Here is a 122,613-nt window from a genome sequence, read left to right as displayed (position 1 = left end):
CATTTCCTAGATCAAAATGCTACAATTGCTCACCTCGCCAGACAATCACAGGCGCTCCTGGCTACCCTGCACACACGGGGCAGAGGGAGCTGGAGCAGGAAACCCCCAAGAAAATCAGGAACAATCTCCCCGGTGTGCTGCCATGATTGTCATTCGAACGTACAGCCAAACAAGATTCACGGGAAATACGTTTTTCGTGGTTTCCCAGAACCAGAAGGGAAATAGAGAAAGGGGGAGATGAAAATACTGGTGGTTTTGCTGACTGCAAAGAGACGTTGACGGGACTGAATGTGGTAACAAGCAACCCGGCGGCTGCCTTGGGTTGGGAAGCCCAGAGAGGAAGAGAAGATGCTCTGCAGGCTTTAGGAGACTGCATATTTGAGGTCCAAAGTGCCACCGGGTGGGACATCCTCCCTAGACCCAAAACTCCTACTCATGTCCTTAAGTATCCCGCCCATCTCAGCATCTCTATACCTTGGCTTTACCAAGAACGACTGTGTCATTGTGGCCACATCGTCTGCTGCTGCAGCCAAGACCAACTCTGGAAAGGAAAGAGAAAACCTTCCCAAGTAAACCGGGGAAATAACCTCCATCTGCACAAGACAGGTGGGGAAGGCCCCAAGGGAGAGGGCAGGACCAAGCCCGGGCCTGTTTTGCAGCTGGTCAGACTTTTGAAATCCAGTTGAGCAACAACAGGGAGAACTTCAGAGCAGCCAGTGTGGTGGGGTGGTTGAAAGCAGCTGCCTTGAATCTGGAGAGCCCGATTTCATTCCCCTCTCCTCCTCCACATGCAGCCAGCTGGGTGACCTTGGGCCATCACAGTTCACTTACAGCTGTTCTCACCAAACTCTTAGAGCTCTCTCAGTCCCACCTAACCTCAAAGGGTGTCTGTTGTGGGGAAAGGAAGGGAAAGCTGCTTTGGGACTCCTTCGGGTAGTGACTAGCGGGGTATAAAAACCAACTCTTCTTCTGTTATTAGAGACAGATCCCTGCCCTGCCAGCTGCCTAAAACATCCGTGTTTTACTAGCCCACACATCACTGTATGCATTCGCAGAATATCCTGACCCACAGAAATGCAGATGGTCCTCACACTGACAGAGACTCAGCACAGTAATGAAAGCCAGCTTCAGTTCAGACATTTTGGGCATCCTTCTCCACACACCTGAAGCAGGCGCCTCCGTGTCTCCTCCTGTACGAAGACAGGACCTCTTTCCTAGAAAAGCACTCAGGATGCACAGCATCCCTGGCCCTGACAGTGTTCCTTCTGGACCTTGTGGCTAAGAGCCACTGAGGGACCTCTGCCCCGCATGTTTATCCAATCCCTCTTGGAGTTTTCTGTGCTGTAGCTGCCACGACTTCCTGCAGCAGGGAGTCCTGAATTAACCCGGCAGAAATCACTTGTCTTCCATCTCCAAACAATTTCGCCTTGCACAAAAGGGGCCACAAGCGAAGAGGACATGGGATTCTCCTGCATCAGCATGGCGTTCCACGAAGGGAAGAGAAGCCAATTATTCCAATTTATTCCACAACTTTAATAACAGGAAAGAACTCGTTACAAATGGGCCAACTGAGCTTCCAAATGCAAACATGGAAAAGAGAACACGATTAGTTTGAACACCGTCTCGTGGTGTAGGCTCAGCAGAATCGCAGTAACTCAATACAAGATCAATTCATACACATTTGCAATAAAATACAACCGCTGAAAACATTTTTTTTTAAAAAGAGAGATTCATGAAGAAACAGGGAAAAGGGGAACGGCTGAATGAAAGTGCAAATGCCACGCAAGGTCACGCTTCCTGTAGCATCTGAGGGCAATCTGGCTTCATGCAGCCTGAGACATGGGCAGCAGGCCACGGAAACAGAGAACGCAGAAGCAGAACTGGAAGGGATCCCCCAGGGTCATCTAGTCCAACCCCCTGCACAATGCAGGAAATTCAGCTCCTTCCCCACTTGACCCTGCTCTATGCCCAGAGGAAGGAGAAAGCCCCCCCTGGCCTGGAGGAAAATGCTTTCTTGATCATCAAACTTGAAATAAATCCTCATTACCTCAATGTCAAAGATTTGGGCAGTGGAAAACTGATGGCTTTCTCACTAGAACAAGATGAAGGAGCTACAAGATCAGATTCCCCTCAATACTGCAACCAACTCTCCACCGGTTTTTCTTCATGTGGTCTCCACAAAGCCCCAAGCACAGCTTTCCAGGAGTTAAAGGGAACCTCCCTCCCTCTTCGGCTATTAAAATAGCTGTTAGGATCCAACCCGTTGTAGCAGCAGACAACCAAGAAAACTATTTTTGCAATCAATTGCCAAGTGGAAACATTTCATTTTCTCATATTCCAACCCTGGTTTTCTTTTTAAGCCCCTGTCCCCATTTTTTTAAAAAAAATTCACATTGTAGTGTGGAAAGTATTCCCCCCTTCCCCATTTCTTGGTAATTTAATTTAAAAAAAAAAATCCTATTATCCTAAGAAGTTGCAGCATTTGGGGGGGCAGGGAGGGATGCCATTTTTAATAGGAGCAGCGCAAAAGCCAGCTGCGGGGATCCGATCCTCTTGTGTCAAAAACAAAAGACCCTGGAAACAGGAGCTCAAAACAACTGCCAAAGCTCATGTCAATGCTGAAAATATAAAATACAAAAGGACAAGCCTGATGCTCTTTTCCTCAAGTGCAAGAAATACAGGTGACTGTATCTTTCCCTCCAAAATGTACCCCACCCTTGAAAAAAAGTGACATCACTCATACTTAAAACTGGCAACCACATTGGTGAGCACGCAGATGGCATTTGGTTGCTGTTCCCCCATTTCTTTTAGCCATCTCCAATTCCAACCTCTCCAGAACAAGTGCACGCTTTATGAGCCTAGGTTCAGCGTCATTTCAGGGGTAGCCAACCTGTGGTCCTCCAGATATACATGGACTACAATTCCCATGAGCCCCTGCCAGCGTTTGCTGGCAGGGGCTCATGGGAATTGTAGTCCATGGACATCTGGAGGACCACAGGTTGACTACCCTTGGTTTAGACAATCGCAACCCAGGCCGATGAAAAGGTTTACACCAAAGAAGCACTTTCCCAACACTCTGACGTGCTGCTTAGCACAACAGACCACTGATTTTGTTCCCCACCGCCTATTCCTTCCAGCCCTCCCACCCAATTCCGTGTTGCATCCCCTGAAGGAGGCACTAAGAAAACTGGACAATGTGACCATTATCCGGCTCTCTACGGCCCATTCCCAATTCAATGCAAGATGGTGCTAAGAAAGCTGCAGTCCCCCCTCCCCGCCCGGCAGCTGCCACATGATGGTTGTCACCACAGAGATGATGCCCACACGGTCTACCTCAAGCCCTGCTATCAATTTATCTCCTAGGAGCCAACTGAGATAAATTCAGCCTTATAGACAAAATTGCTCTGAAGAGGATACTGGTTGAGTTTTCCAAAGAGATTTCCCCCCTCGTTAAGACAAAAATGTGACTGGGTGTACAAAGCACCATTTGCTAGGCTGTCAGTAAAGATACCTGCAGATCACCAAGTACAGAGGAGGGTCCTGTCTGTGCTGACTTCCATGTCACGTATTGGGAGCTGCAAAACCAAGGACCACATCTGAGAAACAAGGAGGGATTTAAGAACTCGCAGGTTAGTGCTATGACTTGGGGCCACTACGTCAGACTAAAGAGGGGATACCACCATAGTTGGTGGGACTCCTCTCCGGTCATTCCAAGGACAGTTAATAGCAGCTGCTTTGGGGTATGGCACACCAAACGCCCAGTCAAGCCCGAGGAGCTGAGGGAACCCACAGACTTGCAGAACCTGACTTCACATGGGTAGAAAAGGGATTCTGTTCACTGTGCTTCGATTTCAAGAAGCACTTATTCCCTTCATTGACAACTTGCCTTTCTCCTTGATGGGGACCCTACGTGGCTGATGCCGTTCTCTTCTCCCCCACCATCTTACACTCTCAGATTCTTGTGAGGTAGATTCAGGCGGGTCGCCCTGGGGGTCTGGAGCAGAAGGACAAAGTCTGCGTCCAGCGGCACCTTAAAGACCAGCAAAGGAATTCTGGCTGTGAGTTCTGGTGCTCAGGCAGCCTTCTTCAGCTGCTCCCCCACCCAATGCCTGGCTGACATGGGGCATGGCCCTAAAATGGCTGCAGTCCTTTCTCCAGGGCCAGGGGGTGGCAGTAGGGAAGAGGACCTCCCAGTCAAAGACCCTACTTGTGGGATCCCACAGGAAGCAGCCCTCTCCCCGATGTTGTTCAACGTCTATACGTGCCGCCAAATCCAGTGTGTGGGGCTGACATGTCATGAAAATGCCAATGACACCCAGCTGCATCGGCTGATGGATGGCCGTCTACGGCCCCGAGTCCAGCTGCCTGCAGGCGGTGACGGATTGCCTCTAGCAGAGTTGAGGGAAGCTGAATCCAGCTAAGACGGAGGCCCTCTGGTTATGTCGGCACGCCCCACATGAGGCGGTACAACGTCAGAGTTGGCATTGTCTGCTCAGACTGGCGGGGGCTCTCCAGGGACTCAGGCAGAAGCGCCTTCTGCCAGGCCTGCTCTTAACTGGAAATGCCGGGGACTGAACCAGGGAACCTCTGCATGCCAGCCGGATGCTCGACCGCTGAGCCACAGACCCTCCCTGTGAAAAAGCACAGTGTGAAGAGCTGCAAACAGATGCTCACCAAAATGGTGCTGGCTTGTCATACAGTGAAGCTTTCAATTAAAAAAAAAAAAGAAGCACCTGGGCAGCAGAGGTTTGCCAAAGTCATGGATGCAAGCAAGGCATTCAGAAGTGTAAAAGGCAGAAGACAGCTCTTTTGAAAATGGGGCTAACTGCCCAAAACTGCAGTTTCTCCATCAAAAACCAAAGTATACATTAGATTCACGGTGGTGCTGTTTTCTCTTTTCTACAATTTGTTCTGCAATAGTACAGAGGCACTATGTACAAGGCTAACATGGAACAGAGCTAATGGTCTTCAAAAAAAGTCTATGATTTGAGGTCAGCTAAGTCCCTAGAGCAGGGCCCCCCTACCTTTCTGAGCCTGAGATTTGGAATAATGACATGGTGGGCACAGAGACAAAATGGCTACCACGGGAGATGCGGCCATTCCACAAAAATTATTGCCGTGGCTTAGCTTCAGTATCACAGCGTAGCTCCTTCTGCTCTTGTCGCAACTACTGCCAAAGCAACCTTTTAAGAAAATCTGCACAACCAATCGAATCTCCAATAATTTGCTGAGCAAAAGTTCCAGCTGGTCTGAAAAACAACCAGGGTGTGTCAGGAAATGTGTCAGAGGGTAACATGTTGGAGACCCCTGCCCTAGAGCTTCAAACTGAAATGGGAAGACCTAAGTGCAGGGGTAGTCAAACTGCGGCCCTCCAGACGTCCATGGACTACAATTCCCATAAGCCCCTGCCAGCATTTGCAAATGCTGGCAGGAGCTTATGGGAATTGTAGTCCATGGACGTCTGGAGGGCCGCAGTTTGGCTACCCCTGCCTAAGTGTTTTGTAATTTACTCAGAAGAACTAAATCAGGGCACTAAAGTCACTTCAGTGGGCAGGTGTCCCTTCTGGCTCTTTTCACCCAAATCCGTATTTCCAGAGCTCATACCCTAAACCAGAAAATAGAGGGAATGACACAGAGCAAGCTGCATGCCAAGAATAACAGCAGGACAGCTTAAAACTATCAACGCCATAACTGGATGGTAGAAATACAGACAATACTATATCACATCTAAAACCTATTCTGTTAAAACAAGTCCCTTGGCTAGGAAAGCATTTAAAATCACAGTTAACTAACCAGGTTTTAGAATTGAACAATATGGCGTTTTGTTTACAGCTGTCCCCTTTCGAACAGGTAAGGTGCACCACAAGCACAAAGGGAGCTTTCAAAACGGCATGAGATCGCTCCCTGCCTCTTAAGCATCTGCCCGGGTCGATGGTGGGGACCTAACTGTCCCACCCAATTACGTCAGGAGGCCACTGCTGCCAGCTTATGTGGTTTCACAAAGGGATTGGCTCAGCCCTCGATACCAGGGCACCTAACGGCACCTCCGTGTTTCCAGGGGCTTTCACACATGACATTTGGGGTCTCTTCCCAGGAAGCGGCCAGTTAGTAACTCAGGGCCCGACTGGAGGGCCCTTCTGCCTGACCTGACAATGCTCTTATTAAATCCTTGCACCCAAATTGTCTCGCAGCGGTGTGATGGTGGCACGCTGTTCTGACCTGAAACCTGCCAGTCACGCCCACAGGGAAGGGGTGGTCAAACTGCGGCCCTCCACATGTCCATGGACATCTGGAGGGCTGCAGCTTGACCACCCCTGCCTTAGGGGAAGGATGAAAACCTCTATGTACAAAAAGTGCCATTGAAATTATCAACACAAGTCACTCATCGGGCAAAGCAAAGGGAGAAACCGGCCAACTGTATTTTGACTTCGCTTTCGGAAAGAACAGGCCAGAGGCTTCCCCCTTGAGGAGTCGCGCTGCAATCCAACGTTCCCTCAGTTCCCAGAGATGCTGCGTGATGTGGCAGTCTGGAGTCACGACGCGCGACAATTCAGCAAGACTGCAGGCTCCCCGGCTAATGAATATTTCCTTCCTCCAGCCCTGAGCCTCTCTGTCACACGAGTTTTGGCACAACACGACATTAGAGACTACTTAGACTTGCGCGGTCACAACGGACGTGCTACGTCAGCTTCTTGATTCTACGGTTCTGCTTGTCGATACTCATAGTGGCTCGGTCCACGGAAGAGGTGATGACGTCCAAGGCCTCATCCTGCCTTTCCAGTTCGGTCTCCGTTTCCAAGGCCAGACTCTTGAGTTTCCGCAGGATCTGTCGGGAGACGTTCCAAGGTTAGCTAGTTGGAATCAGCTGCTTAAATCTTTGTCAGCGATTCAGCTTGATTTAGTGTGAACTCTACGTCTTCCCTGCGCATGGCCCCTACAGATCCTTCTTACTGTTGACTAAGATTAAATATGAAACATGCAAAGTCAGAGAAAGATCACGAAGTGGACATGAAGGAAATTTAGCCCAGTCCTTCCCTTATTTCAAGGTACAACTGCCTGGAATGGGCCGCAGTCTACACCAGGGGACTCCCGCCTTTTTCGTAGCTTTGGGATTCTCACATGGGGGTCATAATCCAACAAAATGGCTGCCGCATAAGGCAGAGCCAACCACAAAATGCCAGGGCACAAGGCTATACATAACGTAACTCTCATATACACACAAAGTTCGACTTCAGTGGCACTGCTAAGACCAATGGGCTTTTGTTCAAGGTATACACTTCCATGTACATCCATGCACAGGAAAGCTTATACACCAGGAACAAAACTCTGCTGGTTTTAAAGGTGCCCGGGGACTCTAAATGTTGTTCTGCTGCTTCAGACCAACATGGCTACCCACCTGAAATAAGTCACACTAACTCTTTAACTATAGATGCATGCACAGTCAAACAGAAGCCCTGTGGGGCACCAGCCTTGCCTGGCTCTGCCCATTTTCTAAGAGACTTTGTAGGGTGAAGTGGACTGCAGAAGTCTGACTCTGATCCCTGGGAAATCAGGCTTTCTTCCGAAATAGTTGTATTCTTGGTGTGCGTTCAGACACGTGGCTTGCTTTATTACTTCACCAATTCCATAGCCTCTGCTGTGCTTCTTTTGCATCTACAATTAGGTGAGGCAGCACTAAAAAGAAGGGGGGGGGAGGGGAAACACCCCAAACCGCAGCTTGATTTTTTCATGGAGTCTGACAGCAGCAAGATTTAGTCCTGCTCTTGGGATTTGGAGGCTGCTGGAAACAAAATAGGGAGGCTGAGATTGGGCCAAATATTAAAGGGGGGGGGAGAGGGCAGATGGAGAGGAGCGAAGGTATTTGCAGAGTAAAATGATGACAAGCCGTCAAGCCATTGGCGCTTGGCCTCTGCCACTTACCAAAGGCCTCAACCACCCTCCTTACCAAACTCTTGACTTGGCAGTGCCTTGAGGAATTGCAACTCAGAAGGAAAGCCCTTATTCTACTGAATGGCATGGCAGCAGGCTTACTGTGACGCCGCAGCTGATAATTTAACACAAACAAAAGACACACTGTTTATCCAAACCACTTAATTACACAAACCCACCGAGTTGTTTCCATTCAGTTCCACAACAGGGCAGCTGGAAGAAAAACTCCCAATTATCCAAACATTTAACATCCCGCCCTCCGCTGCATGTTTTGGGCTCTGCTGAGCCAAGGCCAGAGCTTCAGGGTTCAAAATGTATCAACGTAACTAATTCCCAGTAAGGGCCCATCTGTGGATACTTAAACCATGGACAGTCAAGAAAGGACTTCCTACAAGTTGAGAGAAGCCCCAGGTTTGCAGGAAAACTTGAAACCAAAGACGCAATCAAATGAAAGATAGCAGCAGCACCTGCAGCTTTAAGAAGCAAATGCCCTCAGTGGTCGCTGCTAGACAACCACAACAGTATTGTCCACCTTCAAGCCTGTAATAGGCAAGGAGAGGGAGCAGGGCCCTCTACAGCAGTGGTCCCCAACCTTTTTAGCACCGGGGACCAGTCTTTTGCTGAGGGACGTTGCTGCCTGAGCCCCTGCTCCATTTGCTTTCCCACCGGCAGCCCTGACTTCCCGCCGCCCACTGGGGGGCGCTGCCAGCAGCAGCTTCGCAACGGACCGGTCCCGGTCCCCGGACCTGGGGTTGGGGACCACTGCTTTACAGGGCTATTGTGGCCTTTGAAGGAGGACTCACTGGTGACAGCCCACCAGCAACCAGGAGATTAGCTACTATGGAACTTACATAACTCACTTAGGACTGGCTGCTTACTCCTATTTGACAGCAGCTACCACACAAAAACTAGTTTGATATAGTGGTTAGAGTTTCAGACTAGGTTCTGGGAGACCCAGGTTCAAATTCTTACTCTACTGGGGAAGCTCACAGGGTGACCTCAGTTCACAATTGCCTACCCTACAGGGTTGTTATGAAGATAAAACAGGGAAGAAGAGAACGCTATAAGCTGCTTTGAGTCCCCATTGTGGAGAACTGTGGGGATACCAATGAATCAAATAATAAATACAGCTGAAGACGGTTGCTTGGGGGCAGTGGAGGAGGAAAGAACGAGGCAACGGCCACAGGCTGCATGGGGTTTCAGGGAAAGGAAAGACGAGATGCCCCTTCCAAGGGCTTGCGGGTCCCCGTCCCCCTCCTGATGATGCTATAGAAATAACGGTTTAAGCACTGCTGGGTACTTCAGAAGACAAGCCCTATGAAACACAGAAGCCTTTCTGGCAAACGAGCCAAACGACGAGAAAGCTATGCAGGCCAATGTAATGATTTCATTTAAAAGGTCTGATACAAGCACTGCTGGACAAGTCAAACCGCTGGTTGAAACGGCCAACCACTTCGTATACCTGCTGAGACGGACTCTCAGGGGCCTTCCCCAACCTTCCTCCTGGTCCATGAAGGGGAACACACGTAACTCCCCCGGCCCGTCAACTTCAGCATCCTCTACTCAGACGAGCAGCTGCTCCCCAGGGCCTCTGGCAGAGAGAGGCCTTGCACATCACCGCCTACGTGACACTTCCAGTTGGAGAGGTGGGGAACTGAAGCTGAGACTGTCTACAAGCCAAGCAGAGGCTCTTCTGCTGTGCCACCGTCCCTCCCCTCATTTCTTCTTATTATAAATTTATATACTGCCCCCTCCCACGTGGCTCAGGGGTTACAAGACATGCCCTAAGTGGTAAAAATGGAGCTGGATGGATCCATATTAATTAACAGAGCAAGTAAGCTAAGAGGATGAGACAAGAACATAACGCAGGGTGTGTGGATGTGTGTGTGTGTGTGGGGGGGAATCGCACCCCCTCCCCATCTCACCACTGTTCCCTGGCCTCTAGGTGGGACAAGATCAGAATTTGGCAGAAACGAAAGCCCGAAATAAGAGCGCACTGGCTCGATTCTGCCAAGCCAAAATGTAGCCAAGCAGCTCTCTCCAACCACAGCCCCTGAGCTAATATTATCTCATCCCCTCCCATCTTCACTGACGTTATGTCAGCCCCGGGTAGTTAGACAGAAGCGCAACCGCAGGAACTCGATGGGGCCTCTTCCCTCATCTATAGTCGAGCGGAGAAGACAGCCCACAACGCGATCGCTTCAAAAAACAGCCCCGAGCTTTTCGTGGGCATGTGAATTCGACAGCAACGCCTTAACGGATAGCCGCCCGGGGTCCCGAGCACAGACAGGCTCCCAGGTGGATGGACGGACTTCAGGAACCCTGAGAGCGACTGCCAGTCTGAGTAGGCTGATGGAGCAGAGGTCCATCAGGGTCTCTTAGCCCCAGGGTATGGATGGGGCGTTATGTCTGGGCCAGGGATGCTCTGTCTTCTTGGAGCTTGGGGGGAGGGCTTCTGGAGTTCTGGGCCTCCTGATGTCGCCCGTGCAACACAGTCTTGGACCGAATAGGTCACCAGCCTGATCCAACATGGCTTCTCATGTTCTAAGCATCTGGCTGCAGCGTTCTGTACCGGACGCGTTTCCAAAAGGCAGCACGCCTTGCGAGGGTCTAACCTAGACATTTCCAGGGGGAGGCACCAGGGCGGCCCCATCTTTTCTGGACAGGAAAGGCCGCAACAGCTAAAAGGCAACCCTGAACACAGTTACCACCCACTTATCCACCGGGAGGCCCTGACCCAGCAACCCCTCCGCCCTGGCTACCCACCTGCTCCTTCAAGGGGAGTGCTGCAGCCCCCCCCCCCATTTTGACCCTGCACACCCAAAGGCAAATTGAAAAAGGGGTGGGCAGGCTAGTGAAAAGCCCAGACGTGGCACTTCCAGTGTGCCATGAGCCCCAGTCGCCACCAGCCCGGCCGGTCTTCCCCCAGAGGAGGGACTCAGCCATTTTAAAATTAGAACGGATTAGCTAACTTGACAAGGGCAACTCTCTAAATAAACCGCGACATTTTTTTGCTGCAGCTGAACACAGCCTGCATCCCCCATCTAATATGCCGGCTATGCTTTTACTCCGGCGAATGAAGGCGGCTGCATTCTGAGAGCATCAGGTGCCGGTTCGGGGGAGGGGGGGGGCTGGAAACAGAAGCAAACATACAGCTGTTTCGAGCCTGTGAAAGACAACAGAATTCAGATGGTGACATTTCACGCCATGTGTAGTTTTTGCTGGGTCTGCGCTGTGGCACCTTCTTCTTTAGCGAAGTCAAACCTCACATCCCAAAGTGGAAGAAAATGAGGCTGCGGAGCAAATATGTAAGAACAGAAGAGAAGCCATGTTGGATCAGGCCAGGGGCCCACCCAGTCCAACTCTCTGTGGCACAAAGGGGCCAAAACCCAGGGGCCATCAAGAGGTCCACCAGTGGGGCCAGAACTCCAGAAGCCCTTCCATGTAGCCCCCCCAAGCACCAAGAAGACAGAGCATCACTGGCCCGGACAGAATGTTCCACCTATACCTTGTGCCTAATAGCGATTGATGGACCACTGCATTGGGAAATTATCCAGGCCCTTCTTGAAGACGGCTATGCTTGTGGTCACCACCACTTCCCGTGTCAGTGAATTCCACCTGTTAACTACTCCTTAGGTGAAGAAGGACTTCCTTTTATCTCTTCTAAACCTACTGCTCATCAATGTCATTGAGTGCCCATGAATTCTCGAACTGGGAGAAAGAGGAAAAAGTACTTCTTGCTCTACCTTCTCTACCCCAAGCATAATTTTGTGAACCTCTCTGTCAACCTTCAGTTGTCCTTTCTAACCTCTTTAACCTTTCTTCATAGCAAAAGTGTTCCATCCTCTTCATCATTTTGGCTTGTCCCTGACTAGACTTTTTCCAGGGCTGGAGTATCTTTTTTGAGGTGTGGCAACCAGAACTGTAAATGATATTCCAAACAAGGCCACACCATGGATTACGACAGGGGTATTATGATACTGGCTGACTTGTTTCCTGTCCCCTTCCTAATAGCCCCCACCCTAGCATCTGCCTTTCTGAGTGACATTTGCAGCGAGATTTCTACGACGACTCCAAGATCTCCCCCTACCGGCTGGTCTCTTCTTGCATTTCATTTGCCATTTCCTCGAGGATTTCTCTTGCCTAAACTATTTTTTTTTATTTCTGTTTTTATGTTTTGTATGTATTTCAACTCTGTTTTTAGTTGTTTCGATTGTTGTGTGGGTTTTTGGGGGCGGGTTGATTCGAATGGTTTTAAAATGTGCTTTCATCAAGCTTGTTTTAAGCTTTTAGCGGCCTTGATGGGCAGAAATTCAGGATAAAGATTTGGTCTATATTAAAAATACAAACATTAACAAAAACAAGGGTATATAAAACTGGATCTCACAAAGCAAGGGCTTGCATCTTAGGGATCAGTGCTAGAAAACCCACATTCCCCATGTTCTTCTGCAGTCCCTTTGAACCTTGGAGAGATTCACCCACGTGATTGGACGGCTGCATGGGTCAGGGGGCAGCCTGCAGTGAGCAGCAGGAAAGGGGTCAATTTCCTCCTTCCTTTGCTTCCGTCAGCAGAGCTATGCAAGGGAAAAAAATTCAGTATCCCATTGGCGCTTTGCAGAATATAAGCCGACAGATTTCTGACGGCTGGCCATTCAAATGCATTACTGTCTTTCCGCCCAGGATTTTAAATAATTTCACAGAGTTCTAGAGCCCTAAGAAGACATCTATTACAAGAAAAACCATGCAGGCCTGTGTTAAACACGGCCAAACCATTAGACGTCTAGGCACTGACCATAAGAGAGAGTCCTGCTACAGTGTTCTACAAAGCAAAAGAAGGAAAGCTGCTAGACAGGGAACAGGCCCATAATAACATCAACATAATATCCTCTTCAGCAGTAGGAAGTATGACTTAGGGGGGGCAGCTTCCTTGCTTCCCTTCGCTCTCCCCCCCCCCCCCCAGCTTACCCGTTTCAGCTCTTGGGCCTCTGATTCAGAAACCACCTCCTCTTGCTTCTGCAGCTGAGCCTGCTGGCTCCCTCCTCCTGCTCCTTGGGAGGACGACGGCATCGATCCGCCTTGCATCACACTCCCTATGAGGCCCGTTGCTGCAAGGGGACAAAAGGAGGTTGAAGCCCATGTTCTCCGCTGTGCATTCCGCCACTGTCAGGTATTCTGGAGAGCATTTCAGCACACTCGACAGCAGCCTTTCTCAAGCTTTGTACCCTTGAGAAACCCTTGAAACATTATCAGGCTTCAAAAAGCCCAAGAAGTGGCACGATCGTGCGGAATACGGTTGGGAAACAGAGCAGCTTAAACACTCACCCGGGGCCCTGCCCCTTCCCACCATTGGTCATTCTGGGAGGGAGGGGTGGGTCAACACGACCATACTACCTGATAGCTGTTGAACAAATTTTAAAGATACATCAAAAATTAATTACCTCCCACCCATCCAGGAAACCCTTCTAGGGCTGTCAAGATACCCTGGTTGAGAGAGCCTGCTCTACAAGCACCATGGCATGCTGGAAGAAAGAGGAGCTGCTGCCAACAACGGGAGCCCTGCGTGGAGGGCCTTCTCTGTGAAGTGGGGGCCAAGAGGCTGTGTGTTCTACATAGCTGCCAACCTCACAGTCCTGGCAGGCTCTGCCGGGGTCACGGAGGCACTGAGGGTTCCGATGCTGGGGCACGGAGAAATTCTGACCTGACGGTTGTGTTGAAGAAAAAGACATTACAACAGCATCGCCCTTTGCGTGCTCACCAGTGGGTTCAGAGCCTTGGCCAGGCTGGGTTTGTGGGGAAACGTAGCTTGCTTGGGCCGCGTCCGTCCACACCAGGTTAGAAACCTGGGTCGCTTCTCACCAGCAGAGAATCTCCGCTCATGAGTGATGTTAACAGATTGTCACTGGATTTCTGCCTCATTTTGCCACAACAGACAAACACAACTATCCCCCTGGAATTATTTCCTTAAAAAGATCAGCAGTTGAAACCGCTAGCCCCACGTCACTGGGGTTACCTTTAAGATGCCACTGTTCAATAGCCCTACAAGCAGACATGGCCAAACTGCGGCTCTCCAGGTGTCCATGGATGACAGTTAACAGGAGCCCCTGCCAACTGGCCATGCAGGCAGGGGCTCATGGTATTTGCAGTCCAGGGACATCTGGAGAGCCACAGTTCACCCACCCTGCCCCTAGGGGATGGGATTCTTTCCGCTCCAGAAAGGTGGTTGCATTATGCCACCTGCTGGAGCACAAATGAAGCGCAGGCTCTCTCTTTACCAGCATGTGAGCAATGCGGCCAGTATTTATTTATTTATATTTTAATTTATACCCTGCCCCTCCTGGTGTAGTCGGCCCGGGGCGGCTCACATCAAGATAAAAGAATAAAATACAACAATTGCCATAAAACCCCCTTAATTAATTCCCATTAAATACTAAAACACTCTAAAATTTCCATCAGAAGGTGGAGCCCCATTCCTCCCCCCTACCCCAGTCAGGGATCACCCAACTGCATCCGTGCTCTGGTCTAATCAAATAGATCTTCTACTAGGCGGGACCTCCAGTTTGTAGATTATTCCCCCGGACAGCTCTTCCTCCCTGGCCTCAACCCAAAGCCTGGCAGAAGAGCTCCGTCTTACAGGCCCTGTGGATCCTAAGCAGATCCTAAGACTCTCTGGCTACCAGACAAGAGAAGTTATCATTGCCCGTCCCATCCCTGGTATTCCTTGGGGGGGGGGGGCGCAACCCTGCTTCAGGACACAGAAGTTCAAAGTTGATAGGGAGACTCACTCACACAGGAGGAAAATCAAGGATGGAAGAAGAAGACGCTCGTGCCTTATGGCAGGGGTAGTCAACCTGTGGTCCTCCAGATATTCACGGACTACAACTCCCATGAGTCCCTGACAGCATTTGCTGGAATCTCTCTCTTGCATTGAGTGCAGTGAAGTCAACTAAGCCAGGGGTAGTCAACCTGTGGTCCTCCAGATGTTCATGGACTACAATTCCCATGAGCGCCTGCCAGCATTTGCTGGAATCTCTCTCTTGCATTGAGTGCAGTGAAGTCAACTAAGCCAGGAGTAGTCAACCTGTGGTCCTCCAGATGTTCATGGACTACAATTCCCATGAGCGCCTGCCAGCATTTGCTGGAATCTCTCTCTTGCATTGAGTGCAGTGAAGTCAACTAAGCCAGGAGTAGTCAACCTGTGGTCCTCCAGATGTTCATGGACTACAATTCCCATGAGCCCCTGCCAGCATTTGCTGGCAGGGGCTCATGGGAATTGTAGTCCGTGAACATCTGGAGGACCACAGGTTGACTACCCCTGCTTTATGGGACAGGTGAATGTTTTCAACAGACTTTCCCTCGCTTGTGTTTGCATCAGGCTGCCCAGCTCTGGTTACTTCTCTCCTCTCGTTATCAGTTTTGGGGGGCTTTGCATTTTTGACACCGACATTTTAGACAGTTATGCAGCTTTTAATTGGCTTTAAACCACGTCGTTCTACCTTGCTGCAAACAGTTCTATGGTACTGAGCTGTGTTTGTTGGGGGCGAGGCTGGATAGAAACTGAAAAACAAATAATAAATAAACGATCAATCCTTGCAGAGGAACCCACTGCAACAGCCTCCTCCCCCCTTCTGGTCTTCCCCTCTCCTATTTAGGGCTGGTGGAGAAGAGAAAGGTCCAAGTTATTGTTGGCTTCTTCTGCCCCTGATCTTTCTGCATTCCCCCCCTCCCCGAAGAGCTGATCCCCTTTTCTTTCTCTCAGTACCGATCAAACAAACAACAGACGGCGGATCCCTTGGCAACCCCCCGCACAGGCCGTCATCGGCCAGCCTGGGAAGCGAAAACGCCAGCCGATGACACTGGGGCACCCAGAGCGAGTCAAAACGGTAGCGGGCAGGTGGCGACTCTCGACGCAGCGAGCCACCTGTGGTTTATTTAAAGCGCCGGCTCCAATGGCGGGTACCCGATACCCACTAAGTGTGGCAATTAAAGGCCATTATTTGCAATACAGATAGTTGCGGGCGCTTAGCACCAAGTGTCTCTCGTTCTGGAGATGCTTAGCGGGCCCTCCCCGCCGCGCTCGGGGCAAACCAACAGAAGGGGCAGCGAGTTTTAGAGGAAGAGGCCACTGCCCGGTGCTGCTCACCGCAACGACAGCTGTGGGGCACGGGGCCAGAAAGCACACTGGAAACTGAAGCGCGCTCGGGGTTTCGAAGAACCCGTGCCAAAGCGTCTGGCCCGGTGACAGAGCCCTGCCCCACGGCTGTGGATTGTGTTACTTAATGCAAAAGGCAGGCACAAAAGCAGAGGCTAAAAATACAAGCCTCTAAATCCCCGCAGGAGTAATTACGGCAAACTCTTAATCCCCTGGAATTATTTGGTTATCACAGCACTGGCTCCGGAGCTGGGACACAGGCTGCTTTGCGACGGGAGAAACAATCACACCAGCTTCAACTCGGTCTGAAACCTTCAGTTGGTGCCTCGGCAAAGCAAGCAAATGCCACCGGTGTAACTCTGTGCCTTCTGACTGTAACACACCGGTTGCAGTTAGCCTGAAAGAGAGCTACTTGCTGAGGCGCTCTTTCGGGATCTTTAACAGCACCCTAAAGCTATTCCTAGCGCACTGGTGAGAAGCAGGCATGGGGAGAAATGGAGGAAAATGTGGTGGCCACAGGACACACTGCACTCCCTCAGAAAACCACAAGGTTTAACCAGGTTTAAGTAAGGATCTCACGTTAAGCGGCTCCCAGTTTTGCCGGTTATAATATTTGAGAGACAATTACAACACAGGAGAAAAGTTTGAGTCCAGGCACACCTTTAAGGCAAACAAGGTTTTATGGAGAGTACTAGAGGCAAGGCCCGTTGCACCCAGGGAAACAACAGGAGCTAGGATGCCCACCAGCACTGTGGCCTTTCCGGGGCTGGCTACATGGCAAAAGCCCCTGCCTACTCCTGGACTTTTCAGGCCTCACCTCCAAACCTCAAAGAACATTCCTGACCGAGGGGTCACCAACCTCCAGGTGCGGCCTGGAAATCTCCTGGAATTGGAGGTTATCTGCAGGCTATAGAGATCAGCTCCCCAGGGGGAACTGGCTGTTTTGAATGGGGGGGCTCTGCAGTGACAACTCATTTCTAGATTCCTGGACATGAAAGGGCTTACTTGGAGGGGGGACGGGACTCTGTGGCACTGTGCCCCAGAGAGCTTGCAGGATGCCAATCTCCAGTTGGGGTCTGGGGATTTGCTTGAATTGAACTGATTGACCCTCTTTGACAGAGTGCAATTTGAACTAATTGGCCCTCCCTGGGGTGGGCCGCCAATAGGGAGCACTCAGCCAATGAGGGCCAATCAGATAGGGAACGAGCTGTCAACTTGAGCTTTATTATGTTTAGTGAAGTCTGAAGGAGCATGTTCTGCTCCTTCAGACCAACAGAGCAAACCACCTGAATCAATGTACCTGAAGAATGCACATGAAGGCTTATACCTAGAATTAAATTTGGTTGCTCTTAAGGGTGCCCCTGGACTCAAGCTTTGCTTTGCTGCTTCAGACCAACATGGTTGAACTTGACTATAACACATCTCAAAGGACCTAATTACTGATGGCTGGTTCTGAATCTAATCACAATCAACACATTGAAGGATTTTTAAAACTCTTTTACAAGGGAGGGAGGGGAGACCAGTGAGGTTGCACATTCTTGTTTCTGAACTTTCTGATCCAGCCACACACAGAATAAAGTGCCGATTTCAGGTGGGTAACCAGGTTGGTTTGAAGCAACAGGATGAAGTCCAGTCAGGCACCTTAAAGACCAAGGCAGTTTCATTCTGGGCATAAGATTTCTTGTGCATGCAAACTAATTCAGGTACACTGATTCAGATAGCAGCCGTGCTGGTCTGAAGCAGAAGAACAAAGTTTGAGCCCAGGGGCAAGTTTAAGAGAGCGATCCAATTTTTTGCACCCCGCTTTACACTTCCCGAAGGAGTCTCAAAGCAGCTGACAATAACCTACCCTTCCTCTCCCCACAACAGACACCCTGTGAGGCAGATGGGACTGAGAAAAATTGGGGGGGGATTGTGGTTGCATGTGGAGAAGAAGCAGGGAATCCAACCCAGGTCTCCAGATTAGAGGCCCCCGCTCTACTGCTATGCCAAGCTGGCTCTCACTGAAGACCAACGAAGCTTTATGCAAGATATAGAAGCTTTTAAAAAATCAAGTCCTGGCAGAGATGGCAGCCCGTGGCTCAGGGGCAGAGCCAATGCTTTGCCCCGAATCCCTGGCATGTCTTGTCAAAAGGAAGCAGATCCTTGGACAGCCGCTCTCCAGGGGGGCGTGGTGGACCAGTTCTCTAGCTTTATGGGAGGCAGAGTCATCGGAAAGTTTTCCGTAAGCAGAGCTCCTGGTGACATGGTGACGGAGGCTACCGAGCATGGCGTGACCTGCCCACAAGGAAAGGACTTCCTCGGAACACAGAAAACCAGACAGCTAAGAGTGACGGTTGGCACCAGCCTCGGCTAGAAGGATGCCAAGTTAGCATCTCTCAGGACTGGATTCCAATGCAAGTAGCTCTTTGTCTGGACTAAGGAGGGCCAGAATGTCTAGGGCAAGCAGCGCAAACCTTGGCTCAGCCACAAAGCGCAGAAGAAGAGAGAAGAGCTGGGTTTCTTGTACCCCGCTTTTCACTACCCAAAGGAGTCTGAAAGCAGCTTACAAAACACTTTCCCCTTCCTCTCCCCACAACAGACACCCTAGGAGGGAGGTGGGGCTCAGAGAGCTCAGAGAGAACTGTGACTGGCCCAAGGTCACCCAGCTGGCTGCATGTGGAGGAGTAGAGAATCAAACCTTCACCACTCCCGCAAGGGCAGTCAGAATCACTGGCCAGGCCTTTCTCTCTTCTTATGCAAGCAACCATCCACTATTGGCCTGCAAGTAGAAAACGCCACTGAAAACAAAGCCCTAGAAGCTTTACAAAATAGACCAGAGTAATGCACTTGTTGCTGGGGCTGACCTAAAGATAAAGTGTGCTGCTCAGCTGCACCCCAGGGGGCTTCTCAAGGCCGACAGGTGAGCAGAGGTGGCTGGCCACTTCCTTCCTCTGCAAAGTCTTCCTAGGTGGTTCCCCACCCAAGTCCCGGCCCTGCCTTGGGCTGGGCTGCCCTAAGGATAGTTTGAGCCCTTAGGTGCTGCCGTTGCACTTAAAACAACTCTCCTTCAATCAAGATTCATTTAGGAACCCAGCTGGCATGCAAATCCATCAAAGGTCACGGCTCAGCAGAGGGGAATTTTCCATTCCTCTCAATATCTGCTGAGCTTTAGACGTATGGACACCTGGACTCTGAAAACAAAGGCATGGGTTCGAGGAAGAATGGTCTGCCTCAAGGGGGTGGCAGGTTACAGTGGATGAGCGATAGGGATGTGAGTGTCCTGCACAGTGCAGGGGGTCCCTTCCAACTCTATGATTCTAGGAGGGTAGTGGAGTTGGAAGGTTCCCAGATGGTGCTGGTGGATTTTCTGGAACTCCAGTCACAATCCTGGCCACTCTGTGGAAGGGAAACATGGCCCAAGGGGTGGGCAGGATTCCTCCCCAGCGCCTGCTGCCCTGCCCAGGAAGACCCTGTGGTTTACCAAAGAGCTTGGGGAAACAAAAACAGCTGGGCTAGAACATGTGGAGGACAGCATGAGAAAAATGCAACCACACCCCACGCTGTCGTTCTTATAGTGTAATCTTTCTACCTCGAGACAAGGTGAGAAAGGAGGGATACGAAAGAATGACAAGAGAGAAGGAAAAGAAGCAAGCAAGGGATGTTTAGCACCTTTCCCCAGTCAGAGTGAGCTGTGCAAATATCTGTGTCCCTGCACAGGGAAACAATAGTGAAAATATTTCAGCGGTTTGCCCAGGGAAGTTAGGCAGCTGCGTAGGAAATGCACTTAAGCTTGTTCTTTATTTGTTTTTTGGAAAATGCCCCATTTTCTTCAGGAGAGAGATCTGGGGAAAGGATGAGGAACTGGGCATGGGTGGTGGCTGCCATCTAGTGGCAAACGACACGCAAACTGAAAGACGGAGGAAAGGGGCTGCAAACGCTTTTGAAAGAGCTGCAAAACTCAGAGTTTCCACCGCTTCCAGATTTCCCTTCTTGATGTTTCTGCTGGACGGTAAATACCACGGGCGGGGGGGGGGGGGAGACATCAGACGTGTCAGTTAACGGAGAGAGCAGCAAGAAGAAGACACCCCCCCCCCCTCCAGGAAACCCAGGACCACAAAAGCAATTTTCATGCAGGAGGCAATGATGTCGCATCAGGAACTCAACCCCAGTTTGCCTTGATGTAACTCTGTGCTTAACAACCGGCAGGTTTGTTTTCTCCCCCCTCTGAGCTGTGATGGTGACTTTCCTGCCAGGTGGCTGGGAGTTATTTCCTTCAAAATTAACAAGCTTTTCCAACTGTGGGATCTCAGCAACTAGTCAACAAGAGAACATTTTAAACCCTTGCTGCAATCTAATTTTAGCACAGGGCACAGAAGCGCAGTATTTCTTAAGAAGCCGGCTTTCAAACGCATTGTGGGTTTAAGAAAATTCTTAAAGAGATATGCATGACCAGGGATTGGGTATATACTGGACACTAGAGAATCCAGTGAGACTGTAGTGAGTAGAGAAGCGCTAGGCAGAATGGAGAAAAGGTTAAAGGCAACACAAGAGGGACATGGGTAGCAACAGAGAACCAGCCCCTTCCTAAGGAGACAACAGGGAGAACACACAGGACATTCTTATACCTGGCAGAGAACACATGAATTACACATAAAAGAGACACAGACTCTGGCTCTGCAGGCAAAGAAGGTAATAAACTGTTGCAAAACTGTCACAAAAGGTTTGTGAGTCTACAAATCGGGGAGATCTCATTCCCGAAGACTTTTCAAAGAGAATGACCATGGGGCAATAACCATGAAAGGTCCTTCTCCATTGAGGACTGGAGGACATCTTGGATGGGTGATTCCCACCATTCACTTAGGGAGGCAGGAAAGGGCTTTCCCCTCTTTCTGTGTAGGAGTCACCCTTCCTCAGTACCGCTTCTGCCTCAGTAGGGGGTGCAAGGTCTGTTCTAGCTTCTAACCTTTTTGAAAATAAAATCATCTATTTCTTTAAACCTGACCTTTAGATCTACTGGCTCTCCTTTGCCTTTCTGATTGTCTCTCAGATTCGAGAGCCTCTTTAGACACCACCAAAATTTTCAGCATATGCTCTGAAAACCTCTCTAAAATGCCACTAGGCTCAAATCCAGCTTTTCTACACAGCTACTTCCAAAGAGATCTTATCCTTGATTTCTGGATCTATCATCATGCCCCTCCCTTGACCCCAGGATTCATCCATGCCTTGCTCTCCAACTGAAGGACTGTGTGTGTAAAGGGACATCAATAAACAGCCGACATGGCAACCCTCTATGGGGGTTTGGGGGCAAGAGATGGACAGAGGCGGTTTGTCCTTGCTTACATCTGAGTAGCAACCCATCCAACTACTAACCAGTGCTGACTCTACTTAGCTTCTGAGACCTGAAGAGATCAGGATAGCCTGGGCTATTCCAGCGCCTGATATCCAATGAGATCTGAAGACCCACAACAACCAGATTCGTACTGTATGGAGGGCTGGGCTGCTCCCAGTTCAAATCTCATTACAGCCTGGCAATCTGATTAAGGGGCCTGAGGGCAAAGCAGCCTCTCCACTCCCCTCGCAAAGGAGAGGTCATAGAGACACACACACCCCTTGCCGGTGTGCTCTACGGTTCACTAAACGCAACTCTCTCAGCCTCTGAAAATGCTCCATAAACACAAGGTAAACCCAATCGTCTTCCTAAACTTATTCCATTTATTTGGGAGGAGGGGAGGTGGCAATCCTCTGCCCTTTACCTGCTTGCCAAATGGAAGAGCCAGGATCTTCCTGAGGCGTCTTCCGTGCACCAACGAGCCCCAGGGCATCCTCCATGAACTGCATTTTCTTGCTGAACTGCATCTCTAAGACGGGGATGGCTTCCGGCATCTTTGCGGACAGCAGCCGATAGCTGATGTCTGGCTTGCCGATGAACCTTTGGCGGATGCTGATTTCGTACGGCGTGTGAATTTTGATGTCATCGACATCCTTCTTCTCAAACCGGTGAAGCAGCTGAGAACTGGAGTCACTGATCTCCAGGCCCGAAGCCAGGAGGGTGAGTTTGCCGGGCCGGACGTTAGAATCGGTCCTTTCGGTGATAATAACCGGGATGCGCAAGATTACACCGTCTTTGTTTCTGGGATCGGTAACCAAGTGGGCTTCCTTTGGCTTTGTGTCGACTGGGCTCTTCAAAAGTCGGCCACCGAAAGGCCACCAAGAAGGAGATTCGAGTTCTGACAACAGCCTATCAAGAGAAGACAGTTCAGAAGCTTATTTCCCATGCAAGCTACTTTGATCTGCCCCAACTCCAGCTAGTTCTGGCTTATTTCCAACAGCAGCCAAAGCCCTCCGTAAAAGCACAAGAGCCATCGGCTTCCAGATATGCTGCTTTGGATTGTGGTGGCTCCATTCTGCTACCACAGCAAAAACCTGATCCCCACCCCCGGAATGCATCTTATTTAGCGGCCACCACGACCCACTGCAACAGAGCCCTTCCGTGACATAGAAATCAGCTTTGGTGAGAGCCAGTTTGGGGTAGGGGTTAGGATTGCGGACTTCTAATCTGCCTTGACAGGTTCGATTCTGCGCTCCCCCACATGCAGCCAGCTGGGTGACCTTGGGCTCGCCACGGCACTGATAAAACTGTTCTGACCGAGCAGTGATATCAGAGCTCTCTCAGCCTCACCCACCCCACAGGGTGTCTGTTGTGGGGAGAGGAAAGGGAAGGTGACTGTAAGCCGCTTTGAGCCTCCTTTGGGTAGAGAAAAGCGGCATATAAGAACCAACTCTTCTTCTTTATTTCAAGCCTAACACAAATGTGGTGATCTTCACGGCCATGCGCTCTCAAGAGCTAGCTCTCTGTCCTCCTCTAGCAATGACCCTACGTCCCTTCTTAGAACAGCCTAAGAAAACAGGGACTGGCCCAAGGTCACCCAGGTGGCCACATGCGTAGGAGGAGCAGGGAAATCAAAGCCGGTTCTCTGGATTAGAGGCTGCCAGTCTTACCCACCACACCACACTGGTTCTCTGGACCCTGCTACCCCCCCCCCCCCCTCAATCTGCTGCTCACCTGCAGGAGACCCAAAGTCAAATATCACCCTGGCCACCTTTTAATCCCTCGTTCCTCCACAAACGGATGCCCGCCTTTTTGCGCAAGAGCAGCAATGAGATTGCTCAGCCTCCCTCGTGTCCCTTAATTCCACTGAATTTCCCAGCGAGGCTTCTCAGCCACTCTCACTACCAGATCCTCCTTTCATTGTCCCCATTTTCACTCCTGTGCTAGCCGTTCGTAAGCGTATCGCTGACACTGTGAGCTAGAGAGGTCAGAATGTTTGTGGATCTTTCGCAGCAGCCCTGCCAAGAGTTGTTGGCAATGGTTGGGTGCTTGTAGGTAACATAAACAGTTCAGTAACCTTTAGCCAATTCTGAAGGTTCCCACTTGAACATGTGCAGAGTGCCTACACTAACTTCAACAGAACCCAAAGGAACTCCCTCGGTTCCCACTTTACAAGGAAGGAATCAAGGCAATGAGTAATTCATCCGAGGCCTGAGTTGATTCATGTTCTAAGCAAATATTGTTGTCAGGAAACTGGTGAGTCTAGCAGAGGTTCTAAGGGGAAAAAAAAGTTTGCCAAAAATGAGCCAAGCCTTTTGCTCATCTCAGAGGGCCAGGAGAGGAAGCCTGACAGCCCTGCCTAGATGGTGTGCAGCTGACAGGTGCACAATCCACTCGGAACCTGCGCTTGGTTCATTATGCTGTGTTTGCTTTTACTGTCCGAAACATGGAAGCAGAAAGAGAAAATGGGATTTTGAAATATTTATCCTTCCTTGATAATGTAAGCCCGAGATTGCTTTTGAGCAGTTTATGCCAAAATGGTGTTGTTGACTCAGCAAACTTCTGTTTTACTGTCCTTTTTTAAATTTCGCAAATCGATAGACGTGTGGTTTATGGGCTATTACTAAATCTTAGTAAAACTGAAGTGGCTTACGCCATTCTCTCCTTTATCCCCACCACAGGTCTGGGAGGTAGGCTAGGCTGAGAGTGCCTGAATGGACCCCAGGCACCCAGCCAGCTCCCATTGGAACCCCGGTCTCCCAGTCCCTAGTCTGATACTCCAACCACTACAACACACGGGCTCTCCTTCGCTTCCGAGCTCCGACAACATTGACCTCTTTCCCCTCTTTTCTCCTTCACCCGAGCTGCATTCTGCAGCCTTGAAGCCTACATCAGGGGTAGTCAACCGGTGGTCCTCCAGAGGTTCATGGACTACAATTCCCATGAGGCCCTGCCAGCAAATGCCAGCATGGGAATTGTAGTCCATGAACCTCTGGAAGACCACAGGTTGACTACCCCTGGCCTACATGACTGCTGAGGCAGAGGCTGCCATGACTTAAACCAGTGGTCCCCAACCTTTTTGAGGCTGGGGACCGGCAGGGCAACTGCCCGCCGGTGCGTGCCGCGCATGTGCGCATGCACCTGTGCATTGTGCATGCGTGGCCGGGCCGCGCATGCACACATGCACCATGTGCGGCTGAAATAGCGCATGCGCAATGCGCGGGCACGGCCCTGATTCCCTCTCCCCCCCCCCCGCAGTAAGAAGTTTCCCGGGCCGCAAGTTTGCGGCCTGGGAAATTTTTTACTGCGGGTGGGGGAGCGGGGAGAGGGAGCCGCGGCCCAGCACCAAGGCCTTTACGGCCCGGCACCGAGCCGCAGCCTGCGGGTTGGGGACCACTGACTTAAACCACAGGTGGTCAAACTCCTCCAGATGTCCACAGACTACAATTCCCATGAGCCCCTGCCAGCATACGGTGTCGTGAGTGAAGAGGACCGGAGTTCGCAGGCTATTGCCTGGCAGACTTCCACCCCGCTGTCCACTTACAATCAGTGTGAGCTGCAGTTCCCTCGTATCACCGTACCTATCTGCTACATCCATCTCGGATTCGATCTTGTTCAGTCCCTTCATCATGTGATCGAACTGTTCTCCTTGGTGCTCCAGCACTTTGGCCGTGTCCTCCAGGCGTTTCTGAGACCCCGTCAGCAAGCCGGTCAGCTCCTTCCCTTTGGGGGTCTGGGAAGGGGGGGCCTGAGCTGCTGCCCCCTCGGAGGAGAGGAGCTGCTCCCTCCAAAAGTGCTCCAGGATATTGAAGACGACATTGCGGTTGGGCTGGAGGGAACTGAACCAATGCTTGGCGCTCCTCTCCAAAATGGTGAGGGAGCTAAAGATGAAGTTGGAAGACTCCTTCTTGATCTCGCTGATGCTGGAAAGATGGAAGCTGACCAGGAGCTCTCCAGACTTATCGGCCGTAAACCTGACCGAAACGGGGGTCAGGGAGAGTTTGCCAGGAATCCACCGTTTCTCGGAGGTGACGTAATACGAACAGGGCCATGTGTGGATACGGATGTCCTCATTCATCAGGCCGCGTGAACAGCCACCTTCAAGACAAGAAGCAAACAGACCAATTATACTGTGGATGATTATTAACCATTTCCCACAAGCTCAGCTATCTTCTTGGTCCTCCAAACCTTTGCTGTGAAACTGTTCTAGCCCCTTTATCAAGGGAGCTTGGAGACCTGTGGACGGTAACCTGGCTGAAATTCGAACTTCCCCAAGCTCAGGTTTTCCACCACTAGAACATCCCGTTTCTTGGGTGATCCCCGTAGGCACCTAATCACAGGCTAACTAACTACAGAAAGTTTTTGGGGGTAAGAAGGTTCAGACTCAAAGTCAAAGCAGTGGTGCATTTAACTCAGAACTGAACTGACTGACTGCCATTTGCTCTCCAAGGTCTCCAAGCAGGCATTCCCTTCTCCCTTAACATGTCATTCAGGGGCCAGGAACTGGTCGTACTGGGGGCCAATCGTGGGCCATCATGAAACCCATTGAGTGACCTGGCAGCTGCTATTCTCTTTCAGCATAATCTACCTCACAGGCATGTAGCAACAGTCAGACAGACAAACCACACATGTTTCCTGGAACTCTTTGGAGGAAATAAAAAGTGACAAATCACAGCACGTCAATCCAAACAAAGAAGACAAGGGTAAGATACTTCAAGAAGTGGCAATGGCAGTGAGGTACAATTTCCGGATGGTCTGAAGCTATGGGAAATGGACAACCCACCCAGCCCCGTCCCTGAGAATCCAGAAACGTTAGAGAAAACTGAAATATATGCAATATTTACCTTTCTTCTGAACATATACTTGCTGCTTTAACATAGAATATAACCATGCATGACTTAGATACAAAACTATACTGTTTCTTATATTAAATGTAAGAAGAGAAGTGTCATGCAGACTTTCTAGATAAATAAATGCTTTGATCATTGTGAGCAACACAACAGCTATATCCAGTACTGGAGCTGCAAAGTTTTGCCCTGCAGGACTTCACTTTACAGGTAGGAAGAGTAATGGGGCTGTAGCCAAAAGATCTGGGACCCATCTGATGGCTGCAATACAGTAAGATTTTTCTCTCCCCTACAAGGGTGACGAGGGTGACATTTACGTCAACAAAGACAAATAGATTAAAAACTTAAAGTCTCCATCATTCCTTCTCCTGCAGAGATTCACATAAGCTGTGCTCAGTAAGGCTGGCCTTGCAGTCACTGTTTTAAATCCCCAATTAGATCACAATTTCCCATTTCACAGGCTCGCAAAACCATCGCAAGGCTAAGACTGGGCACAGAATAATTATGCCGCGAACGCTAGCCCCTTACACGCTCTTTGATGGAGGGCTAAATGCTACGGGGATTTACATGCTGTGCCCGCGGCAGACCTAGAAGGCCATTTAAGTTTGATACAGCCCCAAATTAAATTAATACACCCTGCAATTTCCATGCCAAGGAGTATTATGGGTGCAATTATGAGAAACAATTACCTCCTTGTGTTACACTTTTAAAGTCATTTGATGGAGCGGAAACCTTGGTGACTTACCAGGCTTCCCCCGCATTTCTTTGGCTCATCACACCACTTCTGATAAAAACTCAAAATGTGGGCTTGGACGGACAAGGTTTTAAATGGGGCCGGGTTAACTTTGCTCTTGATACAGGTATGTGATTCTCTGCGGGAGTCGCCCCCCACTGGCCTCGCTCTCCTGTTTGCGCCTTTCTGATTTAGACTGCTAGTGGCGCTTTGTTTGGAGCAGCACGGGGCAGGGCTGGAGCTGCTTGGCCAGGGGAATGTATCAGTGGGGCAGCAGCATTTCCACAAAAAAACCCACATCGGAATCCCATACCAGTATTTGAACCCAGGATGCTTTCTCAGGCCCACTAGACCCAAACTGAAGAAAAACAACCATTCTCCACCCTCCTCATCTGTTTGATCCTCCCAACATTAACCCTGTGAGTCCAGTTTGGCTGAGAGCGCGTGACTGGTCCAAGGTCGCCCAATGAGCTTCCCTGATAGATTCAGGATTGTAACCTGGACCTCCAAGCTCCTAGTTTGACATCCTAGCCAGTCAAACTGCGGTCCTCCAGATATCCATGGACTACAATTCCCATGAGCTGGCAGGGGCTCATGGGAATTGTCGTCCATGGACATCTGGAGGGCCGCAGTTTGACTATCCGTGTTCTAGCCACTACTAAACCACCACATTGGCTTCTAGTGATTCTGTGAAACATAAATACACATGGGTTAGTCATCGTCCCTGCAGAACCCTCTGGCCAATGAAGGTACAAGAGGCACAAGTGGTTTACTACCCCTGGGGCAGGGAGAGAGAAAACAGAGCCTCACTAATTCCTACAAATAAAGAACCATCTGCCAAACACAGCCCAAATTTACTTTGCTTGATGTCTCTCAATAGTCAGGATTCTGCCTTCACACATTTCAACACCAGTGTCCAAGGTGCAACCTGTGAGGGTACAGTTCTGATTTCCCCAGTGGCAGGACTGTGCTTGATTTTTGAAGAACGAAAATTTTGTATCAGCCTTTGAAAATGCAAGCCTGTCTGAAGAACATAAGAGCAGCCCTCCTGGATCAGAGCAGTGGATCGCCTAGTCCAGCGGCTGACCAGTTACTGTGAAGAAGCTTTTCTCAACCTTTTGACTGCGGAGAGACGCTGGCTTGGAATCCCTGCTTTGATGGGGCACAGAGACCAAGACTTTCCCTTGATGTTGCTTCCTGGCACCAGAATTCAGAGGCTGAGTGCCACTTAACATGGAGGTTCCTTTAATCACCATGGCTGGTGGCCATTGATCGACCTGCCCCCCATTCATCTATCTAATCTCCTTTTAAAGCTTTCTATGCCTGTGGCCCTCACAAAATCCTCTGGGAACGGATTTTAATCCCTTGCTGTGTAAAGAAATATTCATAGTGCCCATCTTCAATCAACTGCTCATCAGCTCTGGAGTTGTAGTACTTTGGAAGAGGGGGAACACAGTTCTCTTGGTCAACTGTCCCCACCGCAAGTATAATTTTATCTTGTCTCGGAGGTCATGCCAAGCTTCAAAACCCGCTCAAGGCAGCAACGGTCCTGCTGCTTTCCCCAAATTTCCAAAGCACAGCCTGGCTGCCCTTTGCACCTGCATTACCAGATCAAAAGATACAGCCATTCTTTGCAACTTGGAGAGTGCATTTGTGAATCCCTGTACAATACCTCTGCTTTTAATGGATCTGGCGTTTTGGAAGCCAAGGAGAGTTCCTAAAAGCTAAACTGATACAGGATTGCAGCAAAGATGGCCATACAGGAATCTGAAACCAGACTTTATATCCAGGTCTAAGGAGTCAACCTTCCTGCTTCTGTCTAAGGACATGTTCCTTGTACCTTCAGCCATCAGCCTCTCCAGAGCGTAATAAAACATCCCTCAGGCTAGAACAAATTCCTACAAAGCAAACACAGAGTTTCCTACCACATGCCTGCTTCACATGGAGGGGGGGGGGGATCGGCAAGGAAGCCCCAACAGGTGCAACACTGACCAATTATCTACTGCAGGTTCACCTCTACATCCCACACTAACTGCCAGACACATTAAAGAAGCCACGTTTGTTGGTGGGACTGTTTATCCCACTCTTGCAATGTTCATTCCTTTCGCACGGTAACCGAATGCCTCTCGAGCCTGACAGCATCCTAGCTTTTCAAGGACCATTCTGTGACGTTTCCATATTACAATGTGAGTGAAGGGTGGCAATGGGACATCATCACATAATGGAACAGAGAGCAGCACCCAGAGGGCTTTCAAATACAACTATCCCGCCGTTGAAATGTGACATGTTGCGTGTCGGCTGCCCAGTCTGTGCCTTTGGGGGCAGAAAGTACAGCATACTCTCACATTATATAGGAGCGGTTGGGGAGGGGGATATGTTAAGGGTGTAGAGAGGGGGGAAATGAGGTTATTTTATTTTTAAGACAAAATGTTTTAACTATTCTTGCAAGCTTTCTTGAACCATGACAGAAGGTGGCCTGTCAAATATAAGACATGCAATTGTATTATTTATCGTATTTATGGAATTTAGAAGGAAATGATGCCTTGGTTTTCCACAAGAAAAATTCTGAACCCACTCAGGACTTGGAAGAGAGAGAACTGCTGTATATGACTAAAGAATTCTCAAGAATCATTATCTAATGCTGAAGAGTGTTTTGAATAAAAATATTTGTATTACAAATAGTACAACCTAGGAATACCAACTTTAAAAAACATTACTCTCATTCTGAGACAAATATTTGATGAGTGTGCCAAAGAGCACCAACATTTCTATTTTCCCAATGGAAAAAAAAAACAGAATGAGGGGAAAGGGTTTTTTTTTTTTACCAATCTCCCCCTCCCAATTATTCCTGGCTATTTTGTTTTGTGGGGGGCATTTCAAATCTCTACACTGACAACTTGTCCAGTATAGCGGCTGCATCTGAACAAAGGACTGGTTAATATATGCATGTCCCTCACTAGATGACAAGAAAAGGAAGCCAGTTCACAGGTAGAAATGTGCCATTAGAGTTAGAATTTCCATAAATCTCACACACAGTGGTTTTCAATAGAATGAGATCATGGCTTCTGCAGCCTGCGCTCAGGCAGAGAGGAATCAAGCAAGGTATACTCTTATGTAAATCAAGCCTGCTCTGCTCATGAACACACACAGCCATTCTACCCCCTAGGGCAGGGGTAGTCAACCTGTGGTCCTCCAGATGTTCATGGACTACAATTCCCATGAGCCCCTGCCAGCAAATGCCAGCATGGGAATTGTAGTCCATGAACATCTGGAGGACCACAGGTTGACTACCCCTGCCCTAGGGAAAAAAGCAGGACTGTATATTGTTATGATTTTTTTTACCCACTCCAGCCCTTCTGCATGATTTATTGAAATGAAGCTGCCCCGTTTACCTTCTCCGCTTGTGGATTCAGGATCTTCAGACAGCCTGACATTTGTCATCGCTTAAGTTTGACAGACTCCAACCAACGCCTCGTGGTTTCAGAGCAACACAGAAACCGCTCCAATAATTCCTAAATGTGCTGATACACTGGGAACCCAAAGGGGAGGAGGAATCCAGAGCGTCCGGAACAACACCAAAAGATAAATCCAAAAATAAAATGGAAAAAATTTTTTTTGCGAGGAAGATACTTGCTAATCTGCAACTCGGTGAAACTAGAAGTTATGGGAAAATGCAAAGCCTTAAGTACTTGTGGACTGCATGATTCACCTGTGAGCTACACGTTTAGCATTGGATTAGTCATCTGCCATTACTGTATACAAACAACGTGCTAATACCCTAGCACCGCAAACATTTGGCTTACTGCCACAGTACCTTCAATATATTATGAAATCTAATCCCACAAACCCTCACTTTGTATGTTTGTTTGTTTGTTTATTGATTGATTGTGTGTATGGTAGCCGGGAGTTCCGAGTACCGTCTGGCGGCCAGGCAAGGGACGCTCAGGGGTGGCTTGCTATTGCCTGCCTCTGCGTGATGACCCTTAGAGTTCCTTGGAGGAATGACCACCCAAATTGATGGAGGTCTCCCCATTAAATACTATCCCAATGCTACCCTGCTTAGCTTCAGGGATCTGAGAGGATCAGCCTCACCTGGACTATCCAGGTCAGCGCAGTTGGTCTGCCAAAGAAGATGCAACTAAGCCATCCCCACGCATGACACAGAGAGGGTGACCGCCACCATCACATCTGTGCAGCACTTCAGCAATCAACCTTCTTCACAGAAGTCCTTACTGAGAGTCTGGCCTGGAAGGCCCAGCACTATTAGCCCAGGATTACAGCCACGAGGACTGTGGCTGAGACGCCTAATGCTACCTAACGAATGGTTGGCTGGAATCTGAACTGGTGACTTCCCAGGTGACAGCACGTTCTTTAGCCTGCCCCCCACCCCAACATTTCTCAGCCAGCGGACACATATGGGATTCTGCTCCAGCATGGTGGGAATGGCCACCAAAGGCCCGCCACTGTTCACTTTTCGTCACACCGTGAAGCAGCCACGGCCACAGCTGCTTCCATAACAGCATCTTCAAAACAATCTGGGCAGCCAATCAAATATCCAAAGGCAGATCAGAAGGCTTGCTAGACAAGAGCCCCACCTGGCCCTGCATCCACTTTCAAAAACCACTTGGAAAGGGGACCATGGTGCCATGCTAGCTCCATCACCTTCCAAGGAGGAGCTACAGCTGAGCCCTTCCTTCTGCTTGCTTGTGCCCCAGGACACACGAGGGGAAGGCCTGCTGTCTACAGTCCATTAGAGCCATCTATGTTTTCCTCCTGCGGGACTCTCAGCTGTATCCAGAAAAGCAGCCAGGTCCCTCCAGCAATCATATCTCAAAATGGTCTCATCTCTAGTGTCTTTTTACATACAATTACAGTCCAAAGGAGTCCAATGACCCACTCAGAGCAGAGAAAAGGGGCTTGTAGCAGGAGGGACAATGGGGAGGATAGAGGCAGTTGTGATATCCCTCTGACAAAGCCCTTTTTTCTGCTTTGTCTATGACAAGAGTAAAAAACCAAAAAGCAAACTTATTTTGCTAAAACAAACATGTGTCAGACCACTGATCTGTCAAAGACAGTCCTGTCTATGCTGATGGTTCTCCAGCGTCTCAGGTAGAAGCCTTTCACATCACCTAGAACTGGATTTTTTTCACTGGCGACACCAGGGATCGAACCTGGGAACCTGGGAATGCATGGCAGCTCTTCACTGAGCTGCCGCTCTTCATCCCAAATCTTCCTCAGAAGACCCTCGACTCAAAATGTATCAGGAAATGTCATAAATGGACAGTCCACAACACTTCCTGGAAAATTTCCTTCTTCTGCCCCATGATCTGGTCTCTCTCTCTTGTTTTTGTATGACCTTTCACAAGTGAGACAGTCATCGGGTGCATCAACCCTACCTCATCGCATGCATCACAGTACTTGCTCAAGAAAGCTCACACCACAGCACATGTGCTAAGCCTCTAGTTTAAGGTTTGCTGTGTTTAGCAGCGTTCTACCTCACAGCAGTTAATGGGTTGGGATCCTCCTCACCTCTCAGGCTTAACCACTACATGAAGGATCAATTCAGGAGTACAGCCCTGTTGGTCTCAGGCAGCAACCCAAAGCTTGAGTCCAGAGGCACCTTTAAGACCAGTAGTCTTATTCAAGGTATAAACTTGTGTGTGTGCATGCACTTTGTCAGATACAGTGAAACAGAATATCCTCAACCATTACATACAGGTGGAGAAAACATAGGGGGAAGTGTTTAATTGCCAAGAAGGGCTGGCTAGAGTGAAGATATAATAAATAATATATAATAAAGATACACAAGAGATAATAGCTGAGATTTTGGCAAAAACTCAATGGTAAAAAAAAGAGAGCAAAGTAGTTGCCTTTTTAGCCTTAGAAAACAGGTGCAAACAGTCTTGGAAAACATATGGCTATATGTGATCTATTCCTGTGTACCAGATACGCTCCTTAGACAGATTTTATTTATTTATTTTTATATACTGCCCAGCACTAGCTTTTTGTAGAACTGTGTGGCATGAGTTAGGTCATATCTCCTTTCCTCTGAGGGGGCCAACTAGAACAGGGGTGGGGACCACCTTCATGTGCTGCATTCAAATGGATAAAATGGTTTATTCTAGAACACCTTTATTTAAAATTTTTAATTCCTTCCCCCCCACCCCCCAGGCTTAAGGTGGCTAAGCATACATACGTAACTTCCCACGGCATTCAATAAGGGACCTCAAAGTAGTTGTTTTATTACAAAAGAATTTCAGAAACCATCCACACGTCTGCAACACTCAAGTACATACAAGATAAGCACACGTGACCATTCAAAGCTACAACAATAGAGTCTACGAGTAAGCTTTGAGTAGGGGAGGCAGGGAACTGAAAAAGTATTACTCCATCATTTTCAGGCCATCTTTCTCAGTGAGAATCAAGGCAGAGTCCACAGTCTAAGGTCCCCAACCTTTTGGAATCTCTGGACAACTTGGGAATTCTGACACGGGTTGGTGGGCATAATCTCAAAACAGCTACCAAAGGTGGAGAAGCCTACCACATCACATTAGGGAGCAAGGTTATATGTAACTCTCATAGTAACTCCTCAACATTTCAGGCAGAAGTGCTGTTTAATAGAATACCTTTTAATCTGCACAGCTAATCAGAAACCCTGCTGGACAAAATCTGTGAATAAGTCCACCTAACTTCTCAACATGTTGGGGACCCTCTGCGTCAATCAATGCAATCAGTAAATCACAACCCCTAATAAGCAAGTTTTCCAAAACACAAGTATTAAATATATATATATGTTAAACAATCAAGAAAATGATAGTAAGTATAAAAACAAAGCAGCAAAAGGCAGGCAATACATGCAACAAACAAGTAATAAATACACTTGTACAGTTAAAAGTTCCATTTCTTTTTTACTAACACCTCCCTGAACCATATTTGGATATAGCTTGTTAGAGAAAAGCCCTCCTAAGCCAGCCTGTTTTACAGTTTGCAAAATATCAGAAGCAAGGGAAACTTCCTGACACCTTCAGGTAGGCCATTCAACAAAGCGTGTGTGTGGGGGGGAGAAAATTATAATTTTACAGCAATCCCCTTCAACTCGTTTTCCTTACCTTAGGTTGGGAATTAGAAGGGGCGAGGGCAGCTGGTACTCCTTCAAGGGACTGGATGTTGCTCTGGCCCCCAGCAAGGGAGGGGGAGGAAGTCCCAGCAGCCCCAAAGATCCTGACTCAGCCCAGCCAAGGTGGGATGGGCCCTGCAGCCTCCCTCATAGCACAGACTGAGAACAGAAGAGCCCCACTGCAGGCATGCCCAGGAGGGGAGAAGTGAGATTTTGGGATGCCAATGACCACAAATGGCTTAAGTACCTCTTACACTCCCAACTCCAGCCTGAGAAATTCCTGGGTATCTCGGGAAATCTAGGAAGCGCCTTCCCCTACACTCTATGGTATACCATAGAGTGGTATACCATAGAGTAGCCGCCACTTCCGGGGGGAGCTGATCAATGTAAGTTTGTGAGGGCCTCCAGGCCCCAGCTGGAGGTTGGCAGCCCACCCGTCCACGGAAGAAGAGGCAGGGAGGGCACCCGGGGGGGCGGGAGAGGGGCCGTCTGAGGAGGAAGAGGAAAAAGGCGGGGAAAAGGGCTGAGGGGACGCGGAAAAAAATTACCATCCAACCCGCCGCTCCTACCGCGCCTGCGCGAGTCCTGCCTCCCACTGCGCCTGCGCCGCTCCGGAGCGCTCCCCCATTGGCTCTTTCCCCCTCCTCCCTCTCCGCCGTCCCAACCGCCCCTAGGCGAACGCGCGCTCGCTCATTCACTGGCTCGCGCCGGGCAAGTCGACAGCGCATGCGTGGACAGTGAGACGCGCCCTCGGAGAGATTGAGCCGCTGCGGGGAAAGCGAGCCGGCCTTGGATGGGGAGGCCGAGGTGAGTGTGCGCATGCGCAGTTGCCTGCGGGGTGGGGGGGAGGGGGGTCCTGTGGTAATTGGGTGGGAGGTGGGTGCTCAGGACAGGGAAAGGGTGCTCGTATGGGCGACTGTGGAGGGCAGGGCCAAAAAGAAAAGGGGGGGGGTAATTCCAGTGGGGCAGAATTGGGCGGGGGGGGGTCGGGTGGTTATTTAATATGAAGGGGAGGGGGGAGACCCGGGGGGGGACCAAAAAAAGGGGAGAGACAAACAGACCCTGAAGAAGGCGCTTTTTCAATGGGGTGTCCCTGCCTGCCAGGGGCCAGCAAGGGCCTTGGCCAGATGCCCCAGTGAGCCCCCAACCCTCCTCAAACAGACCCCCCCTGCAAAGTGGGGAGTGGGAGGGGGCTGGGGGGGGCAGGAGGAAGGCTCTGTCTGGACTTTTGGGGTGGTTTTGTTTTTGAAGATAGCTGGCATTTTATTTTGGCAAAAGCTGCCAAGAAGAGACACTTGGGGAGGGGGGGGGGAGTGTAATGCACTGGTTGCGTCCAGCCCAAGCCCAGTTGGAGTTATTCTGACAAATTTAGTCATGCACGGGAATGTATTATACCTGCTTATTATATACAGTAAGTGTAAGCGGGACCTGAATCACTGGTTAAGGTCCCTGCTCTCCTTTGGAGGATGCTCCGCCAGGTTGAAAAGGCCCTGGCCCTGGTTAACGCCAGTTTCACCTCCTTTTGGCCAGGGATCCTGAACAGATTTTGGTCTGAGGATCTTAACATTCTCTGGGGAAAATAAGCAAAAAATGTAGTCCCGTAAGTATGCTGGTCCCAGACCATTTGGTAGCTGTCGATTCTGAGCCAGAATCCACTGGCACTGTAAAGACTAATAACATTTTGGCAGGGGAGGAACTTCCATGAATCAAAGTTCACTTTTTCAGATGATGGGGGGGGGGTCCTTAGAGAGGCAGAGGCTTGACTGAGATCACCCAGTAACACCCTTGGTGGGAGAGCCTGGTGTATTCCTCAACCTGCCCCCGCAATTTGGATTGTGGTCTTGGCCTTGTCCCCAAGCACTCTGGTTTAAAATATTTTTAAAGACCATGTATCTCCTCTAGCTGCTGTTAGTATAGCTCTTTAACCTTTTCTCTGTTTAGTTGTGTTTTGAAGTATTTTCACTGCAAGGTGCCTTGAGAGCTAAAGATTAGCTCGGAGTGTGGGATGTAAATAATAGCTCCAACAGGGGAAATGTTGCTGCCAGGTTTAATACAAACATTTAAGTAAGAGACTTCCAGCTATTCGTTGGGTCCCAAATGGAAGAATTCTGAGCAAACTCAGCCTGTAACGGTGTCGGCTTACTAACAAAAGGCTGTGTGTAGCGGGGTGGAATTAACATTCAGGTGGGGCTAGTTGTTTCGGCATACTCTCTGAAGTTGTTCTGCTGTTTTCCACAACGCTAGACTTCATAAGATGTCTGCTAATAGTGCACAAAGCATCGTTTGATTGATAGTTTGGGGCTGCCGTCTTTAAAATATGTAGCACAGGCAACTGCCGTGGGGTGGGAGAACGATCTGGGTCAGACTCATCTGGGTCTTTCTCATTTAAGATGGGAGGTAAGTTGCTGACCCAGCCTTTGCCCCCTTTTGGCCAGTGAGAGCGTCTCTGTGTCTATAGTGCATTAATTTTTCATACCTTTTCCCCTTCAGAGAGCTGCATCATGGATGCATAACTTATGCAATGTAGCCTAATGCCGTTGACATTCATAGGAGTAAAAATCACCTTGGTGAAGGATTTGGTCAGACTAGGGGCAGTAAACCTCTGAAGCTCAGTGCCAAGATGCAGCATCAAGGGTCAAGGGCTGTTGTTGACTCTCCAGAGGAACTGGTTGGCTGCTGTGTAAGACAGGATGCTGGACTAAATGAAACTGTGGCCTGATCCAGCAGGGCTCTTCTTATTTTCTTCTGAGGGGGAAGGCCTTGGCCTCTGTGCCCTCTTTCTGGCCTGCCAAAGGAAGTTGTTTGCCACTGTGTGAGACAGGATGCTGGACTAGATGGCCACTGCTCTGATCCAGTGGATCAGAGATAGAATCATAGAATAATGGATCATTATGGACAAATTTGGGAGGCAATTTTTGAAATGAGCGTATCACTGTTTTGTTTCTAGACATCTGCCTGAAGCTCTGCCCACTTACTGCTCTCTACGAGATGCCAAAGAGAGGCATGGAAGCAAAATAGTACCGTTGTGTGTGCTTTAGCGCTGGAAATTTAGCATTCTTTAAAACCAAAAGCTGCCAACAGCATCAGTAGCCATATACAGTACAAGCCAAATGGGAAGAGTTTCTAGCAAAACTTGGAACTGGACTCTTTTACGTGACACCCTCTGCCTTGCCTCCACCTGTTTTTTCAGCCTAACTGCCCGGCTTTCTTTTTAGTCTGGTGTAGCCTCGCCCAACTGCCACCTGTTAAGCTGGGTGTCAGACTCTTGTCGCCTGAATGGACAGGGACACATTTGCCTGCGCCACTAAGTTTTTCCGCGATTACAGCAGCCCCCCTCGGGGGGCAAGCTCTCAGCCTCACGACCATGTTGACTACATCGAAAAGCCAGAAACATTCACGTATGCAGACTTTTTCAAGGATTACTTGATCCCCAACGATCCCTGTGTCTTCTCAGCTAAGTTCACAGAGGGCTGGGGCAGCCGGAGGAAGTGGGTGACCCCGGACGGGAAGCCAAACTTTGAGTACCTGCTGCGGACATTCGGTAAGTCGGCTTTAAATTGCAATTGCTCGATGGTATTGGTCGGTTTCTATTACAGTGTGGCGTTTTGATGTGACTTCGGCTTTGACACACAGTGCCGTTTGTGGTCACCCACCTCAATCAGCAATCGATGGCTTTGCTTTTCCTTTTTTTTTTGTAGCTGAGACATGCCAGCTGCCATCATGTCAGGACTAAATCAATGAATGAAAATATTGTAGTGGGCCTGTAATCAGTAATTGACAGATTTATTCTGGATGATCTGGAAGCTTTCTCTTGTGTAGGCCTCCACATTCAGTGGCAGTCAACCTCTGAATCCCACTGCCAGGAGGCAACATATGAGAGAAGCCTCTGTGCCTTGTTGGCCCTGCAGAGGAACTGGCTGGCCCCTGGGGGAGACGGGAGGCTGGACTGGAGGGACCTTCCCTGGCCTGACCCAGCAGGGCTCTTCTGAAACTCCTTTTGGGCCAGGTGAAACTCAAACCTGTGGCTTCCTCATTCCTACATCAGGTTTTTAGCCAGCCGTTGCTCCATTTCTGGGACAAATGATTTTTAAAAGATTAAAAGGTTTTTAAACTCTGCTTTTCTATACTGTGAAGCAGCTTACAGTCACACTCCCTTTCTTTCCCCACAACAGGCACTTCGTGAGACAGGTGGGGCTGAGAGAACAGGGAAGAGCCCAAGGGCCCCCAGCAAGTTTCCTATGAAGGACTGGGGAATTCAAGCCCGGCTCTCCAGATTAGAGTCTGCCACTCTTAACCATGACCCCATGCTGGAAAAAGGCCTTCTGATGAAAGGCTGCAGATTGTCTTATCTCCTTTTCATTTTGATAACAAGCAGGCATAAAAGAGACATCTCTAAATTTAAGGAAGGCTTATTGGAGCATTTGTTTCTTTGGAGACACACGAATGAGGGAAGCAAGCTAAGGGCTGTGCTATCCTGTAATCATAACTTTTCACAGTCAAGACACAGGACAGAGGTCTGGTTCAAATATCTTTCTGGTCTGTTTGGAGAGGGTCCCAGATTCAATCTCTGGCATCTCTGGTTTAAAGAGTGAGGTCGCAGGTGCTGTGAAAGGCGTCTGCCTGCAGACCCCGGAGAATGGCTGCCAATCTGTGTAGACGATACTGACCTAAGTTCTGATTCAGTAGAAGGCAGCTTCATGTGCTCCAGGCTTCTTCTGCCAGTCAGTCTGTGTTTCCCAGCATTCCCTGGACCAGGAAACAGTTGAAGGAAGTTCCTTCCATTGGCCTTGTTGTGCAGTCAATCGCTTACCGCTGCCTTGGAGGTGACAGCCCCTCTTGACAGATTGGAGGTCCCCAGGGCTCCTTTTATCGATGACCCCAATATGGCTCAAGTTATTCTCCCCAATGGGCTCAAAGCGTTTATGTTTCAGGGGAGGCTGTAGTACCCGTTGCCAACTGTGATGTCAAGGAGTACAATTCTAACCCAAAGGAACACCTCAAACTCAAGGAGTACATAAGCTATTGGAGAGAACACATTAAAAAAAATTACCGCTCACCCCGAGGGTGCCTTTACCTCAAGGACTGGCACCTGCACAGGTAAGCCTTAGAACTCCTCAGCATGCTGTCACAAAGTTTTGGAATGCCGCCGCACTGCGCCCCCGACATTCCCTTGCCGAAATGGTCCAGCTTTCGGAAGCATTCTTAATTAGTAGCTGGCTGTGTAGAATGGTAGCCACGCCTAAGGATGCAACTGCATGGTCAGGGATCCCAATTGCATATAGGTTTTGGCTTGGTTTGCAGTTTGTCCAAGACCTTTGCCTGGTATTAATGGTTTCTTCCTATACTGAATGCATCCCCTCTCCTCCCACGTTTGCACGCCATTGGGTTATGCAAGAGTTACCCATAAGAGAAGACATTTTTCTTCTCTGACATCTTGTATTCATCTTCATTTATTTATGTTTGCATCGTTGCGTTATGGCTGACATTTGGGATTCTGGAACAGAGAAATGTGGGTGGAGAAGACCATCAAAACTAGGTAATGGAGAACACGGAGATCTTGTGGATTTCCTGGATGATTGCAATAAACATAGTGGGTAGGACTTGTGCTCCTCTCTGTTTCTGTAGCATGGCAAGGTGAAGCAGGATTTTTTTTAAAATCAATCCTAGAGTCTTAGAAGCCGTCTGTTATAACCTTCAGGGTTTAGCTTTGGAGATCAGGCCTGTTCAGGGTGGCATGACCCCAGGGAGCCCCTACTCAGTGCAAAGAACATAAACCTTCCAGACTGTCCGAGGGCCCTCTCCCCCGGTGATCGGTTCCCTTGCTGGACTGCTCTCAGGGCTAGGAGGTTTCTCCTGGCAATCAACTGAAACCCGCCCTGTAACTGCTCCAGTCTTTTCCCTCTGCCACGAGCCATGGCTTTTAAGAGCTGGAGACGTCCATGGTACTGAAAATGGGTCCTGAAGCCCTAGTACCAGCAAGGCCTAAGCGTGCCGTACACAAGGAGTGCCTGGGCGGCAGCATCATAAATGAATAAATTCTCTGCCCTTTTACCGATAAATGTGCTGTCCTCAAACCTGCCATGCAGAATTAACTGCAAGTTAGCGAACGAAGCTGTAGAAGACTGGGGCTGATTCCCGTATTACGATTTCCCCATTCGGCATCAGGTTCCATGATGCTGATAGTCAGGGGGGTCCATAGTCTTGAAAAAATAAACATTTCCTATGCTCTATATAGAAAGCCATCCGACTTAGTGCAACAAAATGTTGAACTAAAGTATTTGATTTAGGCGGGGGGGGTGTTTCAAGGGTTGTTTAAATGGTATTCAGATCAATTCGACATTTTTTTTTATTGGACTAATACTTTGAAAACAGGATCAGGTGGGTCGCCATGTTGGTCTGAAGCAGCAGAACAGAGTTGGAGTCCAGGGCACCTTTTAGACCAGGGGTAGTCAAACTGCGGCCCTCCAGATGTCCATGGACTACAATTCCCAGGAGCCCCTGCCAGCGTTTGCTGGCAAGGGCTCCTGGGAATTGTAGTCCATGGACATCTGGAGGGCCGCAGTTTGACTACCCCTGTTTTAGACCAACCAAGTTTTATTCAAGGTATAAGCTTTCATGTGGGTAACCACTACTTTTACTCCTCTTTTTTCTGAAGAGGTGTGTGTGCACACAGAAGCTTATACTTTGAATAAAACTTTGTTGGTCTTAGAAGAGCCGGGTTCTTATATCCTGCTTTTCTTTATCCAAAGAACTCTCAAAGTGACTTACAAACACTTTCCCCTTCCTCTCCCCACAAGAGACACCCTGTGAGAACTGAGAGAATAGTTCTAAGAGAACTGTGACTAGCGCAAGGTCACCCAGCTGGCTGCATGCAGAGAAGGAGTGGGGACTCAAACTCAGTTCTCCAGATTAGAGTCTGCCTCTCCTTAAGCACTTGACCATGCTTAAAGGTACCACTGGACCCCAACGCTGAAAGCAGTATGGCATGCCCTTCCTTTACATTATATAAATGGGGGGGGGGGGGTGAATTGAAGACACTAGAAACGGACTTTCTAATTTTAATACACTCACAGAACTGTGCCTGATGTGGTCGTCCACCCATCTGTTTCAGCAGAATTTAAGCCCGGTCCACAGAGGTCAGCGGGACACTTCGCAACTCAAATTACTCGCTAATTCTGTAGCAAATTGATGACGGCAGGACCTTTTCCACCATGCAAGAGGAGACAGAAAAATTTTAGATTTGGTTTGGATTCGACCTGCATAGCCAACCCAGGTGTATTCATAACCTGTTTCCCCCCCCAAAAAATATTAGATTATTGTATGTGTTGGTGACTTGAAGGTCCTCTGTGTTTTCACATATCACCCCCCCCCCCCAAAATGATGTATTTGGAACCAAAGTGCCAACTGTCAGTCCCTTTCCTGCTGAAGTCGAAATTATAAGCGGGTCTCCACTCAGATGTTCCTTATTCCTTTCCTGAAACTCTCTCCAAGGGCTTTCCCAGAACAAGATGTTTACACCATCCCAATCTACTTCTCTTCTGACTGGCTGAATGAATACTGGGACGCCATAAAAGTGGACGACTATCGCTTTGTCTACATGGGACCGAAGGGCTCATGGTAAAGCCAGCGGGATGCTTCTGTGTGTTTTCTCTGGACCAAGTCCTTGTGCCAGAGTAAGAGAGGGGCTGTGGGCCATAACTGCAAATGGACAGGCCTGGGGAAGAAGGTAGCAGGCCAGACCTGGCACTGACTGCCCTCACTTAAATGCTAGTCATTTAACTCGTCAGTTATTTGTTATATATACAGCAAGTGTCATGTAGCCAGGAAATCCAAGGATTGTCCGGAAATCAGGCAAGGGATGTTTGGAAGTGGTCTGCCATGGCCTGCTTCTGCCTAGTGTTCCTTGGAGGAACTGCCACCCATATCCTTGGAGGTCTCCCATCCCAATACTAGCCAGGATCAGCCCTCCTTAGCTTCTGAGACCTGACGGAATCAGGCTTGCCTTGGCTATGCAGGGCAGGGCCTCTGTGAGAACACAAGGGGGTGCCCCCCCAGCCCCTTTTTATAAACCAGCCTCTGATTATGCTATGCCAGAGCCTTTCCCCAATCTTCTGATTCCCCCCACAGGACTCCCTTTCATGCAGACGTCTTCCGCTCCTATAGCTGGTCAGCCAATATCTGTGGGAGAAAGAAATGGCTGATCTATCCCCCGGGGCAAGAGGAGAACCTTCGAGACCGCCATGGCCACTTGCCCTTTGACATCACGGCACCCGAGCTGAAGAAGAGCAATGCTTACCCCCGCTACGCCCAGAGCACTGCTCCTGTGGAGATCATTCAGGAAGCGGGAGAGATTGTCTTCATCCCCAGCGGGTGGCACCATCAGGTTTACAATCTGGTAAGGCGTTTCCGCGAGCACGTATCGTCCTTTGAGTATTGCTCCAGTGCATGGATATGCTGGAGGAAGCTTTGGACTTGGGTGCAAAGATGCGAAAGGGAAAGAATCATAGCTCTTTGGCAAAGCCCATGTTTGGTTGCAGAAGGTCCTGAGTTCAGCTGCCGTCCTCCATGTAAAAGAATTCGGACTGGATAATCTTAATCTGGAGCAGGACCTGTTGTTCCCCAGCACTTAGTGTTCTCTTGACTCATTCCATCTGTGCTGAAGGCAAGCAGGGAGGAAGGGTGCTCGAAGGAGCAGGAAGTGTCCAGTTGAGCCAACCAGGATGCAGGAGGACCTAAATTGAATGTACTAACTGCACACCTCCCCCGAGGCCCCCCGTAGGCTATTCTGCCTTTGTGGTTACATCACACACACCCTCGTGTATAAGTAGGAGCACGGGGGTATGCCCCCTGGGTGGCTAAGTGGCCAGCAAGCTCACTTTTTGATATTTTAGAAGCAACTTTATCCATTTTTGATTTCATGCTAGGAGAGTGATTGTTTGGATGTGGAGTAATGAGATACACCAGAGTGTTGAGTCTTAAGCTGCAGCCACCGTGCCAGAGGAAAATGTTTCTGCCACTGGATCTAGCCCAGCCCTGGGAATCCACCTGTATAAGTCAGCAGGAGACCACCAGTCTCTTCTGCCCTCCCTCCCTCCCTCCTCCTGGCTAGGGTAAGACAAGCACATTTGGCCTTCCCGCTGGCTTTTGCAGGAGGATACCATCTCCATCAACCACAACTGGGTGAACGGATGCAACGTGGGCACCATGTGGAGCTTCCTCCAAGACGAACTCGCTGCCGTCCAACGGGAGATCCGAGAGTGGAGAGAGACCATGGAAGACTGGCACCTGCAGTGTCAGGTAAAGCAGCCATCTGGCCGTCTGCGGAGGGGGAACCGCACTGGTCTCCCTCAGCCCGAATCGCAACCCTTCGTGGCATCCGTGGCGCCAGAAAGGTTTTGTTGTGATCCAGAGCATGCTTGGTCAGAGGCAGGGACTGTGATGCTCCAACCAAGTGGGCTAAGGGTTGCAAATGCTGCTGCCACAGTAGCCGTGTGAGTCTTTGTAGCTCCGCAGGATAATCCGTGAAAGCAAGCATGGAAAACCCATTGGCTGTTTCTCTCCATCACTACACCATGCTGGCTCTCAGTTGTAAGAAGCCTAGAATTGAATGGCCCCTATTCCATTCAGTGTAGGAACTGATGCTCGTGACCTCTGACCTTTTCCTCTCCTCTCCGCAGGTGCTGATGAAGTCCTACACCGGCATAGACTACAAGGAGTTCTACAATTTCCTGAAGGTCATCGCAGAGAACCGGATTTTCGTCCTCGAGAACCACCATTCCGAGGAAGACGCCTCGAAGCATTCCTACCGTGCCGCCATCTCCGGGCTGGGCATGCTCCACGCCGTCTTCGACCTGAAACGGACTGCCAAGGTGTTGACGTCTTTGAACGCCAACGAGGATTTCAAGAAACTGAACCCCGAGTCCCTGGCCCCGCCGCCTCACGCTCTCCTCCACCGCCTGAAGGCAGCGATCGATACAGCCCTCCTCTAGTCCCTCTTTTTTATCTCAACCAGTTGCAGGAATCGCTGTTCTTGCAACCTGGGTGCATGCTGGTTATGTTGACCTCCCCATTTAGAAGCCTTAAAGCACAGTGGATTTCCAGGGCAAGCGGGGAGCACGGACACAGCAGGACAAGGAAATTAAACGTGTGGGGAAGCTGGTCCTGACTGGGAAGGGACACCCCCCAAGTAGGCATGGGATGTGATCTATTGGTTCATTGCAAAGGACCTATGTGTGGGATGGATTCTCTGTATCAAGCCTTCTCCATTTTGGGGCAAGTGAGAGGAAACTGAGGCTAGAGTTGCCTGTTCATAGAAGTTTCCCCATTACCCTCTAGAGGTAGTAGACGACTTGTTTCATGCACTTGGTGGACTGTGGGTCCCCTTCTTCACTCCTAACGCTTAATACAGGGGTGCGTATTTAATGAGTGGTGGGATTATGCTTTGTAATAGGAAGTCTCGGGCCATCTGCTAAAAGAAAGGCCCTTTGGGGGGCAGGTGACTCGTGAGGAAAGGATAGCTGGTGGTCGACAGTCGGCTGTTCATAGGATTTCTCCACGTAGGGAGTACGTCTGGTAGACCCTCCCCCCCTTCACTTTTTGAAGTCCTCAGGACAATGGAAGCTGATCCATCTTCTCCCCCATCCTCCGTGGCTGCTGAAATTTTTGTGCCCACCCCCCTTCCTACAGGAAAGCTGTGCCAGTTATCACCTGTAGATACTGGACCCTAGAGGCTTTCTTGAACCACTTGGACATTTTCAGTTACTGCCTAAATAGATGCCTAGGAACACAGTGTGAAAGGAAAAATAGAAGGATAGGAGCTTATATCAGTGCCTCAACCTGTAGCACAATTACCTACCTGGACTTCAGGGAAGCAAATCCCCCCTTTCTGGACTTGTATCTTGGCGGCCTAAGCAGTTCTGCGCTGAGGACAGGCTGACCTTCCGTGCTCCCTTGGCTTTCTCTTTCTTCTCACCCATGCATTTCTGAACTGCTTCTCTGCCCTTGTTCAGTCTTGGAACAAAGTAGGATGGCCAAACAGCAACAGGAGCCAGCAAGTGTCCCTTTTTTCCCACACCTGTTATTTTGTCAACTGCTGTTTTTCTTTTCTGCATGTGATTTTCTCCCTCCTCCTAGTGGTGGCTTCCGTGTTTCACAGGTGCTTCCCTATTCTCGTAGATAAGCCGGAGAAGCACCGGTGAAAGATGGAAGTCACCACTAGAGGGAGCAAAACACATTCAGGAAACTGCCATAGTGTGGCCACACAACTGAATGTAACAATGGAATAGCAGATGGGAAACCCTGCTTTTGGGGGGTGGCGATTCTCCATTCAGCATAGTCCTACAAAGAGAGAGTCTTTAACCGAAGGCCAAAAAGACCCCTGAAGGCCTTTGACTGTATTATGAGAAATGCGCGTTTCTCTGGAATATAAGGTAAGGAACTAAGAGAAGATGAAGTGGATCGGAAGGCTAACTTTGCAGCAGGCGTGAAGTCTTTGGGGGTGGGACGGGGCGGTTCAGATAGGCCTGCCCATTATTCTGGTTACTGAGCACAATTATGTGTGGTCTTGTATGTGAGGAAGGAGTCTAGGGAGTGGGGCGCTGCCCTTCTAGATGTCAGCAGAGGCTTCTAACTGGGGACTTGCAGGATAGGACTCACCCTCCACTAGAGCCTCTTAGAGTTTCCACTCAAACCACCTAGTTTTGGGGGAAGGGGGGCGTCCTTCAAGTACCTAGCTGACTTTTAGCCAAGTGTCAACTGTTCTGCCAAGTTGACTCCAAGACCTTTCTGAAACTGCACATAAAAAATTATTTAAACATCATTGGTTTCATCTGGTTACTTAAAATCATTAGCTCTTTGGATTTCATACTAAAACTGCTACACCATAATGTTAAAGCTGACAGGGAACGTGTCTTGCTGTTTTCCCTTCCCAGCCATGGTGGGATGAGTCAAGGAATGCTACCTCCTCTTCACAAAAATTGACCAGTGGAAGCCTTTATCCTTCTCTACAATGGGTGAAGTAGAAATAAAATTAAAGCAAAAGAACCTCACAAGATCCTTGCTGGATCAGGCCAGGGGTCCATCCAATCCAGCCTCCCATCTCACACAGTGGCTGACCAATTCCTCTGGAGAGGGCAGAGTCGCCAAGGCCTTCCCCTGATCTTGCAAATGCTGGCAGGGGCTCGTGGGAATTGTAGTTCATGGACATCTGGAGGGCCACAGTGACTATCCCTGGTCTACAGGATCTGACTCAGCAGTGGACCACATCACAGGAGCAGCCAAGGGCCCTCTGGTCAACCTCCAAAACAACATAGCAAGATTTATTTCGATAATAAAAAGTCCATTATAACAATCTCACTATTCACATACAGGATTTAAATATTTTTACCCAGTGCATTTAATGCTACAAATGAGGCAGTGATGCAGAATTCTCACCCAGTCTTCACTCATTATAAAAAGACACTTAAAAATGACATCTTTGAGCTTTGATCCCATTTTTGAATAAAATTAGCATTTTCACAACCAGGTTCATCAGAAACCACGAGGCCACAGACCGGGCTCTCACCTGGACAGAGTCCCAAGCCGAGCTTTTTGGCAGTGCATTGTAACATTGCCCAATAAGAACACGGGCAAGCAGTTGATATTAAGTTTCTCAGTTCCCTTACAATTTTCCCCCCACGCCATCAGATTTCAGAGGAATGTTTTGACACACAATTCCGGGTCCGTTCATAATTTTCAAAAGCAGCTCTGAAGGTCAGTCAGTTCAATGCAAAGAACCCGGACCTAAACAGTCCCAGAGCGCTCCAAAATCGACAAAAGTATGACAAGGCAGAGCCCAGCATCACAAATCCATCTCAGGATCAGATCAAGAGGTTTCAGAATGTGTCTGACCATACAGCCTCCTGGAATCTAGCCATACATTGGTGATAGCGCGTGAAGGAACGGGCCCAAATCCTTCTCCCCGAAACACAGCCAGTGGGGCATGCTATGTAATGCTTTCTGATTCCGCCACGCTGTGGATTCACAGGCTGCCACCATCCAAGGAAGATCAATACTATGTCCGTCCTTATATTTAAGGCAAAAGGTACGAAGGGGAAAGCTCGACAGGGACGTGAAACGACATAGGGCTGAACCTTTCGACTGCCCAGGAAAGCTCCCAGCTGCTGCAAGTAGCCAGGAATGAGCCCAGCCTCCTGACTGCTGGCTGTGCTACAGGGACCGTTTGGATAGTCTCCTGCGCCCTCCAGCCTTGAGTGAAGTGGGTTGTGTGGTGCTACCAGCAATTGCAGGGGCTCAGCACACTCCTAGGCCATTTTGACTTCCCAGTCCTCCCACCCCAGTGTGCTTGGTAGAAAGAACGCCTATTGTGTATCATCATTCCCATTACTCGTGTGTCCCCACTGCTTTATTTTGTTAGTGGGCAATTCAATATAACAGTGCTGTACATCCAGCATATCTCCCTGCCCTTCAAATCTGCAAGGAGGTATGCTGGAGATAAAGCAATATAATATCAATTTGGCCACTAGAGAGAGCAGAACACACAAGGAAAAGAAATCTTCCCCCCCCCCTTGAAGCAATAGGGCAGTGGTGGCCAAACTGTGGTACTCCAGATGTCTGTGAACTACAGTTACCATGAGCCCCTGCCAGCATGGCACTAGCAGGGGCACATGGTAATTGTTGTCCTAGGACATCTGGAGAGCCACGGTTTGGTCACCCCTGCAGTAGGGACGCACATGATGAAAATGCAGAGAAGCCCAGTGTTTAAAACTCATAGCCGTTAACAGCTGTCTTGCTAGTCGACGTCGTTTCTTCCCTCCAAGGGCGATAGTAGGCTCACCCATTGGGTGCCAGCGTCAACTAAAACATTGCAACAGAAGGTCAACTGAATTTAGGGGATAGGCATGGTTGGACACACAACCGAGTGACAGCATGCTACAAACTGATATTGTCAGCAAGACCTTCACCTTCCTTCCACCTTCCTTCAGCAGAACTTAACAAGAGAACATCGGGAACTGATGGCCAAGTTGACTCAAATGCAGTTTCTTTGACTAACAAGAGGGGAAAAGACACACTTCTGGTTTGGGAGGCGTTCAGAGATTTCCTGGTAATCCCTACAGAACACAGCATCAACACCCCCCACCCCAGGTCAAGCTCTGGGTATGCCCTCTTTGCACCTGGTAAAGACTCAGAATTCGGAGTCATGCTGAAGACCCCCTTCCACATCCCCTCTGACCTTGGCTGACCCTCAAAAAAAAAATGTTGGCCTTAAACACCAGAACACCAATTCCCATAGGAAACAACAATACAACACAGCAGCTTTGTGAGTTCCTCCTCCTTCCGTCCATCCAAAAGGGAGCTGCATCACAGTGGCTGGTCCGAAGGGGTGAGGATGACTCGTGGGCCAAGTTCAAGAATCCTGCGATGCCTGCCAGTTCTGGTGGTATTGGATTTCTTTCTGGATAAGTGAATAGCAGGACTGGAGAAGAGGAGGAAAAAGAAAGGCCACCCGTGAAGGAAAACTCAGATCTCCTCAGGTGGGTCGCCATATTGAGAAACGTAACCTCCATGGATCTATTTAATCCCCTGCTGAAGTTTTGTTCAAGGCGTAAGCTTTCATGTGCAAACACATCTTTTCAGGTGGTATCTGACAAAGTGTGCATATACACGAAAGCTTATGCATTGAATAAAACTTTGTTGGCCTTCAAGGTGCCCCAGACTCAAACTTTGCAAGACTGAGATTTGTGAAAGATCCCTTAGGCCTTTATAGAATCATAGAGTTGGGGGGGGGGGCATACAGGCCATCTAGTCCAACCCCCTGCTCAGCTTTAGAAGCTGAACTTTCACACAAGAGTGCTGCAAATCAGGATCAGATGACCGTTGGCCTGACCCAGCAGTGCTCTTCTGAGTCTCTTATTAGGGGAAGGCCTTGGCCTCTCTGCCCTGTGGCTGGCCCCTGGGTGAGAAGGGAGGCTGGACTGGAGGGACTCTCCCTAGTCTGACCCAGCATGGTTCTTCTGATGTTTTTATTATGGGACTTTACAAGAAGCACCAAGCTGATCCTTGTTGCATGCTCTATTTGGGTACTCTTGGTCAGATCCAGCGAGATGACTGAAGTTTCCCCTCTGCCCCTGTCCTTACCTCCAGGGCCGTGAGTAGGAAGTCTTGCATCCCTCCTGTGGCTGTTGGATCCATCAGATCTCTGATCAGGTGTAGTTCTGCCCCTAAACGTTGTATCCTGTAAAGATAAAAGGCACTCATCTATCCAAAATGACCATCAAATGTGTTTCTAATGTACTTATTGGGTTTTGTTTGTTTATATTTGAGGCTCGGCAGATTATAAAATCTAAAAAGAACTGCAAAGACTATGCAGCACAGTAAGACAAGAACTGGAAAAGAATGCAAATGGAAACTGTTTAAGGCAAAGCATGCCATAACATCGTAAGAGGGTTACAAAGGGTGGAGACAATGCAGTCAAACACAGGTGTCATATTTTTAAAATACTGCCGTAGAAAACTAACCTATTTCTGGGTGCCACTTCCAGGTGGGGCCTGGGAATCTTCTGGAATTAGTACATCTCCAGACTATGAAGACCAGTCCCCCCTGGAGAAAAGGGCTACTTGGGAGGGGGGACCTTATGGCACTGTGCCCCCACTCCCGAGTCCCCTGTCCTCTCTAACATTCACTCCCAGATGTCCAGGAATTTCCCAGCCTTGATCTGGCAACCCTACCCCAAACCAGCAGCTAGGGGGGTGGTATTGTATGAAAAAATTCCTTCCTTCCTTCCGTCTGTCCATCCATCTCAGTTTGGGTCTCCATGCCTTCTTTCTCATCCAACTGAATACCCTTCCCTGTTTCCCTCCTAGACAGCATCAGTCCTTCTTCCCCCCTCACCGCTCTCTGCTCCCCTCCCTGTCCAGGGCTCTTCCTTCTTTCTCTCATGTGAAAATTCCTCTCCCTTCCTTCATTATACCTTTTTTGGTGTCTCTCTCCATTTCCCTAGGCTGACATTAGCCAGCAGTCTCGACTAGGGTCGCCTAGCAACCCCCAAAATAGCCGCTGCAAATTCACTAACAGCCTTGTGGCATTCGCCTGCAATGGAGGCAGATGTTCCCTCGATGATTTCAGGATGACTTAATCACCCTGTATCCCCCCCCCCCCCAATCTCATATTTCTCTGCAAGCCTGAGGTGGCTCCGGGTTTGCACAAAACGTCCCTTTCTCTGCCCATGGCATCACGGTGCAGGTTTTTGGATCTGCCTTTCAAGGCTATGCTCAGCATTAGGAATCGGTCCTGACCAAGGATCTCTGCTATGCAAAGGCAGGCAGTCCCGCTCCTTAGAAGCTCTCCATGGTGTCACCATCTCCCTTTTCCCACCACCGTGAGATTCCTTACAGTTCTGTGCACTACAACCTCTTTCATTTACTTCAAATCCTACCTCAAAGCCATCTTTTCCACAAGGCCTTGCTAAGATTCAAGAGTGGCACCTGGAGTCTAGGGGATCTTGGAGGTGCCCTTAGAACAAAGATGGCCCAACTGTGGCCCTCCAGATGTCCATGGACCATGATTCCCATTGGAGCGTCTCCTACCTGGCTCGTGTTACAACATACATCAGAAGCGGTAACAAGTCATCCATTGACGGGTTAAACTCCTCCCCCAGCAGCTGAGAGATAGTTTTTGCAATCTCGTTGTACGTGTTTTGGAGGATGTCCAGCTTTTCCCGGGGGTCAACGGTTGTGCTGCAAAGGAGAGGTCAAAAATGCAGCGATCAACCCAAGTAAGGGAGCCATTCGAAATCTCAGGAAAAAAATTGGGGGCGGTTACTCTCAACTAGGGCTGCCAGGTGGTGAGTGGAGATCTCCTGGGATTACAAGCGGTCTTCAGGTGACATAAGTTCCCCTGGGGAAAATGGCTAATCTGGAAAGTGGACTTTATTTTGAGATTCCTCTCCACCCCCTCCCAACCTCCTCAGGCTCCACTGAAATTCCCAACCTAAAGCTGGTACCCCGAATCTCAGGCAAAGACTTGGGTTTCCTTCTGGGTTATATCTCATTGAAATTTCAGCCGTTTCAAGAAGGAGACAAGGTTATTTGTTATCGCCACTATTTCCATATTTCTACTTGAAGTATCCGTCCTTTAAGATGGGTTTGTGGGCAGAGGTGGACAGGCTATATTGCTCTTGTTGGAGATCTCCAAAACTATGTGTCGTTCGATCCTTGGTGGCATTCAAATTTTATTTTATTTCAAACCCGCCCTTCCTCGAAGGCTCAGGGAAGGCTGCATTGGTTAAAAACATAAAATAGATGGTAATGAACGTATGAATCAATGTACAATTAGAAATGTAAAATACCCTACATTTTAAAATCTTGAATTAAACTGACTAATATTGCCTCAGCTGCCTCCCATTCAAAGGAAAAAAGAGGGGGCATGTGGTATAGTCTTCTGGTACATTTTAATTGGGTGAGCTTGGGTAAGGGAAGCCAGTGGAATTGAATATTGTTCCCAAGGCCTCAAGCATAGGCTCTGCAGAACAGCCCTGTGGAACTGTCCAAGGTCCTGCAGGGCTCCGACCTCGATCCTGCTGGGTGATGAAAGAGATGTCACGGGGTTGACGGGTACCACTCTCGGGTTACATGATCCTGCATCCCAGCATCCTCCGGACCAAAACCCAAGCCTGGAGAATGTATGATTCAGGGGGACACTGGGAATCTAATCCCTTCACCACCTGCTCGGTTTTCAAAGGGAAACCAGAAAGTTAACCTCCGAAAGGGCCGCGAATGGAAACTCACATTAAATTCCGTAGACAGTCAGTAGCGGAAAGGAAGCAGTGGTCTTTGACAAGAGACCTTCTCTGAAAACAGAAGGGAGGAAAAAACTGTTAGGTTTCTGCAGTTGGGGGGGGGAGGGAGATCTGAAGGTCCAGGGGCTGCCCATCTCCAGGTGGTGGCTGGAGAGCTCCCGCTTTTACAACTGGAAATCAGTTCCCCTGGAAAATCAGTTCCCCAAAACAGCTGCTTTGGAAGGTGGACTCTGGCATGATATCCCACTTGAAGTCTCCCCTTCCCAAAGTCTCCCCACCTCAGGTCTCACCCCCAAAATCTCCAGGGTACTTCCTAACCCAGATCCCTAGAAGCTCCCCATTTCATGCAAGTCTCCGGAATTCTAGCTAGGATGTGCCAGATGTCTCTTAAAAGCCCCTCCAGAAGAACCGGAATCAGGGATCTCACTGATCTCCAAGCTACAAAACAGCCTTTGTCAACCTTTTGACCATGGAGGAGCCTCTGGAAATTCCTTTAGGCTTCAAGGAGCCCTGGAAGTGGCATTAGCTGGCCATGCCCCCCGGCCACGCCCCCAGAAGTGCCATGTCACCGGAAGTGGGATCCCCACCCAGGTTAACAGACAGCCTCGAGGAGGATGTGAGGGAGAGACAGGAGGTGGTTTAAGGCAGGTAGGAGAGCAGGCTCCACTCCCTCCCAGGTGCTTCATGGACTTCTGGAGAGCCAGTTTGGCCATCACCAACTGGAAATGGCTCAGGCTATTGTATCAAGACTCTCATTCCACGAAAAGTCTTAATCAAAGCTTGAAGGACCTTACCTGGTGCTTGGTCAGTGTAAGATCTTTGAGGGGCCAAAAGTGTCTGTCAGTGAGAGGAAGAAAGAAAATCAATAAATGTTTATTCAAGAAGTTTGTCTCTCAAGGGCTACTGGCCATGGTAGATGAGGGGAACCTCCACATTCAGAGGCACTAATCCTCTGCATCCCAGAGCCAGGAGGCAACATTAGGGGAAGGCCTCAGCCTGCCTGCCCTGTTGCTGGCCCTGGAATTGGTTGGCCACTGTGTGAGAGGGGAGGCTGAACTACATAGACCACTGGTCTGACCCTCTAATCCAGCGTTCTCTCTCATAGAGTGGTCAACCAGCCATCTTGAAGTCCCCAAAACAAGGCAGACCAGTGGCCCATCTACTCCAACCTCCCATCTCACACAGAGGCCAGCCAGTTCTAAGGCCTTCCCCTGTCGTTGCCTCCTGGCTCTGGAATTCAGAGATTTAGTGCCTCTGAATGTGGAGGTTCCCTTCAGTCACCACGGCAAGTAGCCAATGATAGACTTCTCCTCCCCTTTTAGTGTAGACTGAAGACTCCTGTACATTTCATTTAAGTGGCACAGTTGTGCATTTTCTGCAAACTGCCACTACTTGGCCCACAGTCCAGCGACAAGAGAATTAGTAAAACCACACGAGGAAAGGCCTCGTTGTCAGCAACACTCACTTCCGGACATCCAGGAACTCCAGAAGCTTCACGTCTGTCTCCTGGCTCAGATCGACCACCCCCTGGCAGTAGAGGTCGTCCTCCTTCTCGTGGTAGAGCAAGTACAGCATGAAAAGGTCCGGATAGAAGGACGGCAGGATGAGGGGGAGGATGGCGTCGGGACCGTTTGGGCCGCTGCACCAAAGAAAGAACATCCGTGAACACAAAGAGCAGGAGCATCCGTAGTGGCTGCCTCCGTTAGCCAAACGATGGTGGAGACAGAGTCAAAGCCACCTGAGAAGGGCACCACTTCCCATAACATTTCCCAAATGTCTTTGGTCAAAAAAACTTCTTGAAAGGTGACATTTCTCAGCTATCCTTCTGCTGAGAGGCATGGCGAACACTCCAGAAGATGAAGAGTTCAACTGGGTAGGTGAGCAAATGGGAACAGGTGCAATTCCATAAGGAGAACTGCCGGGTTCTGCATCTGGGGCACGCAAATTAGAAACAGGCATACTGGATGGGGGATGCATTTCTGGGCACTGAGCAGGGGGCGGAACTAGATGGCTTGGATGGCCCCTTCTTACTCTAGGAGGCAGTGAAGCTGAAGAAAGCCCTATTTCCCAGCATGAAATGGCCAGCACGGGATGCCTGCTGGCATTTCTTCAGGTGGCAGGAGGAATGACTGGGGGCAGACCCAAAGACAGAATCAAGTAATAAGTCCAAAGTCGTACCTGTTCTCTGAACTTTGAGAATACTGCTTCAAGGCGAGACGTAGCAAACCCCTGGGGAGTGTGAAAGGCGAAGGCAAGTCTGAATCTTAAAACTCACTGCATGTCTCCCACTCCCCCACCCCTTCCCTGTTATTCTAAGCAGGTCTACTCCAAAGCAATCCCCATTCCATTCAGTGGGGCTTACTCCCAGCAAGTGTTCTGAGGATCGAAGCCTACAGAGAGTAAAAAGCTGTGTTCAGGGCCTGCAAACCGCAAATCTGCTCTTGGGTATTATAAGAAAAGCACTGGGGAAAATGCTGATGTTGCCAAAGGTGGTCCACAAAAATCCCCAAAGCGGCTTGAAAAAGAACCCGCAGTCGGGATATTACGGGACCTCAGGCCATTCCAGGGTTCATCATCCTTTAATTGCTGTGGATTCTGTGGGTCTGAGGAGTGCTGCTTGGGGATTGTGTTCTGAGAGTTCTGTCAGAGAGCCAGAGGACCTTTCAAGAAACCAGGGATCCTTGGGGGGGGGGGAGCACTCTTAAACCAGCCACAAGGCAAAGGGGCTGGGGGAAGATGTGGAGAACTGAGAGTCATTAAGATTGTTGCTGGCCATGCAGCACAAGGCCAGCTTTGCCAAAGGTCAGGGGCAAGTCCGTCCGATCCCTTGCATCTCCTGGAACAAAAAGACCAGACTGCAAAGTTGCACACAGTACGTACTGGTAGAACTCCCATATTTTCTTGGCGTAATGCTTGACCTCCTCTTGAGCCATGGTCAGAAGGTGCTTGTTGGCTCCAACTGCTGAGTAAGTGGCCTGGAACGCCACAGTCAGCATCTTCAGCAGCTTCCCTAAAGGATTCAGGGAATTCTGGAAGGCCTGAGAGGGATGAAAAAAGGAAAAGTCCATTTGATGACCAACAGCGAAGCGGGTGAAGACACACAAGCACTATGGAAGATGAGCGAACAGGGCCGGTTCCAGAAGGAGGAGGAGGAAGAAGAAGAAGAGTTGGTCCTCATATGCTGCTTTTCTCTACCCGAAGGAGTCTCAAAGTGGCTTACAATCGCCTTCCCATTCCTCTCCCCACAACAGACACCCTGTGAGGGGGGTGAGGCTGAGAGATCCCCGAGATTACTGAAGAAGAAGAAGAAGAAGAGTTGGTTCTTATATGCCACTTTTCACTACCTGAAGGAGCCTCAAAGCGGCTTGCATTCGCCTTCCCTTTCCTCTCCCCACAACAGACACCCTCTGAGGTGGGTGAGGCTGAGAGAGCCCTGATATTACTGCTCAGTCAGAACAGTTATCAGTGCCATGGTGAGCCCAAGGTCACCCAGCTGGCTGCATGTGGGGGAGTGCAGAATCGAACCCGGCATGCCATATTAGAAATCCGTACCCCTAACTACTACACCAAACTGGAGGAGGAGGGGGAAAAGGAGAAGAGTTGGCTTATATAGTCTGCTTCTTTTAGTACCCAAAGGAGTCACAGTTGACAAACACCTTCCCTTCCTCTCCTTACAACAGAAACCTTGTGTGTTAGTCGGGGCTGAGAGAACTCTGAGAGAAATGACTGACCCAAGCTCACCAAGTTGCATTCCTAAGGAACAGTGGGGAATCCAACCCAGTTCTTCAGATTGGAGTTTGCCTCTCTTAACCACTACACCAAACTGGCTCATTAGAAAGTCCATCAGTCAAGGTCTAGCTTGGTTTATCTGATGAACTGTTGCAAGGTATATTTCGAATCCCACATTTTGTTCTCCTGTCATTTTTAGGACTAGTTTATTGATTTTCAGACACCCTTCTTTTTTGTTTAAACTTTATCATGTTTGTGAATTTCAGGGCTTCCCTACATATTCTGACACCTATTATGATTATCTGGCAAAGCCGCTTAAATTCACAGATATGTCTTCAACCAAAAAGAAAAGGGTCTGAAAATCAATAAAACCTGGCTACCGGCCCTAAAAAATAGCAGAATAATAAAAGGGGGGCCATAAAGAAACTTCACAATGGTTCATCAGAGAAGACAGGCAAGATATTGACTAATTGACTTGCTAATGAACTCCATCCAGACATAGGAAAAACACTTCCTAATGTACTTGCTAATGAACTCCACTCAGACACAGGAAAAGTGCTTCCTAGTTCCAGCCCATCCCCTGGGAGACTCCCAGATAAAATAAGAATGTGATGCGCTATATTCACCCCCCATCTCCCGAGAAGTAAATAAAATATCCAGCAGCTCTTCACACACTCTTTGTGCTTTGGCCTGGAGAGATTCCCATCTTGCCATGTCCTACCTCTGAGGATGCCAGCCGCAGTTACTGCCAAAATGTCAGGGACTAAAGCTGCCAGACCACATTGGCCACGCAGCCCAAAAAACCCACAACCACCAGCCAATAGGTTTTGCTTCTATTTAATTCTCTTAGGGAATCAACTCGCAAGTGACTAACCTCTTCCAAGTAGCCCTGCAGGGTCCCCAGCTCTCGGTGGACAAACAGATCTTCAAGGACATTCATCTTTGCTGGGACTTCTTCCTTTTCTCTAGAAGGTCAGAGATGAAAAGACTGAAAAACTGATTCTTTGTTTACATGTCTGCATATGTAGCCCTGTCCGAGTTCTCATTTTGACTCCTGCAGGCTGCTGTCATTGGCATCTCATGGGGTGACACAAATCCTCCTTGTCAACCGCCAAAGGTGTTTCCGGGACAGGTCATCTAATGTCTCCCCAGGCTGAATAGTTTGGGAATAGCCTGAGAAGCTAAGCAGGGCTGGTCCCGGTTAGCATTTGGGTGGGAGACCACCCTGGAAGACGAAGTCCACTCTGCAGAGGCTGGCAGTGACAGACCCCCCCTGCTCATCTCTTGGCATGAAAAACCCATGAGAATTCACCAGAACTCTTGAGGGCACTTCATGAGCATTATTATCCAGTTCTGAGCTAGAGGTGTGCAGGGGGAAAAGGTCTGAACTGATACTTTGGGATGACTTTTCCTGATTCCGTGACCCACGGATGGAGAGCCCTCTGACGGAAAGGCTGATTCTGGGAAGGCTCAAGGGGGTGGCAGGTGACAGTGGAGGTGCGAGAGGGTTAGGCGTGTCCTGCATACTGCAGGGGGTTGGACTAGGTGACGCAAAAGGTCTCATCCTACTCTATGATTCTATGGATGAACCCAATAATGGATTTGGTAAATCAATTCAAGTTTGACAGATTCTGCTGAATCAGCTGCCAGACAGCTGATCCTGCTGGGGAGAGAAGCCTTTTCCAGTGATCAGCTGCTTGGTGAGTCGGGAGTCATTGCTGGATCAGGCCTCAGGCCCATTCAGTCCCACACTCCATGCCGCACAGGGGCCACCAGGAGGTCCACCCGCGTGGCAAGAGCAGCCTACCCTTGGCATGCACGCAAAGAGCCGTCCATGCCATGCCTTTCTACCAGGGTGTGCTGAGGCCTTACACACCCTCCTGTGGGCCACTGGCCATGTTTACCCATCTGCCCTTGAGCCCCGCAGCCACAGAGCTGCCAGAACCAATCCTGCTGAAGCCCAAGCCTGCGTCCCTTCCTCACCGTTGACAGAACAGGTACTCCTGAGACTTCCTCAGCTCTTTGCTGGTCTGGACGTGGAAACCCATGAAAGCCTCCTCCATGTCTCCATCACCCCCCGAATGGACGAATTCCAGGAACTGGCTGAAGAGTCCTTCCCATCTCATCTCCACCGGGAACTCCTTCTGGCCCAGCTGGCTAGACAAGATAAGAAGAGAGTCCTCAGGGTGGCCTTCTCGATCACACAGACCCGCCGGTCCATCCCTTGAGCATTGCAGTCCCCAGGGGCCGAGGGTGTGCGAGAGCAAGCCGTACGTATCAGATGGGCACCACACGTACGAACTGTGCCACCCCAGGGAGCCCATTCGTGTGTGCAGATAGTGGCAGGTGGCAGAGGGCCACAGTGGCACCTTGGAGACCAACGAATTGTACTTCTGGCTGCATGTTTCTCTGTGCAGGCACACTTCTTCAGATGCACTGATTCAAGGGGGCGGCCATGTTGGTCTGAAGCAGTAGGCCAAAGTTTGAGTCCAGGGACATCTTAAAGAGCAACCGTGGGCTACAACAAACCAACACAAGCCTCCCACCCAGTTGAAATTGGAGAGATGCTGCAGCCTAGCCAGCCTCTGGGCCAGGGGTCTGCTCCCTCCTCCCTCCTCCCTCCACTTACAGCTTGGTCCTCTGCCGGTCTGGTTGTTCCCCAGAGGTGTCCAGGATCCCTTGGGTCTGCAGGCCCTGGCTGGATTTGTGACTGAAGGTTCCTTCCAGGATGAAGCCGTTGGGGAAGGTCAGTTTGCCCTGAAACAAGTCCCAGAGACATTACTAAGGCAAATTCCAGGTCAGCGTTTGAGAAGGGAGCTGTGCTGGCCTGCAGCGGAAGAGCTAGATCCAAGTCCCGTAGCGCCTTACAGACAAACAAGGTTTCTGGAGCATCAGCTTTTGAGAGTCAAAACTCCCCCCTCTTTGGCAGAGTCTTAAAAATGCAGTAAAGTTAAGCACAGGGAGCATAAGAATAAAATCAGCTTACTACAGAATAGAACAAATTTCACAGGAAAGAGCAGAGAGAGAGAGAGAGGGAAACCCACACATTTGCAGGGCTAAAGGAAGGCAGGGAGGGAGCTTCTACTTCGAGTCAAGAGGAGCTGAACCCTCCCCCCTCTTCTACCTCCCAAACTGAGTCCATCCCGTCCAAATTCTCCATGCAAGCCAACCAGCGCTCCCCAACCTCACCTTTCCGACAAATGATAAGTCCGGTGCGAAGTTCCCCTCGTAGACAGAATCGTCTTCCATGAGAAGCATCCCAGAGCCCTGCGGATCGCGAAAGGGAAGCGGCAAAATCTCAGAGCTTGTGTTTGGTGCGGGGTAGGCAGTCCTGAGGTTAGCTGAGTCACGGCAGCCCTCGGCAACTCGGCAGGGCTGGTGCTGACTAATATTTGGATGGGAGACCTCTGAGAAATACCAGGTCAGTAATGCAAGGCAGGCCACGGCCAACCACCTCTCAACACCTCCTGCCGTGAAAACTCTGGGGTCGCCCGAAGTCACCTGTGACTCCCCTTATTTTTTAACATCCCAGAAAAAGCCAGTAGAGTCCGTCAAGCTGCGAACGTTATGATTAAAAAGCCAGCAAAGCGCATGGATCTCACCGTCACACGCTCTCTTCAACATCCCAGAGGGACAACAGGCGTCTCTTGTGTTAATTTAGGTCAACCTCTTGTCTATGGAGGAACTCCTGAAATATTCCTCAGGTTTCCCCAGAAGTGGAGCCGTGACCCTTCAGAGAAGAGGGCACAGATGTGGGAAGCTGCCGATCAATTGATCAATGGATCGTTTACTGTTTTTCCACGGTGGAGAAAGAGACGAGGTCTGTACAGCAACAGGGGAAGTGGGCTCTGGTGACATGTAGTGATGTCAGAGGCCATCCAAACTCCTGGGAGAGGCCGCAGAACCCCCGGGGAGCTCTTTGCGGAGCCCCTGGTTGAACAACTTGTGTGTTTTCATTCTAACATAATATTCCTCAGACTGGAGTTCATCTGGTTGCAAAGCAAGCTCTAGACTGCAAAAGGCCAGGCTAGAATTGTTTGCTCTTATCATAACTGCAGCTGGAGAGTGGTGTCCAGCAGCAGCCAACCCCGCAGGGTTTCCAAGGCCAGGGATGTTCAGAGACAGTTTGCCATTGCTTGTCTCTGCTTAGCAAGCCCAGACTTCCTTGGAGGTCTCCCCTTCAAGGACCTTCCTTCCTTCCTTCCTTCCTTCCTTCCTTCCTTCCTTCCTTCCTTCCTTCCTTCCTTCCTTCCTTCCTTCCTTCCTTCCTTCCTTCCTTCCTTCCTTCCTTCCTTCCTTCCTCTCTTTCTCTCTTTCAAATTTCTATACCACCACTCTCCAGAAGGTCTCACGGCAGTTCACAACAGTAATAAAATACAATAACGCCCCCCCCCCCCTAAAAACACCCCATACCTTACAATTAATCAGATGGCAGTCTATTCCTATAGGGGCTTTAATTCCCCACCACCACCGCACCCCCTCCCCCATTCAGCTCATGGGTGAAGTTCTCTTTCGCAGGGAACGGGAGACCAGATCTCATCAAACATTGGGGGCTGCTTGGCTTGCAAGATCTGATGAAGCCAGGTCAGCCTGGGCCATCCATGTCTGGACAACAAATGCCCCCTGACCTACATCCCACAGTCCCTGCAGAGTCCTGACCCCAGATGCCCGCATGCTTAGAAACACGCCAGTCCTCGACCTGTCACAATGCTCACCACCATTTTATCCAAGTGGAACGTCCTCTGATAGCAGGCCCCGGACTGGGTGATCACGATTCCTGGCCCATGCCTCTGGTCTTCGTGCCACATCCCGATATACCTCTCTGCCCTGAAACATGAGAAAAAAATCCAATACATGCAGTGACAACCAGAAAAACCACAAGCAACTACAATGCAGCTGAAGATGCTCGCAGTGGGTATAGAGGGGTCCCAGGCAGAGGTCCTTCCAATCATCTGCACCGTTTGCTGGCGATATCGGGAATTGAACTGGGGACTATGCCCCATCCCTGGCACAACCTCAAATAAATAACTTCACAGTTCAGTAAATCCTGAGGGATCATGGGCGATACAACTTGGGAGGGTCTATGGATCAGTAGTAGAACATTCACTTATCAGAGGAAGGTCTTGGCCTCTCTGCCCTGTGGCTGGCCCTGCAGAGGAACTGGTTGGCCCCTGGGTGAGACGGGAGGCTGGACTGGAGGGACCCTCCCTGGCCTGACCCAGCAGGGCTCTTCTGAGGGTCTTCTCAGGGGAAGGCCTCAGCCTCTCTGCCCTGTGGCTGGCCCTGCAGAGGAACTGGCTGGCCCCTGGGTGAGACGGGAGGCTGGACTGGAGGGACCCTCCCTGGCCTGACCCAGCAGGGCTCTTCTGAGGGTCTTCTCAGGGGAAGGCCTCAGCCTCTCTGCCCTGTGGCTGGCCCTGCAGAGGAACTGGCTGGCCCCTGGGTGAGACGGGAGGCTGGACTGGAGGGACCCTCCCTGGCCTGACCCAGCAGGGCTCTTCTGAGGGTCTTCTCAGGGGAAGGCCTCGGCCTCTCTGCCCAGTGGCTGGCCCTGCAGAGGAACTGGCTGGCCCCTGGGTGAGACGGGAGGCTGGACTGGAGGGACCCTCCCTGGCCTGACCCAGCAGGGCTCTTCTGAGGGTCTCATCAGGGGAAGGCCTCGGCCTCTCTGCCCTGTGGCTGGCCCTGCAGAGGAACTGGCTGGCCCCTGGGTGAGACGGGAGGCTGGACTGGAGGGACCCTCCCTGGCCTGACCCAGCAGGGCTCTTCTGAGGGTCTTCTCAGGGGAAGGCCTCGGCCTCTCTGCCCTGTGGCTGGCCCTGCAGAGGAACTGGCTGGCCCCTGTGTGAGAGGGGAGGCTGGACTGGAGGGACCCTCCCTGGCCTGACCCAGCAGGGCTCTTCTGAGGGTCTCATCAGGGGAAGGCCTCGGCCTCTCTGCCCTGTGGCTGGCCCTGCAGAGGAACTGGCTGGCCCCTGGGTGAGACGGGAGGCTGGACTGGAGGGACCCTCCCTGGCCTGACCCAGCAGGGCTCTTCTGAGGGTCTTCTCAGGGGAAGGCCTCGGCCTCTCTGCCCTGTGGCTGGCCCTGCAGAGGAACTGGCTGGCCCCTGGGTGAGATGGGAGGCTGGACTGGAGGGACCCTCCCTGGCCTGACCCAGCAGGCCTCTTCTGATGTTCTTATGAAAACGAGCTTGTATACAAACTCCAGGAAAGCAAGATGGTGGCCATGTGTTCCTCGAGAGTGACCCTTGTTGGGGGCCTGCCCCTGCATACCCTCTTGCCACCAGAGACAGATCTCAGCCAAGCGGGGAGCTGCCCAACTTACCCCTCTGTGTCATCCCAGATGCCGTAGCCGCTTCTCTTGTCGTTTTCCCAGTGCCCTGTGTATTTGAAGGGGCGATCGGTGGAAGAGGGCTTCTCCAAGATGCCAAACCCATGGCGCATGTTGTCCTTAAAATACCCTTTGTAAACCACCTCATCGCCATATCTGGAAAAGAGGCAGAGGACAAAACTCACAGTGTCAATTGTGGGTGATGTCGGCAGGTCACCTTAATTTGTGGCACTCTTCCAATTTGAGAGGGGCTTGGGGGGGGGGGGATGAGGTGTGTCCGGAAAGATGGGGACCCCCGCCTGGACCAGGGGACCTGGTAACCGTAGAGGGAATGGACAGAGAGAGAGGATTTCTGCCGAAGCAGCTTCTCTGCAGATTACTTACTCACAGATGCCGTAGCCGCTCATTTTGCCAGCCTGCCAGTGGCTCTTGTAACAGTCGTAGCGATCCTCGGAAGCACGGGGGACGAGGCAGATCCCAAACCTGCAGCCAGGGGGCAGAGAGGTCAGCATAAGCCCCAGGCAGAGAAATGAGAATCTGCCCTTGAAACCATAGAGTTGGACACAATGCTGGAGACTCCTCAATCCAACGGCCCCAGATATCGGTCCTGAAATGGAGCATTCCTTCCATTTTAGGGGTGCCAGCTCCCCAGTGGAGGTGTGGATCTTCTGGCACCAGGCCCCCAATCCGCCCCTCCTGCTGCCAATTGGCTAGCAGCAAGGGGACTTACCAGGAGAAAGAGGATGGCGCAGGCAAGACTCCCAACCGTGTTGCATGCAGGAAGTGGCGTCTCACTGACGACCGGGCCTTCCTATTTCCCCTGGTTAAGCTCCCCATTCCTCTGCTGGTTGCCCAGAGTGATCTGGCAATGCTTCTCCACCCAGGGAGCTAAACCCTCTTCTTACACAGTTCTTACTGTCAAGGTCGTCCTCTTGACCAACTGAGAACTCCTTTCCTATCCCTTCAGCCCATTGGATTGATTTATTTATTGCATTTCTATCCCACCCTTCCCTGAACGCTCAGGGGTGAAAACATACAATACAAATATCTACCATATCATTTACAATTTGATCATCATTATTAAACACAAGTCTGCGTAACCTATCTCCTACTCCAGGGGTCGGAGGGGGGGGGGAGTCTCAGGATACGGTCTACGATGGAATTTGATTGGGTGGATTCGGACAGGGAGGCCAGTGGAGTATTGCTGTCCCTTTCAGGCCCCGACCATAAGCCTGATGGAAAAGCTGCTTTCCACCATTCCGGGGCCAAAGCTGAAAAGGCCCTGACCTTGTTTCCCATTTTCTTGCTTATGGCGGGAGACCTCCTTACCCATGTTCCAAGCCTCCTTTGAAGTGTCCAACATAGTTCCGGCCGTCTGGCCACGTCAAGGTCCCCCTGCAATTCCAAAAGGCCCGTTACGAAACACACAACAATCTTAAGTGACGGCTGCGTGGAAGACGGCAGGATTTGTTTACTGCAATGTTAGCAGTGGAAGGGGCAGAAGGCCCTTGCTGCAACTGAGAGACCCTTTGCCCACCCACCCACCCGCCAGGCTGAATTCTGCCACTAACCAACCACAGGAGAAACCCTGAGACGTGTGCGCTGAACTTAGCGTGGCCAGCTTCCAGGTGGAAGGAGCTAAAATGAAATCCCAAGCCGAGGCCAAACAAAGAACGCTCAATGCCAACACTCACGCGGTAGATGTAACGGGAGGGCTGGTTGCTTCGTCTTTAGGTTCACAGCCATTTTGAAAGCAGGTCCCGAGAGGAACACATGCATTCTGTTAAAAAGTGTTTTAGAAGACGCAGCCGCTACGATTACTGTGGATTAGCCACTGCGCTACAATATTTAGGGGCAGGTTGATTTCCTTCGGGGTCTCCACCCCTAGCAAAAGCTACGTGAAAGCGACGGTTATCCGGAAGGTGTTAAACAGCTCCACAGTGAGAAAAATGACCGACTGAGAAACAAAGCCAAGAGTGCATATTTGGGTCGGCCATTGGAGTATTTACACGGAGTGGACTTTGTTTTGCCTCTGCTCGGGATTTTGCTTTAGCTGGTTGCATCTATTTTGAGGAACTGCACGCCCCGTTATCTCGCCTCCGGGTGGAACAGGGAATCCCCCCAGAACTAGAACACATCTGCAGGCTACAGGGATCATTTCCTAGGGCAGCTAGGTTCTTCCCAGTCTCCGTCAGGGGATGGGGGAAGGGCTTGCTGGATCCAGGTTGAGAAACCCCTGGACTTCACTGGGGCACTGTGCCGCTGAGTCCCCCCTCCAAAGGAGCCATCTCTCAGGGGAACTGAGATTTGTACTCTGGAGATGAGGTGCAATTCCAGAGAGTCCCCAGGCCCCACTTGCAGGCTGCCAGCCCTGTCAGTTCCCCTGGAGGAAATTGCATCTTTTGGGGGGTGGGGGGGGGTCTATGGCAGCAGATCCCCTACTGAGCACCCTTCCCAGGCTCCACCCTCAAATCTCCAGAAAAGTCACAAGCGGGAACTGATGACTCTAAGCGTAGGACCCCACGTGCTGTCCGAACCCTCGCAAGTGTTTGGGAAGGGAGGAAAGAGACAGGCGGGGAAGAGCGGGACTTACTTGCCGTGCGGCCTCCCCAGGCACCACTCTCCGTCGTAGACGGCGTTCTTGAGCCTCCCCTCGGCCCTGAAAGTGAAGGAGAAGAGGCGGCTGCTGGGAGGGTAGCTCTCCTCACCATCGGTGCTCCACAACGGAAAGTCCCGCTTCCCTTTCAGGGCTTGGCGAATCGCTTGACTCAGCTTCCAGAACCAGACGGCCTGCGGGAGAGAGCAAAAGCTGTGAGAGCCCGCCAAACAGGAAGGGTCGAACCGCCACGCGGTCGTCCGGCCCACATGCCCTGCCGCAGAGGATCCCTTCAAATCAGGACTTCCTGTGGGCAGAGTTTAAGCAGGCAAGAGAGAAAAGCACCAGGCTCTGTAATAGTTTTATTGAGAAGAGAAACAAGCTTTGGGAGGAGGAGAAGAGAGAGAGAGAGAGAGCCCTATCTGACTATCCAACTGTTCTTCTTCATTCATTCTGCCTGTTCAGGAGGCAAGCTGGGAGGAAGTGAGCTCAAAGGAAGTCTCCAACAGAGCCAATCAGGACACAGGAACAATCTACTTGAAAAACACTAGGAAATTCCTAATCTAAATATGCTAAATGCAATATAGTTTATTCTTCATATGTTTTTGAATCATGCACTCTACAGATATTGCGTATTCCAACACTCCGCAGAAATCTCAGCCTTCAGTAGGGTTGCCATTGTACACGGATCTCTCTCTTCCATTTTACCCTCACAACCATAATAATATAATAATTTAAAGAAATTATTCTTGTAACTTTCATCAACTCAGAGCTTTCCCAAAGCAGCTTACAATCACCTTTCCCCACAACAGACATACTGTAAGGTGGGTGAGGCTGAGAGAGTTCTGAGAGAACTGTGCTGGCCCAAGGTCACCCAGCTGGCTGCCAGTGGAGGAGTGGGGAATCAAACCCGGTTTGCCAGGTTAGAGGCTGCTGCTCTTTAACCACGACACCATGCCGGTGTAGAGAGAGAGGATACAAAAAAGAAAATAACAAAGCAAAACTGAAACCAAACTCAAAATTTAGGGATCCATTTCTCCATCTCTCTAGCTGGACCTGCTTACCTGTGCCTTGGGATCTTTAGCTAACAGGAAAAACTCTTCCTCCGGGGCTGAGACGCGCAGAGCGTACCTGCGGACAAAAGAGGCAAAGGTATTTTTTGCAGTAGACAGAAGTCCGACGCTGCTTCCAAAGAGAAAGCCTAAGCAAGCTGCTATCACACCACACTCAGCTATGCCACACCTATGGCAGAACAGAGCTAGCACCAGCTACCCACACCATTTCCACTACAAACCAGACTCCGGGGTGAGGTACTCCCTCTCCCATGGGGCAGACCCACCATTAACCTGGGCCGTGTGCTAAGTAATGAGCCAATACTGCCTCTGCTAGGCCAAAATGTCAGGGGAGGGACACTCACCCACCCCTAGAAACTCATGAATGACATCTACGTGCTAGTCTTTCCTTTGCTTCCATCACCCTCCTCTACATTAAAACTGCTAACACCTTGGGGCAGAGACTGGGGCAGCCATTTTGTGCCTGGTTCCGTCTGCTCTGGCAGGCGGCCATTTTGGCAGCCATTTTGTGCGCACCATGCTGGGTCACCGTTCCAAAGGTGTTTGCAGACTCAAAAAGGTCGGGGGCTTCTGCCAACCCCATCTCCCTTGCCTGAGGGACCTGGAACAACTCTGAATAGTCTGTGTGTGCGGGATGTGTGGAGGGTGTCTCTGGCCCGCTCTAAAAGATCGGCAAGGAGGTCGGAAAAGGGAGCAGAGTCATTTCTCACACCCAAACTTACAGCCGCATCTCCCTTTTCAGCCAAAGCTTGATTCCAAAGCAGCTCAGGGGAATAGAAAACCGAAACACACAGAGGGGTAAGCTTTCCGTGCAAAGGCTCCTACCAGAGAGGTTTTGCCCATAAACCAGAAATCGCCCCACCCAAGTTCCCACGTGGCTTCCACGTGACGTAGGCATGCCGTGCTCCTCTCTGGCTTCTTTCTGCCCTACTCCCCCCAGCTATTCATTTATTTATTGTTGCACTTATACCCCACCCTTCCCTGGAGACTCAAGGCATCTAGCAGAAGGATTAAAAAATACATGAAATAATTAAAGATTTTGATTTTTAAACTCCCACAATATGTCCCAGAAGAGTCTTGTGCTCGGCCAATAGTAAGAAATTCGGCTGCCCTCGACCAGAACCAGGGCCTTTTTGGCTTTGGCCCCTGCCTGGTGGAACAAGCTCCCGGAAAATATCAGGGCCCTGTTGGAGCTCACTGACTTCTGCAGGGGATGCAAAACCAAGGTCTTCCACCAAGCCTATGGCTAAGCCCGGTAAAAGTCAACATTGTATTGATCTCCCTTTTCAATCACACCCCTACCATGGGTTCAAGTTCTACACCAACGGCTGGAGTTTTTACAATTAAAAAAAAAACATTTAATGGTGATTTTAATTGTGTTGTTTCTACACAGCCTGAGTCTGCTTCAGCAGAGAGAGTAGTCTATATCAAGGGTAGTCAACGTGTGGTCCTCCAGATGTCCATGGACTACAATTCCCATGAGCCCCTGCCAGCAAATGCTGGCAGGGGCTCGTGGGAATTGTAGTCCATGGACATCTGGAGGACAACACGTTGACTACCCCTGGTCTAGATAGATAGATAGACCCCTGGTCTAGATAGATAGATAGATAGATAGACCATTTAATTTAAAGCCACCACCTTCCCCAAGGTAGAGAGAAGGGGAGGAGTTCACCCCCTTAGCCCACTAGCTGGTCCGACAGACCTGACAACCCCAGCTGGATCCTTCTGGAACACGAGCCAGGAAACTACTCTGCAAATCTCCCCTCGACCGCTCCGTTAGCTGGAGGGCTTTAATCCTGCCCATCCGTTGCCTGCAGGACATGAGGATTACCGGGGCGGACTTCAAGCCGAGCAAAGTGGGGGAAATACCAGCCGAGCTAAAGGAAGACCTTTCACTTACTTCCCCGCTTCTGTCTCAGCAGCATCTACCCACACGAGCTTCAGGTCGAAACTCTGGAAGCTGCTCCCCTGGAAAGACACGTTTGCAAAGAAAAGGTCACGAGAGGCCTTTCAGCGACAGTGAGGCTGCACATGTGGGGTGGAGGGGCAGAGGAGGGCTGGGTCGGCACCCCACTGCAGTGCTGGCGCACTGAACACGTGAAGCTGCCCCATTCTCCCCACGTGCTTCATCTCACCTGGGTCACCACTAAGATGTCGCTGAAGAGCAGAACGCGGTCGGATCTGCTCATGCTGGGAAAGATGGGAAGGTTTTGGCTGTCTTCTAGCAACCTCCGCTCCGGAACACAGAGAACGTCCTGCCAAAGGAAGGCAAAAGTTGTTTTCACGGTTATCACTACAGCTGCATGAAGAATCTTCACAATCATGTCTGTTAAACCTTAGGTAGACTAAATACGCCTTAGGCATGTTTCTAGATCTCAGGATAAAGCAGTGAGCAGCAGCTGCCTGTGTTTTAAATGGGGGTCCCCAACCTGTTTGAGGCTACAGGCATCCTGACCCAACATGCTGGGCACAACAACCCAATGGCTGCCACAGGAAGTGGAGCCTGCCACAAAATGGCCACCACAGGAAGCGGAGCCTGCCACAAGAAGTGGAGCCTGCCACAAAATGGCCACCACAGGAAACGGAGCCTGCCACAAAATGGCCACAGAGCCTGCCACAAAATGGCTCCTCCCTCAGGAAGTGGAGCCTGCCACAAAATGGCTCCTCCCACAGGAAGTGGAGCCTGCCACAAAATGGCTCCTCCCACAGGAAGTGGAGCCTTCCACAAAATGGCCACCACAGGAAGTGGAGCCTTCCACAAAATGGCCACCACAGGAAGTGGAGCCTTCCACAAAATGGCTCCTCCCACAGGAAGTGGAGCCTGCCATAACATGGCTCACAGGAAGTGGAGCCTGCCATAAAATAGCTCATACAGGAATTGGAGCCTGCTACAAAATGGCTCAGAGGAAGTGGAGCCTGCCACAAAATGGCCACCACAGGAAGTGGAGCCTGCCACAAAATGGCCACCACAGGAAGTGGAGCCTGCCACAAAATGGCTCCTCCCACAGGAAGTAGAGCCTGCCACCAAATGGCTCACAGGAAGTGAAGCCTGCCACAGCTTAACTTTAGTAGCAGTGTACAATGGATCCTTGTGCTGTTGGTGGCAGCTTCTACCAAAGAAACGTTTTTAAAAATTCACACATCCCATCAAATCACCAATTGTCCATCAGGGGTTACCTGGCCCTACCCACTTCTTAAGAATACTTGGCAGGACCAGAAAAGGCATAAGCAGAAAGCATGGTGCCCACAGGTACCCTGCTGGGGGTCTTTTTAAAAACACTGTCAATAAGCATTTTTAAAAATAAATGACTTCATTCATTTCAACAACCCTTGGCGTGTAGAAGCCCCCGGATCCTTGGCATTCTCTCTCCCGCACCGTGAATTTGTGTCCCAGGGATTTCCACAGGCCTCTGGTAAGGCAAGCCTCATCCAAGACTTGGTTGACGAAGGACCGCAGTTTTGCAAACTTGCCCACAGCATCCACAATCGCTTCACTCTCAGGGCACTGTGAAGGAAAGAAATTAACGGCCCTTCAGGACTGGCTATTGGCTAGGCGTCCAAGGGCAGGTCCTACCATTCTTGGCCCCTCCCCTCTCCAAGCATCCTGGGAGTTGTAGTTTTGTCTCGGGATTTAGGATTTCCCCTGTTGCTTGGAATCCCTGCTTGCAGCATTAGGAGCACCCATGCAAAGAAAATGAAAAGCACATGAGAGCTGAAGACAAGACTGCTGGGTCAGATCAACAGCCCACCTAGTCTCCTGGAGAATTCCTGTAATCAAAATTGATATCTGAGCAACAAAGATCAGTTCCCCTGGAGAAAATGGATGCTGTAGGGTGGACTTTATGGCATTACATCCCATGGAAGCCCCTCCCCAACCCCCTTCCTCCACAGGCTGTCCCCCCCCCACCACCCAAAATCGTGGCCAACCCAGACCTAGCCATCGCAGCTAGGAGTTCGGTACCTGGCCAGCAGCTTCCTTGAGTTTGGAGAGGATGAGGTTGTATTGCTGAATCTGATCTCGGAAGGGCTTGTGCAGCACCATATGGAGGGCCACGGCTCCAGAGGCATCCAGGGAGAAGTCGGCAAGGAACTGCTGCAGCGCCGGCTTGTGGGACTTCCAGACCTCGCTGCCAAGACCCAAAAGACACTGGATCAATCAGCATCTTCTACTTCACAAGTAGCTCTCCAGGTGGACAGATTTCACAGGCGGAGGTCTTTCCCATCCCCTCCTGCCTGGTCCTTTAGCTGGAGATGCTGCCGGGGATTGAACCTGGGACCTTCTGCCTGCCAAGCAGAAGCTCTGCCACTGAGCCATGGGCCCCCACGTGAATCAGACCTTCAATATCAATACTGCCTGCTCAGACTGGCACTTTCAGGTGACCCTCGTCTTCTCATAACATGACCAAAGTATAGTAACATTCAAATGAGTAGATGTGTTGGTCTGAAGTAGCACAATAAAATCAGAGTCCAGTCAGGCACCTTTAAGACCAACCAAGATTTATTCAGGATGTGAGCTTTCGAGTGCAAGCACTCTTCCTCAGACTAATTTCTGCTTCCAACACCGCATTTTCTGTCCCCTGCTCTAATCAAGCTGACTAAAGTTTGCATTTTCGTCTGGGCTCCTTTCTCCACAACACCCCTCCCACTCTCAGACTGGGATATAAGGACCCGGGAATTCCATTCCTTTTGTGTCTGAGGAAGAGAGCTCCTACCTTTGAAAGCTCTACCCCCAAAATCCTGCTGGTCTCCAAGTCTAAACTCAATAGACATGTGCATTCCATTAATCCATATCCAAAAACTACCTTATAGGTATTTTTCAGGTACTCATTCAGCCAGCTATATTTTTTCTGTTTCTCTGCTTTATGAAATAGCTAAGCCCAAAAAACAAAATCAAAATTTGAGGCTTCTAGGGAACGCTAGACAGCCACCGCTGAAGTGCATTGAAAGGACTCTCGGTCCTTTGAAATGTCTTTAGAGTGGACTCCCAGCTTAGAGAAGGCATTTCAAGGGACTGCAAGCCCTTTAACTGCCTTCAGAGTTCACTCCCCCTGCTGTCCCAGTTAGGGCTTGCAAAAGACCTTTACATTTTAAAGGGTTTCTTGCACACCCCTGGAACTCAACTCTAGCCCTTCCTCAATGTGGAGAGATGCGGAAAGATGAACCTGCTTTTCAACAGCTCAGGGGCGGTTCTGCTGCTCCTAAACATAAATGAGGATGTCTTAAGATTCATTGCTTACCTTTTATTCCTGGCGGCATGTTCGAACCCTTGGACTACAGTACAGCTGGCAAAAGTGGAAAAATACCTGTTTAAAAACACACACAGAGAGATAGCCAACATTAGGCCACCAGTTGAAGTTATACCAGATTTAGAAGAAATTCAACCAAAAAATTTCGACTGAGGAGGCCTTTTCAGCGTCAGCCCCACAATTACGAAGCAATCTCCCCAGGGACGTGTGCCTGGCTCCCTCCCTCTCTGTTGGCAGAGTTTAAATATGCCGAGGAGGAGTAAAGCACTGGTAGCTTCTCAATAAATAGCTTTATTGAGGAGAGAAACAACTTTGTAAAGAAGGGAGGATGGAGATAGTCCTAGCAGTCTAACTGACTGTGTTCTTCCGGAGGCAATCAGGAAGGGGATGTGCTCAAAGAAGCAGGATATCTTCCATTGAACCAATCAGGATGTAGGAGAAGATTATTTGAAAAATACCAGGAAATTCCTTTTCTAACTATGCTAAGGACACGTCTCTTCCAATGCTCCCTTGTAGGGCATTCTTCCTATATTGCAGAATCCTGCATGCTGATCATGCTTATTCCCAGTTTTTTGGAGGCTGCTGAGGACAGTATAATTCAGTGTAGCATTTGGTTAAATTCTGTTCTTCTGCCTACTGGCAGTTTTAAATTACTGATTTTAAGTCAGTGGTTTTCCATACACTTGTACTTTAGGCCACCTTAAGTTCCTGTAAGGCAGAAAGGCTGCTAAATAAATGCTTTAGATAAACAACGGCTGTACTCACTGGGTGTACCAGTCAAGGAACAGGTCCACTTTCCAGACTAGGTCGAAGTCTCGGACGCTGACGGACTCTGAGGTCTCAAGGGTTTTCTTCAGGGCCCTGCAGCCCTCTTCCGTCAAGGCCCAGAGACAGTGGAAATGGTCGTTCAGCAGCATAAAAAGATCCACATTCTCAAAGGAGCCTTCCAGGGCAGAAAGAGAACAAGCAATGAAGGTCCCTGTGGCTCCTGGGCATCAGCTACAGGAGGGTAGATTTTTGGTAGGACTTGGGGCTACACTGCCAAATGGTTGGAGCGCCAGCACAGTGGGACTCATCTCCTCGGGACGGACAAGCATTGCCCCGGCAGAAGAGGTTGGAGAAAAGGCTGGGTGGCCACCTGCTGGGGATGCTCTAGCTTTGGGTTGCCCACCCTGAGTACCACGGGGATCCCGAACAGGCCGCCCAGGGGCACCACTGGTCCCACTGGAACCTTTTCCTGGTACCTGCGGAGACAGTCTAGGTGAAATGTTTTACCCAGCAGGGCCACGGAAGCTTGCTAGGCCCTCTCTCAGCCTAAACCAGGGGTAGTCAAACTGCGGCCCTCCAGATGTCCATGGACTACAATTCCCAGGAGCCCCCTGCCAGCGAACGCTGGCAGGGGGCTCCTGGGAATTGTAGTCCATGGACATCTGGAGGGCCGCAGTTTGACTACCCCTGGCCTAAACAAACCTCAGCGAGTTACTGGGAGGACAGAACAGAAGAGAGGAGAATGGTGTAAACCGCCTTTAAGGAGAAAGGTGAGGTATAAAAGAGCAAAATAAATTCATATTTCCAAAGTAAATAATGAATAAAAATGGTCTTTGGAGGACCAGGAAACTGGGAATGTCTGAGGTAAAAAGAGATAATTGGAGTAGCTGAAGTGTGGCTCTCCAGATGTCCATGGACTACAATTCCCATGAGCCCCTGCTCTCCAGATGTCCGTAGACTACAATTCCCAGGAGCTACAATTCCCAGGAGCCCCTGCTCTCCAGATGTCCGTGGACTACAATTCTCATGAGTTCCTGCTCTCCAGATGTTCTAGCAGGAACTCATGGGAATTGTAGTCCACGGACATCTGGAGAGCCACAGTTTGGCCACTCCTGACAGCCCATCTCGGTCCATCCACCTACCATCCTCACCTGACTGTAACAGGGGAGTAAGGACGACACTGTCGATCCGTGCCAGGTACGCCGAGAACGTTTCTTCGGTTCGTAGCAGCAAGCTCGCCACTTCCTCGAGACTCATGTCCTACGACGGGCAAAGGGGAGGGCACGAAGACACAGAATCAGACGTGAGCCACGGAAGCCCGGCCACTCTGTCCCCAGTTCAGTCCCCACCCCAGCCCATAGCCCCTGCTGTGACCAACACCTGTCAAGGAAGAATTCTTGCTGTGATTAAGCCCTCCATTCCCCGCTTCTGACACCAGGTAATATTCCCAGGGTCCACAAAGAAAGACTAGGTTGCCAACTTACAGATGAGGGCCAGACTTCTCCAGGGGTCTCTAGCAGTGCCCCTCCAAAGCAGCCTTTTTCTCCAGGGGAACTGACCTCGGTTCTCTGGATATCATCTGTGATTCTGGGAAGTCTCCAGGCTCCAACTGGAGGCTGGCAACCCCAGTTAAGGGGCTCCTGTGTGGCTCCCCTCGTTGTTATGTTTTTGGAGGGGGGACAGCATCGCAGATGTTTTGAGCTGACTTTTGCCCCCGCCCTTGCCGAAATGGGATTTTATGTTTCCCTTTTGTGTTGTTCGTTATTGTTCAGAGACTTCGAATCAAATCAAAGATTAAAATCCAACTTGAATCCTGCGATGTTTGCCGGGACAGAGCCCTGTCAATGGCCAACTCCCCAGGGAATGGGGCCGTCTAACTAGGGTTGCCAGCTCCGAGTTGGAGATTTTGGATTTTGGAACATGGGAAGTGGCCAAACTAGCCCCATACCAGCAGTTTAGGAAGCCAAATTGCCTCTGAAATGCAATCCACGCGAGGCCAGTTTGCGCATCTTGGGCATGAAACGGAGGTGCACCAGCTTTCCAGGGAAAGAGCGGCAGCATTTCCACGCCCTTACTGAACATGCCCCCAAAATCACCAGTCAGAGAGATATTTCCCTTGCATTTTTGGTTTTGTGCTGTCTATTGTACGAGGGCTTTTCAAAGGCCGGAAAGTGGGAAAGAGTGAGCTCAGCCACGGGAAGTTTCAAAACGAAGCCACAGGTGTGGCGCAAGAGGAGAGGCACGATCAGCTGACTCGTCCTTGCAAAGGGTTCTGCACCCAGGCCTTCCCCAAAATGGGGAAATGACACCGTGGGATTCCTGTCACCAGAGGCCTTTAGCAGAACCCGCTTTTCCCCACCCGGCTTTTCCAAGTCTGCCAAAGGGTGACCTTATGAAAAACCAGTGTTGGCCCGGCTGAACTCATTCGTGCTTTCTCAATTTGGAATTTTTTCTGATTTAGCAACCTGCAGAATTCTGGGGCGGGGCGGGGCGAGTCAAAGGGTCCCGGGGACCCCAATGTGGTTTTCCCTGGGTCACCCCCAAACCTTTCCCAGAACTGCAGAGGGCTTTTCTATGCAGGCTAAAAGCACTGCACCTGTGGGTACCAACCTCCAGGTGGGACCTGGGGATTGCGTACAGGTTTCTGCAATCCTACAATATCATTTTTATACTGTTTAATGCATTTTATTAATCCTTATTATGCTTTGGGCTTCTCTTTTTAGATCTCTGGTTAGTTCTACAATCCTAACTCCTATTGCATTATGGTCAATTGCCTGGACTCCTTCTGTGCGATCCGTCTTCAGCCCCATTTCTGAGCGGAGCTCACGGAAACAGGGTTTCTGCCTCCATTTCGGCCTCACAGCAATCTTGCAGGGTAGGTTCGGCCAAGAGAGAAAGGCTTGCCGGAGGTCGTCCAGTAAATTTTCACAGCAAGTAAAGATTCATTCCCAGATTTCCTCCTTTGTATTCCCACACTCTAACCCCGACCCCATACTTTTTTCTCTTTATACATTTTTTATACCACCCTTCTGCAAAAGGCTCGAACGCCACACGCCAGCCAGAGGGACTCCGTTTTGCCTTTTGGAGAAGGGGCCATTCGTCACACAGGTGAGAGGTTCTCCTGCATCACCTGTGTGGAAGGAGGAATCAAGAGGGAAGCTGTTACCTGATCCCTCCCCCACGTGACCTCACAAGCTACCCATGCATAATACACAAGCTCCCAGGACTGAGACCCGGGCAGGAAATTCAAGATGTCGATGGGGGCAGGGTATGCAACATGGAATCCATTACTGGCTCAAAAAGCAACCCCTCAGAAGTACAAATTGTATGCTGGGGTGAGATTTTCCATGCAGGAAATCACCCTGCCTCCTTCAAAGCTGCAATGACCACCCAACCAGCCCAGAGGTGTGCAGAGCTGTGACGGCAGCCTGTGAAGCTTTACCAGTTGGGTCCCTGCCCGTGTGGCAGGCTAAAGCCACACGAGCCCTGAGGCAGGGGGGGAAAGGGAAAGATTTAAGTCAAAGGCAAGAGCCCTCGAGTAACCTCCTCATCCGGGGATAAGTCATCCCCTAAATAGCACGGTTGCACTGTCTAGTTGTGGGTGGGAAAGCAGGCGTGGTCAGGAGAACGAACCCAGCCAACTGGTTTGCGGCTGCTCTCAACTCAAACAAGGGTGTAAATTAAAAGGGCAAATTTTGGAACTCAGTTGGATGAGAGAGAGAGAGAGAGAGAGAGAGAGAGAGCATCACCTTTCCAGGAGAACTGCCATTCCGGGAGAACACCAAGTCCCACCTGGAGGTTGGCAACCCTAAATCTGTCCCCACACCTCCGCTGGTTAAGACAACGGACCTTTCTTTTCCCAGCAACCCGAGAGGTTCCAGGAAGGCCGATCCCACCTTGTTTTGCACCTGGTGACTAACGTGGCTGGCATCTGTTTACGTGCTCCAAGGATCCCTTTGGCTGCCTCGGGAGAAACCAGCTGCCGGCGGGTTCAATCCAGCCAGGACAACGGAGGTTTCAACACACACACACACATGGGAGAGGCAGGGCCTCTTTCTGCAGCTGATAAGGCCAGAACCAGAAGCCCTCTCCTGCTTCCCGAAAAAAGGTTTGCTCCAGAATGTCCGCTCCTGTTGGACGCCCACCTGCAAAGCCACACCACGCTCTTCACTGTTCCTGAGTAGCAACCTTGGGATTCTTCGTGGTCTCCCATCCAAAGCGCACCCAGGATACTGTGGGCCACCCAAGTCTAGGCCAAGGACAAACAGAGGTGGCTTGCTGCTGCCTGCCCCTGTGGAGGGACCCTGGATTTTGTGGTCTCCCATCCAACTGCTCACCAGGACCAACCCAACTGAGCAGCAGAGATTGAATGAGGTCGGGCTAGCCTGGGCCAGCCATAATAAGAGATATTATTGAGCCACCATCTTTAGAATCACAGAATCATAGAGTTGGAAGGGGCCATACAGGCCATCCAGTCCAACCCCCTGCTCTACACAGGATCAGCCCTAAGCATTTCCACCATGTCTGCATGCAAGCTATCAAGGCTTCCTCCCCCAAGTCCCGCCTCTTCCTGCTCAGCCTCTCACGTTGCCAACCTCCAGGTAGTAGCTGAAGATGCCCAGGGTGGCAACCGGTCTCCAGACCATAGAGATCCATCCCCAATAGGGCAGGTGGCTGTTTTGGAAGGTGGAGTCTATGGCTTTCCACCCTGCACGGGTCCCTCCCCTTCCCAAATTCTGCCCTCCCCTAAATCTCCAGGGATACCCCAGCCTGGAGCTGGCGACCCTCCTTACAAGCCTCCTTTGCATCTTGACCTATATTTCGAGAGCCATGCCCAGCTCCAAGTGCCTACCACCAGAGGCAGCCAGTCCGTCCGCAACGTGTGAATTTCCAACGCAAACATCTCGGCTGCTCGGCGTGCGCTACGGAGCCATTGCGTAGCAGAAATCGGCTTGCGCGCTGCTTGCTAAAGCCGCCAGACTATGTGCAAGGGAACTGGATCGCGATAGGCACAGCCCACGTAGGAAATGCAAGATTCAGAAGTCCGGTCTGCTGAGTGGCCTAACGGGAACACGTCCCGCGATGATCTGCCCAGGGGAAGTCGCGGAGACTCATGTGTGGGTATGTTTAATCACCCTTCAGTTGTGGGAAATTCCTTTTGGCCCCCCAAACACAGACAAATCCATGCCAGGAATCAGCTTTCAAGCTCTCTGGCACTGTGCTGCCACCAGGAGTGGGGAACCGAACCCAGTTCTTTCAGCTGCTGTCAACAAAGATATTTCAGCAAAGACCTTTCCCTTCCTCTCCCCACAACAGACACCCTGTAAGGCTAGAGAGCTCTAAAAGGACCTGGGAGAACAGCTCTAACAGGACTGCGACTAAGCCAAGGCCACTAAGTTGGCTTCATGTGGAGGAAGAGTGGGGAAACAAACCCCAGTCTCCAGATCAGAGTCCCCTGTTCTTAACCACGACTCCAAACTGGCTTTCTAGAGACATGAATGCTCTGCAGCAACTCGTAGCAGAGAAAACACCCTCTGCACATGTTCTGGTGCACGCTGACTGCACAAAGCACGCAATTCAGCCAGGCCACTAAACCCGCTTCAGCTTCACCACCTCCCCCAGCATAAAAAGGCTCAGACGCCAAACGGTCACCTTTCCTTCCTGAGCCAGGTCATGTTTTCATCCACTGTTGATACCAAAAACTGTGGCCGGTCAGGGAACATTTAAGAGACCCGGAAGAGTTCGGCGCACCTAAAAAGCCCGCATTCTCCTCCTGCGTGGCTGTGCCAGCGGCTCTGAGGAATTCTGGGCAGGGCTTTCCGGAGCGGCTGGGCAGAAATCTTCCGGCGACGCCCCTCCCTCCCTGCCAGCCTGCCAGCCTGCCTGCCACAGCCAAGTTTCCTCCGCAGTTCAAACAGAGATTCAGGCGGGTTTCCTGCATGACACACGCAAAGCCAGGCTGTTACGAAACCTCCTGTCCGCCCTCAAGGCACAGAGGGCCCGCCTGTCCTGCCGCCTGCTTCTCTGAGACGCCCTTGAGCCAGGAGTCCTGGCTGGCAGCATGTGCCCAATGTGCCCCCCCCCGTTCACCTGTAGGGTTGCCAGCCTCCAGGAGATGGCTGCAGAACTCCGAGGGTTACCACAGATCTGCAAGCAACAGTTCCCTTGCAGAGGACAGCCACTTTGGGAGGTGGATTCTATGACCTTGAGACCCAATGAAGCCCCTCCCTCCCCAAACTCCACCTGAGCTTCATGCAGAAGAAGAAGGCCTCGTTTTTACCACCGAGGAGTCGCAAAGTGGCTCACAATCCCCTTCCCTTTCTCTGCCCACAACAAGCACCCTGTGAAGTAGGTGAGGCTGAGAAAGCTCTGAGAGAAAAGAGACTGGCCCCAGGTCACCCAGTTGGCACCATGCGGAGGAGGAGCAAGGATCACACTCAGATTTCAGGCACCACTCTTTAATCACCATCCCCCCCCCCCACTGGCTCTCGGTCGCCTTCCCTTTCCTCTCCCCACAACAGACACCCTGTGAGGTGAGAGAGCTCTGCGAGAACTGACTAGTCCAAGGTCACCCAGCCATACTGTTATTATGATGCTTATTTCCTACCCTGTCTCTTAAGACTCAGGATGGATTACATACACCACAATAAAATCACATATACAGATTAAACATACCAATACAATATGTAGGAATTCTAAGAGGAGCAGAGAATCCAACCCATTTCTCCAGATTCGAGGTTGCTGCTCTTAGCCATTCCCCCAAACTGGCTCTTGATATTACCATGGGATAATAGTTCCCTCTCTTCCCCACCAACCATGCCTTTAAATCCTGTGTCTGCACTCAGACAAGGGGAACAAATGCAGAAAGTTTCTGTACAGGGAGAATCCGCTCAGGAATTCTTTCCCCGCCAACTCACCCACCACCCCACCCTTTCTGAACTGCCCAGCCAAAAGCTAACCTGAGGTTTTAAGTCAGGATGCCACCTTTCCCAGCACCTGGACTTTGGCTCCAGGGTCAAGAAAGCAGCTCAGCAGAAATTCCCCCGGACACCTCCTGCTTTGGAAACAGTCAACACCAACGCGATCTAAAGGGAAAACGCCAGGCTTCCCCGGACAGAGAGCATTCCATTCCTCTGAGTCCGGATGAGTCTGAAGTGATCTCTTTAGGCTGAATGTGACCTGCAATTCTCGGCAATCTCCAGGCCACAAAGGCAAAAATTGTGCACTGACTCCTAATTTGGCTGGGCAGAATCTCTGTCCATCGCAGCAATTCTCCTGGGATGAACAGGATTTGTGACAGGGCATGAGCTTGCTTCATGAGACCCTGACAAAGTGAGCTGTGACTCATGACAGCTTCCCCTGACACAGATTTGATCGGTCTTTACGTTGCTCCTGGGCTCTGTCTCTTTGCTGCTGCAGATGGACTAACCTGGCCACCCATCTTGAGCTATCCCAGGATGGGTGTCGTGGGTACGGCCCCTGGCTGGCCCGTGGGTCAGGAGCACAGAAACAAAGGCCTCCAGTGCAAAACTGCTGAGGCGGCACGGCCGGCCAGAGCAACGGAGCAATGACGGGGAACAACTCTTTTAACTTGTGACAGGCTATTATGACCTTCAGCAATCCCCGAGGTCGCACCTTGCGGCTGGGAAGGGAGATGGAGAGTGGAAACCGCAGCCAGAGCTGTGTAGCCGTTAGAATGTGAAAGTAGGTTCAGAGAGACACGGGTTCAAATCCCCCCCCCCCCGCCTTTGACTTAGGTCACAGGGTCACTGTTAGGATGAAAGGGCCAAGGGGAGAATCTTTCTCTGTTCCCAGCTGTTTGGAAGGAGGGCAGGAATGACAGATAGCCTGACACAACAGAACGGGCTTTATGACCTCTGGGCCGTGAGGGAACCCCTGAAGTTTTCCCCCAGGCTTTGAGGAACCGCAGAAGTGGTGCCATGCCCCTCCAGAGAAGGAAGCAGGCACAGAAGTAAGATCAACCATATACCCATTTTTCCAGGGTTGTGCAAATGTCCAATTTTGAGGTGGAAGGTCTGGCACGGTGGAAGGACACTCAATGGTTTTTCGTAGCGGACCTCCAGGCCGTTCTCCCACCCCACCCCACCCTGCTGAATTCCAGTGGAGCTTTCCAGGGAGTGTCTCCACAGACGGGGTTTGTAGCCCAAGGATGTGAAGCAGAGAAGAGGCCGAAGAGAAACCGGTGGGGTTTGCAAACTCTAGTTGGGGCCTGGAGACCTCCTGCACTGACATCTCCAGGCTACAGGGGTCTCTTCCCCAGGAGAAAACTGACGCTTTGGAGGGAGTGGATTCCATGGCCCGATCTCGCTCCCCAGATTCTGCCCTCACCGGGCTCCCTTAACCAATCTCCAGAAGTACCCAGGCTTTCCTTCAGGGGGGCTCACCCCTTGCAAGAAAATATCCGGGGGCTGGAGCACGCCACCCACCAACTGCAGCTCATCCTCCATGCAGCCGACAAAGGGGACCCTCCAAAGATTCTGTTCTCTTTGGGACATCTTCAAGGAGCACAAGATGCTTGGCTAAAGAGTTTCACTGTTGCCCCTCTGAGCAGAGTGCTGAGCTTCTAGCAAAAATGGCCTCAGCAAGGGGGATCCTCTGCTTGGGATGCAGAAGGTCCTGGGTTCAATCCCAGGCCTCTCCAGTTGAAAGAACTAGGAAGCAGATAATGGGAAATACTCGCACCCGAGATTCTGGAGAGTCGCTGCTAGTCTGGGTAGAAAATGCTGGCCTGATCAGGCAGATTGCAATGACCCCCCCCCCCCCCAGCACTGCTATTCCAACAGAAGAGTTTGAGAAAAGGGCAGAGCTAGGAAATTTGGAATCCCATATTATGCCAAAGTATTTATCACCTTCCAAAGTGCTTTTCCAATATAATCACCGGAATCCCCACAATAGCCCTGTAAGGTGGGCCACCGGTGTTTTCCCCACCTATCCCGTAAGCAGAGAACTGAACAGCGAAGAAGAAGAGACCCTTGTGGGTTTGGGGCCAAGTTCATGCAGGACATTTTGCAAGCCTCCCGTCTAGTTTGCTCAGAGACTCTCCTGGTTTTCTTTCAGCATAAAAGGGAAAACTGTGGCCTTTAGCCTCCCTCTGTGGGAGTTGGGGGGGGGGGAGGATACCTAGAGATTTTGGGGATGGAGCCTGAGGTCGGGATTTGGGGGGGGGGAGAACCTCAGCTGGGTACAGCCCCTCCCCCCAAGCAGCCCTCTTCTCCAGGGACACTTTGGTCTGTTGCCAGTTAACATACTGGAAGCTCTCCAGGCCCTACCTGGAGGTTGACAACCCGGGGTTCCGCTAGTTGGGTAAAGGAGCCGCCAACAGCCCCCACACACACCCACACTCACCCCCCCCCCTCTCTCTCACCCTCGCTGGGAGCCGAGACCCGTGCGCAGAAAGTCAACCGGGCGCCGCCGAGCGCTGCCTCCCCGCGCCCCGGCGCAACACTTTCGGGGACGGGAGGCTCTCGGGCCGGCCCGCTGGCGAAGCGAAGCAAGGCAAGGCGAGGCTCCGGCGAGCTGCCAACCGGAGCGCGTTCCGGAGCGCCCGAGCCGCCGGCGGGAGCGCGCCTCGCAGAAACGCCCTCCAGGTCAGGCCGCGGAGGCGGGAGGCAGACGGGCGGGCGGGGGTTGCCAACCTCCAGGCGGGACCTTCCTTGCCGTCTTTGTCCTTTTGCCATTAAACGACTGCGCCGATTCCCTAGAAGGGACTCCCCCGGGCGGCAAAGTCCGCCGAGAGCGCGGTCGCCAGCGGAAGGCAGGACCTTCCGGCGCCTCGTTTGGGTTTTGGGGTTTCCGCTGGCTTTCCTACAGCTTGCTAACATTTCTGCGTGTTGTTTGTGCTTGCAGAGCTTTCGGTTAAAGCTTTCCTGCACATTGTGCCAATTCTTCGCACACCGGATTTTGTTCTTTTCTATAACCTCCAGGCAGGGCCTGGAGATCTCCCGGAATGGCCGCGGGACTCCACGGAACCAGTCCTCGGAGAAAATGGCGGCTTGGGCGAGCACAGTGACTCAAGTTGCCAATATCCAGGCGAGGGCGGGAGATTTTTCCCAGGAGGACCACTGGCCTCCAGAGGTCCATTCGACAGAGAGAATGGCTGCTTCGGAGGGTGGCGGCTAGAGCACTGTACCTGAGGTCGCCAACCTCCAGCCAGGGACTGGAGATCCCACAAAATCACAACTGATCTCCAGAGTAGTGCCCCTGGAGAAAAGGGCTGCTTAGAAGGCTTGACCTGCTGCCATCACACTCTGCTGAGGCCCCTCCCCTCTCCCCAGGCCCCACCCCCAAATCTCCAGAGATTCCCCAGCAGCCCAAACTGCTCTTACAGAATGAGTTTTGCAAGAGATGGAGGAACAGAAGTGTCAAGGCAGAAAGGGGAGCCTCTAGATGGCCTTCGGGTCACCCTCCGCCTTCCGATGTTCAACAGACAGTGGGCCCAAGAAAGCCACAAGGCTGCAGTGTGTTGTACACAATTGGGTTTTACTGCCCAATATTCTCTCCTTTCAAGAGTCTCATGGCGGCAGAGGAGTGGGGAATCAGACCCACCACTATTAACCCCTACACCACGCCATCTCTTCCTTCTTTTTCCCAAAATGGGCCCCCTTTCCACCGATAACTAAATTCACCTCCAGCAGACCAAAGCGGGGAAGAGAGGGAAACAGCCCATTACAAAACCCACAAACCCTCCAGCCTGATCGCCTGGAGATAAATGGCTACTCACCCCAGGCGAGCCAAACCGTGGCTCTTCACAGGAACCTGCGTGACAGCCCTGGGCACTGAACCGGCCAAAACCAGACTAGCGTTCGCATCTCCTTTCTCCCCATCCCTGCAGCCGGGAGGGAGACGAGGGGGGGTCCCGATCCGGCCATCCGCCAGGGAAGAAGCCAGTCTGGAAGAAGCAGATGCCCCTGGCTGTCGAGGGAGCGTGAGCCGGGTGGCTGGTAGCGACGGCCACTGCCGGCATCTTGCCGTCCACGTCTGGCTGCGACCCAGACCAGCCCTGCCTGTAAGCAAACCCAGGCTAATGAATTAATCAGCGGCTCCCCAGGGCAGGCTGGGCGGCCGGCCAGGCCAGGCAGGAGAGTCCAGAGTCCCCAGGAGGGTGGAGAGCTCCTGCCGGCAGATGTCGGGGGCGGTGAGAAGCCAGCCGGCGGGCCATCCATCAGCCGGGCTGCTCAGCTGCCAGCGATCCCGGAGGCAGAGGCGAGAGAGGCGGCGAGGGGAAGGGGAAGAAGATGGCGTGGGACCAGCGGCATCCCCAGAGTCCCTTGGGGGCCTTGCCTGCCCTGCTGCTGTGCTCCTCCAGAACCGCCCTGGGCCAGCTGATCGAGGTAAGGAGAGGGGCTTCGGCCGGGCCAGGGCAGCTCAGGTGTCCGTGCCGGTGGCCGGCAGGGCGTGGCAGGTCCAGAGCGATATTTGAGCCTCTGGCTTCGGTCATTCAAGACACAAAGGCGCGGTGAAAATGGCTCACCTTGAGAGCCAGCGGGGTGTAGCGACAAAAGAGCGGCAGACTCTTATCCGGAGAACCGGGTTGGATTCCCGGCTCCTCCTCCACATGCAGCCGCTGGGTGACCTTGGGCCACACCCAGTTCTCTTAGAGCTGTTCTCACAGGGCAGTTCTGCTGTGGGGAGAGGAAGGGAAGGCGGCTGTGAGCTGCTTTGAGACTCCTTCGGTTGGTGGGACGTGGAATCAGCACGGGGTAGTGGCTAATGAGCAGCTGCCTTTAATCCGGAGAACCGGGTTTGTTTCCCCATTCCTCCTCGACATGCAGCCAATTGGGTGACCTTTGGGCTAGTCCCAGTTCTCTTGCAGAGCTGTTCTCTCAGAGCTCTCTCAGCCCTGCACACCTCCCAGGGTGTCCTTTGTGGAGAGAGGAAGGTGTTTGGAAGCCATTTTGGGACCTGAATGGTGAAAAGTGGGTTATAAAAACCCCACTTCTCCATCCTCTAGGACAGGAGCAGTCAAACTGCGGCCCTCCAGATGTCCATGGACTACAATTCCCATGAGCCCCTGCCAGCAGTTGCATCTGGACATCTGGAGGGCTGCAGTTTGACTACCCCTGCTCTAGGATGCTCAAAACACGTGGATGTGTGGGTGAGCTGATGTGGAGGATCACTATTCTGCACATGTTGGACGATGCAATTTCAGTGTGCTTTTCATCTGGATTTTCCTGTGCAGAACTTCTAAAGTGAACTGAAAGCGTATTAAACACGGTGTGCGGAATTCAGTGTTTCAGCCCACTTCAGTGTCAGTTGGCAAGTGGGATTTTGCCATTTCACAAAGGAAGGCCCGGTTACAAAGCACACCAAGCTTGCCTTACTTAGTGGGCGTGAAAGCGCCTTTTGGTTCAGAATTAAGCTTCCAGTCCTCTTGGTCGAGCGTGTGGACTGCAAGAGACACAGAAAACCTGGTGGACTGCAAGAGACACAGCGATCTGTTTCCACGGGTGAATTGCAGCTGGCAAGCCCAAAAAGAGCTTCCCCTGCTTGGTTGTGTAGAGACGCCCATGTGGCGTCTCTACACAACCGGTGTAGTATTGCCTGATCACATCGGATTTCTGGAGCTAAGCAGGCCTGCATGTGGATGGGAGACACTGCAGAAGAAGGCCTCAGGCCGTGGTCTTTTCCATCCCCTTGTGCCTGGAGGTGCTGAGGACTGAACCGGGGGACCTTCTGCATGCCAAGCAGAGGCTCTTCCACTGAGCCAAAGACCCCTCCACAGCTTTGGCTCCCCTAATCTGACCCCTCTTCCAATTGGACACCATTCTGGTCCTCCACAGGCTGTCCTAACAGTAGCCTCCTATTCTCCAGAGTACAGGTTGTGCATCAAAACCATTGTTGTTGCACACCCGTCCCTTTTAAGGCCAGCCGGAGCTCTCCCTGATCAAACAGCTGTAATCTATGAAACACCAGCTGATTCGCTTCTGGAACGGTCTCGGGCGGCCCAGCAGCCAGCATCCATCTGCAACGTGATCTCGGGTGCCTCTTCCCCCCCCCTCCCACCCCGTTTGCACGCCTGGCATTTCTCAGTCCAGATGTAGTAACAGGCCTCGTTGCAAGGCAGGCGCAGAGCAAAGTACGGGAGGCAGAAAAACAAGAGCGAAATAAGCAGGAAGCCGCAGTTCCCATCCTTTTCGGTACGGTGGCCTACAAGTTCAAATTTGGCCCCTGCAGGGTTGGCCCAGGGTTGTACGGCAGACTATAACCTCGGCGTCTGTCTAGTTCGGCATCCTATTTTCTACAGCAGCTGTCCAGATGTTTCCCAGAAACCAGCCAGCCAAGGATGCAGCTGTCCCTGCTGTGAACCCCACGGGTGTGGAGGTCCAAACGACAGGTTACATTCCAGCGTCTGACCACCTTCACCTTCTCTATTCCTCCCGCTAAGCAAAAAAATAAATCCAACTGTTGCATGACGGAGAGGGTTGCCAGCTCTGGGTTGGGGGAAACCTGGAGACCTTGGAGGTGGGGTCTGCAGAGGATTTGGGGAGGGGAGAAACCTCAATGGGGATGCCAGGACCCAGGTGGGATTTGGGGATCTCCCGGTTTTAGTTTCATCTCCAGACATTAGAGAGCAGCTACCCCGGAGAAAATGGCTGCTTTGGGGGGTGGACTCCAAGCATTATATTCCACTGAGGTCCCGCCCCCTCCCACGCAAGGACTGGCATCTTTACCATATACAGGGAGGCAGAATATCTTTGTATCCCAAATGCTGGGGAAATACAGCAGCGATTTGCTCTAAAGCTCTGATCTGTTGTGAGGGAACAAGTTGCAAGGTCAGAGGGTCTACTCCCAGATAGCCGTTTGGGGAAATATTTAAAAACACCTTGTTTTGTCAGCCTGGTCTACCTCACAGGGCTGTTGTGAAAATAAAACAGAAGAGAGGCAAACGCTGTAAGCCACTTTGGATCTTGGTGGGGCAGAAAGGCGGGGTACAAATGAATTCAAACAGTGGACCCAATAGAAATCACACATTTTGCTCCCCTGAGCATTTGAGTTCAGTTTGACCGCAAAAGAGTCTACCTGCAGCTATCTCCCAGTTTCCCAGCAAAACCTTCATATGCCGATTCTCAGGATCACGCATCCGTTCCTTGAAAGCAATTCACCAAGAAGACTTTTCCTTTCCTCCTTCTGCTCCCAGTTCCTCCTTTAATTGGGACACCCCGCCCTTTTAAAGGTGGGGCCCAAATGTCTTAAGGCCCTGCTTGGCTCAGAAGGGCTAAGGAAGGAGGTTTTGGCCACGGATGGGGGGGGGGGGGGACGTGGGTGGGCAGAAGCCCCAGTTCTGAGAGGCATCGTTTTGTGGGTGGGCAGGGGGAATCTCCTTAGAAGAAGGGAGGCGGAGATCTTTAAAAACAGAGGAAGGGCCCTGCTGGACCTGGCCAGTGGCCAAAGCCTTACACCTTTAAGATGTGGATTTAGGGCAGGAAGGCTGAAAGTTAAGGAGGGTTTTCCCCCAGCCCAGAAAGGCAGTGGTGGGAAAAGATTCGGCACCTGGGTTTTATTTGTCACAAGCCTGCTAAACCAAGGCAAATATTTTGGCCCAGGGTTCCCTTCTAGGTCTTTGCTGGTCCTTCCTGTTTCCAGAGTCAGCTGACGTGGCTGCACTTTAAAAACCGGCTGACTCATTCAACTGGTGAAGTTTTCCCCATCAGCATCGCCTTCTCCCCTTCAGGCCGGTGGCAAAATGAGTGAGTGGAACCAATGAGAAAAGTTGGCAATTCAGCTGGTGGCTAAGCTCTTCTCCCACCACAGTATCCCTGTTGGGCAGAGCCTCTGCTTGGCACACGGAAGGCCCCAGGTTCAATCCCCGGCATCTCCAGTTTAAAGGACCAGGCAGGAGGGGATGGGAAAGACCTTGGCCTGAGACCCTGGCTCAGTGGCAGAGCCTCTGCTTGGCCTGCAGAAGGCCCCAGGTTCAGTCCCCGGCATCTCCAGTTAAAAGGACCAGGCAGGAGGGGATGGGAAAGACCTTCATGTGGGACCCTGTTGAACTGTGGCCTGTAGACTAAGGCACGAAGGAGCTGTGCCAGAGCAAAAGGGGGACAACCACACTGATTAGCCAAGTAGTTGAGCTTAGATGCCACCCTGAGCTTAGATGCCACCCTCCAGGTGGGGACTGGGGAGTGCCCAGAATTGCAGAAACAGCACCTAGTCCTAAAGATGGAGGCGCTTCCACACATGCTAAATAATACGGATTCTATCAGCCTTAGTGACCATTTGCAAGCAGATCTTGCCCTCCCACACAGTAAAATTACACCGTTGCAGAGTGCGTCCCAAATGTGCCATTTCGTGTGGCCAAAGGTATCCATTCTGCACATGTTGTACAGTGTACTTTCTATGTGCTTCTGCTGCTGGATTTTCCTGTGTGAAATGGAAAGCGGCAACACTCTTCCCCCCTGGATCTCTTAGGCCCGTCTCTATTTGAGGGAAGGGAAGTGGCCTGAAACAGGATCCCCTTGAACTTGGAGCCTAAATTGGCAGGGGGGAGGGGAATCTGTGAGTCCAAGAACAGAGAGACCGAAATGGGTGCCCAAAGACACATCACCCATTTGCAAAACAACCCCTCCCCCGCTCCCCTATTTTCTTACAGCAGGACAAAGACTGCTCTGTCATTAACCGAGAGGAAGGGAAAATGGGACGGATCGGATATCAGGCCTCTGAGAACCCCCAAGAGAGAAAAAGTCGCTTGCCTCTTCATGGCATCTTCTAGTGCTTTACAAACAAGCCAGTGGGTTGCTAGTCCTCACCGAGGGTTACCTGTTTTCAGCTGGTCTGCTACCCTAGCCCCTTTCAAGTCTGTTTGATTAGCAGTGCTCATCAGGTGAGGAGGGAAGGGCTTTAGCTCCCTGCCATAAAAAACTAAGCTGCCCATTTAGATCAGCCTGTTCAAGGGAGATTTGCCCCTCAGCAATCTTGTCCAATCTTAGAGCCTCTTGTGGCGCAGAGTGGTAAGGCAGCCGTCTGAAAACTTTGCCCATGAGGCTGGGAGTTCAATCCCAGCAGCCGGCTCAAGGTTGACTCAGCTTTCCATCCTTCCGAGGTCGGTAAAATGAGTACCCAGCTTGCTGGGGGGTAAACGGTCATGACTGGGGAAGGCACTGGCAAACCACCCCGTATTGAGTCTGCCATGAAAACGCTAGAGGGCGTCACCCCAAGGGTCAGACATGACCCGGTGCTTGCACAGGGGATACCTTTACCTTTAATCTTGTCCTACTTGGTCACAGGCAGGAGGGAGAGATGGAAAGGGGGTTTGTCTTCATTTGGTTGCTTACTAGGTAACCTCATGCATGTCTATCAATAGCTGCTCATTCTCCTCCCCTCCATTTTATTCTCTCCCTGTGAGGTAGGCTGGGAGTGTGGGACGGGAGCCAGCCACCCAGCAGAGTAGGGATTTGCACCTGGGTCTCTCAGGGCCTAGGTTTATGCCCCAACTGCCACACCAGGCTGGCTCTCCGTATCATAATGTGCAGCTGGTATTGGAGGCTTAATACGGGATCTGTTGTGTTTTTGAAATACATACAAATGGCCTCAGCTGTGCCAGTGAACCCAGAAAGAAAAGCAGGGAACCGAAATCGCTGACAAAACTATTAACAGCTGCAGGAGATAAATGGAAAAGAGGAATTCTTGCATGCCTTTCCTTGGCCAAAATGCTTGCAAAGGCCATATTTTTTCTTATAACCAACAAAAGCAACTTTTCCCGCCTGCTCTTAGTGGCTCCAGCCTACCATGTGGCATCGCTGGAGACAAGCAGAAGGGAGGGCAGGGGGTCCATCTCTTCAGTACGGAGCACATAGGTTCACCTTCCTTCGTCCACCCCAACAAAGACGCTGCCCCAGTCTGCACCCCCAGGCAGGCGCTCTGCCCAGGTTTGGACAAGCAGGCTTAGCAGAAGCTGGTTCTCTTGTTCTCCCACGCACATGGGAGGTTAAGAAAGGACTGCCAATCTCCAGGCGACACCTGGAGACCTCCCGCTATCACAATCAATCTATGGACTATTGCGATCCGTCCCCTTGGAGAAAATGGCTGCTTGGGAGGGTGGATTTTAGAACATAACCCCCTGCTGAAGACCTCCCCCGCCCCAAGCCCTGCTCTCCTGAGGCTTCCCCAGCCCCAAATCCCCAGGAAATCCCCAGCCCAGAGCCGGCAACTGTCTCCCCTCCTCAATTCTCCCCTCCAGCCAACCACCTTGCAAAGTTGGTCTTTCCTTGGCTGCAACTCCGCTTTCAAACAGAAGGTGGCGCTGCCTGCCTACTCACAGGCCTTGAAGTCCGGAGTTCTCTTTCGAGCCCCTCCTGCTACAAGAAAAAGACCGGAGGGGGCTCTGGTTTCCTTCAAAGCGTTGACTGGCTTTGAAGTTTGGCTTTCCACACATTAAAATGGGAGAGGGGGAGGGGGGCAGTGTGCTTTTGCTCGGGGTGCAGACTCCGTCCCCACGTCTCCCAGTCCGTTTTGAGACCATCCCCACCGACAATGGGCAGAAAGCCTCCAGCAGAAACACCGTGGCAGACGAGGCCCTGGGACTTCACGGAGTATCGCAATGGAGCTCTGCAGAAAGCAAAGGCCCCAATCCAGGCCTGCAGTCGTTCTGTGCTTTCTAATTTGGAAGGAAGTGAGAGTCCAGGGGCATTTTTAAGCCCAACAAAATTTTATTCAAGGGAGGAGCTTTCGTGTGCACGCTTGCGTGCACACGAAAGCTCCTCCCTTGAATAAAATTTTGTTGGGCTTAAAAATGCCCCTGGACTCTCAATTTGTTCTGCAGCTTCAGACCAACATGGATTTCTGCTTGGGCCCCTGCGATAGTTCGGTCCGGCCTCTCTGCAGAATGGGGGGGCCTCTTTTCACAGGGGGACAAGAACAGCTGATGCTGTCCAGGCAAGGGTCAAAATAGCACCATTAGCAGCTCTTAAAGAGGCAGGGCCCTTCTCCTTCCACACCCTGGGAGAGAGGCAGGGGGAGAGGCAAAGGCCATAGATGGTGCAGAGTGGATTCCCCGATTTCCTTGCCTTCCTTCAGAGCTTCCATTCTACACCCTTCCCATTTACCTCCACAACAACTCTGCAATGGAAGGAGAAGAGTCATACTCTACTTTTCACGACCTGAAGGAGTCCCCACGCGGCTCACAGTCACCTTCCCTTCCTCTCCTCACCACACTTACCCCGTGAGATGGGCGGGACTGAAAGAGAGCTCTGACAGAACTGCTCTGTGAGAACAGCTCTAAGCGAACTGTGACTGGCTCGAGGTCCCTCAGCTGCCTGCATGTGGAGGAGAAGATGGGAATCGAACCCAGTTCTCCAGGCTGGCTCTCATTGGGAGCGTGGGGTTCACTGGGCACCCAGCATTGAGGGTGGTCTTTGGGTACTAGAGGGGCGTCATTTGGGGTTTGCCGAAAGAAGGGGCCGGAGAGCACCAATGGGAAACCTCTGCCCAGATGTCTCTTCTCTTCCTCCTCTAGGCCACCACCGAGCCCCCCAAGAAGAAGCCGGATCCTGTGACTTCGGAGACCGTGGTGATCTGGGGACTGCGGCTGTGGCAAGTGGTGGGCATCTTCGCCATCTTCGTCCTCTCCATCAGTAAGCCCCCCCCCCTCCTTCTCCTAGCTGGGCTCCTGGGGGCAGAGCTCGCCCTGTCTGGTCTGCTTGCCCTTCTCATAAAAGGGGTGCCACCCTCCAGGCGGGGCCTGGGGATCCCCTGGAATTGCACCTCATCCTCAGACCACCGAGCTCAACTCCCCTGGAAAAACCGGCTGCTTGGAGGGTGGTCTCCGTGGTATTTGTTCCCCTTTCCTCCCCAGGCTCCATCCCCAAATCTCAGGGAGCCTCCCAACCTGGCTCTGGCCTTTTCTTTCAAATGCCCTCCTCCAGTGTCCTGGTTGGCTCACTCCCTCTTCCTTTGTGCACATTTCCTCCCTGCTTTCCTTCCAGAGAACCTTTAGTCAGTTAAACTGTTAGGGCCATCTCTCTCCTCTTTTCTTTACTAAGGCAGGCCATTCATTCTTGAAGCACCCCTGACCTGGGTAGCCCAGGGAAGCCCAATCATATCAGATTTTGGAACCTAAGCAGGTCTGACCCTGGCTATTACTTGGATGGGAGACCTCCAGGGATTGGGTGCTCCAAGGAACATTGGAGGGGAGGGGGGTCATGACACAGAGGTAGGCAACAGCAAGCAACTTCAGAATGTCCCTTGCTTGGCTGCCAGACAGTCCTGGACCTCCTGGCTTGGCTACACAACACACACCGCCAGTCAATATGTGCTTTGCATCTCCTTTGCACAAGTACAGTGGCTGGGCGGCCACTCTGCACCCCTCTGGAATGGAAATAAGAACCTGGAGGGAGGGATCAAGAGGGAGACGGGCTTGCCCCTCAGCCCATTCGAACTAAATGTATTTATGTGTTGTTCTTTGTTCTTATGTAAACCGCCCTGAGCCTTCAGGGAGGGCGGTATATAAATAAATAAACAAACAAACAAATAAATAAATAATAAACTGCCCTCCCCATAGGGTTGGTCAAACTGCAGCCCCCCAGATGTCCATGGACTACAATTCCCATGAGCCCTTGCCAGCGAATGCTGTCAGGGGCTCATGGGAACTGTAGTCCATGGACATCTGGAGGGCCGCAGTTTGACCACCCCTGAAAAAGTGACTTTTTCATCTCTGCAGCTGTTATCATTCTCGTGATAAGGAAAGGGGGAAGCCAAAGGGGGGGGGGTGGGGGGTTAACTCTTTACAGCCCAGGCTCTCCCAGGCTTCCTCCCTCCGTGCCTCCCCCCCCCTCCAGCAGCTCTCCAAAGCCCGGGGAATGACGACTGGCCGCAGGAGATCTGCGCCGGGCGGAGAGCTGCGGATCTGCAGTTTGCTTGGCGGCTGCGATCGGGCCGCCCCTAGGCATCTCCCGCCCCTAGACGCAGGGCCAGCTCCCAAATCTGCACCCGGGGAGCGGTTGTTCTAACCTCTGCCCTCCCTCCTCCGGCTCCAGCCCCAGCCCCCGACTCTCCAGGGAGTTCCCCAAGCGGAGCCGGCAAGCCTAGGGAACGGGAGCCGTGGAGTAGGGGACCTGGAAGACCTGCATTCAAATCCTGCTGCGGCGCTCACGAGCCGGGTTTTCCTCCCTTGCCTACTTCTCGCCTAATCCGTCTTTCCCGTCGAGCGCCAGGCGGACGGCGCGGAGCGAGCAAAAGCCCGCGATCTTGCGTGTGCGCGTGGAGGGCCGAGCGGGAGCGGGAGAGGGCGCGGGAAGCAGGGAGGGCGCCGCGCTTACCTTGCCCGGCGCCTCTTGCGCTTGAGCGTTGCCCATGTCCTTCGCGGCTTGGTCGGGGGTCCCTGGAGCGAGCGCTGCGGCGAGGGTCTCCCTCCTCGGCCAGCCCGGCGCCTCTGGCTTTGGAGTTGACCGCCGGCTCCGGACCCTCCGCCCGCCCCCTCCCCGCCCCCACCCCCACCCAGATTAGGCCGGGAGCCCAAAGGCCAGGCGACCCTCCGCTTATCTCCCACCACCCCAAGGCGAGATCGGAGCCCGGACCTGCCTTGTGCCTCCCCCCCCCCCGCGCTTTCCCTTTTGCTCCCCTTGAAAACTTGGCAGGCGCCCTGGGGTTGGCAGCGTGTTGCCAGCCTCCAGGTGGGGCCTGGCAATGTCTTGGCCTCCAGATGGTGCAGGTCAGTTGCTAGGGATGCCAGCCTCCCGGGGGTGGGGCCACCTGGGGATCCCCTGGAATGACAGCGACCCCTCTCCCTCACAAGCATTCCAATACACCCCGGAGCCCGCATCTCCCTAGAAAAATAACAGGAGTAATTGCAAGGTGCTTTCTGCAAATCCATAAACTACTTAACCCAAAGCGGGGTCAAAGCCGACTGTGACACCCCTTGGAGGCACTCCTGCAAATTTTGTTCCTGAGGGAGACCCGCTTCCAGCCTGGCAAACAAACCCAACTAAGTAGAAGCATCTGGCCCGCCCTGAATTAGGACTTAATTAACCATAATTAGGTGGCATAACAAATGTGTTAATAATAATAAATGGATGCATTATTGCAAGTGGGGCTTCGTGGAGTCCCCGCTGTAGCCTTAGGTTTTATCTGTCCTTTTTAAAAAGAGACATCATCATTCATACTTAGTAGGATTCAAAGCGAGCCCACTCCCTAATCCAGGGGTAGTCAAACTGCGGCCCTCCAGATGTCCACGGACTACAATTCCCATGAGCCCCTGCCAGCATTCGCTGGCAGGGGCTCCTGGGAATTGTAGTCCATGGACATTTGGAGGGCCGCAGTTTGACTACCCCTGCCCTAATCAATCTATTGTCTAAGTCGGCCGTCTCAGACCCCAACGCACTATTTAGCCTCTGCCACCAGTTATGCTTATTTAAAACCTTGACTCAGGCGGGCGTGTCGGCCTGAAGCAGCAGAGCAAAGTTGGGGTCCAGGAGGGCACCCTGAAGACCACCAGAGTTAAATTCTGGGGAGAAGCTTCCATGGGGATGCCCCCATTTTCACCCCCTGGAGAACAGAAGTTGTAAGATAAGCAATGTGGTAATGCCTTAAATAATGTGTCCGGTTGGGGACTGCCCCGGAATTTCCCCAGACGGTAAAGCTCCAAGCCAGTTCTGTTGACCAAAACAGCCCCTCCCAAGCAATTCTTGTTTGTCCATCTGGGGAATGCTAAGAGATTAGGAGTCTTCCCAGCTCCCCTGGCCAGGTGGGAGACGCAAGGGAGAAAACTCAGAGAGGGCAGCTCTTAATCCCCCATGAGCAAGAAAACCCTGCTCCCAGGTTGCCTCTCTAGACAGGACGCGCCCCTGAGCCGCTTGACTCCCAAGCCAACCCTTGGCAGGGAAATTCCTGGAGATTTGGGATTGGAGCCTTGGGAGGGCAGGGTTGGAGGGGACGGACCTCAGTGGTATATCATACGACGGACGGCGTGCCCCCTCCAAAGCTGCCGTTTTCTCCAGGGGAACCGAGCTCTGCCGCCCGGACGTCAGTTGTCTTCTGGGAGAACCCCAGGCCCCAACTGGAGGTTGGCAACAGTAACCACTGAACCAGGCTGGCTCTCACATTTGCCCGCATCCTTTGCAGAATGAGAGGCAGATGGTTATTACTATTCTATTCTTATTATAATTGCATTTTTAATATAGCCTTTCCACCCAAATAAGGCCCTGGAGGCAGGAAATTGTGGGAAAGACAGGGAAGCTGACTTCAAAGCACACAGAGTCCTGTACAGGTGAGTCCTGTACAGGTGAGGTGTGGGGATTGTCAGTAGCTGCTCCATCTGCTCAAGCTCCCTCCCCTCCCCTCCCCTCGGGCACCTGAATGGCCCCTCCTTCAGACTGATTGCCTTGTTCCATGGGAAGGTCACCTGGGGCAGGGCTCCTCAAGGACTCTCTCTTGCCTGGCTATTTCTCTGGCTAAAGTAATCCACTCAGTCCCCTCCCTGAGTGATCTAATCAGGGGCACTGATAGGGCCTTTGAGGCCCCCTGGGCAACAATTGTGGGGCACCAGGAGACCCCCCTCGGGGATCTTATTATTGTTTTATGTGGGGGGGGTTAAACTGTTAGGGTGTTTTATTGTTAACTGCCGGGAGCCAGCTTGCTGGGAGCTGCAGTCTATAAATTGAATTAATAAATAAATATTATGGAGAACCTGGATATAAAACAGAGAAAAAAATTAGAAGTTTTACTGTGGTCAGTGCTCCTGTGAAGTTAGAAGGAGGGTGAAATATATTCTGTCATCTCTGCTGCTTGAACCAAGTATTTTTTTTTTAATTTCATTCCTTGTGCTATAATAAAAAGGTAAAGGTAAAGGTATCCCCTGTGCAAGCACCGGGTCATGTCTGACCCTTGGGTGACGCCCTCTAGCATTTTCATGGCAGACTCCATACCGGGTGGTTTGCCAGTGCCTTCCCCAGTCATTACCGTTTACCCACAGCAAGCAAGCTGGGGACTCATTTTACCAACCTCGGAAGGAAGGATGGAAGGCTGAGTCAACCTGGAGCCAGCTGCTGGGATCGAACTCCCAGCCTCATGGGCAGAGCTTTCAGACTGCATGTCTGCTGCCTTTGCACTCTGCGCCACAAGAGGTTCTTTGTGCTATAATATATATCAGCAAATAGCCGTAAAGCAATCTTGAGTTGGATGGGGTGGGGGGGCTGAAAAAGAAAAAACCCACAAATATATCTATGGTGCTGGCAGGGGCTCATGGGGATTGTAGTCCACGGACATCTGGAGGGCCACAGTTTGGCCACCCCTGCCACAGAGCAAGGCACCTTGTGGGGAATCAGGTTTGCAGCCAGAGCAACCACACTTCTGAGGAAACAGCGGTTTCTGTCACGGGCACTTAAAATCTGCCAAGGCGGGGTGGCACGGACAATTAATTCCACCCGGGATGCGCCACGGGGAGCGTTCTGGCTTTTGTTTTATTTTATTTCTCGGCCTCCCTCTGGCATTTGAGTGCGGAGGCTGCGGGGGGGGGGAGGGGGGTTCTCGCAAGGAGATTTACGCCATTAAAGAAGCATTGCTGTTTTGCACTGTAAATCCATCCAGATGTTTTGGGCTACCGTGCGCAGGCAGGCCCGCAGTCGGGGAAGGGAAACGGCTTCGGGGTGGTCCTTTCAGTGGAAGGAAGAAACAAAACGGCCTGGGAAAGCAGGGCAGAGGTTAACGGGACCTCCGAGCAGGAAAACGCTAATTGGAGCAGACAAGGCCAGATTGTCGGCTCGGCCGGCCGGTGAGACAACGGCCTGGCCTTGTGCTTCAAGTTGCCAGCTCTGGGTTGGGAAATGCCTGGGGGGACTGCAGGCGCCGTCTGGAGGCTGGCAACCTTAGCACGAAGGGGACATGTCCCAGCCCCATCTCCAGCCGCCTCCTGGAAAAGAAAGAGGTGCAGGCTTCAGGGGAGCCCCTGCCGGTCCCAAGATTTGAGCAGAAGAGGGTTCTTTACCTGCAGCTGTTTCGGGAATGACTTACAGCCAATCAAGCCTAGTGTTTAATAAGCGCCCAGCTGTCTCTTAAGCTTTAATGGGCTTTTAAAATTCTTTCCCAAAGCTCAAATGGGTAATTTCGGCTGGGGAAATCTGTTCGAGGGGGAGCGGTCTCCCCCACCAAGGACGCGTCTGGGAGGAGGGCAAGCAGACCCCTCTTACCCCAGGCAGGCAGGATCGGAAGTGGAGAGTGAAGCAATGACGGCTGCTGAATCCGTAGCTGCCTGTCCCAGATCAGTTATGGTATTATGGCTATACCTGTTGGATGATCTGATTCCTGATGGCCAGTGCTCAAGACTTTAGAAATGAATCCACAGGTGCCAAAAACCATCAGAAGAGCTTTGCTGGACTAGACCATTGAAGTGCAATCTAATCCAGCATCTTGTTTCACACAGTGGCTAACCAGTTCCTCTGGAGCAGGGGTAGTCAACCTGTGGTCCTCCAGATGTCCATGGACTACAATTCCCATGAGCCCCTGGCAGGGGCTCATGGGAATTGTAGTCCATGGACATCTGGAGGACCACAGGTTGACTACCCCTGCTCTGGAGGGCCAACAACAGGGCAGAGAGCCCTGCTGGACCAGGACAGGGAAGGCCCATCCAGTATATACAGGAGCACATGCTGCCTTGTGCATGGCCCTTGACAACCGCACTGCCTCCCTGTGGTTGTGTGAGAGCTGAATGAAGCATCAAGTGGACTAATCTGTGGGTACTTAAATCTGCAAATTGGGGCCCAACTGACACAAAACAGAAGCTTCAGCAAACTTGGGAGGACCCCCCCCCCCCCAAATAAAATATATATGTTTGTGGGGTTTACATTTGCCCCAACTTAAGACCTATCTTCTGTCTGGGGAAATGTTTGGGAGATGCTGCACTGTGTTACCTTGTTTCTATCAATGTCTGGGAGCCATGAGGGGCCTGATCCAGTAACATTCAGCGTGCTGGAGAAGGCAGCTCCCGTTCTTCAAAATTCCCAGTTGTTTCACAGAATCACAGAATCATAGAGTTGGAAGGGGCCATACAGGCCATCTAGTCCAACCCCCTGCTCAACGCAGGATTAGCCCTAAGCATCCTAAAGCATCCAAGAAAAGTGTGTATCCAACCTTTGCTTGAAGACTGCCAGTGAGGGGGAGCTCACCACCTCCTTAGGCAGCCTATTCCTGAGACAAGGTCCTTCAAAATCCTTTCCACGTGTCTCAGGAAGTATATCTGATGGTCAGTTCTCCTCCCCTCCTCCCTTTTTGCTTCCTCCTTAGTTATTACCCTGTGCTGCATCTTCAAATGCCGGATCCCACGGACCAAGAAGGAGATCGAGGCGCGGTACGCCAAACGGAAAGCCGCCAAAATGTACGCTGACAAGCTGGACACGGTGCCGCCACTCAACGAACTGACGGATATCCCGGGAGGTATTTGCCTTTTTATGTTTGGTGCTTATAAAATATGCGGCCAGTTTTGGATTGCCAACCTCCAGGTGGGGCCTGGAGGGCTCCCAGAATTACAACACAGAGAGGGATTAAAATATGAAATTTGCTGCCAGAGGATGTGATGATGGCCACAGGAATAAACAGCTTTAAAAAGTTAGATAGATGCATGGAGGATAAGCCTATCAGTGGTTCCAAGCCGTGGTGTCTTAGGGGAACCTCCACATTCAGAGGCAGTCATTCTCCGAATCCTACTAGCAGGAGGCAACATCAGATCTGTGGCTGGCCCTGCAGAGGAACTGGCTGGCCCCTGTCCGAGACGGGAGGCTGGACTAGATGGACCCTCCCTGGCCTGACCCAGCAGTGCTCTTTTGATGTTTTTAATTTCTCCACAGAGACCTGGCAACCCCATCCCAGGTGGTCTCTTTTGAAAGCTTCATTTCTTTCTTTTCTCCCTTTCTTTCACACCTTTTCATGCTTCCTTCCTACCCAATCTGGGCCCCCAAGGGGGTGGCCACAAAAAGCATGGCAACCCTTTCAGCCTGGAAGCCCCCCCCCCCCCCACCTCGAACCAGGGAGGAAAGCCAGTCATGTTTATAGGGGGATGCCGAGTGATGCCAAAGGAAGTCTTCACCTGCTGGTGGAGCCCAGGGCTGCTACGCAGAGGCAGGCTATGGCAAACCACCTCGTTTACCTTGACCTGGACAGCCCAGGTGAGCCTGATCTCATCAACCAAGCAGGTCCAGCTTTGCCTAATTTCCTTAGCTTCTGCTCTGACTTTGTTTTGCTGTCTTTTCATTCTTGGCCTTTTCTGATTCTCTGCACTTTCCAGGCTCCACGGAAAGTCTTCCTACCCTCTCAGGCCAGGTCGAATCCCGGACCCTCAACCCTCTGCCGGTGGTGACGGAGGAAGATGAAGTCCCCCCACCGGGCCACTAGGAGGAGCTGTCTGCCTACTTTCCCTCTCTGGCTTTCCCATTCTTCCCAGGAGATCACCAGACCTTCTACTTGCAAACTTGGCGGTCCAACATCACCCTCTTTCAATTTTTTGGTCTTATCTCCCAACGTGTTCTTATCTCATTCTGCCATTCCCTGCTTTGCTCCCCTCTGCCTCGGAAGGATGTCTGAAGGCTTGTATAGCCAGGAAGAGGGCGGTCATAAGGATTTCTTGGTACGGTGCCCCGTTCTCTTGTGGAACTCGCTGCCCCAGGATGTCACGGTGGCCGCTGTCTTAGCTGACTTTCAAATGGGATGGGAATCATGCAGTTAGGGTGGAGCTTCCTATGGGAAGGCAGCTAGGGATGGGCTACCTGGCCCCTGGAGGAGCTGTTCTTTGTATCCCTCTTTTGATTCCCCAAAGGAGTCTCAAAGCGGCTTACAATCGGCTATCCTTCCTCTCCCCACTATAGACACTCTGCGAGATAATTAGATAGGTATTGATTTATTAATATGGTCAAAAACCAACAAATGTTGAGAGCTCCAAGAGAACCGGGACTGGCCCAAGGTCACCCAGCTGGCTGCATGTGGAGGAACAGGGAATCAAACTCAGTTCTCCAGTTTAGAGCAGGGGTAGTCAAACTGCGGCCCTCCAGATGTCCATGGACTACAATTCCCATGAGCCCCTGCCAGCGTTCGCTGGCAGGGGCTCATGGGAATTGTAGTCCATGGACATCTGGAGGGCCGCAGTTTCTGGCTCTAATGTAATGCACAGAGATAGCTAATCCTACCTGTCCACAGAGTATCTGTTTTTCCATTCTTGTGAATGGGTCCAAGACAGGCACTTTGACATTTTAGCCAAAAGTCTTTGTCTACTGCTCCATTGATCCCCTGCCCCTTCTGTCCTGTAACTTTGGCCTTGAATTTCCCTGCTGCACTGGACAAACCCGTCTTCTTCTAACTGTACATTTCCCCTTTCGTAACAACAGGCAGTAGAAAAGACCTTTTCCTGATAGAGATCATAGCGAGCCCCTGAAACTCAGGACCCAAGCAGAGGAGCTGAAGACCATATGAGTCTCGCTTCATCCATAAATTGCCTGTGTAGCCTCGATTTGCCTCAGGTCCATGCCAGAAAGGGCAGGAGGGTCAGCCCTTCAACCTACCCACCATCTTGCCAGTTGAGACTGAGCTCCTTGCTTGATTAGTAGTGTTTTTAAAAGGGAGGGATGTGTGTGCATCATTAAAGGGCCTGCCTTGGTCTTTAAAACACAAATTGCAGAGCAGTGAGTCAAGACTGTAATAACAAAATCCAACGGAGCTGCAAGGGTTAAAGCCCCTCTTCCTTCTCTGCATGCCTCCATGGCAAATTGGGGCTGCATGAACTCACAATATGTATCTTGTAAACGCTGGAGAGTTACAACCAGTCAGAGGAGACAATTGTGAGGCAAATGGAGTGCTGATACAAATATGTGGTTCTAAAAGATTCAACTGGACAAAACATGCTGTATTGGTCATGTAGTTGTGAGTGTCCTGCATTCTGCAGGGGGTTGGACTAGATGACCCTGGGGGACCCCTCCCAACTCTATGATCCTTTGGTTCCATGGTCTCGTACATATCTTGCAAACAGCATTCTTGAGAGACGCATAATTATTCTAATTCACGGTGACAACCAGTGTTATCGAACCGTTCCTTCCTGCAGGTTGCTTTGAAGAGCTATTGAAAAATCAGAAGATTATTTTTTTTACTCGTTTTACTCATATGGATGCACATCGCATCAACTTCCTTTGTATTTGCCAGATATGAGGAACCCAGCTGGATTAGTCACCGAAACCCTTCTGTACATCTTCTGTAAAAAATATTTCATGAACAGCAGCGATGGGATTATGTTAACATAATTAAGGGAAGCTCGTTTGGCACATTCAAATACTGAAGGATAATTATCACAGGGTTACACTCTGTCTCCCGCAGTACTGGAATAAACCAAAGAAGATTTATAGGTCCCTTGAAAACATTTGTTAGGGCAAAGGGATGTTGAAAGACTCAAGTCCTATCAGTTACCAGAAGGAAAGAAAAAGAGTCCAGAAGGAACTTAGACTAATACAATTCTGCAAAGTGACAGCTTTTGTTAAATGAGCAGCGACTGACAAAAACTCTTCCCTGGTCACACGTTTTGCTCAAGGTGTCCCTGAACTCTTGTTCTTTGCTACTGCTACAGACAAGATTAACATGGATACCTGTCTGGATCTATTACCAGATGCTGATGTAGAACAAGTGGTTGGCCGCTGTGTGAGACAGGAGGCTGGACCAGATGGACCATTGCTCTGATCCTTCAGGGCTTTTCTGATGTTCTTATCAGGGGAAGGCCTTTGGCCTCTGCCCAGTTGTTGTCCCTCCAGAGGAACTGGCTGGCCCCTGGGTGAGACGGGAGGCTGGACTGGAGGGACCTCCCTGGTCTGACCCAGCAGGGCTCCCCTGATGTCCATAGGAAGGCCTCGGCCTCCCTGCCCTGTGACTGGCCCTGCAGAGGAACTGGCTGGCCCCTGGGTGAGGCGGGAGGCTGGACTGGAGGGACCCTCCCTGGCCTGACCCAGCAGGGCTCTTCTGATGTTCTTAGCAATTGAAGGTTTTGACCTCTTTGCCCTGTAGTTGGCCTTCCAGAGAAATTTGTTGACCCTTGTGTGAGATGGATGGACCTCTGTTCTGATCCAGCAGGGCTCTTCTGAGGTTCTTATGTTTGTAAGTTGGAAGCCACTTGATGGCACTTAACATCCATGTGCCCAGATATATGTGCCCTGTAGAAATCCACAGTAACCCACAGTAATGGGGCCAGGAGGTGATTCTGTCATCCAACCAGTCAGTGTACCTCTCACCTTTCTGGCCTGCTGGAACCCCCAAAGGACATCAAACATCCCGGTCATGGAATCAATTAAACTGGTAATCTGACAGCATGACTGGCTCAGGATGAGAATGATTTCTTTTCCAAGGTCGAAGGTGTTTTCAGACTTCTTTCCGGAAGGCGTACGGAGACGGTACCAGCCCTAACTGCGGGAAGAGGAGGGGAGACACATAACTTTGGGGAAAGGAAAACTGGATCATGCAGATATTACAACCGTAAAGTGGCACTCAGAGGGCATCAGAAAAGAAGATTTGCTGGCATTCGAAGTCTTTATCACATCTTGACATATCCTGGGGAAGGACCGTGGCTTCGTGGTAAAAGCCTTTGCTTAGCTCAGGTTCAATCTCCGGGATATTTTGGTAGGGTTGTCAGTCTCCAGGTGGGACCTGGGGGTCCTCTGGAAGGACAGCTCTGCTGGTGACAGCCCTATCACGTGGTCAAAAGAGCCAGGCAGGAGGCGATAGGAAAGACCCTTTTCTGCCTGAGATCCTGGAGAGCGGCTGCCAGCCTGATTCAATAGGAGAGTGTCTGCTCAGACCCCTGGCTGAACCCTCAGCATCTCCCAGTGAAGGATGCAGTGGTAGGTGGAGAGAAGGACCTCAACCAGGGACCCTGGAGGGCAGCTGGCAGTCTGAGTGGACAATGCTGACCTTTGTGGACCAACAGTCTGATTTCAGTCTCAGGCAGCTTCATTCGTATTCAGGTGTGTTCAGGTGTGTTGCTGGCTACAAGTCCTTTGGAGGCAGTCTTGTCTCTCCTAATAAGTACAGAATAAGAAATTAGCCCGCAACCTTGTAAGGATAAGTGGGAAAGGGCATTAATATTTGAAGGGTATTAATATTGGAAAGGCTCGGGACTGGCTATCACGGCTCTGACGCAAGACCTCCGATGAAATCCAGTTTTGGCAGTCCACGAAGGCAAGTCCTTTAAATCAGGGGTAGTCAACCCGTGGTCCTCCAGATGTCCATGGACTACAATTCCCATGAGCCCCTGCCAGCGACCGCTGGCAGGGGCTCATGGGAATTGTAGTCCATGGACATCTGGAGGACCACAGGTTGACTACCCCTGCTTTAAAGGACCTTCACAGATCAGGAGGCTAGGGGACTCCAGGCCGGCCAGGTTCCTCCGTGTCGGAAGCGCTCTGTGAATACCAAGCAGCGGACCTAAATGTTGAGACGGGCCGTAGAGGAAACAGCACGCGAGTCCTGCTCATCACTCTCTCTACTGCAAGAGGCATCTTTGCCCTGGAAGATTTAGATGTAATTGGAAGCCGCAAGCAGAGTGGAGGAGACAGGTTTAGTTCAAGTGCCGGGCGAAAAGCTGTTTTCTGAACAAAGTGAATTAATTGGGATAAGCTAGCCCTGGTCCGTCTCTTCCCCTCCAGACGCCACTCACGAGGATTAGACCCACAGGGAAGAGTCTGTGGCCCGGCAGACGTTAGAGTTCCCAGCTCTGGGGTGGGAAATACCTGGGAGGGGGGCAGAGCCTGAGGAGGGTGTGGTTTGGGGAGGGGAGGGGCTTCAGTGGGGTATAACGGCTTCCAAAGCAGCCGTTTCCTCCAGGTGACCTCCTCTCTGTCGCTGGGAGATTGTCGCCCCAGGAGAGCTGCCACTACCACCCAGAAGTTTGCAAGCTTAGTGGAAGCTCTGCTGTTTTTCACCCAAAACATCCCAGGCTCAGCCCCCCCCATCTCCTTCAGTTAAATAAAGACCAAGAAGCAGGTGATGAGAAAGACTCCCCCCCCCCCAAGATCCCAGAGAGACAATCGGAGTAGATACTCTTGACCCTGAAGGGCCAAGGGTCTGATGTGGGGCAGCGTCACGTGTTCCTGGTTTCTTGGCCGTAGTTATTCTTACTTATCGTTTTCTGGGATGGGCAGGTTCTGAAGTCCTGTGTCCATCTCAGTTTTTCTTGGGGTTGATAGCCTGCGGGTGGGATGAAGCAATGGAAGGACCATTTGAGGCAAAAAGAAACAAGGCCAAGGAGGAGTCCTTCAAAATGGAGGAGGCAGTCTTGGGCTGTATCAACAGAGGGATCACATCAAAATCACAAGATGTCATAGTCCCGTTGTATACGGCACTGGTCAGACCACACCTGGAGTCCTGGGTGCAGTTCTGGAGGCCTCACTTCAAGAAGGACGTGGACAGAATGGAGAGGGGGCAGAGGAGAACGATGAAGATGATTCAGGGCCTGGGGACCAAGCCCTAGGAGGAAACACATATAGCAAAAATGATTATAACATTTAAGGGGAATGACCCACAATATTGATCCCCTTGCCTCTTTAAACCTCCAGAGAGAGAAAGTTTGTAGGCAATGAATGAAAACTCCCTTTGCAGAAAGATTTTTCTCTTTGTAATAGAAATAAGCATGGTTTGGGGGAGGGAGATCAGCAGGGTATGATGCCATCAGGAGCCTCAGGAGGGCGGGGCTTAGAGAGGGGAGGGACTTCAATGAGGTATACAGGGGTATACAGTGTTCGCTGGCAGAGGCTCATGGGAATTGTAATCCATGGATATCTGGAGGGCCACAGCTTGACTACCCTTGTGACCTCCCACAGAGGCCTCTTTCTCCCCGGGGAATTGTTCTCTGTTGCCTGGGGACAGCAGGAGATCTCCAGGCACCAGCTGGAGTTTGGCAGCCCAGTTTCTGTGCTCCCGCAGGGCCCTCCCCTCTCCTGACCGCTCTTTCTCCCTCTTGCTTTCCCCCCTCCACAGCGGCTCCAGTCCCAGTTGAGCAGGAGGAGGAGGAGGAAGAGGAGGAGGAGGTGCCCACCGTCTCGGGTAAAGTGGACGGCAAGAAGGACGGCAAGAAGGACGGCTCCAAGAAGAAGAAGGAGGGCGAGAAAGGGGGCAAAGACGGCTCCCCGGAAGAGGGCAAGGAGGGCTCCAAGAAGAAGCCAGGAGACAAGCAGGCCGACGGGAAGGAGAGTCCCAAAGAGGGTGCAGCGGGGGGTGGGAAAGGAGGGGGCCCCCCTGGGAACCCCAAGGCCTCCGCCAAGAAGCCTCCGCCCAAGAAGTGAGCAGAGCTGGCCCAGCCGAGACGAGAAGGAAGGCAGAAGGCCCGGAGGCCAAGGGTTACGGGACAGGCTGCTTCTGCACAAGGGCCCAGAAACACAGGGGCCCTCAGGGCCAGCCCAAAGACGGCAAAAGAGGGAGCTTGTTGGGTCCCTCAGAACTCTTGGTCCGGTTGGGTCACCAGGCCCTCCTAGTCTCTTGGGCGGGGGGAGGGCTGGCAAATCTAGGCTGGGAAACACTTGGGGATTTGGGGGTGAAGCCTGGGGGACGGACAGGGACCTCCGTTGGGCACCCCCTCCAAAGTAGCCCTTTTCTCCAGGGAAAGTGATCTGTAGAGTCTGGACAGGAGGTGGAATTCCAGGAGATCCCCAGGCCTCACCTGGAGGCTGGCATCCCTAGAAATCACTGGAGATTTTTTTTTGGGGGGGGGGTTAAGGGAGGGAGGGTATAGGGCCAGACAGATTACCTCTCCAAGCAGCCCTTTTCTCCAGGGGAACTGATCTCTGGAGACGAGGTGGAATTCCAGGGGATCCCCAGGTCCCACCTGGAGGCTGGCATCCCAATCACCCGGGCTTAGGGTTGCCAGCCTCCAGCTGGGCCCCAAAGAACTCCTAGACTCACGGCTGTTCTCCAGACAACACGAGGGGTGCCAGGCCCAGGTGGGCAAACAAACACCAAAAAGCCCACGCGAACTCGGCTACCTAACTAAATAATTTAGACAAATAGTGTGTTTGTGAACAAGAATTATAATTAATGTCAGGAAGCGGCCAGAAATCACTGTGCAAAAATAAAATAACAAAAAGTCCTGCAAGATACTCTCAAAATAAAAAAAATGTTTGTTACAAAACATAATATTCAAATGCTTAGGGGGAAAATGTCACAGATGTCACCGTGTTCGCCGCACGAAGACCTGGCTGAAATTTCGTTTCACCGAGTTCTTGCTTCTTCCATAGACTCTCCGAACCCCACGGGGCAAATATCCTGATATGTTCCCATACAAAGGAGCCTTTAGTCGCATCTTAGCAACCAGCGAGAGTTTCAGGGTCTGAGTTTCTGAGACTCCGAGCGCTTTGTCAAATACAAGCAGGAACGGTAGCAAGGAGCCCAGAGACTCAAACTAACTCTGTGGCTGGGGAGGAGCGACACAGCCAAAATTCTGGGGACTGGGAAATAGAGTCCGGGATGACTTTGTGAACGGACTCATGCCTCCCCTCTTGACTGTCTATCACTTTGCTCTCCACCAGAGAAAGCATGTAGTGCCCTCATTTCTGTGTTTTCTCTGGGAGAAAAAAGAGCCAAAATCCAGGGGTGAGAACCAGAGGCTGAGGCAAAAAAGACCCCACAAATAATCCCATATGTTCTGTCTTGTGGACAGAACAAAACCACACCTGCACTCTTGGCTGGTCATCAAGTTGCTCTCCACCAAAGGAAGCATGCAGTGCCTTCATTTCTGGGTTTTCTCTGGGAAAGAAAAGAGCCAAAATCTAGGGGTGAGAACCAGTGGCAGAGACAAAAAAGACCCCCCAAATTATCTCCTATATATCTTGTGGACAGAACCGAACCACACCTGCACTGTTGGCTGGTCATCAAGTTGCTCTCCACCAAAGGAAGCATGCAGTGCCTTCATTTCTATGTTTTCTCTGGGAAAGAAAAGAGCCAAAATCCAGGGGTGAGAACCAGTGGCAGAGACAAAAAAGACTCTACAAATCACCTCCTTTATGACTTGCGGACAGTACAGAACCATACCTGCAGTCTTTGCAGCAGTCTCCAGCACAGTGATTCCTGGTCTATTGTGTAACCTCCAGATGGGAGCTGGAGATCTCCTGGGATTACAACTGATCTCCAGGCAACAGAGATCAGTTCACCTGGAGATGGCGAACTCTATGGCATTATAACCCATTGTTGTCCTCTCCTCCCCGACCCCAGTTTGATCCCAAAATCTCCAAGTATTTCCCTGCCTGAAGCTGTCAACCCTATTGTTGGCTTAGAATCTGGGAGACTCAGGTTGGCATGTTTAAGACCAACAAAGTTTAATTCTGGTTCTACCTTGCAGGGTTCTTGTGAGGATAAAATGGAGGGCAGGAGAATGATATAAGCCACCATGGTTCCCCACTGGGGAGAAAGGCAGAGTCAATAAATAAGGGAACACAGGTGAGGAAGAAAGGGCGATGGGTGAAACTTTACCCCAAACTTCAGACTTCTTTAGATGAGTCAGCTGCCCTTCTGGTTTCATAAACCGTTCATGTATGTCAAATATTGCCTTACATTAAATATAGACACCTCCGTGGGTATTAATGTTTCCTATCAAAGGCTACCGGGGAGGATCCTTGGAGAGCAAATTAGCTGAAGATCAGAAACCATTTCTGACCACGGATGCGTGTCCTTTAAAACTCTTTGCTAGAATGAGACACTAAATTTCAAATTCACTTAGGATCCTTCTGGTGAGTAAAGGAGGGGGAAGCCTTCTTTCGGGCCACGCAAACTGTAGCATGGACAATTCAGCAGCACTTGGCAAAGACCCTACAAGGGGCCTTGGAGGAGTTGTGCAATTAGCACAGATTAGGAACTTCCCGATGTTTTTAAAATAAACTCCTCCTGCATCCTGATCGGCTGAATTTGAGTCTTCCTGCTCCCTCCACACTTCCTTTCTCTTTGCCTGAATCACAGTCAGTTAAACTGTTAGGACTATTTCTCTCTCCCCTTTATAAAGATGTTTCCCTTTTCCATGAAGCTACTTATTCTTGGAGCAGTCTGTGCTCTGCTCATCCTTTGTATGTTTAAACTCTGCCAGCAACTGCCAGTGTGGGTGGCTTTCCCACGAATGCGGTCTCCGCTTCGGGGCATCTTCGTTTCTTTGTTCCTGCACTACGACAGCCGTCTGGCACGCCGTCAGAGCGAGAGGCATCCGACAGTCTCCCTGGCTTCGCACCACAGACTGCAGGACCAGAAGGTGGAATTTGCAGGTGCTTTTGCAGGCCTTTCCCAAATGCCTTCGCTCTCCTTCTGTCATGCAGCGTGCTGTATCTCAGAGCAGTTCCTCCCCATTTCCCCACATGTGTGCGTGTGCACCCGTAAACGCATCTGTGCACACTGCCCCCCCCCTTTAAACACCGTTGCAGACAGAGAGTCTCACGCTGCAGGAAAGGCACGAAGGGCCCAGGAAGAATGAATAAAACCAGCGTTTTTCGAATGCATAAGCAGGCAGAGTTTATAAATGACACACACACGCACACACAGGTCGGTATCCAGCCCATCCTATAAACCAGGGCGATGGCTGAATGTAGCGAGTGTTTGCCAAGAGGGCCTAATAATTTCATTTCTGCAGTTTTTGGTCTTCAGAGCCTGGGCACACAAAGGCTTAGTGTCTGGAGAAAGGCTCAGGGTGGGGGCGAGGGAGACAGGGCTATTGAGCCCCCCTTGTCTCAAGGGGGTCTAATCATTAATGAATGCACAACCCAAATCAGTAGGGTTACCACCCTCCAGGTGTTGGCTGGAGATCACCTGGAATTCTAAGGGGTCTCCAGGTGACAGAGATCAGTTGGCCGCTTTGGCAGGGGGGCTCTATGGCATATGCCCCACGGAAGACTCTCCCCTCCTGACAGTCAGAGGGGTTTCTCAGTGGAACAGGCTTCCTCGGGACGTGGGGAGGGGGGTTGTCCATCTGTGGAGATTTTTAAGCAGAGGCTTGGTAGCCTTCCAACAGAGAGGTTGATTCTGTGAAGGTTCAAGGGGGTGGCAGGTGACAGTGGGTGAGCGATAGGGTTAGAATCATAGAATCATAGAGTTGGAAGGGACCTCCTGGGTCATCTAGTCCAACCCCCCTGGACTGTGCGGGACACTCACAACCCGGTAAGGTTGTGAGTGCCCTGCACAGTGCAGGGGGTTGGACTAGATGACCTAGGAGGCCCCTTCCAACTCTATGATTCTGTGAACCTCTCCCCACACCACACCCTCCTCAGGCTCCCAACCCAAAGCTGGCAACCCAGCAAATTGATCCGAGATTTTCTCTCTCCGTAGGGACCATCTAGGAGACATTTTACTTGATCCGCAGGTATGAAATGGAAGATGCTCTTTCTGGGGCCAGCTGTTGGGTCCCGAAATACAAAAGAGAACCAGGGAAAGGGAGGAGCAGCCAGTCACCCCCTTTTGAGTCTTGGGCTCTACAGCCCTGGAACTGCTGCTATTGATCCGCACCATCTGTGAGGGGAACTGCTAAATTGCAGAAGCAAACCTCTCTAATCCAGGATCAGGAAACGGAAAAGACTCAGGTGCTAAATCAGTCCTGGTGAGGCTGCTGCTTTTCCCCGTTCCTATTTGTCACCTTTTTGTGTTTCCATGGCCAGCCACCTCTGCTTCTCCCTGGCCTTGAAAGCCCCTTGCTGGGGTCACCATAAGTCTTGGTTGGAAGACCACCAAGGAAGGCTCCGCCAGGGAAGGCCGTGGCTAACTTAAATGAGGATGACTTTAGGAGGACTCTTTACTTAAAAAATTCAGAGCCGATTTCCAGGGATGCGACGGGGAAGCTGCCAGTGTGTAAATAAAGAGCTACCTCCTACCTCTGACTCCATTACAAGCTCACCGGCTTCCTAATTAAATCTTAGGCTGGGAATAATTGCAGCTGCTTGTAATGGAGGCTGCTTTCGCCTCCGGTTCAAGAAAAGAGTCGTTAAAAAGCTTTTTCGGCTCTTGCCGTTGACATGCGAGACAGCTAATTGGGCAGCTAATAGATTTCGAATTAAACTGGCTCCTGAATATCAGGCCCCCATTAGATCTGTGGCCGTCTCCTTTTCCACGGGAGAAAGCCCTCGCTGCTGTGGCTGTTTTCTTTTTGAAACAGATGCAAAGGTAGTAACGGCAGGGCTTGTGCCTGAGCTGCTGGGAATAGTGAGGGGGAGGCAAGCCATCCCAAGACCCTGGAGCCCTGGAAGAAAAGAGCGGAGCGGGGGATCTCGTTGGATCAATAGCCACTATGTTAGACTATACAGGGAAGAAGAAGAAGAGGAGGAGGAGTTGGGTTTTTAGATTCTGCTTTTCACTCCCCGAAGGAGTCCCAACGAGGTTGACTCATGTCTTTCCCTTCCTGTCCCCACAACAGACGCCCTGTGAGGGAGGTGGGGCTGAGAGAGCTCTAAGAGAACTGCTTTGTGAGATGAGCAAAAAGAGAGCTGTGATGAGCTCCAGGTCACCTAGCTGGCTGCCTGTGGAGGCTTGGGGACTCTGTGTGTGGCATTATACCCGGCAGAAGACTCTCCCTACTTATGATCTGCAGGTTTTTAAACTCAAGAGATGAACAGAGTTGGTGGGCCCTTCTCTGCCTCTGTGTAGGCTTGTCCTACAGCCCCCCCCCAATTCTTCACTTGTCCCCCTACTACCCAAAGACTCCTCAGCACCCCCCTGAATCCCCCCACCGCTCTTGGAAGGATCCCACTTGGGGAACTACTGTCCACTTTGGGGACCCCTAGTGTAGCCAACCCCAGGACTTCCTTGGGGGTCTCTCATCCAGGGACTAGCCAGGGCTGACCGCGCTTAGCTTCCAAGGTTAGATGAAATTGGATTATCCCGGGTCATCCAGGTCGAGAAGAAAGCCATTGCCTGCCTCCGTTTTGGATGCTTCCAAGGTCTGCTGAGAAGAGGTTAGCCTGGATCTCCCTGGTCGTCTCCCACCCGAATTCTGAGCAGGGCTGAGATGGGGCTAGCCGGGCCCACCCGTTGCCTGCCTCTGGGTAATGACGTTGGATGCCCTTGGTGGTCTCCCATCTAAATATGGGCCAAGGTTGACCCTGCTTGGCTTCTAAGATTTGATCAGACCAGGCTAGCCAGGTCAGAAGGGCCCGATTGGTCTCCACCAGTGAGGGAGCTTTCCCCGCCAGCAGACCTGGACTGCGGCATCAGACGCAGCACAACATGGCCCTTGTAGTATAATTTTATCGGTTTCCTTTACATCTGCTTTCTGTTTCCTTCACGCAGGACCCCGCCGTATCTTTTGTGTGCTCACTAGAATCCTGAGTAGTTAATTCCTTCTTATTCTTCGAAATGAAAAGAGGAGGAAAATTAAAAATCGATTTCAAAGACGCGACGCTGCCTTAATAGCAGAGCACGGGGAGGGTTTTAAACAGATATTTTGCTTTCATCTGACAGAGATGCCATTACCCTTGAAAAGCAAAATATTTCAGAGGAGGTGGAATGAGGAAATGAAATCTGGACCCCCGTCTGCATCAGAAATAATTCCCAAAATGATGTCAGTAAATGGATTTGTCTCGACAAATTGTGAAAGATTCCATGAACAAACAGCGATTCAGTTTGTAGCAGCAACACTTCTTTTTTCAGAAAAGGGGTGGGCAGGAGCTGTTCGTGTTTCCCTCACTCTGGGTCAGGGAGAGCTTTGGGGTTCTTTTCAAAAAAAGACTGTTTTAAATGTTTAATGGGGGGACATTGAATCAAAATTCAGGTTTCCAGGAAGGTTAGTTGCACAGGTGGAAACGCCCTGCAAAGCAATCAAGCCTAGGATGCTAGAAGGGGGAGGGGAAGGGGTCCTAGAGGCCATCCAGTCCAGCTCCCTGCTCAAGGCAGGATCAGCAGTAAGCCTCTGCCCAGCCGCTGCTTGAAGTCCGCCAGTGAGGGGGCGAGCCCACCTAGGCATGTGCACACACACAAAAATCACACCAAACTGATTCAGACCAAATCCAAATCTCACGAATGACAATTCAGTCAATTCGATCAATCAATTCGGCTGAATCTGGTTCTTTTTCTGTGCTCGATGCACATGGTCCCCCCCCCTTCCCAGGCAGACGGGCATACCAAGCTTTGCCTGCAAGGCTTGGGGAGGCACTCAAAAGGTTCAGCCACCCTGTCATTATCATTTGGTGCCCCCCCATGCCCCCCCAAGGATCACGGGCAGCTTTGCCTGCGAGATCTGGCAACACATCCAAAAGGTTCGGCACGTCTGCCATCTTCAGGTCTGTATCCATTCTGTTAGCAGCCAGTTACGAAAACAGAATATCAAGGCAGATTGAAAAGGGCCTCTACACGTGCACAGGTGTTATCCCCTTGAACGGAATATCTCTGTCTTCACCTGGCAGCTGCCCTCTGACCCCTTCCATCCCTTTGTCCTTTCTCTCCGCACATGGCCCTTCTCGGGGATACAGGTTTCCGCAGATCTCACACACCTGATAACTGAATAAGCTGGCCATCTGTGATAGGGGAAGCCAGCTCGGTGTCATGATTAAGAGTGCGGACTTCTAATCTGGTGAGCCAAGTTTGATTCCGCACTCCCCCACATGCAGCCAGCTGGGTGACCTTGGGCTAGTCACAGCCCTGATAAAGTTGTTCTGACCGAGCAGGGCTCTCTCAGCCTCACCCACCTCACAGGGTGTCTGTTGTGGGGAGAGGAAAGGGAAGGCGAATATAAGTTGCTTTGAGCCTCCTTCAGGTAGAGAAAAGCGACATCTAAGAACCAACTCTTCTTCTTAGATTAGGCTTCTGCATTTTCTTTCGAATGCAACCTGAATAGATCTCCTTGCATAAATGTATATTTTTACCTTTCTTTGAGATCTGCGTCTTGGGAGATTTATTGGCCGCACTCAGCATCCCAGTTCTATGCCTGGGCAAACTCTGCTATATTAAAATATCCCCATGCTCCCCTCCCCAAATCTCCAGGAATCTCCCAAGCTGGACTTGCCAACTCTAAGCCGGAAGGTGCACAAAACCTTTATTTTATACAGCCAACCTCTCTAGCTGCCAAACAGGCAGGATTTTTCCTAGTGTTGGAGATCCCCATAAAATCGCACAATAAATTCTGCACCCAAGTGCAAGCGCCAGTTTCCCCGTGGAAATCTCACTTCGTTTGTGGAACCCAAAGCCAGCACCTGAATCCAGAGGCTGAGTCTCCAACGGGTGGACTCTGGTAGCCAATTGGCTTCTCTACCTGTAACACGCTGCCTGGATCTGTTCTGCAGGTTGGGTTGCCAACAGAGGGTTGGGAGATTCCTGGAAATTTGAGTGTGGCGCCTGGGGAGGATGAGGAACAACCTCAGGGGATAGAATGCCATAGAATCATCTCCATCAACTGGCCCATTTCTGATCAAGCGCCGTCTAAGTTACTGGCTCTCACCTATAAAGCCCTTCCTGGGCAGAATCTGCACTTACTTTGTTTATTCCGGTGTAGATCCTGCTGAATCCAGATCAGTTTGAACTCGGCTCCTCCTCTTACCCCCCACCCTCCATTGAAACATAAAAGTGTTCTGCACCTGGTTAGGGAGGCTCAGAAGGGGAGGGGGGAGCCAAGTACAGCTGGAGCCTCTTTCTTTCTTTTCTTGAAGGGGGGGGGAGGATTTGCCTGCCCGAGGAGTCACGAAGGCTCCGCCTCTATCGGCCGTCCACAAATTATGCAAAACTGAACGATTCAAGAGGGCTTTTTTGCACAGATTTGGAACAGATTGCCCCCTACAAATTGTTGGCAGAGTTTAAATTTGCAAAGAGGTGTAAAGCACCAGGCTGCCTAACAGAGTAAGAGAGTTTGTGAAGAGAAGCAACTTTGCAGAGAAAGGAAGGAGCGAGCCCTGCAGCCTGACCAACCGCCGTCTGCAGTCATTCTGCTGGCCACCCAACGACGACACTAATTCGACAGAAGAAAGCGCTTTGCCAGCTCGGCCCTGCCTGAGGACGTAAACGGACACGGGAGAAGCTGTGCAGATCCCGCCAGTGGCCCGTCCAGTCCAACGGAAGCCCACCCGTGGGACCAGAACCCAGAAGCCCTCCCACTGTGACCCCCCAAGCTCCAAGACGTCACCCTGCCATGGTGCCACTGTCCCTTTTGGGTAGGGCGGCCAGGTTGCAAGCTCCAGGTTGAGAAACCCCTGGAGATTTGGGGGCGGACAGGGACATCAGCGGCGTCCGATGCCCTAGAGCAGGGTAGGCAAACTGTGGCCCTCCAGATGTCCATGGACTACAATTCCCATGAGCCCCTGCCAGCGGGTGCCATGGACTACAATTCCCATGAGCCCCTGCCAGCGGGTGCTGGCAGGGGCTCATGGGAATTGTAGTCCATGGCACCCGCTGGCAGGGGCTCATGGGAATTGTAGTCCATGGCACCCGCTGGCAGGGGCTCATGGGAATTGTAGTCCATGGACATTTGGAGGGCCGCAGTTTGCCTATCCGTGCCCTAGAATCCACCCTCCGAAGCTCCCCTTTTGTCCAGGGGGACGGATCTCTGTCGTCCGGAGATGATCTTGGGCTTGAGGCTTTTCAGAGAAGGGACTGGTCGTTTCAGCTTGTTTCTTACGGTCTGTTCTCGCTCACCTTTTGTGTTTCATGGCGGTGTGATTTTGCTGGTGTGGGTTTTTTTTCCCCCATTGGGCCTTGAGCGAGTCTCTGCGTCGGAGAGGAAGCTGGAGGTGACCGGCAGGATCAATGGGAATACGGTTACCGAGGCCGGCTGCACCTTTTCCCCGGACACTCCAGACGGAGCTCCGATCGATCCATCCATCCATCCATCCCTGATTAAGGTCACGCACCAGCCGAACAAAACATGCCATTAACCGAGTGGTTATTCTAGGGGGACTTGTAAGGCTTCGCTCCTGTCGCTTGGTCTCTGCCCGCAAATTAGGTATTTCCTGAAAGTCTGTCTAGGATTGGAGGGTTTGCAGGCATCCGTTGCTGCTTGTCGCCCGCTTTTTGCAGTACGTTTGCTAGAAGTCTAAGAGTGGTTCACGATCCCCTGAGGTTGCCAAATCCAGGCGAGGGAATTTCTGGAGGTCTGAGGGTGGGGCCTGGGAGAAGGCTGGTTTGTGGAGGGGAAACGCCACCAGGACGTCAGGAATGGCCAAACTGTGGGTCTCAAGGGGTCCCTGGACTACAATTACCATGAGCCCCTGCCAGCTGTAACCTACCTCCCAGGGTGTCTGTTGTGGGGAGAGGAAGGGAAAGGGATTTGTGAGGTGCTCTGGGACTCCCTCGGGTAGTGAAAAGTGGGGCATACAAAGCCAGTTCCTCTTCGATTAGCTCAGCTGGGTCGCTGCTTCTTGTACCTTTTAAGTCATCCGGGTGGAAGCAAAGAGCTGCTCCATTCCAAATTGAGTTGAGCAGAATGAGTTAGAGGCCTCCAGGGATGGTGTGAAAACGTCTTAAAAAAATGACTTCATCACCCACCCACAATCGGGGTCAGAGTCCTCGCAGGGGTGACGGGAAGGAGGGTCCACCCAGAATTCGTCCTTTTGTGTTCCTCAGAGAGGAATGACCTTTGCTTCTCTCTTCTAACCTGGGGGGAGGGAAGGAGGGGCTTGTCCACTAAGGCTGATCTTTTTGGGTGGCCGGAGGGAGCTCCACCTGGACTGGGGGGAGGGAGACTGTTATTCTGGGCATCCGTCCTTCCGTTATAGCCAGCGTGGGGGTTTTGATGCTCAGAGCGCTTCTTCTGCCTTCTGTGCGGGTGAGTCCGCAGCCTGTCTGGAATTTAATTGTGGGGTTAACATAGAACATATTTTTTCCCCCCAGAAAAGAGAGGTGGACCAGACCAGAGAGCCAGAAAGGGCTAACCAGAGAAAGCAAACAAAACATACTCACTGGCATTTATTAACGTCAAAAATAGCAACGCGGAGAGGTTAGCCGGGCCGTGTGGGAGTCGGGAGAGCGCTTTGTAACTGAGCGTGGATGCTTCGAACAAACAAGCCTAAGAGACGCTTCTTTGGGGGGTGGCGGAAGCCAAGGCGTGGAAGAGAAGCAAGAAGGAATGGTTCAGGATGCCACTGAGCCCCTGCGGAGACGGTTCTCAGCCAGGGCCCCCAACAGAAGGCCCCTGGGCACCTCCCGGCGTTCTTACGAAACAGGCAGGAACAAATGGGGCTTCTGTTACTGGAGATTTGATTGGCTGTGCAGCGCAAGGATCTTCGGCTGTCATTTTGGGGATGGCCCTGCCTCCTACAGTGGCCATTTTGTGGCAGACATTTTGTGCCTGAGCCAGCAGACCATGTCCAAATTCCAAAGGGGCCCGCAGGTTCAAAGAAGTGTGGGGATCCTTGTTCCAGAGCTGGTGCATGATGGGAGAGCTGGTGCATGATGGGAGGGCAGCCTGGCCTGGTCAGGCATTCCTGTTTGGGACCCCCTACCCCAAAATCCATCCAACATACAGCAATTTGGGTCAGTATGGGGGTGACAGCCTCACCTCTCTCTGTACAGATGGAGCATGAGCTAGCAGGGCTCTTCTAATGTTCTAAAACAGCCCCTCCCCCAACCTTTTTGACCCATGGGCACATTTGGGATTCTAGCCTGGCCTGGTGGGAGCAGTAACAAAATGGCTGCTTCAGGAGGCGGGGCCAATCGTCAAAGCTTCACTCCAATTGGACGTCACTAACTCAAAGCAGATCCTTCTGCTGCGGAGACAGCCACATCTATTTTGGAGAATCTGCACAGCCAATCACGTCCACAGTGGCAGATCCGAAGCTGTGCTGGGCAAAGGCCCTTCTTGGCCTCACCCCCTTCCTCAGAAACACTTGGGGGTGCCAGAAAAGCTTTCTGTGGGCCCTGGCGGAACCACGGACACCACGTTGGGAGCCCCCGTTCTAAAGCATAAACCTCAAGAATATAATAACGGCCCCCGTTCCCCGGAAAGCTATTGTGAGAGCATCTCTGTCAAAGTAAGACCCCCCCCCCCTCCACCAGAGCATTGGCATTCAGCTGTGTGCCGCCTTCCTTCGCTTTCCCCAGTAGACGGAATGCGACGTTGAGCACAGCAGGGTCTCTGCTTCTGCAGAGCTGGCAATTATCTGCAGTAAATGCAGCATTAAAATCCAGTGGAGCTCCTGCTTCAGCCTCCGGCGCAACCTTCTTGCCCTCTTTCTAAAAGGGGCACACGCTTGCAAAAAGCCGCAGGAATCCCTGGCTTATGGGGCTGAACGTCCCCCTGCCGCTCACCTGCCCTAGTCTGAGACCAGCTGGGCTCTGTGATGCAGCTACCTTGCACAGGTGAGCCCTCCTGAGGAGGGAGGAATCGAATTTTGCAAACAAGCCCCGGTTGCCATTCTTGCCTTCATAGGGTTCCCAACTCCAGGGTCGACGATTCCTGGAGATTTGGGGATAGGATTTGCGGAGGGCAGGGTTTGGGGAGTGACTTTGACGAGGCACCATGTCCTACATTCTGCTTTCAGAGTAGCTATTCCCCCCCCCTTCCCCAGTACTGATCTCCAGGGATGAGAATGAACGAGCTGAACTGAAGGACATCACAAATTTCGGCTAGTTTGTGGTTCACCAAGCCCAGTTCGCAAGCTGACCTTCTGCCCCAGGCTTCCACGAATCTTGCTGCAGTTTGTGGTGGCTTGTGAAGCTTTCTGCCCCCTCCCTCCCCAGAGAAAAGAGGCAGGGAAGAAGAAAGCAGGGGTCACAAACCCAAATGAATCAGTTTGATCTCAGGAACCAGCCTCCCAGTTGTAATACTGTGGTTCATGCCCACTGATCTCTGTCGTCTCTGGAGAACAGATGTAATTCTGAGAAACAAGAACATCCGAGCGTAAGATGAGCCCTGCTGGGTCAGGCCAGGGAGGGTCCATCCAGTCCAGCCTCCAGTCTCACCCAGGGGCCAGCCAGGTCCTCTGCAGGGCCAGCCACAGGGCAGAGAGGCCGAGGCCTTCCCCTGAGAAGACCCTCAGAAGAGCCCTGCTGGGTCAGGCCAGGGAGGATCCCTCCAGTCCAGCCTCCTGTCTCACCCAGGGGCCAGCCAGTTCCTCTGAAGTGCCACGAACAGGGCATGGAGGCTGAGGCCTTCCCCCAATGTTGTGTCCTGGCTCTGAGATTCAGAGGATCGGGGCCTCTTCACGTGGAGGTTCCCCTCAGTCACCGTGGCTATCAGCCTCCTTGAATCTATCTCATCCCCTTTGCAGTTCTTCATTCTTGTGGCCATCACTGCACCCTCTAGCAGCAAATTCCACATTTTAATCCCTCTCCAGGCCCCACCTGGAGGTTGGCATCCTTACAAGTACAGGTGGTTACTGATTTTGCCATGGCCCTTCCTTGCCCTGACCGGTCCAGTATTTTGCCCTCCCCCTCTTCCTGAGTAATCTTTCTCAAATGTCTCCGGAGACGGGCACGCCTGCCAGCGCCAGCCCTGTGCGGACGGATTTGGGCATTCACTACAAAAGAACAGCAAAACGGCATGGCTGGCCAAGTCCCGTACCTCAGCAGAGGGGGAAAACAGGACCGAATTCACATCCTTAAAGTCCTTTTCATACAAGGAAAAAGCGTTTCAGTCCAAGGAAGGTTTTTTTTTTTCCATTCATCATTTCTCCCGTTCGGTTTTCCACACCCCCAGGATATCGCCAAACGCGACGCTCTGCAGAACAATCCCTCTTTCCCAGAATTATTTTCACACGTCCCTCCCCCCCCCACCTCGGCCAGCTTCTCTGCTGGAGAGATTTCAAGCCCCCAGTCCGGAGGAGCACTCCCACCGAAGGAGGCTCGACCCACCGCTGTCCCACCAAAGGGCCAACTATTATCCGCACTGCAGTCAGGGCCTGGCATGACGTCCGTGTCCACGAGCCCTGGACGCTCCTCAATGGTGGGATTCATGCAGAAAGAGAACGTCAAAGAGTTCGGGTGGCTTGGAAGACGGAACTGGTTGGGAGACTTTACAGTGGTTTGTGGTGGGTTTGTTTTTTTAAAAAGGATGTCCAAAGCCAACGGATGCAAGCAGCTTGAAAACTAAGGTTGCCAACCTCCTGGAGATGATCTGGAATTACAGTTGACTGAGATGAGTCCCGCTGGAAAAAATGCCCGCCTCCTCCCTCACGTCCCCAAAGGAGCTTAAGATAGAGGCAGCAGAATCGGCTCATGATCCCCAGTCCCAAAGAAGTCAGACTGGCCTCGAACCAGAGCCAGGGACTTTTCGGATTTGGCCCCCACCTGGTGGAATAATGTCTCTGGAGAGATCAGGGCCCTGCAGGGACCTGTAAAATGGATCTATTCTGCCAAGCTTACAGTTGAGGCCGGAAATGACCCCAAAATTCTGGCCTCCTGGCTCAAAACATCCGCCACGTTTTCACCATATTTGACATTGAGGCCACCCCACAATGGGAAATTAGAGGCAGTTTAGAACTGATCTGACTGTAGAATCTTTTAACTGTTGTTATTTGACTGTTTTTAGATATGTTCTTATCCACCCTGAGCCTTTGGGGAAGGACAGAGAAGGAGGAGGGGGAGATTAAAACATTCTACAGTCAGATTAGTTCTACCTACCTAACTAACTGAAATTCTGGCCTCCTGGCCCTAGCATAGCTGTGATGCTGGTTAGAACTGGGGGGGGGGGGGGAGTCTCGTTCCAAAACATTAAAGAACTAAAGACAAAAATGATAATTATTCCACTGGGGGGGGGGGAGAATGGAGCTATGATTCCTATCCGAAAGGGAGATGGATACTCAGTGCACGGTTTACAGCTGCTGCCAACCTTCCCCCATGTTTACTCAATGAAATTAATTATATATCTTCTCTCAAAGAAAATTAAAAAGGCTGCAAGTGGAAGTAAGGAGATCACAGGGTATGGTTTGGGCAGAATATCTGGCATTGTTTGTATCTGTGCGCTTCAGGAGTATGCAGCTTGCCCATGTGAGAGCCCATAATTAGCCGCAAGCCCACCTGAATGTAACTATCAGGGAGCCTGGTCCCTCAAGTAACCTAACAGTGAAGAAGCTTGGCTTCTTGCACTGGATTCGAGTTCAGCAACACCTTAGAGATGAACTAGATACCTGGAGTGCATAAGCTCCGTTGATTCTCAGAAGGGATATTCTGGTCCTTGAAAATCTGAGTCCAGTTGCATCTTCAAAACCAACCTCAGAGACCAACAAAATTTGGGGAATATAACCTTTGAGTCTCAAAGGTTGGCGTCATGGTCCCTGAAAATTCAAATCCCATTGCACCTTCAAGACCAACAAGATTTGGGGGAGATAATCTTCGACTTTCGAAAGTTGATGCCATGGTCCCCCAAAATTTGAGTCCAGTAGCCCCTTGGCGATCGATAAGATTTTCAGGGTGTAAGCTTTGCTTCTCAGGAGTAATACTCTGATCTCCAAAAATTCAAGCCTCACAGCATCTTAGAGCCCAGTAATTTGAGGGGTGACTAATAAGCTTTAACTCTCAAAAGGCCAGCAGGACATTAGGGAATCAACAAGATTTTCAGGAGAGAACTTTTGACTCTCAAGAGCTGATACTCTGATCTCAAAAAAGATCTGGGAAAGGGGGGGGAGGGAGGGAGGATTAGCTTTGACTCCCAACATTCTTGCTGCATTGAGTTTTTTTCCTGCAGGCCGACATGGCTTCCCTCCGAAATGATCTTGGTTTCCTGAGCATTCCGTTCAAGCATAATAACCAGGGCGTTCCCAAGGATTTAGCATTCACGGAGCACCTTGTAGGTGTGTGGGGGGATGTCCAGAAGTGATTTTTAATGTTGGTGTTAGCCAGAAATGTTGCAAAATGCCATGAGACGGTTCACCAAGAGGGGCGGTCAAAACTCAAATAAATAAATAAACATGTCCCTTTTGGGCTGGTGCGAACCCTCCCCCCCCCCCCCGCATTGTTATTTCCATAACCTGACTGAGCCCACATGACTCACTGGTTTCCCACTGGACCCTCTTTTGGACACCAGGATGCCACCGTGTCGCCCTCTCCTTCGACAGGAAGTGTGTTTGGCCCGCAAGGTGTGAGAAGAGCACTGAGCTGCAGGGTGCGGGATGCCAGCCCCTGCCCTTTGCCAGAGAGGCTAGCGAGCTTTGTGCCAATGCCTTACCAGAAGAATGACTCATGCAAAGGAATGGAAACGCCCAGTCTCTAGTGCCCAGGTTCTGTCAACAAGGATACCGAGAGACATCTGGGATGCTGGAGAGGGAAGCGCCAACCAGCGGAGGTACCGTGGCTGCCCAGGGATATTCCACAAGGCTGAAACATTCCTGTCTATCACAGACCGAAGTCCTTCAGTGCTGAAACACAAGAACACAAGAAGAGCCCTGCTGGATCAGACCAGGGAGAGTCCATCTAGTCCGGCCTCCTGTCTCACCTAGTGGCCAGCCAGTTCCCTTGGAGGGCCAGCCACAGGGCAGGGAGGCCTGATGTTGCCTCTTGGCCCTGAGATTCAGAGGTTTAGTCCCTCTGAATGGGGAGGTTCCCCTCAGCCCCCATGGCTAGTAGCCCTTGATAGGCCTCTCCTACCTGAATCTATCTAACCCCCTTTGTGACCTCGACATCCTCTGGAAGCAAATTCCACATTTTCAGAACTCTGTAAATTAGAGTTTCCAGCAGTTTCATTCACTCTAGCTAATTATTCTGGCTTTTTAGGGATCGGACAGGATGGCATGCTGCAGACCACAGGTTGGGCCTTATTCACCTGGGGGAGGTGGGGGGTGACCCACTGAGTCCCCTTATTCTCAACAGTTTTCCAACTTTGGCCTCATTTGCCTGCTTTGTTGTTGGTAAGATTGTCGGGCCCAATCCGGAAAGTGAGTGTTGGCCCAAGGGCCCCTTCTCGCGAGGAACTAATTCCGCTCTGGATCTTTCATGTTCTCAGCAATTCTCTCTTACATTCGTACTGAAGTTTATGAGTGCCTAATCCAGGGGTAGTCAAACTGCGGCCCTCCAGATGTCCACGGACTACAATTCCCAGGAGCCCCTGCCAGCATTTGCTGGCAGGGGCTCCTGGGAATTGTAGTCCGTGGACATCTGGAGGGCCGCAGTTTGACTACCCCTGGCCTAATCGATCCTTCTAATTAATCTCTAATCTACTTCATCTACTAATTGAGATCACATTGCTAATTACTAATCCAAGGTCCGTTCTGACTCAGGGTATCGGGCAAAGAGAGCTTTGACTCTCAAAAGCTGCCCCCCCCCCAAAAAAATCTTGTCTGTCTCTGAGATACTTGGGTCTCGAATCTATGTAATAAATTACAAAGGCTTGTGCGAGATTTCAACTGAAACTTTTTAAGGTCTCTGCAGTGTTAATCTACATACACTACTGCCTAAGCTTTATAGGATGTTGAGGACCAGAAACTTGAATAAACAACTTGTTGGAATCGGCAACATCTGACGTATGCATGAATCCACAATATATGAAGAATGTCCTGCAGGGGGCATCGGAGGGGATGTGTCATTAGCATAGTTAGATCAGGAAATTCCTGATGTTTTCCAAATTATCTCATCTTGTGTTCTGATTGGCTCGATTGGAGACTTCCTGCTCCTCTGAGCTCACTTCCTCCCAGCTTGCCTTCCAAACAGGACAGAATAGACTGAATGCATGCAGAACGAAATTTGTTTCTCTTCACAATAAAACTATTTTCTTCTTTGAAGCAGCCTGGTGCTTTAGACTTCTTTGCAAATATACACTCTGCTTTACATGTATGGGAAAGATGAAGGGACTGGACATCTCTCCGTTCTCCAGCTCCCATCCTTATTTGTTCTGGACACACTTCTGTCTGCTCGTCTTTGCTTCTGGCCTTGCCTGTAACTCCCCGGTCCAACCACACCTCCGGTAACTTCCCAGAACACTTAGTCGAGCTCCAGGCGGCCTCCTGGCACACGGCAACCGAGAACTCTTTTCTTTTGCAACATTTCAGATCGAGAGCCCCGCCAAGAAGCCAGATCTTGCTGCGAGCCCCGTGAGAACTTCACATCCGCCTACAGATTCATCCGATCCAAAGGAATTTTGGGTCCGGGCAGATGCAAGCATGTTTTTGACATGTACGGCCGTTGCTATTTATAAACCTGGGAGTTTAATTTTAAAGAAAAGAGTGGTCCAAAGGCGGGGGGGCTGGTATACGTTGATTTTTGCCGCTTGGGACTTCAGAGTCTGGCATGCCAGGGGCCAAACAAGCTGCATGTCGTTCTCCAACGTGGAAATCCGATTCGAAGTCGAGTTGTGATAAATATTCTGTTGCCTTTGGCTGGGAGCCCTGGACGAGGAGCCCACCGGGACCGGGAGCCAGGAGGAAATCCCACGCGGATGACAGAACCCAGCTTCAAGTACCTGGAAAAACACTCCTGCCGGCCAATCCTATCTTCCCTCCCGTCAAGTCCAATAAGTCAGGGGTAGTCAGCCTGTGGCCCTCCAGATGTCCATGGACTACAATTCCCATGAGCCCCTGCCAGCGTTTGCTGGCAGGGGCTCATGGGAATTGTAGTCCATGGACATCTGGAGGACTACAGGTTGACTACCCCTGAAGTTTTTAGAAAATATATATAAATGTAAAGAGCGAAACCGGAGCTTCACTCTGTGCAAATGAAACAGACCGTTGTCTTGTGTTTCCTTGGCAAGACCAAAGAGGAACTAATTCACTTGCTTTCTTGTTTCATGGGTGCTTTTTTTAAAATCCTTAATATTCCGCCCTCCCTTTCTCCCTCCTTAGACTGACCTGGGAAGAACTTTGGTTGTGACCGTCTGTGTTGCAGAATGACACACCCCGCGTTGATTCCTTTCATATGGCTTCTATGAAAAATTCCTTTCCAGCGTCTTCCAGCTCTCATGTCCCTGGGCAGTTTAATTTGGCCGGACTAGGGAAATGGTAGCCTCCAAGAATGAAGGGGTGAGAATGGAGTGTCATTCGTTGACCCCAACCTGCCGTGTCTGTTGTTGGATTATGCAAGTCCCGTAGTATGTATGATTCAAAAGTATACAAAGAATATCCTAAACGGGGCTTTGCGGGAGATGGTTTGTTAGCAAAGTTAGATTGGGAACTTCAGTTAGACTGTTAGGCCCCTCTCTCTCTCTCCTCTTTCTCTACAAAC

The 122,613-nt window shown here is 51.1% G+C and overlaps 4 protein-coding genes across 28 annotated transcripts; 2 read left to right on the top strand and 2 right to left on the bottom strand.

Annotated features, from left to right (window-relative positions):
• Nucleotides 1-1,509: 1,509 nt before the first annotated feature.
• Nucleotides 1,510-34,668, bottom strand: SNAP47 (synaptosome associated protein 47). Of its 3 annotated transcripts, XM_077304067.1 has the most exons (7): nucleotides 32,025-32,331; nucleotides 30,362-30,498; nucleotides 24,971-25,487; nucleotides 21,814-22,298; nucleotides 12,895-13,034; nucleotides 3,008-6,826; nucleotides 1,510-2,890 (listed from the first exon to the last, which is right to left on the bottom strand). In XM_077304067.1, the coding sequence occupies exons 2-6, from the start codon at nucleotides 30,408-30,410 to the stop codon at nucleotides 6,680-6,682; spliced, it is 1,338 nt and encodes a 445-aa protein (XP_077160182.1). In that variant the 5' UTR covers nucleotides 30,411-30,498; nucleotides 32,025-32,331; the 3' UTR covers nucleotides 1,510-2,890; nucleotides 3,008-6,679. The 3 variants fall into 3 exon arrangements, with proteins under 3 accessions (XP_077160182.1, XP_077160185.1, XP_077160184.1); XM_077304070.1 differs by lacking the exons at nucleotides 30,362-30,498; nucleotides 32,025-32,331 and adding an exon at nucleotides 34,635-34,668; XM_077304069.1 differs by lacking the exons at nucleotides 30,362-30,498; nucleotides 32,025-32,331 and adding an exon at nucleotides 34,079-34,628.
• A 73-nt stretch (nucleotides 34,669-34,741) lies between these two features.
• Nucleotides 34,742-45,904, top strand: JMJD4 (jumonji domain containing 4). Of its 4 annotated transcripts, none has more exons than XM_077304063.1 (7): nucleotides 34,742-34,893; nucleotides 37,034-37,627; nucleotides 39,018-39,183; nucleotides 41,578-41,703; nucleotides 42,214-42,481; nucleotides 43,237-43,383; nucleotides 43,764-45,904. In XM_077304063.1, exons 2-7 carry the CDS (start codon nucleotides 37,363-37,365, stop codon nucleotides 44,073-44,075), a joined length of 1,284 nt encoding a protein of 427 aa, XP_077160178.1. In that variant the 5' UTR covers nucleotides 34,742-34,893; nucleotides 37,034-37,362; the 3' UTR covers nucleotides 44,076-45,904. The 4 variants fall into 4 exon arrangements, with proteins under 4 accessions (XP_077160178.1, XP_077160180.1, XP_077160181.1 ...); XM_077304065.1 differs by lacking the exon at nucleotides 34,742-34,893 and adding an exon at nucleotides 35,385-35,497; XM_077304066.1 differs by lacking the exon at nucleotides 34,742-34,893 and adding an exon at nucleotides 35,559-36,270.
• Nucleotides 45,905-46,376: 472 nt separating this feature from the next.
• On the bottom strand, nucleotides 46,377-91,972 carry ALS2CL (ALS2 C-terminal like). Of its 17 annotated transcripts, none has more exons than XM_077303330.1 (26): nucleotides 91,899-91,972; nucleotides 72,777-72,885; nucleotides 71,623-71,800; nucleotides 70,849-70,914; nucleotides 69,573-69,738; nucleotides 68,988-69,116; nucleotides 67,747-67,866; nucleotides 67,512-67,579; nucleotides 65,603-65,669; nucleotides 64,536-64,732; nucleotides 63,272-63,337; nucleotides 62,327-62,425; nucleotides 61,937-62,098; nucleotides 60,325-60,436; nucleotides 58,799-58,876; nucleotides 58,239-58,366; nucleotides 57,593-57,766; nucleotides 56,484-56,574; nucleotides 54,761-54,918; nucleotides 54,059-54,109; nucleotides 53,346-53,519; nucleotides 52,675-52,717; nucleotides 51,870-51,931; nucleotides 50,670-50,819; nucleotides 49,222-49,318; nucleotides 46,377-48,559 (listed from the first exon to the last, which is right to left on the bottom strand). In XM_077303330.1, exons 1-26 carry the CDS (start codon nucleotides 91,932-91,934, stop codon nucleotides 48,491-48,493), a joined length of 2,850 nt encoding a protein of 949 aa, XP_077159445.1. In that variant the 5' UTR covers nucleotides 91,935-91,972; the 3' UTR covers nucleotides 46,377-48,490. The 17 variants fall into 17 exon arrangements, with proteins under 17 accessions (XP_077159445.1, XP_077159444.1, XP_077159450.1 ...); XM_077303329.1 differs by having other exon boundaries at nucleotides 72,768-72,885; nucleotides 91,899-91,949; XM_077303335.1 differs by lacking the exon at nucleotides 91,899-91,972 and adding an exon at nucleotides 88,831-88,848 and having other exon boundaries at nucleotides 72,768-72,885.
• On the top strand, nucleotides 81,884-104,266 carry TMIE (transmembrane inner ear). 4 transcript variants are annotated; one of them, XM_077303344.1, is made up of 4 exons: nucleotides 81,884-82,976; nucleotides 90,098-90,181; nucleotides 96,856-97,005; nucleotides 103,567-104,266. In XM_077303344.1, exons 1-4 carry the CDS (start codon nucleotides 82,769-82,771, stop codon nucleotides 103,869-103,871), a joined length of 747 nt encoding a protein of 248 aa, XP_077159459.1. In that variant the 5' UTR covers nucleotides 81,884-82,768; the 3' UTR covers nucleotides 103,872-104,266. The 4 variants fall into 4 exon arrangements, with proteins under 4 accessions (XP_077159459.1, XP_077159461.1, XP_077159462.1 ...); XM_077303346.1 differs by having other exon boundaries at nucleotides 90,098-90,215; XM_077303347.1 differs by lacking the exon at nucleotides 103,567-104,266 and adding an exon at nucleotides 97,853-98,582.
• The last annotated feature ends 18,347 nt before the right edge of the window (nucleotides 104,267-122,613 follow it).

This window comes from Paroedura picta, chromosome 11 (assembly GCF_049243985.1).
Source record: "Paroedura picta isolate Pp20150507F chromosome 11, Ppicta_v3.0, whole genome shotgun sequence".
Taxonomy (NCBI): Eukaryota; Metazoa; Chordata; class Lepidosauria; order Squamata; family Gekkonidae; genus Paroedura; species Paroedura picta.
This window is presented reverse-complemented; position numbering and strand designations above follow the sequence as displayed.

Bases quoted from the DNA above. Each gene is read 5' to 3' on its own strand.
- ALS2CL (XM_077303327.1), bottom strand. From the start codon at position 76,528: ATGTTTGCGTTGGAAATTCACACGTTGCGGACGGACTGGCTGCCTCTG. The intron at 71,801-72,767 runs GTAGGTGGATGG...CTGCCCTGGAAG, and splicing joins GTTACAGTCAGGTGAGGATG to GCTCCTTTGAGAATGTGGAT. The intron at 69,117-69,572 runs GTACCGAACTCC...TTTCCTTCACAG, and splicing joins TCAAGGAAGCTGCTGGCCAG to TGCCCTGAGAGTGAAGCGAT.
- SNAP47 (XM_077304067.1), bottom strand. From the start codon at position 30,410: ATGACAAATGTCAGGCTGTCTGAAGATCCTGAATCCACAAGCGGAGAA. The intron at 22,299-24,970 runs GTACGGTGATAC...TTCTCTTGATAG, and splicing joins GAGATGGATGTAGCAGATAG to GCTGTTGTCAGAACTCGAAT. The intron at 13,035-21,813 runs GTAAAGGGCAGA...GTCCCCTTGCAG, and splicing joins CTCTTCCATTTGGCAAGCAG to CAACGGGCCTCATAGGGAGT.
- TMIE (XM_077303344.1), top strand. From the start codon at position 82,769: ATGTCGGGGGCGGTGAGAAGCCAGCCGGCGGGCCATCCATCAGCCGGG. The intron at 82,977-90,097 runs GTAAGGAGAGGG...TTCCTCCTCTAG, and splicing joins CCCTGGGCCAGCTGATCGAG to GCCACCACCGAGCCCCCCAA. The intron at 90,182-96,855 runs GTGGGCATCTTC...CTTCCTCCTTAG, and splicing joins GACTGCGGCTGTGGCAAGTG to TTATTACCCTGTGCTGCATC.
- JMJD4 (XM_077304063.1), top strand. From the start codon at position 37,363: ATGGACAGGGACACATTTGCCTGCGCCACTAAGTTTTTCCGCGATTAC. The intron at 41,704-42,213 runs GTAAAGCCAGCG...TTCCCCCCACAG, and splicing joins ATGGGACCGAAGGGCTCATG to GACTCCCTTTCATGCAGACG. The intron at 43,384-43,763 runs GTAAAGCAGCCA...TCCTCTCCGCAG, and splicing joins ACTGGCACCTGCAGTGTCAG to GTGCTGATGAAGTCCTACAC.